This window comes from Somniosus microcephalus, chromosome 14, assembly GCF_052327205.1.
Source record: "Somniosus microcephalus isolate GS21.2 chromosome 14, FLI_Smic_1.0, whole genome shotgun sequence".
NCBI lineage: Eukaryota > Metazoa > Chordata > Chondrichthyes > Squaliformes > Somniosidae > Somniosus > Somniosus microcephalus.
Genome location: NC_141000.1, coordinates 87,693,623 through 87,800,180, shown reverse-complemented (window position 1 = coordinate 87,800,180; position 106,558 = coordinate 87,693,623). Strand labels below are relative to the sequence as shown.

The window sequence follows — 106,558 nt, the reverse complement described above, 5'->3', positions numbered from 1 at the left end:
CAAGCGTAGGTCCCTTGCAGTCAGAATCAGGGGAATTTATAATGGGAAACAAAGAAATGGCAGACCAATTAAATACATACTTTGGTTCTGTCTTCACAAAGGAGGACACAAATAACCTCCCAGAGATGTCGGGGAACATAGGGTCTAATGACAGGGAGGAACCGATAGAAATCAGTATTTGTCGGGAAATGGTGTTAGGGAAATTGATGGGATTGAGGGCCGATAAATCCCCAGGGCCTGATAATCTACATCCTAGGGTACTTAAGGAAGTGGCCCTAGAAATAGTAGATGCATTGCGGGTCATCTTCCAAAATTCGATAGACTCTGGAACAGTACCCATGGATTGGAGGGTAGCTAATGTTACCCCACTGTTCAAAAAGGGTGGTAGAGAGAAAACGGGGAATTACAGACCGGTAAGCCTGACATCGGTAGTGGGGAAAATGCTGGAGTCCATTATAAAGGATGTAATAGCAGAACACTTGGGGAAAAAAGTGACCGGATCGGACAAAGTCAACATGGATTTACAAAAGGTAAATCGTGCTTGACTAATCTACTGGAATTTTTTGAGGATGTAACTGGTAAAATAGATAAGGGAGAACCAGTGAATGTGGTGTATTTGGATTTTCAAAAGGCTTTCGATAAGGTCCCGCATAAGAGATTAGCGTGTAAAATTAAGGCACATGGGATTGGGGGTAAGGTCTTGACTTGGATAGAGAACTGGTTGGCAGACAGAAAGGAAAGAGTTGGAATAAACGGCTCTTTTTCCGAGTGGCAGGCAGTGACTAGTGGGGTACCGCAGGGATCGGTCCTTGGACCCCAGCTATTCACAATATATATTAATGATCTGGATGAGGGAACTAGATGTAATATCTCCAAGTTTGCAGACGACGCAAAGCTGGGTGGGCGTGTGTGCTGTGAGGAGGATACCGAGAAACTCCAGTATGATTTGGACAGGTTGGGTGATTGGGCAGAAGCATGGCAGATGCAATATAACGTGGATAAATGCGAGGTTATCCACTTTGGTGTCAAAAACAGGAAGGCAGATTATTATCTGAATGGCAATAGATTGGGAGAAGGGGAAGTGCAACAAGACCTGGGTGTCCTTGTGCACCAGTCGCTGAAAGTAAGCATGCAGGTGCAGCAGGCAGTTAAGAAGGCAAATGGTATGTTGGCCTTCGTAGCGAGAGGGTTTGAGTACAGGAACAAGGATGTCTTGCTGCAGTTGTACAGGGCCTTGGTGAGACCACATCTGGAGTATTGTGTGCAGTTTTGGTCACCATATCTGAGGAAGGATGTTCTTGCCATGGAGGGAGTGCAGCGAAGATTCACCAGGCTGATACCTGGGATGGCAGGAATGACGTATGAGGAAAGATTGGGTCGATTGGGCTTGTACTTGCTGGAGTTTAGAAGAATGAGAGGGGATCTCATTGAAACTTATAAAATTCTAACAGGACTGGACAGACTAGATGCTGGAAGGATGTTCCCGATGGTCGGGGAGTCCAGAACCAGGGGTCACAGTCTAAGGATAAGGGGTAAGCCATTTAGGACAGAGATGAGGAGGAATTTCTTCACCCAGAGTGGTGAACCTGTGGAATTCTCTACCACAGAAGGCAGTAGAGGCCAATTCATTAAATATATTCAAGAAGGAGTTGGATATATTTCTTAAGGCTAGGGGGATCAAGGGATATGGAGAGAAGGCAGGGACAGGGTACTGAATTTGGACGATCAGCCATGATTTCATTGAATGGCGGAGCAGGCTCGAGGGGCCGAATGGCCTACTCCTGCTCCTATCTTCTATGTTTCTGTGAATGGATATCAGGGGAGACTGGGGAATGGAGATCAGGGAAACAACAACTTGCATTTATATAGCACCTTTAACATAGTAAAACATCCCAAGGCACTTCACAGGAGCATTATCAAACAAACTTTGACACCGAGCCACATGAGATATTAGGGCAGACAACCAAAGCTTGGTCAAAGAGGTAGATTTTAAGGAGCGTCTTAAAGGAGGAGAAAGAGGCAGAGAGGTTTAGGGAGGGAATTCCAGAGCTTAGGGCCTTGGCAGCAGAAGGCACGGCCACCAATGGTGGAGCGATTAAAATCAGGAATGCTCAAGAGGCCAGAATTAGAGGTGCGCTGATATCTCGGAGGCTTGTGGGGCTGGAGGAGAATACAGAGATGGGGAGGGGCGAGGCCAATGTTCCCTCTAATATTTTTTCATGCGTGGTCCCTTTAACTGGCTGTGCAGCCCATTCAAATTTTCACGCATGCACAGTTTCTTCTATATAAAAGCCGGTGAACGACCTGCGTGGGTCCTTCAGACCGTTGTGCGGGCACGCAGCTGACTGGGAATGTTGGGCGAGGCCATGGAGGGATTTGAAAACAAGGATGAGAATTTTAAAATTGAGGCATGCTTAACCGGGAGCCAATGTAGGTCAGCGAGCACAGTGGTGATGGGTGAATGGGACTTGGTACGAGTTAGGTCACGGACAGCCGAGTTTTGGATGACCTCAAGTTTACGATGGGTACAATGTGGGAGGCCAGCCAGGAGTGCGTTGGAATTGTCAAGTCTAGAGGTAACAAAGGCATGGATGAGGGTTTCAGCAGCAGATGAGCTGAGGCAGGAATGGAGTCAAGTGATGTTTCGGAGATTGAAATAGGCAGTCTTAGTGATGGCATGAATATGTGGGCGGAAGCTCATCTTGGGGTCAAATATGACACCAAGGTTGTGAACAGTCTGGTTCAGCCTCAGATAGTTGCCAGGGAGAGGGATGGAGTCGGTGGCTAGGGAACGGAGTTTGTGATGGGGACCGAAGACAATGGCCGGAATTTTCTGAGGTAAGAGTGGGTGGGTTGGAGGTGTGGGGGGGACGGGGGAAGTGAAAGTTGAAAAAATGTGAACCCCTGACCACAACCCGCCTCCATCCCGCCCACTTTCACTTTTCACTCAGGCGGGACGGGGGGGGTGGGTGGGTGCTGCCAACCCGCTGCCAAGAGGCGGGTTGGCAATTTACATATGATAATGAAGCCTGAAGCCTCTACTTTAACCTGCTTTGCCGGTTTTACTGCAGGTGGCCGGGGATCCCGGGGCTCGTGCTTCCCGATGGCTGCAACGAGGCGGCCTCAGCCTCGGGGAGCAATGCTTATGGGCTCGGAGATCGCGACTGAGCCCCGGGCTCAGGGATCAGACCCCCTGGGGATCGTGACTCCGATCGGACCCCCCACCTCCAGGGGATCGGACCCACCCCCACCCACCATCCTAGGCCCGGCACTTACCTGTTGCTGCGGCCTGCTTGTCCGAGTTCCCCACACGACTGGAAGCCAGCCTGTCAATCAGGCTGACTTCCGGGTGGGGAACATGCCCCTGACATCGCACGCACGCTGTGGAATGAAAACTCCGCAGTGTGCCGGGAAACCCGAACTTCTGGGTTTCCTGCTGTCTCCCGGGTTCCCTCCGCACCATGCAGGTGGGACCCGGGAAAATTCAGCCCAAATGGCTTTGGTCTTCCCAATATTCCAATATTTAGTTGGAAGAAATTTCTGTTCATCCAGTACCGGATATCAGACAATCAGTCTGACAATTTAGAGAGTGTCGAGAGAGGTGGTGGTGAGGTAGAGCTGGGTGTCATCAGTGTACATGTGGAAACTGACGCTGCATTTTCAGATGATGTCACCGAGAGGCAGCATGTAAATGAGAAATAGGAGGGGGCCAAGGATTGATCCTTAGGGGACTCCAGAGGTAATGGTGCAGGGGCAGGAAGAGAAGCCATTGCAGGAGACTCTCTGCCTACGACTGGATAGGTAAGAGTAGAAGCAGGTGAGGGCAGTTTCACTCAATGGAGGAGAAATTATGTGGTCAACTGTGACAATGACTGCAGACAGGTTGAGAAGGATGAGGAGGAATAGTGCACCATGGTCACAGTCACAAAGGATGTCATTTGTGACTTTGATTATGGCCGTTTCTTTGCTGTGGCAGGGGCAGAAACCTGATTAGAGATGTTCAAACATGGAGTTGCTGGAAAGATGGGCACGAATTTGGGAGGTGACAACATGGAGAGGAAAGGGAGGTTGGAGATGCGGTGGTAGTTTGCAAGGAGAGAGGAGTCAAGGGTGGGCTTTTTGAAGAGGGGGTGATGACAGCAGATTTGAAAGGGAGGGGACAGTACCTTAGATGGGGAAAGCATTGACAATATCAGCTAGTATAGAGTCCAGGAAGTCAAGTTTGATGGTCAGCAGTTTAGTGGGAATAGGGTCGAGAGAGCAGGAAGTGGGTCTCATGGACAAGATAGGCTCAGAGAGGACATGAGGGGATATAGGAGAGAAACTAGCGAAAGATGCGGGTTCAGGGCTAGGGCGGGGGTAACCAGGGGGAAGTTTGTCCCGGTGGGCTAGGGGAAGGAAGGGATGTGGCAAAGGCAGCTGAACAGATGGTCTCAATCTTAGTGACAAAGAAATCCATTAGCTCCTTGCATTTGTTGTTGAAGGTCAGGGTGGAGGGGGCAGGGGAGAGAGGATTAAGGAGACGGTTGGTAGTGAAGAAAAGAATACGGGGGTTACCTTTGCATTCCAGGCTGATCCTGGACCAGTGAGCAGGTTTGGCAGAGAAGAGCTGGGCCCAATTGTGCTTGATGTGATCCAGCCAGATCTGGTGACGAATGGCTAACTCAGTAAAGCACCATAAACATTCAAATCTGCGCCCCTTGGACTTAAGGGAGCGAAGAATACAAACCGGATGATGAATCTTGCGTGGGATTTCAAACTAACCTATTAAATAAAAGCTATTCCACCTGATATTGCTCCCCTCTCCCGCTGCCTGGGTGCCAATCAGGTAATGTGCCTCTGAAGTGCACTCCAGCTGACAACTCACACTTGTATTTTCAGTTTCAAGTCATTTACATAAGACAGATGCTACTTCCCTGACACAGGCAACCCATCCCCCTTCCATGGGAAGAGCAAAATGCCTGGAGGCAGGGTAAGAAAATCAGTCGCTGATGTGTTACTGGCTACTGGCTGTAGGGCTTGCTGGCTGTTGTCCAAAATTAGCATCGATCATTTTACTCCAGTATCTACAAAAGAAGGTATTGTAACTTCTGCATGGTCTAAGAGGTGGCACTTAGGCTGCACTCAGATCTTTGATGTTAAGTGGAAAATCCTGAAGTAGTGTGAGATAATTATTTTTTATATATTAACCTGCTATGTAAACCATTTTGTTGTTATCAGGTTTTTATTTTAAAAAATACTTAGGACAAAGGTTGCCTAGAACATATTCCTGAAGATTTGATTACGTGACACTTGCCCGCAGTTTGCAAATGTTATTGCATTTGCCTTAGAAAGGTTGGGTCCCCTGTTGTTGAGTGTCTTTGCACCTTGACAACCTATAAAAATATTTTTACTCACTGGCAGTGGTAGACTGTGTATCAGGAAATAGGATGACCACACTTCAAAAAAGTACTTAATTGGCTGTAAAGCGCTTTGGGACGTCTGGTGGGCATGAAAGGCGCTATATAAAGGCAAGTCTTTTTCTCTGACCCCCATAACCCTGAGAGCTCCTCTCTCTGACCCCCATAACCAGAGAGTTGCTTTCTCTGACCCATAACCCCGAGAGTTGCTCTCTGCCCCACACCACCCTGAGAGTTGCTCTCTGACCCCCCACCCCCACCCCCGAGAAATCGAAGGTGGTCAATTCTTTATAATCTCAAACAAAAGAAGAAAATGTTGAAAACACTCACCGAGTCAGGCAGCATCTGTAATCTGAAAGGTCATCGACCTGAAACGTTAACTCTGTTTCTCTCTCCACAGATGCTGCCTGACCTGCTGAGTATTTCCAGCATTTTATGTTTTTATTTCAGATTTCCAGCATCTGCAGTATTTTGCTTCAGCATCCGCAATCTGGGAGGTTTGGCAACCCCGCCACACACACAGGCACTGGGAGCTGAAGGAATTGAAATGCGTTTCACTCTCCACTTCAATGTAAAATGACGGGGAGAAAAAATAGTTAGGGGCAAAAAGTCCAGCAATGGTTTCCAATCACTTCAGTCCCAAAATGATGTATGTGGTAATTCCCTCGCAGGGACTTAAGAGGAGATGCACAAAAGTGGGGCGGGGCAGGGTGGTATCGCTGCAGCCAAAATACAAACAGCTATTATTTGAGGACTTTATTGCCTACAGTGCTCACATAGATTCATCGCAGCCTAACTTGCTAATCGAACCCGGCCCCACCCCCGTGCCTATTGGGCTCCATGCCCGCTCGTCAAAGCTCCACCTCCTTTCACTGGTGCACTGGGGCTGCCCATTAACTCTACTTCCTATTTTTTACTGCGTTGCCCAAAGCAGTGCCCGGGAGATCCATCCTCCATTCTAGGAGACTCATGGATAATCCAGAGGGATTGGAAACCCTATTTAGGACTCTTATCTCAGGTAAGTAGTGCTGTCAAGCTCCAGGATCCTCACCCCAGCTCTGCCAAACCACAGGACCACCTTGGGACATCTTGCATACCACCTTGCTGCATAAAAAGGACAAGTGCTAAAAATTAATACGTAGGTAAACAATTATCTACTCCTTCCATCATCAGTGCACGGTGGCTGCAGTTTCTCTACTACCAAGGACACAAGCAGCAGTGTCATGAGAACATCTTCACTTCCAAGTTCCCATTCAAGTCATACACCATTCTGCTTTAAACATGCACATCATCGTTATTGGGTCAAAATCCTGAAATGCCCTACCTAACGCAATTGTGGGACCTCTATCAGCACAAGGGTTACAGTGGTTCCTCACCACCACCTTCTCAGGGAAACCAGGTCACCCACATTCTGAGAACAAATATAAAAAAGTGACTACCTATTTTGGGGGTTGGGGGAGGGGTGGGGCATTGCAGCGCACTCTCTTCAGAGTCAAGGTGGCTCCAAATTAGCATTACTGGTGATGGAAGTTTCAAGCCAACCTGCTGTGGCAGACTCAGTAATCCAGTACCTGAACCAGGGTGATCTGCACTACTCCATTTCTGTTGATGATTGACCATCCAGTCTGGCTCATTAATGTTTCTTGGAGAGGTAGAGCTAGCACTGAGAACTGGATTCTTCACACGCAGCTTCGAGTCAATGCTGCAATGAGTAGGGGGGTCCTAACTGGACAAGCAGAGGGAAGCTCACTAGTGTTATGGCATGGTTTTGGCTGGTATACACTCACTTGGAGGTTCCTAAAGCAAAACACTGCGGATGCTGGAAATCTGAAATAAAAACAGAATATGTTGAAAATACTCAGCAGGTCAGGCAGCATCTGTGGAGAGAGAAACAGAGTTAACGTTTCAGGTCGATGACCGTTCGCCAAAACTGGACAAGCAGAATGAAGCTTACCAGTGTTACGTGCTGGTAGGCAGCATGGTTTTGGCTGGTGAAACACTTCTCCCCACGGCACCTTCCCGTGAAAGCGCAGGAGATGCAAAACCTGCCCTTTCACCTCCTCCCTTCCCACCGTCCAGGGCCCCCAAGCACGCCTTCCAGGCGAAACTGCGATTTACTTGTACTTCTTGCAATTTATCATACTGCATTCGCTGCTCATGTGTGATGGGTTTCTACACTTGTCAGAGACCCAGCTGACCAACAACAAAAGGATTTCTTGTTGTTCTGTGCAGGCAGTGAAAATTATTTAGAAGCAAATACAGCACTTCAGGAATAATCCTACAATACATTAACGAATAAACAGTAGCAAGAATATTGATACTTTAAATAAGACTTAGCATCACCAGCACATTGTGATGATCAATGAAAGGAAATGATAATGAACATTTGCAATGCTGAACATGGCATATTGCAGCTGCAGCTGGAAGTGGTGCTGGTCCTTGGTTGCCAGAGCAGACAGGCCCGGCTGCAGCAGCCCTCTCCGCCTGGCTCGTTGGTCTAGGGGTATGATTCTCGCTTAGGGTGCGAGAGGTCCCGGGTTCAAATCCCGGACGAGCCCTATTTTGGAGTAATTTCTGCCTCTGCAAATCTTTTTTTAAACTCTGTTCTTTGCAAAACGGATCAGCAAGCGCGGAAAACCAGAGAGGAGGAGAATGGGGCCCAACAAGAGAGTTAAAAAAAAAAATAATTAAAGAAGAAACAACTTCAAAAGTAAAATTGGGCTCGTCCGGGATTTGAACCCGGGACCTCTCGCACCCGAAGCGAGAATCATACCCCTAGACCAACGAGCCAGCTGCCATTTTACTCACTGGCAGCCGCTTTCTCCATCTACGCTTCCGCGCCGCTTCGCTTTGATCTTCTGCTTCTGGTTCGGCTCCTGCCCCGAGACGGACGGAAACTTCATCTCAGGCCCCTTCAGGTTATGAATCGGCTTCTCCCCGGGAGCTGGTGGCTGAAAACCCTGAGCGCGGGGTAACCAGTGGCGCAGGAGAAACGCACCGTGCCGCCACAGCGCCATCCAGTGGTAGCACACGGCACGACAGCCGGACAGTAATCGACAACATCGCCACCACGCGGCCGCGCGGAGTAGTACAACCGTGTCGCACCATCGCCACCCAGTGGTAGTGCCGAGTAGGGTAATACAATTAGCACAGCGCCTCTGAGTGGCCTTACAGAGTAGTGCAACCTTATCACCACAGCGTCACTCAGTCGTAACGCATGAGTTAATTTAATTGCTGTTTACTAGATTCTTATCAAACAGATCATTCCTAAACCTGATTTACTCCTGATAGTTGATGTCACTATTTTGCACAGTATCAAAGTATCTGAGGTTGTGTCCAACTATGTTATCACTTTTTTTGAAAATGGACACCACCTTAGCCTGTTTCCAATCTACCAGCACCTTCCCAGTGTCCAGTGACTACACAACTTACATTTATATAGCGCCTTTAATGTAGAAAAAACATCACAGAAGTGCAATCAGTCAAAAATAGGCATCGAGCTATAGAAGGAGATATTAGGAGGGGTGACTAAAAGCTTGGTCAAAGAGATGAGTTTTAAGGAGGGTTGCTGGACCTGGTTCTTAGGAATGAGGTAGGACAAGTGGAGCAATATTTAGGGAACAGCGATCATAAGGTTTAGATTAGCTATGGAAAAGGACAGGGAGTAAACTAGAGTAGTTAACTGGGGGAAGGCCAATTTCAGTGGGATGAGAACGGAACTGGCTCGGCTAAACTGGAGTCAAAGATTGGCAGACAAAACTGTAATGGAACTTTGGGCTGTCTTTAAAGAAGAAATAGTTCAGGTACAGTTGAGGTACATTCCCACTAGGGGGAAAGGCAGGGCAACTAAAGTCAGGGCTCCCTGGATGATGAAACAGATAGAGAATATGATGAAGCAGAAAAAGAGTGCGTATGACAGATGTCAGGTTGCAAATACATCTGGGAATCAGGCTATATATAGAAAGGTCAGAGGAGAAGTGAAAAAGAAAATAAGAGGGGCAAAGAGGGGGTATGAGAATAGAATGGCAGCCAACATAAAAGGTAATCCAAAAGTCTTCTATAGGCATATAAATAGTAAAAGGATAGTAAGAGGAGGGGTGGGGCCGATTAAGGGCCAAAAAGGAGACCTATGCATGGAGGCAGAGGGTATGGCTGAGGTACTAAACGAGTACTTTGCATCTGTCTTCACCAAGGAAGAGGATGCTGCCATAGACATAGTAAAGGAGGAGGTAGTGGAGATACTTGATAGGATAAAATTGATAAAGACGATGTATTAGAAAGGCTGGCTGTACTTAAAGTAGATAAATCACCAGGAGCAGATGGGATGCATCCTAGGATGCTGAGGGAATTGAGAGTGGAAATCGTGGAAGTACTGGCCATAATATCCCAATCCTCCATAGATACGGGGGTGGTGCCAGAGGACTGGAGAATTGCAAATATTACACCATTGTTCAAAAAAGGGTGTAAAGATAAACCCAGCAACTACAGGCCAGTCAGTTTAACCTTGGTAGTGGGGAAGCTTTTAGAAACAGTAATCAGGGACAAAATTAACAGTCACTTGGACAAGTGTGGATTAATTAAGGAAAGCCAGCACGGATTTGTTAAAGGCAAATCATATTCAACCAACTTGATTGAGTTCTTTGGTGAGGTAAGAGAGAGGGTTGATGAGGGTAATGCAGTTGACGTGGTGTACATGGACTTCCAAAAGGCATTTGATAAAGTGCCACATAATAGGCTTGTCAGCAAAGTTGAAGCCCATGGAATAAAAGGGACAGTGGCAGCATGGATACGGAATTGGCTAAGTGACAGGAAACAGAGAGTAGTGGCGAACGGTTGTTTTTCGGACTGGAGGAAGGTATACAGTGGTGTTCCCTGGGGGTCAGTTCTAGGACCTGCTTTTCTTGATATATATTCATAACTTGGACGTGAGTGCACAGGGCACAATTTCAAAATTTGCAGATGACACAAAACTTGGAAATATAGTGAACAGTGAGGAGGAGAGTGATAGACTTCAAGAGGACATAGACAGGCTGGTGGAATGGGCGGACACGTGGCAGATGAAATTTAACACAGAAAAGTGTGAAGTGATACATTTTGGTAGAAAGAATGAGGAGAGGCAATATAAACTAAATGGTACAATCCTGAAGGGGGTGCATGAACAGAGGGATCTGGGGGTATGTGTGCACAAATCTTTGAAGGTGGCAGGGCAGGTTGAGAAAGCGGTTTAAAAAGCATACGGGATCCTGGGCTTCATAAATAGAGGTATAGAGTACAAAATGTGGAAATTATAATGAACCTTTATAAAACACTGGTTCGGCCTCAACTGGAGTATTGTGTCCAATTCTGGGCACTGCACTTTAGGAAGGATGTGAAGGCCTTAGAGAGGGTGCAGAAAAGATTTATGAGAATAATTCCAAGGATGAGGGACTTCAGTTACGTGGATAGACTGGAGAAGCTGGGGTTGTTCTCCTTAGGGCAGAGAAGGTTGAGAGGAGATTTGATAGAGGTGTTGAAAATCATGAGGGGCCTAGACAGAGTAGATAGAGAGAAACTGTTCCCATTGGCATTCGAGAACCAGAGGACACAGGTTTAAGGTGATTGGCAAAAGAACCAAAGGCGAAGTAAGAAAAAACTTTTTTACTCAGCGAGCGGTTAAGATTTGGAATGCACTGCCTGAAAGGATGGTGGAGGCAAACTCAATCTTATCTTTCAAGAGGGAGTTGGATAAGTATCTGAAGGGAAAAATTTTGCAGGGCTACAGGGAAAGGGCGGGGGTGTGGCACTAGCTGAAGTGCTCTTGCAGAGAGTCGGCACGGGCTCAACGGGCCGAATGGCCTCCTTCCGTGTTGTAACCATTCTATGATTCAATGATTCTATGAGGGTCTTTGGAGGTGCAGAGGCAGGGAGGTTTAATGAACAAATGCCAGAACGTAGGGCCTATATGGTTGAAGGCACAGCTGGCAATGGTGGGACGAAAGGCAATGGATGCACAAAATGTCAGAGTCAGAGGAATGCAGAGTTCTCCAAGGTTTGTAAGACTGGAGGAGGTTACAGATTTGAACACGAGGATGAGAATTCTAAAGAGGTATTGTCAACATTCATGTGGCACCTGACCCCATGTCTTTGGATGATGTCACCAAGGATGTAGCTGAGGAAGAAGAGGGGCCAAGGATAGATCCTTGGGTGACTCTGGAGTTAGCGGCCACACTGAGCTGAACAATGGAGGAGAGGCTTTGGAGGAGGATGGTATGGTAACCGTGTCAAAGGCTGCAGACAGGTTGAACATAAGAACATAAGAAATAGGAGCAGGAGTAGGCCATTCGGCCCTTCGAGCCTGCTCCGCCATTCAATGAGATCATGGCTGATCTTCTGCCTCAACTCCATTCACCGGCCCTATCGCCATATCCCTTGATGCCCTTACTAGTCAGAAATCTATCAACTTCTGTTTTGAATATACCCAATGACTGAGCCTCCACAGCCCTCTGGGGTAGAGAATTCCAAAGATTCACCATCCTCTGTGTGAAGAAATGTCTTCTCATCTCAGTCCTGAATGGCCTACCCTTTATCCTGAGGCTGTGGCCCCTGGTTCTACACTCCCCAGCCAAGGGAAATATTCTCTCAGCATCCACCCTATCAAACCCTGTAATAATTTTGTATGCTTCAATGAGATCCCCTCTCATTCTTCTGAATTCAAGAGAATACAGGCCTAGTTTACTCAATCTCTTCTCATCCGACAGTCCCGCCATCCCAGGAATCAATCTCATGAACCTTTGTTGCACTCCCTCTATGGCAAGTATATCCTTCCTTAGGTAAGGAGACCAAAATTGTACTCCATGTGTGGTCTCACCAAGGCCCTATATAATTGGAGTAAGATTTCTTTACTCCTGTACTCAAATCCTCTTGTAATGAAGGCCAGCATACCATTTGCCTTCCTAATGGCTTGCTGCACCTGCACATTCATTTTCAGTGACTCATGCACAAGGACACCCAGGTGGTCCCTTTGAGCATCTGCATTCCCCAATCTTTCACCATTTAAGAAATACTCTGCCTTTCTGTTTTTTCTACCAAAGTGGATAACTTCACATTTATCCACATTATATTCCATCTGCCATGTTCTCGCCCACTCACTGAGCCTGTCGAGATCCCCTTGAAGCCTCTTCACATCCTCTTCGCAACTGCCACTGCCACCTAGCTTTGTATCATCAGCAAATTTGGAAATGTTACATTTAGTCCCCTCATCCAAATCATTGATATAGATTGTGAATAGCTGCAGCCCAAGCACCGATCCTTGCGGTACCCCACTAGTCACAGCCTGCCATCCTGAAAAAGACCTGTTTATCTTTACTCTTTGTTTTCTGTCTGTTAACCAATTCTCAATCCATGCTAGTATATTACCCACAATTCCATGTGCCCTATGTTATGTGGGACCTTATCGAAGGCCTTCTGAAAATCCAAATACACCACATCTATCGGTTCCCCTTTGTCTACTCCACTAGTTACATCCTCAAAGAACTCCAATAGGTTTGTTAAACAGGATTTCCCTTTCATAAATCCATGTTGACTCTGCCCAATCTTACTGTGGGCTCAAATTTCCAAGCCCCGTGGAGGCGGGTTTGGAGGCGGAAGTGGTGGGAAAATTGCAGAATTGGGGGGCACGAACCCATCCCGCCCCCAACCGCCTCCGTGCCAATGTCCCAGGAGGCGGGTAGCCGACCTGTGCTGGGAGCCGGCTCCCCGAGGTGGGAAGGGGATTAGTGCCAATTAACTGCCTGTTAACAGGTAGTTAACAGGCAGTTTTTTGCCTAATCCCTATTTTTAGCCCTGAAGTGCGGGCTTCCCGATGGCTCCGAACGACGGCAAGTTAGCGAGGCAGACTGTCGGTCTGAAGGGGTTGGAGGCGTCGAGATATCCATTGTGCAGGTGAGTGATGGGTGCATGTGTGCAGAGGTAAGTATGTGAGGTAAGTGTAAAGTGTTTTAATAAGTTTTACTTACCTTTACTTTCTCCTGCAGGCTTCCTTCCTTCAGTTCTCGGGAGTCCCTCAGTTCACCGGCACAGAAAGCAGAATGGCCACTGAACTGTCAAAAGCTGCAGCATTCTGCTTTCTGGTCTGGAAAGATCTCTAACTGAGTCTGAGTAGAAGGACTCAAGTTAGAAGACAGATTGTCAGTGTTTGACAGCTTCACAGAACTGTCAAATGCTGATTTTTCATCTGTCAAAAGCTCTTGACAGATGAAATGTCAATCGCTGACATCACCAGTAACCGCTGGGCGGGCTTCACAACGTCAATCAAGGGAAAGTAGCGTGGGTTGGCCACAAGTCGATGGAGGTGGGACTACAACCCAAAAAATGGGAGTCCCACCTCCAAAAGCTCCCCATTGACAAAATCCAGCCCTATTAGTTTCTAAGCTGAGAAAGGCTTGGAGGAATAGTGGATCATGGTCACTGTCACAGAGGATGTCATTTGTGACTTTGATTAAGGCTATTTCAAGTATATTGTTGTTTCAGTCTGTGGCAGGGGCAGAAACCTGATTTGAGAAATTCAAGCATGGAATTTGGGGAAATATGGACTTTGGAAATAAAGGGAGGATGAGGCAGTAGTCTGCAAGGACAGAGAGGTCGAGGGTGGTTTTATTGAGGAGGGGGTGATGATGGCAGTTTTAAAGGGAGGAGGGCAATACCTGAGTCGAAGGAGCCATTAACCATTGTCAGTGCCTCACAAATCTTCCCCCTCGTCTCTGTGCTCCGTTATACTCTTTAAGTCTGTTCAGGACTTTCTTCCCAATTATATTGATGTTGATAAATCTACTCGGGTTATCGGCATTTTGAGACAGCATCTTGCCCATGTCTTAGTAAATACTTGGAGACAGTAATCATTTAGTGTACTATCTTATGCTTATCTCAACCCTGCTTGCACTTTGTTAGGGTTCTCGTTTTTTTTCTTACTTCCCTCTTATAGTACTGACTTTTATTTTACTGCAGCAATGCTTTATTTCCCAGATCTTTCTTTGCACCTCTGACCATGCTTTTTATTTCAACACCGCCTAGTGGCAACACAAAACTATTTTTAAGCATATTGTTAATTTTATAATATTTTCTCCGTCACCACATGGTGACGCTGTTATACTGCAGTTGTAATTTCTGTTCTTACCACTATGTGGCAATGTGGCATTATATTTGTATCCTCCAATAGGTGCGTTGTTGAAGTTATAATATGGTTTGTACTACTTGATGGCACTGAATGGTGGACCTCATCAGTTCAGCAGCCGTTAACAAGGAGAGGGAAAAAATAGAAATACAACTTAACATTCTAAGATGTGGAAACGTGCAAGTATCCAAATGCATTTAAGGTGAGAAAGTGACAAATAAAACCAATGAAGTGCCTAAATAACTAACCAAAGGAATAGGGGATGTCACAATTATTGAAGCATGTCATGAGTTCTGCTTCCTGATTAACAGAAATTGTTGGGCTCTTTAGGAGTCTTGTGGCTCAATTATATATTCAAGCAAGGAAATGATGAAATGGGCAGACACGTGGCAGACGCAGTTTAATTCGGATAAGTATGAAGTGATGCACTTTGGGTGGAATAACATGGAGAATCAGTATAATCTAAACGGCAGTATTTTGAGGGGGTACAGAGGGACCTGGTGATGCATATTCATAAATCTTTGAAGGTGGCAGGGCAAGTTGAGAAGGTGGTTAAGAAATCGTATGGGATACTTGGCTTTGTAAATAGGGGCACTGAATACAAAAACAAGGAAGACATGCTAAACCTGTACAAATCTCTGATTAGGCCTCAGCTGGAGTTTTGCGTACAGTTCTGGCATCACACTTTAGGACGGAGATTGGAGAAGCTGGGATTGTTTTCCTTGGAGCAGAGAAGGTTAAGGGGAGACCTAATAGAGGTATTCAAAATTATGAAGAGTTCTGATAGAGCAAGTAGGGAGAAACTGTTTCCTCTGGCAAGTGGGTTGGTAACCAGAAGTCACAGATTTAAAATAACTGGCAAAAGAACTAGAGGGGAAATGAGGAGAAATTTCTTCACACAGAGGGTTGTTAAAATCTGAAACGCACTACCTGAAAGGGCGGTGGAATCAGATTCCACAGGAACTTTTAAAAGTCTATTGGACATGGACTTGAAGAGGACTAATTTGCGGGGTTACGGGGAAAAAGCTGATGTGGGACTAAATTGGCTAACTAACTCTTTCAAAGAGCCGGCACAGGCACGATGGGCCGAATGGTCTCCTTCTGTGCTGTAAGATTCTATAAGATGTGCTATTACTTTTCTGCTGCCAGTTGGGAGAAGGCTGGTGGTTGAGCTTGGTCACAGACTATGACCTAAAGAAAGAAAAGCAATTCACAAGTGAGAGCCGGGGAGAGTGGAAGAGAGACGGCGACGGCCTGGGTTTATTAAAAGGAAACGAGAAATCACTAACAGAGCAAGTTAATAATGAAGAAAGGAGAGATCAAGCTTGATCTTCCAACACGAGGTAGAACGCCTTGCACCATTCCCTATAACAACAATTTGCATTTAAATAGCACCTTTAATATGGAAAATTGTTGTAGCTGATTCACAGATGGAAAAATAAAAATGAATGGATGCCAAGTCAAGGGATGCGAGCTTGGACAGTTGACCAAAATATGAGTTTTAAGAAGGATTGCGATGGTGAAGCGAGGCAGAGAGATTTAAGGAGTGAGTTTCAGAGAATAGAACGGAGGCTCCACCACCAGAGATGGGGCAAACGGAGTGAGGAGACACACACACACACAAGGTCGGAATTGGAGACTGCAGCAGTTTTGTCAATGATGTGCTATGTTATTGGCTTTTTAATATCTGTCGAGGTAGATACAGGATTATAAACTAGCTCACCCACAGAAAATAGTCCAGCTTGTTTTGATACACGGAACAGCAATGTGTCAACAGGAACCCTTGTGATTAACAAATACCAGAAAAGATCTTGTTTTATTTGTTTGAATCACCTCTTCATGTGATAACTTTTACAGAGTCCAAAACCAGAATTTGTCCGAATCCCCAGCCACCATCTCTTGTTTAATGATGTACTTCAAAGAGACTGCAGGGATAATGTCGTCCAATAAAGCAGCCAATCGCAGGTTGTACCATTGGAGGATATCTGGAGGTAGGAACTTTTATTATCTCGTTGTTGACAGTGTGACACCAAAATGTCATCAGGACAGCAGAATTCAGCATCCTATTCTACAGGAGTGTGGGGGAATTTTGACTTCTCTTTTAAAACTAGATTTTTGATTTCCAGTTTGCATTTTAGAAGTTTCCCAGATAGCTTGCTGAAAAACGAGATGGTCATGTCCAAATCCAGGCCTAGTTCGACCAATAGTTTTGTGGGCCCAAAATGGCTGCCACAGAAAGCAAACCAAATAACCTCTGTCATTGCAGTTTCCCATATTACCAATCAGTGGCAGTGTGCTACTATACCTTTTAGTTGTTTTTAATTGTGAAATGTAGGTGAAGAGCCAAAGCCAATAATGCAAGAACCAGCACATGAAATGAGTCAGAATGGTACGTTAAATCAAATTATGTGATTTAAAGGACACCAAAGTTTCAAAAGCCTGAACAATGTAGGTGGCAGGAAAGACTAGGGGAGGCAAGAGATTCCATACTTTTGAGGTCCTAATAAAGACCAAATTGGAGTACAATAGACCTAGCAACTCTCATATTCGGCTGCAGACACACTCGGAGATTGCCATTTCCCAGTCTCCCTCCTCAAGAACGGAATCTCAAGCGTAAACACCGTGCTAGCGATTCTCAGCATTTATACTGGTAGAAACATAGAAGTTGACGGCACAGAAGGAGGCCAGTCAGTCCATCGTGACGGTGTCATCTCTATGAAATCCCAAACTAATCTTACTGCCCTGCTTTCTCCCACAGCACCCTGTATCCTCCTCAGTTTCAAATCTCTGTCTATTCTTCCCTTAAAAGATGCAATGGTGTGATGAAATATTCCATTCATCACTGCCTGTGACTGTGGTTGGTTTCAGGTTCCCCCTTACCATTGTATTGCCTGTGACTGTGGTTGGTTTCAGGTTTCTCCTCACCATTGTATTGTGTATTGGAATGTATGGAATGTGTTGTGTGTAGGGCTCCGCCCATACCTGGCCTCTATGTAAGCCAGCTCAGTCTGGCCTCACAGCCAGTACTGCAGACCTCCAGGGAAGATACCTCTCTCCACTGCGTGTTATCTTCTAAGTTAATAAAAGCCTTGTTTTGTTTCGCTAACATCGAGTCTTGGGATTATTGAGGCACATCAAATGGTCTCTGCCTCAACTACCCCGGTGACAAAGCATTCAATGCTCCAACAACTCTCGGGATAAATAAAGGTCTCCCAGCTTCCCTCTCTCTGCGCCAATTTCAAATTGATGCCTTCTCGCCAGTGTTTCCCCAACCAGAAGTCTTGCAATATTACTGAAGTTACAGAAGATCTCAATACTGACAGATTGAAGTTACAGAGTTTCCAACACAAACGGAGAGAAATTAAAGAGAGTGTCAAACTGACAGAGTGAGTAACAGGGGCTCTGACATTCAGTGGATTTGCCATGTTTACTGGCAGGCTGGGATGTTCGGAAATAGTTTGTCTGCTTCCTGCCGCTCCCCCTCCATCACTGATCTGAAACTAAAGTGGGCACCGAGCCTCAGGCAAGGCTTCAACAAGCAGAATAACACAATGCTGTCGACTGCTCCTGAAGGCTTGCCATTTATTTCCTGCATTTATTTGATGATTTCCCATCATTTTTTTCCTCCTGGCTCCGATTGAAGATGCAGCAAGGAAAATACGAAAACAAGGTGGTAAATTCTCAGTGAATGAAATTGTCACTTTTCTGCTGTAGCAATCTTCCAATTCTGCTGGCAAGGCACAAATTAAAACATGGAAAGTCTACACCAGTGAGCCTGAATGTAGAATAGCACTGGTAGGCAGGCAGGCAGCATGGTGCATCTGATGCGGGCATTAATACAAGCAGAGTGCTGATTTTATTTGCTTATTTTAAGGCACAGCCCCCTCTCCGCCACACTGCTGCAGTTTGCCAGTGAGAGCCCTGCCTCATGAAGAAAGCACTCTCTTGATAAAGAGACAGTTAAGATTTACAGAACGAAATAGCCACAGAAGCAGTTAGTCAGCGGAAATTGCGAAAGTTGCTGGAAGTTGGGCAGTAGCATCTGAAAAGCAGGCAGTACAGACACGGCCCGTGCAAAAAACAGGCTCTCAAATAGATCTAATATTGGACCAAATAATAAAGAAATGCAACTGCTAAATTGGTTGAAGTCAGTTCCACCCAATATCTGCACCTGCTACCAGTGCCCGCTCGGTCCCTGTGGGACATGTACATTTTGGACGGTTGTCGTTCCCAAACACACTTTAAATGTCCCAGTTTCAAAACTACTGCAACTTGTTGCTGAGACATAAGGGCACACGTTCCCAGTCATATTGTAGCTTCCCCTGTCTTAATGGATATCAAAGTAAATTTTCTTCTAAATTACAGAAATTCCAGTAGAAATCGGAGCACTGAATTAAGGAATGCTTGCCTGAAATAAAAGGCTGGAATCAGAATTCATATAATTTTCATAATGCATTTTTTATTTTAAGTTAAAAGCTTACAAAAGCAACATCTTTGGCATCAAATTTTATCAAAAGAGAGTGGAAAGCACACACTTCTCGCATATACCTCACTCCACAGAAAGTTCCACATACAGTAGTTCAAACACGTTATATATTATATATAAATCCATGACTCGTAACTGTATGCTATACATTACAGTATTAATTGCAAGGTAATGCAATAATTTGTGCAATAGCAAATCCAATGGTCGCGCTGGGAGTCGCTATCTCACCAGAAGCACTTTCACTTCAATAGAAGCGCATTTTCTGGCGTGATCAAGGGATTCATCTTCCAAGGACTATAGTAGCAGATTTACACTAAAATAGAAAATACACGTGAAGCCTCTTAATTAGGACACATTCGTCGAGGTGGAATTGTCCCATTTTTCAGATCATCTCCATTAATCGGACCACCGGCAGCACTCATTGAATTACATTGATATTCCAACTGGTGCCAGAGAAAATGTCCTTTACCGAAGAATCTGATTAACAACGCCCCATTTAAGTGACATCAAATGAACATGTCTGAAGTCTATTCGGTGATTGTAAATAAGAAGTTGTGCACAGTTCGTTATATTTCTCTAATTCTACTTTACAATATTCAGCAAATCGCCAAGAGGTTTTTTTTATAGAATATGTGCAGATTGTGAAAGTTGTAAAAGGACATTCAGTTTAGATCACCCAGGCTAAAAGGCGGGGTTTTCAATTCCAGTTTTTGGTTTGTGATGGAAAGACAAAATTAATCTTATTAATATCAGTATTAATACTGTCCTTTGGTTAATAACCGTTGGATTTTTCTGCTGCCCGAACTAAATGTTATATATAGTCTCTTTCTCACTTTTCTGTTATCCAATGCTAGCAGCTGTCTTGAATCTGTTGGGGCTACTTTGATAAAGCTTTCCTTCTGATTGATTTCTTATTAATCTTATTATTCTCTTCTCATAAACTTAATAATTTTTATTGATAAGCTCAGAGAACCTTGTATGGGAAGATAAAAGATCCAGATTTAGATCAATGTGTGACATGTTGACCAATGTGACTTGCTTGAGTAATTTAAAACCAGCATTTTGCAACATAATGGTATAGAGGTGGTTATTCAATGAGAAGTAAAATTGTACCTTTAGTTGAAACAAGTGGACATGTTGGCAAGATTTGGCAATAGGGTTATTCACAGTATTATTGTGCTCCCATATACAGGGTACAAGTATTCATAGAAATAAAAGGTCATCGCACATTTCAAATGGGAACAACATCTTGCTGCCATTGAATCAATTCCTACTATTCTCATGGTTCATGGATACACTTTGATTGGGCAACATTTGGTGGTAAATTTTTCATCTGACATTTTAGTCGATACACTAGAACAAATTCAATTTTTGCCATTGAAACCACAATCCAGGCAATTTTAAAGCAGTCATATATTGATCATTTAAACAGTTACATTTCTACAAACCGATTATTTCCCAACTCAGATTTACAGGGATGAGAGGTTCCTGTTATTTAACCCCTTACCGTAAAAAAAAGTCACAAATTGCCATTGTCCAAAAGATGCCAATGATGGCTTGCAATAACGTCAGTTTGTATTCTCTGGTTTATATAACTTGCTACACAACAGTTTCATCATCCCACTCATTAGATTTTAAAACGTATTCATTGAGGTGGGACTGCACTGAGCTCCGGGAAACGCAAAAAGACAATTTGAAAATCAGTAAATGTGAAGGATTAATGTCATGTATTTGCATTCATAGTGACGGAACTCAGGATAAGGATAAGTAGTGCAAGTTTGCAAATGGAGTGCATGGGCATTCGTCCAATGTATTAGTCACCAGAAATCAAATTTGAAATATTAACATGCCAATTGCATCCAGATTTTGCTTTTAATGAAAGCAGTGTTTCGTAACCAGAAGAACAAGCCCCAAACACGATCCATGTAAAGAAAGTCAGTGAGCCTCGAGATATTCAGAAAAGCAACTAAAAATAAACATCCATGTGTGCACAGTGGGTAGCGACTCAAGATTAAGATCAATACAGTCATGGTGACGTTACAAATTAATAATGTAGTACTAGGGAGTTTTCAGACTGGCTCGAGTCCCAGAGCTTACTTTAAATGCAGTGGGGGGAAAGGCGGGCGCTGTGAGAGAAAAGGGCACCTGCTGCAGCATTTATCAATCTGTGGTTTCCATATTTTGATTCTGTAAATATCATGAAAAGTAACAAATATAAAGTTAGTGAGAGGCACAGTTACTGATGCAACGATGCAAATCACTTTACCAAGTGTACCGTTTCCACATGTATCTGTTTTGTAAACTACTTTTACCAGGATGACAATTCCCATTTCAGAGCTAGACTTGAAACCTGTATTTATGATGTATTTTTAATGTGCTTAAGCAATAGAACTGATTCAGCAGTTAAGTATAACCACGTCACTATCTCGGTCATCTGCAGATGTGCTGCAATTCGGAGATAATGAACTGTCCATTGGGTGGGGGTCAAAATTTTGCCTTCCATTGCTGGAGAGACTAAAAGATCCCACAGCATTAATTACAAAAAGCAAAGAATTAAACGTTCCATCAGTCAATTTTACCACAAGAACCCCTTCCAGCGCCCTCTTTTGCCAAGGGTTTCCATGTAAGTGCAGCACCTCACTGCACTGTCCTGGTTAAAGATGTACAAATAAAATCATTCTGTATTTGTGGAGAGTTTGAACAACTCCTGGCAGTCACAAGGTGAGAGATTGGATCTTTATGAGAAACATTGTCCAGGCCTCTTGGAACGTGTGCACCGGAGCACTTCTTTCCCCGAGTTTGGACCAATACTGACGTCAAAGTCACGCAGAAGTTTACTCATCTGCTTGAAGCAAGTTATTTGGAAACAAAGACCAGGAGGAAGGGAAAAATATAAACAGAGGAAAGTACCCCTCAAAAAAAGTGTATACATTTTTTTTTAACAAACTAGCTAGAGAGAAAGCTTTGCAAAAGCCAAAGTTTCTATGCAAAAAATATACTTTGTGGCTTATATTGGTGCTAGTTTTGAACTACAGGCTAGGTAGATTTTGGAAACAAGATAGCTTTGCTTTCAACAGTAAGGCAAACAAGAAAACTGAAATTCATTTTGTTAAACTTAAGTATTAGTTTAACTTAACTGAAACATCTATCACCTCGATTTTAGCTCCCCCTGCCTGGCTTCAGGGCAGGTGTTAAAATGGAGTGGGGGACTTACCCACTCCTAACCTGCCCTGACTGCGATGATGTTGTCAGGGCCCAATCTGTCATTTTAACCTGAGGCCCAAGTAGTGGAGCAGTGGTGGCCAAACCTGCTGGGGTCCAAGTCAAGGCCCAGCAAGGTTCCCAAGACCTACCTGACTGCCGGAGAGCGTTCCTGCTCCTGTTGCCCTAAATCCCGCTCCCAACTGCCGGCCAGGCAGTGATTGGTGCCATGTTCGGGCAGGAGTCCAATCTTGAATATGGAAATGAGGTCCAGGAGTTAAAATCTCACCGGGCCTCGGCATGTGAGCATGTCGCTTGCCTCGGCCCCCATACGCAGCAATCCCACCCAGAGTTAAAATCGAGGCCTATGTGTCTAGTTAATAGACAGGACAACTATAATATATACACATGTCTGTAACCTTCCATTCATTTTTGGATTGTCGAAAGTCATCCTCAAATGAAGCCATGAACAATATCCAGGACCTGGCTACTTGTGGCTTTTTGGCATTTTGCAATAATTAGTGCCAATGATTTTTCATGTTGGTTTGGGTTCTTCTCATTTTTCACCCCCCCCCCTCAACATCTTTGGTTTCATGGAATTATTAGTTCTTCTTTTAATTGCATGTACGTGTGTGTGCACAAGTTTCATATCCATTTATCTGCACATGCACATCTAGTCTTAAGGTCGAGCACCCAAACTTTTTCACGAACTGGCAGTTCAATTTTATTTTGTTGATTAGCACTAGTTGTAGTCACTCCTTGTGATATATGCAGTTTGAATTAAACAATTATTCAAAAAAGAAATACTCAGTTCATACGTCACTAAGGAGATACACAGAACAAACTGTGATGGTGCGTGAATGAGTCCAGCCCATAACCGGTAGAATAAGCATGAATGTGCAGGTGAATTGTTACAGAAACTCACACAGCCTAGCAAATAAGAGAACTGAAAGTTCTGTAGAAATAAGGACAATCTGTTTTTTTTCCACCTAGATAGGTGCAAAATAAATGGAGTTGCTTTGAAAGCCTAGCAGTCTCCAATGAATGTTGGCTTAGTTAGATTGGTCACGCACATCTTTAGTCTTCAGTGCCTCCAGGAGACTTTTCCTAGAAAAGAATAAACACAGGCTGCATTAAAATGTACAGTGCGCACCAAATCACTCTATAGATAAAAAGACAGTTGACACTGTCCAAAAATCACAATACACACTTGAACTCTGCTGTGCTTTTTCATATTAAACATCGTGCACGCCATATCTTTTTGGATTTGCGATGTTATACAAGGGTGAATCTTTCTAATATGGGCGCTACAGCGGTGAGACGGTGGAGCAATGGGTTTAATGCTTGCCAATACCATTCTGCACCAACCTTCACCGAACATTGAGCTTGGCTCTAAATGCTCAGTGAACTGGGCCTGTTTACACGAACGCACACCGAGTGAGTGTCAGGATGCAGCTCCTAAAGTTCACAGCTGATTTTTAAAAAGGGACTGTTCGGTTGTTGTTGTGTTATTGCCCATGGCTGGGCAAAGAGGCAGAGCACCTTCATTTTTAGATTGAGCTTTGAAGGTGCAGATAGAAAGTTTGCAGCATCCCACAGCATACTTCTCGTGGAAGAGATGCCCCGGTTGTTTGGATGCTCATCACTGCGGTCACATCTTACTAAAACAGACAAGGAAAAAGTCCACCAGCGAGGCTAGCCACCATTGCATTATATCAAGTAGATATACAAAGTATGAAGGAATTAGCAGTTTCCTCTCACCTATTTACATCCTGACCAAGGCTGCAGGCCAATCCTCACATGCATACCCGCACTGCACACTATTACTCGCAATAGCAATTCCAATTTGAAGTGCATGTCTATTTTGAAAGGCAACACCCACTAACTAAGCTTACTACACACACAACTTCCCTGATAAGTTGGGGTGCAAGATGATCACCTGGCGAGGTCATTGGTGTGTTCTTCAAACCTCCAGCAGTTCAATGCTTCTTCTCTGCTGGCAAGACAAATGACACAACAGAAAGGAGCAGGCCAGAACTCGAGGGGGCTTCCTCATTTTAGACACCTCAGTCAACATGAATAGGCTATGCTAGATATGGTGGCGTGCGAGACCATAGAGCGAGTGGCCATGGTGAAGCTGATGGTATCCCCAAAGCTCAGAGCTAGTACCGCACTTTATTTGTTATTCTTTCTCCCTTTGCTCATTCATTCACATGTACACATTGCACCATGACACGCTTCAGCTACACAAGTCTGGTGGTCGTGAAAGGCGCTATATAAATGCAAGTCTTTCTTTTTCTCGGGGTACATTTCAGCCATCACTCATTTTTATCTGTTTCAACTACTTGGTTCACTTTCGTCTTTGTGTTAGAAGATTTTGGGTTCAAGACCCACAATGAACTTGAGCATATAATCTTGGCTGGCACTTCTGTGCATTATTGAAGGAGTGCTGCATTGTCAAAGATGTCATCTTTCAGATGAGATGTTAAACTGAGGAGCTGCCTGCCTGCTCGGGTGAATGTAAAAGATCCCATGGCGCTATTCGATGAAAAGCAAGGAATTCTCCCAATGTCCTGACCAATATTTCTCAGCCAACTAACAACACCAACAATAGATGTTCATTAATTTGCTATTCATGGACCTTGCTGTGCACCAATTTAGCTGCTGCACTTGCCTACATAATAACAACTGCACTTCAAAAGTAATTCATTGTTGTACAGAGCTTTGAGATGCCCTGAGGAAATTATTACGTAATATATGAATGCAAGTTCTTTCTTACTATGGGAATTCCTGAAGAAGTAGTCACAAGTCCCAGTGGTGACCATGAACCCAGTACCTCACGGCACCTGGCGTCACTTACTCCATCTGTAACAGACACCAGTACAGATACATCCAGCCTAGGGGAATTTAGGCCGACAGTTTGAGGTGGTGTATCACAGATCACGAGTGTGCTGCAGCAGCAGCTGGTAGAGGCGGAGGAGGAGCAGGAACCAAAACATTATGAGCGTCTTGTCTTCGGTTCATAAATAGAAACTAAATAAATATGACACGATACAGATCATAACATGGGGGCGATTTTAATTGCCTCCCGCCAGGTTTTCTGGTACGCAATAATCCAAAATCACCCCCACAAAATGATGGGAATGCAAATCCAAAAAATTTGCTGAAAAATTTAATGTCCTGAGTGGAAAAAGGTGAATCTTTGTGTTAAAAAGAAAAAAAATTGAAAAACTGAAATGAAAGCCATAAAAATAAGTCAGCTACACTGCAGCAAGACAAATAGTCAGATTATTGCTGAAGGCTTGAGTTTGCCACTTCCCTTTAGGAATCCCCCCGGTAGAATGGTACTAAGACTGCTGGAACGAAAAGCCTCGTATTGCTGCTGGGAAGGTCGTGTGACCAAAGATTCCTAAAGAGGCAAGAAATCAATTAGTGCTACTGTTGGAGTTCATGCGAGTTAATTTGTTCAAACAAAACCCTTTCACCTACCTCTGCTTTGGAGATCAGCTGCTCAATATCTATTGCTGCTTCAATTTTTGGTTCTTGGTTAGAAGCCTCAGAAACTGCAGTCTCACTTCCTGCTGTGCTGTGATCAATACTGTCAGAGGCCTCACTGTCCTGGTTTGAAGATTCCTCAGTTTTTTTTGCAGTGATATTATTGTCTTTGATGTGTTCACATGGGATTAGATTAGAACACCTTTCAGACTCTTGGCTTGGAGAAGACGAGAGGTCATTGAGCTCCTTATGGGCTGGTTCTTCAGGTGAAAACTCTTTGGATGAGGGATAAGAATCTTCTTGAGGCGAGGAGTGAGAGTCTTCTTGAGGCGAGGAGTGAGAGTCGTCTTCTTGAGGCGAGGATTGAGAGTCTTCTTTAGGCGAGGATTGAGAGTCTTCTTTAGGCGAGGATTGAGAGTCTTCTTTAGGCGAGGATTGAGAGTCTTCTTTAGGCGAGGATTGAGAGTCTTCTTTAGGCGAGGATTGAGAGTCTTCTTTAGGCGAGGATTGAGAGTCTTCTTTAGGCGAGGATTGAGAGTCTTCTTTAGGCGAGGATTGAGAGTCTTCTTTAGGCGAGGATTGAGAGTCTTCTTTAGGCGAGGATTGAGAGTCTTCTTTAGGCGAGGATTGAGAGTCTTCTTTAGGCGAGGATGTGTTCTTTGAGTCTGAAATGTTGGTTTGAATTCCTTGATCAGTAAAAACATCATCACTTTCTTCCTCTGCTGCTCCATTCTGTTGTGGTTCTACTTTCTTGGCAGAGTTAGCAGGTTTCTCTGTTTCTGGAGAGCCAGAGTCACCTGTATCTTCAGTGACTGATCTTCTAAATCGCCTGCTAGGTGGTCGTCGTTTCAGTGATACACGTGCTCGATTCTAAGAGGTCAAACCAAACAAAACAACTAAAACACATCCAAACAAATTTGGGATCCGAAATGTATTTATATTTCACGGTTGGAGTAAACAGCTGATGTTAGTGCACGCGTATGTATTATTTTGCGGTGTGCACCAAATCAACACTGTACTTCAGCACTGGGATGGTCTGCATTAATCTCAATCCTGAAACTTTCAATTGACCCAGCACCCACAGCCTTGAGGGCGAGAGTCCCAGACTATAAAAGTCTCTAGAGACCAGGTAAGGCCTCAGAGCATCAGCGGGAATTTCAGCGTCAGCAGCGGGGCTATAAAAGGCTCCAGAGACCAGGTAGGTTTACCAGTCTCTGAACTCGGAACTCAGAGGGAAGGAGAGAGGTAAAAAATAATCGAAGTGTGACGCCACCAGAAAGCAGGTAAGTGATTGGTTGGTGAGTATTTCTCTCTTTTTAAACTTAAACTCTGTGGTTTATAGTTTCTAAGGTGTGATATTCATCATCTAGAATTGGGGCAGAGGGTATTTAAAAATATTAATAAATTTAATTAATTACAAAGAATGGGAGAGCAGGTGATGTGTTGCTGCTGCAATATGTGGGAGCTGGTGGACACCATTGATGCTCACGGTGATCACATTTGCCGTAAGTGCTGGCTGCTCGAGGAATTCCGGCTCCATGTTGAAGAGCTGGAGTCCGAGCTTCAAACACGGAGGCACATCAGGGAGGGGGAGAGTTACCTGGACTCTGTTTCAGGAGGTAGTCACGCCAATTAGATTAATTAATTCAGATGTAGTCCGTGGCCAGGGACAGGATGGTGTGACTAGAAGTGAGGCAGGTACGGGGATCCAGGAGGTAGTGTTGGAGGAGCCGCAGCCCTTGCTCTTGTCCAACAGGTTTGAGGCTCTTACTCCCTGTGAGGATGGGAACGGGGACTGCGGGGAGGATGAGCAACTTGGCCACAGCACCGTGGAGCGGGGGGCCATTCAAGTGGGGGGGAGTTAAATTAAATGTTGTAATGGTAGGGGATAGTATCGTTAGGGGGATAGATAGGGTTCTTTGCAGCCGAGAGCGAGAGTCCCGAAGGCTGTGTTGCCTGCCCGGTGCCATGGTTAAGAACATCTCCTCTGGGCTGGAGAGAAACTTGGAGTGGGAAGGGGAGGATCCAGTTGTCGTGGTCCATGTTGGTACCAACGACATAGATAGGACAAGGAAAGAGGTTCTGCTGAGGGAGTTTGAGCAGCTAGGGGCCAAATTAAAAAGCAGAAACACAAGGGTAATAATCTCTGGATTACTACCTGAGCCATGTGCAAATTTGGCTAAGGTAAATAAAATTAGAGTTTTAAATGCGTGGCTCAAAGACTGGTGTGGGAGAAATGGGTTTTGCTTCTTGGGACACTGGCATCGGTACTGGGACAGGAGAGAGCTGTTCCGTTGCGACGGACTTCACTTGGCCAGTGCTGGGACTAGAATCCTGGTGAATCGAATAACTAGGGCTGTAGAGAGGGCTTTAAACTAATTAGTGTGGGGGAGGTTTTAAGAGAGCGAAAAATAAAAATGACAGCGGAGAAGGCAATAGAGCAAGGTAGCAGTGGGGGAATTAAAAACCAGTGCGTGTCAGGAAGGGACAGAATGTATAATGATAAAGGTAAAGTAGTAAAAGGGGTAAAAGCAGGAATAAATTGTCAGAAAACATATTTGAAAGTTCTTTATCTGAATGCACACAGCATTCGTAACAAAATAGACGAGTTGACGGTACAAATAACTACACATGGGTATGATCTGGTGGCCATTACGGAAACATGGCTGCAAGATGATCATGACTGGGAACTAAACATACAAGGGTATTTGACAATTAGGAAGGACAGGCAGGAAGGAAAGGGAGGTGGGGTTGCTATGTTAATCAAGGATGGACTCACTGCAATAGTCAGAAATGATATTGGGTCAAAGGATCAGGATAGTGAAACAGTTTGGGTGGAGATAAGGAATAATAAGGGGAAAAAGTCACTAGTGGGCATAGTCTATAGGCCTCCTAACAGTTGCAACTCTGTTGGTCGGAGTATAAATCAGGAAATAGTTGGGACTTGTAAGGGAACAGCTATAATCATGGGGGATTTTAACTTTCATATTGACTGGACTAATCAAATTGGGCAGGGCAGCCTTGAGGAAGAGTTCATAGAGTGCATTAGGGACGGGTTCCTTGAGCAGTATGTAACTGAACCAACCAGGGGGCAGGCAATCTTAGATCTGGTCCTGTGTAATGAGAGAGGATTAATAAAAAATGTCCTAGTAAAGGATCCCCTTCGAATGAGTGACCATAATATGGTTGAATTCCAAATTCAGTTTGAGGGTGAGAGAGTTGGATCTCAAACCAGCGTACTGAGCTTAAATAAAGGAGACTATGAAGGTATGAGAGTAGAATTGCCTAAAGTGGACTGGGAAAACAGATTAAAGTGTAAGACAGTACAAGAGCAGTGGTCTACATTCAAGGAGATATTTCACATCTTTCAAGATAAATATATTCCACTGAGGAAAAAGGGGAGTAAAAGAAAAGACAGCCATCCGTGGCTTAGTAAAGTAATAAAGGATAGTATCCGACTGAAAACAAGGGCATATAAAGTAGCCAAATCTAGTGGGAGGATAGAAGATTGGGAAGCATTTAAAAGCCAGCAAACAATAACTAAAAGATTAATTAAGAAAAGGGAAGATAGATTATGAAAGTAAACTAGCAAAAAATATAAAAACAGATAGCAAGAGTTTCTACAGCTATATAAAAAGAAAAAGGGTGGCTAAAGTGAACGTTGGTCCCTTAGAGGATGAGACCGGGAAACTAGTGGTGGGGAACATGGAGATGGCAAAGACGCTGAACAAATATTTTGTATCAGTCTTTACAGTAGAGGACACTAAAAATATCCCAACACTGGACAAACAGGGGGCAATGGGGGGGGGGGGGGGGGGGCGGAGGAGCTAAGCATGGTTAAAATCACTAAGGAGATGGTACTCGGTAAAATAAATGGGACTTAAGGCGGATAAATCCCCCGGACCTGATGGCCTACATCTTAGGGTCTTGAGAGAAGTGGCGGTAGGGATTGTGGATGCATTGGTGATTATTTTCCAAAACTACCTGGACTCAGGAAAGGTCCCGGCAGATTGGAAAACTGCTAATGTAACACCCTTATTTAAGAAGGGAAGTAGACAAAAAGCTGGAAACTATAGACCAGTTAGCCTAACATCTGTGGTTGGCAAAATGTTGGAGTCCATTATTAAGGAAACAGTAACAGAGCATTTGGATAAACATAATTTAATAGGACAGAGTCAGCATGGTTTTATGAAGGGGATGTCATGTTTGACAAATTTGCTCAAATTCTTTGAGGACGTAACATACAGGGTGGATAAAGGGGAACCAGTGGATGTAGTGTATTTGGACTTCCAAAAGGCATTTGAAAAGGTTCCACACAAAAGATTACTGATCAAGATTTTTAAAAAAATCACAGGATTGGGGGTAATATACTGGCATAGGTGGAAGATTGGCTATCTAACAGAAAACAAAGAGTTGGGATAAATGGTTCGTTCTCAGGCTGGCAATCAGTAACTAGTGGTGTTCCGCAGGGGTCAGTGCTGGGACCCCAACTCTTTACAATCTATATTAACGATTTGGAGGAAGGGACCGAGTGCAACATATCCAAGTTTGCCGACGATACAAAGATGGGAGGGAAAGCAGTGAGTGAGGAGGACATAAAAAACCTGCAAAAGGACAGACAGCCTAAGTGAGTGGGCAGAGATTTGGCAGATGGAATATAATATTGGAAAGTGTGAGGTTATGCACTTTGGCAGAAAAAATCAAAGAGCAAGTTATTATCTAAATGGAGAGAAACTGCAAAGTGCTACAGTACAAAGGGATCTGGGGGTCCTGGTGCATGAAACACAAAAAGTTAGTATGCAGGTGCAGCAGGTGATCAGGAAGGCCAATGGAATCTTGGCTTTTATTGCAAGGGGGATGGAGTATAAAAACAGGGAAGTCTTGCTGCAGTTATACAGGGTATTGGTGAGGCCACACCTGGAATACCGTGTGCAGTTTTGGTTTCCATATTTAAGAAAAGATATACTTGCTCTCGAGGCGGTTCAGAGAAGGTTCACTCGGTTGATTCCAGAGATGAGGGGGTTGACGTATGAGGAAAGGTTGAGTAGGTTGGGCCTCTACTCATTGGAGTTCAGAAGAATGAGAGGCGATCTTATCGAAACATAAGATTGTGAGGGGGCTTGACCGGGTGGATGCGGTGAGGATGTTTCCACTGATGGGTGAGGCTAGAACTAGGGGGCATAATCTTAGAATAAGGGGCTGCCCTTTCAAAACTGAGATGAGGAGAAACTTCTTCACTCAGAGGGTAGTAAATCTATGGAATTTGCTACCCCAGAGAGCTGTGGAAGCTGCAACATTAAATAAATTTAAAACGGAGATAGACAGTTTCCTAGCAGATAAGGGAATTAGGGGTTACGGGGAGAGGGCAGGGAAGACGACGAGAGTCTAGATTCGGATCAGCCATGATCCTATTGAATGGCGGAGCAGGCCAGAGGGGCCGTATGGCCTACTCCTGCTCCTACTTCTTATGTTCTTATTACCTTTCGTGTGAAAAAGTGCTTCCTGATTTCACTCCCAAGTGGCCCAGCTCTAATTTTTAAATTATGCCCCCTTGTTCTAAATTCCCCTACCAGAAGAAATAGCTTCTCTGCATCTACCCTACTGAATCTCTATCATTTTAAACAACTCGATTATATCAATCCTGACCAAAATTCTGTACAACTGAAGCATCACTTCCTCATTTTTGCACTCCAGCTCCCTTGAGGCCAACATCCCATTAGCCTTTTTGATTACTTTTTGTACTTGCGCACTAGCTTTTAGTGATCCGGCATGTGGTCACCCAAATCCTTTTCCTCCTCACAGCTCCTAGTCTCAGGCCCAGGCCCAGTCAGGTCTAATAAGGCAGCCCAATCAATCCCAGGACAGCACAGGTGGTGACGGAGACCCGACATAACAGGTCTCTGTCCCTTTTTCCCTCTTCACTGTGCCTGGGAACACTGATTGCCCCACGTGCAATAGTGAGGAAAATCTACCCTATGACCTCCATCAGAAAAGAACATCTCTTCTTTTTCAGATGCTGACAATCTTGCCCTGTATTTCTGGCACTTTCTATTTTTATCCAGTTGCCTGCATGTTCACAGTACGTTAGTACTTAATTGGCTGTAAAGCACTTTGGGACATCCGGTGGTCGTGAAAGGCGCTATATAAATGCGGCAAGGCTTTCTTTCAGTTTCAGGTTTGAGATCAACAGCTTGTACACAAGGCCTCACCAGGCTTATGCAGTTGCACTGGTTACAGAATGCACTGTGGGTAATAATGTGGACTCCAGACACCACGTAATAATTATTTACTAAACATCAGCTCCCATGAATAATCTAAAAAACCTCTCTCAATTGACAGAGATTTGCATACTCCAATAACGACACAAAACTGATGCTGCACCTTGCTCTACTGTACCTTGTGTAAACTGTGCAAAGGCTCGGCCTCTGTGGGCTGGTCAAATGTAACTGGACCTCCGTCTGATTCGCTGGATTGGGAGCGTGCTCCAGGGCTATCAGGAGTAGAAGCAGGACTAGCAAAAGGCGAGAAGGAAGGTTTTAATGGACTCTTTGGACCAACCCCAGGCGAGAGAACAGTTGGGGAGAGAAGCAAGGTAGCCTATAAATAAAAAGGAAAAAAAAAAAGTTATATCCATTAGCCTTCTTAATTATTTTTTGTACCTGTCCACTAGCCCTTTAGCGATTTCTGTACATGGACTCCTAAATCTCTCTGCTCCTCCACACCTCCTAACTTCTCACTGTTTAGAAAATAAGTAAAAGCCAAGTTTATAACTTTCTCACTGCATGGGGTAGGAACTTTTTTTGAACTGAATTGTCAATGTTAGGAAACTTCATTTAACATGATGAGCAGCTGCCAGCAGAATTCTGGTCTGCTGGTTAGACATCACACTTTACCAAGTACCAGGCCGAGAGACGATAACATACATCCTTAGGAAATCCGAATACTTGTGAAGTACAACTTCTACAAGTGAAAGTGTTCATTACATTATAAAACATTCACTAAATGGGTCAGCTGTGGCTCAGTGGGTAGCACACTCGCCTCTGAGTCAGAAGGTTGTGGGTTCAAGTCCCACTCCAGAGACTTGAGCACATAAAGCTAGGCTGACACTCCAGTGCGGTGCTGAGGGAGTGCGGTGCTGTCGTTCAGACAAGATGTTAAACTGAGGCCCCGTCTGCTCTTTCAAGTGGACGTAAAAGATCCCATGGCACTATTTTGAAGAGGAGCAGGGGAGTTATCGCTGGTGTCCTGGTCAATATTTATCAGTCAACCACATAACAAAAAAAATGATTATCTGGTCATTATCACATTGCTGTTTGTGGGAGCTTGCTGTGCGCAAATTGGCTGCTGCGTTTCCCACATTACAACAGTGACTCCACTTCAAAAGTACTTCATTGGTTGTAAAACGCTTTGAGACGTCCATTGGTCGTGAAAGGCTTTCTTTTTTTAAATGGCTGAGACAAAGAGTAAAAAACAATAGCTTACTCTAAGGCTGCGGATAAAATATGTGAAGTGTACAAGCTCAACTTTTGTGATTTTTAATGTTATTTAAACTGCTTTATCATCTTCAGGAACAGAAGAGCCGATTTTCTGAATGTCATCGCCCAGTGGAAACCTTCACCCATTGTGGGTGGCATCTCCCATAACACTCCGCCGTTAAACGAAGGGTATACCCTTGAAATGCTAACCCGCCTTTTCTCTTTACAGATGCTGATGGACCTGTTGTTATTTTCAGCATTTTCTGCTTTATTATCTTTACTGCTTAACTCTCTGTGCCACATGTCCATTACTCTGTACATAAAAAGCCATAGTCACAGAAAGTGGTAAATATTCCCAGAAACACACCTGGAGTTTTTCAATGAGAGGAGAGGAAGTTTTCAATTTCAACTTTGGATGTCGAGAGGAGTCATTAACTGATGGCTTCTGTGTACATAAAAAAAATTAACAAGTATGTTGAGAAGCACGTAATGAGAAAAGGTCAATGAGCCCATTAAGCTACGACATTTATTTCATATACATGGCCTGATCTCAGGTAATCAGAATTGCAGCCTTGACATATGCAATAGGTTCAAGTTTGAGGGTTAAAGTCACCTATGGGTTAACTTTATATAAATAGCCTTAAGATAAGTGGGTACTTTATCAGATATCTAAACATGAATAAGTTACCTCGTCTCCATTATGGTCTGTTTCTGTTTTTGCGTTATTCTTAATACCACACAAAGGAAGAGAGCAAGGAGGCTTTTTACGAACTGGTCCCTTGAGTAGTTTCTAAAGGAAAGAAAAGAACAAACTTGCATTTAAGCAGCACCTTTCAATTCTTTCAGAATATTCCAAATTGCTTCATAGTGAGCAACTCAGGGGTACAGTAGCTTAATGATTATGGTACTGGACTAGCAACCCAGCCTTTGAGAGGTCAAATGCTGCTATTGCAAGTCATGAATTGAATAGACGTATTTGGTCATTTGTGGGCTACAACCAGAAAATGACCATTAAAAAACTGCCAGATTTTTGTAAAAACCCAACTAGTTCACTAATGTAAAGTGGCCTACATGTGACTCCAGCCACATTACATGGTTGATTGACTCTTAATGCTCTCTGGGCAACAAGGGATGGGTAACACTGCTTTGCTAGTGTTGTCCACATCCCCAAAACAATTTTTTTTTTTTTTTTTTTTTTTTTTTTTTAAATGGAGGTACAGTCACAATTATGTAAGCAAATACAGCAGCCATTTTGTTCACAGCAAGATCCCACAAAGAGCAACAAGATGAATAATCAGCTAATCTATTTCTAGAGGTGTTGGTTGACGGGAGATTACTAACTAAGACAGTAGTTAAGACAATTGTCAAATAGTGCCATGGGATCTTTAACATCCATCTGAACAGGAGACGGGGCCTTAGCTTAACCTCTCATCCAGAGGATAGCACTTCTAACAATTCAGCACTCTCAGTACTGTACTTGAGTGTCAGCCTAGGTAAGTGCTCAGGTCTTAGAGTGGAGCGTGAACCCAGGATTTCAAAACTGTGGAACTCCTTACTTCCCTCAACCTTGTCTTCTTCCCACAATCTTCAGGCTTTTAAAAATCAAGCTTACCATCACCTGATGATTACTTCCTGATTTACCTCAACTTAATTTTCACTCTTTTCAATTTAGTGATATCCTGGGCTATGGGCTCGGTCTTTCACATTGGTTTTTCAGTGGGAAAACAGTAATTACTGGCCAATATTTGTAAAGATTACAGGAAAAAAAATCATTCCCAGTAAAATTGACCAATACACTATATTTGTTTTCCTTTTTAAAAAAATGTTTGTATAAATGATTACTTATGAAAACAATAAAATCATTAGAGGAAAAAAAATCAAGATAGATGAAGAGGTGGCTTGAAAGCAGTAGGGCATGAATGGGAGAGACCATAAATAGAGGGAGAGGCAGAAGTAACCAGAGGCAGCGAGAAACAGGACCAAAAGCAGAACACTGACATACAGGGAGAATCTGACATTCAAATCATGAAAGGGAAGAGTAAGATGGGAAAATCCAAGATGGAGAGCATTTTGTAAAAGGAGGGAGAAGTGGCAAGAAAATACAGATCAGACATGGAGTATTGAATGTTGCAGCTGCCTGAACTGCAGCGGAGCTACAAGGGACAGGTTTCATTGTTTTATTTTAAAAACAAGTAGATTTAAGAAGCAAGTATAAAGTTTAATATTCTATGACCTCTAAATAATGCCAAGAGAAGATTAGTGTATGAATGCTTAGAGTGTGCGAGAGAGAAAGAAATCTGGGAGGTGTTAACCCATTTATTTGAAAATGGAACAAGGAATTTCATACGATTAAACATTTGTATGCTAAGTTTTGTACAGCGTAATTTCAAGGCCTATGTTTTTAATGATAGAACCATTATTAATACTGCCTGTTGTTGTATATAGTTCCATTAAGTAAAGCCACAGCAAATATTGTTCTTGTAAAATGATTTGAATACTTACCTCATCCTTTTCCAAGGTGTTGCTTGTTTTGTGACTGAATTTTGAAGCTAATGCAGCAACTGACATGGGCTTTTCTTCCATGGTTTGGATCGTGTCTCCTAAGCTCGCCTAAAATGGAAAAGAACAGAAATACAAAATGAGGAAATTCACTTATTGCCAACAACTATTGGTCAGGGTAGGAGGCAGTACAATATTGGAAATACTTGATTGTATTAACTCTTTACAGTGACAGTTTGAACTATTTTAAAGATACGAGGGTGGAAATGATTATTGTCAATAACAGCAGACAAGTGTTTAATGAATCATAACACTGGGTCTCTGTCCCCTTTGTGCTTGATGTGAATTTCCTGAGACTCGCCAGCATGGGCATCAGTATTTAAATTGTTGGTAAATGATGCAGGAGTTAAGCCATAATGCCTCCTACGTCATTGTACGGGGAATCCACCTGCCCCAAGAAAGTGCAAGGAAACTGGGTGGGAGGGATTGATGACTGTCCATTCAGCACAGTCGATCTGTAAAAAAGGGGCAGCCAGCGTCCTCCTGGGTTCCCAGGAAAGTTTTTTTTTTTTGGAGGGTGCAGCCTAGAAAGGTTGGAAGCCTTTTGGCTGCTGTTTCTCACCCAGTGCTCACAAAAGCCATTTAACAAAGTTGAACCAGGAAATCCAGTTGCATTCAGCTGGGTGCTAGCAACAAGTGCACTGATTATGCTGGGGAAATTTTTTGGGGGTTTGGGGGGGCGGGGGAGAAAGAGGAAATGGAAGGAAAATGAAATTTTATCTTGATTTCTAGGACACTAGCCATAAAAGCCAAACTTTAATGAGACGAAGAGAATCGGACCCTAAAATTGCTCAGAGAGATCATCCCAGCAGTCACACCGACATCGCGCCACCAGTGCTCACCCTGGCAGATTACACAGCATCAGGGGGTGGCACTCAATTAGCATGAGATCGGCAGGCACACCTTAGGTGCCCAACAGCCCACACGGGCAGGATACTACATTCCTGAGATTGGGAGGGTTGCCCGGTTCTCACTCGCCGAAGTGACGATTTTTGCACCCTTTTGGCCCACTTTGTCAGGGGACAATAATGTCAGTAATTGAAAAAAGGATATACCTTTGGGGCTCTAGGCTACTCCCCTGGCATGGACCCTCCCCCCTCCTTCTGGTGGGATCCACTTCACAGATAGATTCTTACAGCACAGAAGGAGGCCATTCAGCCCATTGTGCCTGTGCTGGCTCTTGGAAACAGCTGCCACGTTCTTTCCCCGTCAGGCATGTCCCCTTTGACTGGGCTTACTGCCCCCCAATCCGATGCAGGTTTCTGAGGCAGAAGAAGGTAGTGAATACCCACCCCCTTTATTAGTGACCTTGTTTGAGACTGATGGAGCCTCTGACACAAACAAAGCCACTGGAAATTTCAACGCGAGCTTGGAACCCAGCACTTTGGGTCCCGGCAGTTTGCAGCCAATCCGCTGGAGTTATGGCAGGTATCTGCTGGAACAACCAAGCAATTGGCCCCAAGCACAGTGCCTCGTGAATTCTATATTGTACATTTTTTTCCCCCATGGCTTTATTCAGATAAAATGAGGACCAAGCGAATTTCCCCTCAGAGTGTAGTTGTGATGCCTCAGGTATAGGTATAGAGCTATGCAGCTTCTGGAGTTTATGAAGGTCTATCTCGTGGTAGAAGTGTGAAGCTGCAGGGGTGACTGAGCAGCAAAAAAAGAGAGATGCCTAAATAAGGAGTGCTCGACATGCATAGCAAATTTATCAATTTGATGATTTTCTGGCACATTGCTTCTTTTGTATAATCATAAAGCATGTTTGCAACAATTTGTAGAATATTGGTTCCCAAGACACAGGAAACATTTCAGCTCTGGAGGCAGTTCAAAGAAGCACCAGAAAGCTGATCCCCAGCACCAATAGATTTAGATAGGAGGTTAGATTAGAGAAACCGAGCCTCTTTGGTTATAAAACAAGGTGATTTAGGCAAAACCTTATAGAAGTACACACAATATTTAACAATATAGAGAATATAAACCTGTAGCATTACTTCAAGGTAAATGAAGACCTAGGACAAGGGGCATAGATTCAAACCAGTGAGGGACAAATTTAGAACTGATCATACAATCATAGAAATTTATGGCACAGAAGGCGGCCATGTCCCTGCTGGCTGAAAAAGAGCTGTCCAGCCTAATCCCACTTTCCAGCTCTTGGTCCGTAGCCTTGTAGGTTACGGCACTTCAAGTGCATATCCAAGTACTTGTGATGAGCGTTTCTGCCTCTACCACCCTTTCAGGCAGCGAGTTCCAGACCCCCACCACCCTCTGGGTGAAAAAAATTCTCCTCCAATCCCCTCAAATCCTTCTACCAATTACTTTAAGTCTAGGCCCTCTGGTTATTGACCTCTCTGCTAGGGGAAATAGGACCTTCCTATCCACTCGATCCAGGCCCCTCATAATTTTACACACCTCAATCAAGTCTCCCCTCCTCTGTTCCAAAGAAAACAACCTCAGCCCATCCAATTTTTTCTCAGCCAAAATTCTCCAGTCCTGGCAACATCCTCGTAAATCTCCTTTACCCGCTCTAGTGCAATCACATCATTCCTGCAATGTGGTGACCAGAACTGTACACAGTACTCTAGCTGTGGCCTAACTAGTTTTATACATTTCAAGCATAACCTCCCTACTCTTATATTCTATGCCTCGGCTAATAAAGGAAAGTATCCCATATGCCTTCTTAAGCACCTTATCTACTTGTCCTGCTACCTTCAGGGATCTGTGGTCTTGCACTCCAAGGTCCCTCTGCACTTCTCAGTATCCTACCATTTAATGTGTATTCCCTTGCCTTATTAGCCCTACCCAAATGCATTACCCTCACACTTCTCCGGATTGAATTCCATTTGCCACTGCTCTGCCCACTTGACCAGCCCATTGATATCTTCCTGCAGTCTACAGCTTTCTTCCTCACCATCAACCACATGGCCAAATTTTGTATCATCTGCAATCTTCTTAATCATGCCCCCTACATTGACGTCTAAATCATTACCATATACCACAAAAAGCAAGGTACCTAGTACTGGGCCCTGCGGCACCCCACTGGAAACAGCCTTCCAGTCACAAAATTATCCATCGACCATTACCCTTTGCTTCCTGCCACTGAGCCAATTTTAGATCCAACTTGCCACTTTCCTTTGGATCCCATGGGCTTTTACTGTTCTGATGCTGAGAGTAATCAACACTTGGAATAGACCTCAGGAATAGAGATGGAAACAAAAACTTTACAAAGACTCAAAAGGCTCCACTTCTCACAATAGGCGGAGTATCGATTGATACCACTGTCAGCCAATGAGCTGGAGGCAGGGTGGGACTTACAGCCAAACAATGTACTTTACAGCAAACAAAGTTTATTTACCATGTACAGCAGACACCTCAAAGCATTGGAGAGGTACCACCAACGCTGCCTCCGCAAGATCCTGCAAATCCATTGGCAGGATAGGTGCACTAACGTCAGTGTTCTCGCTGAGGCCAACATCCCCAGCATCAAAGCTTTGACCACGCTCAATCAGCTCTGATGGATGGGTCACATCGTCCGCATGCCCGATACGAGACACCCAAAACAAGCGCTCTCCTCGGAGCTCCGACACGGCAAGAGAGCCCCAGGTGGGCAGAGGAAATGCTTCAAGGACACCCTCAAAGCCTCCTTGAAAAAGTGTAACATCCCCACCAACACCTGGGAATCCCTGGCCCAAGACCGCACAAAGTGGAGGAGAAGCATCCGGGAAGGCGCCGAACACCTCGAGTCTCTTCGCCAGGAGCAAGTGCAAGCCAAGTGCAAACAGCGGAAGGAGCGCACGTCAACCCAAGCACCCACCCACCCCTTCAACCACCGTCTGCCCCACCTTTGACAGAGACTGTAGGTCCCGCATTGGACTCGTCACCAGAGAACTCATTTTTAATGTGGAAGCAAGTCATCCTCGGTTCCGAGGGTCTGCCCAAGAAGAGAAGACCACCACTGTGTCAGCCAATGAGCTGGAGGCAGGGTGGGACTTACAGCCAAACAATGTATTTTACAACAAAGTTTATTTACTCAGCAAACAGCAAAGCAAACAAAGTCTATTTAAAGAGAGCCTGCAACAAACAGAACTGCAGCAATTTCTCCAGCTAAATGCAGTGAGTGGAGGATAGTTACATAATAAAATTCCGTGTGTAAAATCAATCCTAGTCACTTACAGCAGTGCGGTCTCCAGGTGTGATTGACAGGAGAAATAACCCAATCATCTCCATTCTGGCTGGGAATAGTGGCGCCACTATATGCAGTTCACATTGGGACTGAATGCATGCCAGAGGGCAGCTAAACAAAGCATTCAAAGAACTTCAGCCATAGAAGAGCCACTTGCAGATGATAAGAAGCTAGTCAGTCAGTCATTCTTACATTCGTTCAAGAACTTATTGGATGGTGTTTGGGGAGGGAACTATTTTATTTTTCTGGGTGGATGAGCCAAAATTAACTGAATGGCCTACCAAATCTGTATTGATTACGTGAATGACAGCGCTCCTATTCTTTGGGTAGCCGACACTGTTTATTGTAAATTAGGATGAGGTCCTTAGTTTATGTCAATATTTTACAGAGGGTTTCCCACACAGAAGAGTTTGGTGGTGTATCTTGGCATAAGTGCCAATATGAGCCCACTTTCCAGCACCATCACAGACCCCTCGAGAGAGAGAGAGAGAGAGAGAGAGAGAGAGAGATATGGGAAGTCCCTTGTTTCCCTTCCATTGACAGGCACCCATGACACTAGATATATCGGAGATACTCGCTTTGCAGCGAGGTCAACAAGGCCAGCCCCAGAAACAAGGTTTAGTTCCCCATGAATGTTTTAAAAGTTTTTTTTTTAAATCTGTGAAATCTTAGAACAATGGCATTGGAAAGATGCAAGTTCTTCAACCAGAAACATTAATCCTACCTTCCTCTCTCCATAGACCTGCTGAGTGTTTCCAGCATTTTCTGCTTTTATTTCAGATTTCCAGCAGACAGTATTTTGATGAAGTTATACTTGAAATGTTCACTGGTCTGTTCTCGCCACAGGTCTGAATAACCAGCTAAGTGTTTTCAGCATTTTCCGTTTTGTTTCAGATATTTATATACAGTTCTCTTTGAGGTAAGTAAAGTAGTTGCTGTAAGTTTTAAAGCTGTAAATGTGCCACACTAAATGGTTACCAGTAATTGCAGCAAATTCATAGGAGAAACATGGACACCAGCTGTGATACATTAATTTTACACAAGGGAACCAGACCACATAATTACATAGAAACTACAGCACAGAAACAGGCCATTCAGTCCAACTGGTCTATGCTGGTAGTTATAATCCACAAGAGTCTCCTGCCACTCCTCAGCCTGTCCCTGTATCCCTTCTCCCGCATACATGTTGGAAGTCAGTTATGCTGGTCAAGGTCACAAATGGTAAAGAAATCACACACCACAGCTGGCAGCCTGCTTTCGGTTTAGACATTTGTTCCTTTTTTAATGATTTTGTGGATCAAAGCTCACATCTGTGGTGCATTACTTTTATGAAAAAATGTAACCAAAGCTGTGGCATAAATCAACTTTCAGAGCTTTTTATAATTTAACAGCAAACACACAAAAAAAAACCAGATATGGATCTTAGGTAGAAGAGATATGGCCTTAATGTTAAGGTAGGCTAGAGATGAGAATGGTCTGTGTAGATTTTAAATGGGAATCTAAATGATAGGGCTAGTTAGGTTGGCTGAATAGTATTCTCTTGTTTTTCCTTCCTATGTTCTGTACAGCATTACTAAATCACTGACTACATACAGAAAAATAGAAGTCTTGATTCTCATTATTAGTAATCCATCATTTCTTCAAAGAAATCCCACAGCTGTTTTTTCCCCCAATTGCAGATTTAACTATTCATCCGGAAGCACATGTGTTTTAAAAAAAATATGTTCTCAGGATGTGGGCAGTGCTGGCTAGGCTCCATTTATTGTTTATCCCGAGCTGCCCTGAAAAGGTGATGGTGGGCCTTCTTCTCGAATCACTGCAATCCTTGTGGTGCTGACACTCCCATGTTAGTATTTGGTAGGGATTCTGCCTCAGCAACAATGAAGGAACTGCAGTATATGTCCAAGTCAAGATGGTATTGACTTGGAAGTGATGGTATCCCCAGAATATTGCTGCTCTTGTCCTGCTCAGTGGTAAAGATAAGAGGTGCTGTTGAATGAAACTTGGTGCATTGGTGCTGCAGTAAACCAGTGGCAGGGCTGCCAGTCAAGCAGACCCTTTGTTTTGGATGGAGTCAAGCTCCTTGTGTGTTGTTACAGATGCATCCATCCAGCTGGGTGGTGAATATTCCATCACACTCTGAACTTCAGCCTTGTAGATAAATGGAGAGGCTTTGAGGGAATAGGAGGTGAAAAACTCATTGCAGAGTAACAACCCTCTTCCCAGCACTTGTCTCCATGGTATTGATATAACTGGTGAAGTTAAGCTTCTGGTCACTGGTGACCCCCAAGATACTGATGATTGCAGGCTTGGTTGATGCCTTGGTTGATGGTGGTGCCAGAGGAAGGTGGTTGGGCTTTTTCTTGTTGGAGATGGTCACTGCCTAGCACTTGTGTGGCATAAATGAATGCCACTCCAAGCCTGGATATTGTCTAAGTTCTGCTGTACGCTGGTATGGGCTATTTCTTTAAAAATCGGAGGAATTGTGAATGGAGCTGAACACAATGGAATCATCAGTAATCAGCCCTACTCGACCTTATGATAGGAGGTTGGTCATTGATGAAGCAGCAAAAGACGATAGGCCAAGGACACCTCCCCGAGGAACTCCTGCAGTGATGTCCTGGGGCTGCGATCACTGGTCTCTGACAACTACAACCATCTTTGTGGGTGTTAGAGAAAGCCACTATTTTGCAAGGGCTCCTTGGTGCCATATTTGGTTGATTGCTATCTTGATGGCAATGGCATTTATTTTCACCTCTCAACTGGCATTCAGCTCTTATGCCATGGCTGGATCAAGGCAATGGCAAAGCCTGCAGCTGTGGGGATCTTGTAGAATCCAAGTTCAGCATCAGTGAGAAAGTTATTGGTGAGTACCTGCTGCTCGATATCGCTATTAATCGCTCTTTCCGTCACTTTGCCAATAACCGGGGAGTAGGAAGGCTGATTAGGAAGTAATTGGCCAAGTTAGATGTGTCTTCGTTCTTTGTGGATAGGAAGTGCCAGGGCAATTTCCACATTAGTTTAGCTGTGCTGTAACCAGAGTAAGCTTGGCTGGGAGGGTCCTAGATCTGGTGCACAGGTCATCAGCATTGCGATCAGGTTTTACTGTACATTTCTTTTGAGAGGCCATCCATACAAGATCCCCATGTGGAAACTATGCCAACTGTAATGAAGACACTTTAGTCAAATATTTAAAAACCTAATTTTAATGAGGACTGGATCCCAAACTGATGCAGTGAGTTAGCACTATGTTCCTTCACCCTTGGGATGTAGGTTCAAATCCAGTTCAAGCTGATACAGCAAGTCTCTTTTCTATGCTGGTTGTAGTATCAACCTAGTTCCTAGTGAGTGTGGGTCCCAGTTCAAAGTTTCTCAGAATTTTGAGACTTTAAATTACATGCAGAGATGGTATAAAGGACAGCTGGTTTGCAGAAATGGAGACATATATGTCTGTATATTACTTCTGAGCCTAGGATTAAGGCATGTTGATGGGGCACGACATAGAATTACTGCTCGACCTGTGGGCCAGGGAGTGCTCGAGGCTGGGGTTAGGTCCCCACAATGGAAAAGTGTATTATTTCCCATTAGTGATATTAATGATACTCATAACAAAACATTGATCAAAAAAAATTCTGAGAAGTTCACAGTATAATTATGGTCATCATCACCCAGAATCCTCAGCAGTGTAACACTGTTCAATTGACATCTTGCCATAGTTTTATAGCACAAGGGATCGCTCAATGTTAAACTGTAACTGGATGGGCAGAGGAAATGGTAGTTGTTGGTTTTCATTTCAGTCGGTTTGCTTACAATGTTTTTGCTTTAGCAGCCAACACCCAACTAGTTACACCCCCACCTCATGCATCCTGTCCACACCTTTGTCTTTTGAGTATATTTTTCTTTCCATGTATGGGGTATATATAGAATAATTCTGGTTTAAATATAATATCCAGCTGTCAGTGCACTGCTGGGAGCTTTAGGTTCACATGACCTGCTGATAAAGGTGCTCAAGCAGTAAGTGCTTACATGGCTGGATCATCTTTGCAATTCATGTGCAGTAGCACCAGTGATATTTTTAAATGACCCCTATTAGACTTAGTTTTAAACATAGCCATCTGCATTGCCTCTCTCAATAATCTTTGAAGTTCAAATGGAAAACAATGACAGGAAGCCCAGCCTCTACGATGAGACATTGCCAGAAAAGCCATCATCAGCACTAAGGCAAGACTGCTTAACCCTTTCAGAACTTAGTGTTGGATTGCTGTGCTGTATTTTATGAATGCACTATGAATACAAAAGAATGCCATTTTGAAAAAAATCTAACAAAAATAGGCTCTCAAACTGTAACATTTCTTTCATCCTCTAAAGGTTCAACTGTTAACCTTACAAGTGGTTTGTCTGTTGGGTGAAGGCAGGTAAAGTACAATAAAATGAAAATACAAGGGGTGAGATTGGATATGGGCAACGATATAAAACAGGTGGTATTTCATCAGTCACCCGATATATGCCCCGATATTCAGCTGTATTGACTTCAATAGAATTGAATATCGGCGTGTCATACAAGGAGTTAGGCAAGGGCTAGCCTTTGAGGGATGTCCCCCAGGTGGTGTCAGACAGACAGCTGATGTAATAGCACAGCTGGTTTCAACCTGTTAACACAGAGGAAGAGGTTCTTCATGCAAGTAATTACTATTAGGAGAGTTGGCAACATATTATCTAGAGTTACTGACCGTTTTAACCACAGTACAGTGTGAAAGGTTACTTGCGCGGCTATTAACTTTTATAGGATGAACAGTATATTAGTGCCCATGGTGCTGGAGCAAGAAAAGACAGCAACCAGTGTGTTACCTTGCCTGCCTTTGTCTGGTCATTGACCTGCAGTCCTTACAGTTACCCGACTGTCAGCTCCCAGTGCCAAACACTTTCCCACTTACCTGCTGCTCCCCTAGCCTATTACTTCAATCTTCAGCCATTCTCTGCTTTTCAAACCCCACCAGTGCAGTGCTCTCATGTTACATGGCAGTTGTGCTACCGAAATGCCAAAGGATATGCAAATGAGTTAGCCCCACAATTTATTGCAGGGTCAGCACTGGAGATGATCAGCAGGTAGAAGTCCCACCGTCGGGACATAACATAAGTCAGCACAAACCAATTACTGGGCCAATATATAAAAATCGGTCCTGGCCTAATTTGTGGCCCTTCCGGTGCACTCCCGCCAAAGTTACAGCAAGAGTGCATTGAAAGAGCTGCAGATTTTCATTCCCGGACATAACACGTCTACCTGCAAACGCACCAAATAAATAGTAAAAACATTTTGGGAGGAGGACTCCCCACGAGAGTAAATCTTGCCATTGATGTACAATATACCCATTTTTACAATTGCCACTATACCACAGATTACATCCCATTTTGTTTGGAGAATATCACGCAGGTACACCCAAGTCTACTGCAGCTTCAGCTGACACATGCCTTCTGTTTCCAAACAAAACAGCACATCTAGTTATCCCTGTTTTTTGTACTTGTTTGGGCACAAGTATTATTTGTTCCAGTATAAATGGTATTTATATCTTTGTGTCCAAGGAAATATTTGGATCATGATGTTAAATATGAATTTTGAATGCACTTAAGACCCACCACTTACAAAAGTAGTGTTGTATGCAAGACAATACATGTATAAACTTTACTTCTATTTATTTACCTATTTCTGTTTTGATTCTACGTCATGTAGAAGCAGAACAATATTCTAATTACTGCACTTTCTAAAAGCACTAAAGATGTACTGTATTTAGGGTAATCTTTGAGCCTCTTCATTTGACAGGCAGGAAAATGCTCACTCTGAATGCTAAAAGCTAGTTTGACATTTTAAGAGTGTGTCAGTGTTTCCTGCCTGGGAGTAACTTTATAATTAGATTTCATCTATCCTTGTGGTTAAATATAGTGCTAGAACAACTGGGATAGGAGTCCATAAAAGCTATCCATCTGTTGTCTCAAAGTCCAGTCCTTATTAGCTCAATCAGATACAAACACTTCTGAAACCTCTAATGGCCTTTGTCCCATATCAGTGAAACTATAGAGGGAATTCTGTTCCATGATCCCACCCAAAATCACGTGGGATCATAGCAGAGAATGTCAATAAAAATTCAGGCAGTGACTCCACTTCAAAAGTACTTCATTGACTGTAAAGCACTTTGAGACGTTCGGTGGTCGTGAAAGGCGCTATATAAATGCAAGTCATCGTCTTCTTCTTGAGGTCTACCACCATTTCAACAGGGATTGCGCAATGAGCCCCAACCCAGTTCTGGGATAGACATGAAGGGCTGGACAACATGACCCCATGGAAGTCTGGCCCTAAAAAAGAATAACCACTCACCCACATATATCTCTAATCAGATTGACAGGACACAGTGGGGAAGGGGTGGATTTCTCCTCTGAGGCGGAGTTCCATGGGTCAAGACTTCTGTCCACCCTCCATATCCATCCCAGCTCCTACCTATTTTCCTGGGTGGGGGCTAATTGCACATGCATACAATAAAGAGACCATCAGTGCGAGCGAGAAAACTCTGGCAGGTCTGCACTGGGAAGGTTGCGGCAACGGCAACATCAGAAGATGTGACAAGGGACCTTAAAAGAGCAGAAGCACCTTGAAGGTTGGGCGGAAGGTTCCCACTGAATGCCTCAGCCAAAACCAAGGCATTCAGCAGTAAGTCTCTGGGGCCGACTGGAGGGAGAGAAAGCCACACCAATTGCAAACTCTTGGCCTTTACTGCACAAAGAAAGAAAATCCGACAGGGTCCTGGACTCCATCTCCACAACTATTTGCATGCAGTGGGCAGGGATGGCATGGCCAGCGGCAGTTTTGGTAGGGACGGGGAAGAGGGAAATCTCGATTGGACAGTGATGGGCCTCACCAGCCAAATATTCTGACATACTCAGTCACGATCCCACCCAATTTTGGAGAATTACTCCCATTGATTTCATTTCCCTGTATCTCACCATTCCCTTCCCACCACAAGAGTGGGCCAGTTTATTCTGATAAAGATGTTCTGGCATCAACACTGCTTCACAGGATCTTAACACACTGTTTCAGCTATTCTATTTGGCAGCATTACTAAGTAAATACTCCTATCTCATGCCAATGGATTTCTGTTGAACGTTTAGATTACTGGACTAGAATTCCAGAGCTGAATGAGTGAACAAATTATCTTTTGCAGCAACTCAGATATTGCAATTAATTCCACCTAAAGAAATCTCTGTTTCCTTTTGTCAAAAAGACAATTTGGACATCAGAAGTAATTGAAATATTTGACAAGATTTTATACTATGTTCATTAAAAAAAAACACGTGGTCAGCAGTCGACAGAGGAAATGAATATTGCATAGTTCATCAGGCAGGGCGACTGAAAATAAACAAATTCCTGGGGCTGTGCCTGGGTGAATCGTTAAATCAGTATCCACCGCCTTCTTTGTGGTACACCCCAGAATAAAGACACTCACAGCATATGGAGGGTATGTGTTTGCAGTGAGGAGGATAGTAACAGACTTCAGGAGGACATAGACAGACACATATCAGATGAAATTTAACGCAGAGAAGTGTCAAGTGATTCTTCATGAGGAGAGGCAACATGAACTAAATGGTACAATTTTAAAGGGGTTGCAGGAACAGAGACACCTGGGGGTGTATATACACAAATCTTTGAAGGTGGCAGGACAAGTTGAGAAGGCTGTTAAAAAAGCATAAGAGATCCTTAACTTTATTAATGGAGGCATAGAGTTCAAAAGCAAAATTAAGTTATGCTAAAACTTTATAAATTACTGGTTAAGCTAGAATATTGTGTCCAATTCTGGGCATCACACTTTAGGAAGGATGTCACGGCCTTAGAGAGGGTGCAGGGGAGATTTACTAGAATGGTACCAGGGACTTCAGTTACGTGGAGAGACTAGAGAAGCTGGGGTTGTTCTCCTTAGAGCAGAGAAGGTTAAGGGGTGATTTGATAGAGGTGTTCAAAATCATGAAGGGTTTTGATAGAGTAAATAAGGAGAAACTGTTTCCAGTGGCAGAACTCTCATTAAACAGAGGACACAGATTTAAGGTAATTGGCAAAAGAACCAGAGGCGAGATGAGAATTTTTTTAATTAAAAAATTTTTTTTTTTATAAACACAACGTTCTAGAAATTCAGTAGGCTTTGCGCCCAGTTTTCGCCCAAAGAGAGGGCTTTTGCGCCACTTGCCGAGCTTTCACCGATATTCAGCGCTGCGGTAATGGCGGCGTTAGCCAGTAGCGCTGCACCGATGACGTCATTGGTGTGCGCAGTGCCCCGCTACCGGCCCAACCGCCATATTGAGTTGCGGCCGCCTCTTCCGCAGCGGCCGCAAACAGCGATCAGAAAACGGGGCCGTACTGTAGCGTTAGTGGGGCGAGTTAAGGCGGATGTGCGGCCGGCCGCTTTTTCGGCGGCCGCCTGCCCGCACCTCCTTCCCCCCCCCGGCATTGCCGGCTGTTTTCTGGGAGCCCGACACTTCTCCGTGGTGCCGGGCTCATTTGCCGGCACTAGCGAGCGGCGATCTCGCTGTTGCAGGCACCTCCCCCTTAAAGAGAGGGAGGAAGGCCTGCAGTACCGCAGCCTGCCACTCCGCAGCGGGTGGCGCTGCGGCACCTAGCGCGCCGATATTCAGTTTCAGCGCCCCAAGCGGGGGCGCCGAAACCCTTGAATAGCGGCTGGCTTCGACGTGGGGCACTGAAACTGAATTTCCGGCGGGCGCAAGTGGCTCCGCGCGCAGTGGTAACTTCTGGGCGCAAGCGAGCTGGCGGGCCCAAACTGAATTTCTAGGCCAACGTGTTATGATGATCTGGAAGGCACTGCCTGAAAGGATGGTGGAAACAGATTCAATAGTAACTTTCAAAAAGGGATTTGGATGAATACTTGAACGGGAAAAATTTACAGGGCTATGGGGAAAGGGTATGACTCCCGAGTATGCTGTATCAGTCTATGATTCTATAAGAGTCAGCCTTTAAGAGTCATGGCCATTCAGATTTGCTCAGAGTGTTTGATTTTTGCAGAGAGCACATTGCAAAAATGGATTGGCACATAGGAATAAGTAACATTTTAACTTGCACTGAATGCAGCTTTACCATCATAGAATCATAGAATGATACAGCACAGAAGAAGGAGGCCATTTGGCCCATCATGCCTGTGCCACCTTTTTTGGTAGAGCTATCCAATTAATCCCACTCCCCTGCTCTTTCCCCTGTAAATGTTTCCTCTACAAGTATTAACCAATTCTCTTTTGAACGTTACTTGAATCTGCTTCCACTACCCTTTCAGGTTGTGCATTCCAGATCACGACGACTCACTGTAAAAAAAAAAAAAAAAAAAAAAAAAATGCTTCCTCAAGTCACCGCTGGTTCTTTTGCCAATCACCTTAAATCTGTGTCCTCTGGTTACCGACCCTTCTGCCACTGGAAACAGTTTCTCCTTATTTACTCGCACCAAGTCCCATTCACCCATTACCCCTGTACTCACTGACCTACATTGGCTCCCGGTTAAGCAACGCCTTGATTTTAAAATTCTAATAACTAATAACATCCTTGCTTTTGTACTCTATTCCTCTATTAATAAAGCCAAGGATCCCCATGCTTTAACAGCCTTCTCAACTTGTTTTCAAACCCCTTCATGGCCTTGCCCCTCCCCATCTCCCTGCAACCCTCCGGAGATATCTGCATTCCTCCAATTCTGGTCTCTTGCGCATCCCCAATTTTAATTGTTCACTACTGGTAGCCGTGCCTTCAGCTGCTGAGTCCCTAATCTCTGGATTTTCCTTCTTATACCTCTCCACCTCCCTTTCCTCCTTTAAGATGCTCCTTAAAACCTCTCTCTACTAGAATATCCCCATATATGGCTCGGTTTTGAATTTTGTTTGATAACGCTCCGGTGAAGCAACTTGGGATGTTTTACTACATTAAAAGCACTATGTAAATGCAAGTTGTTGTTGACTCTCAAAATCATTCATGATTTTGAACACCTCGATCAAATTTCGTCTTAACCTTCTCTGCTCTAAGGAGAACAACCCTAGCTTCTCCAGTCTCTCCACATAACTGAAGTTCCCTCACCCCGGTACCATTCTGGTAAATCTCTTCTGCATCCTCTCCAAGACCTTGACATCCTTCCTAAAGTGTGGTTCCCAGAATTAGAATCAGAATGGTTACAGCACAGGAGGCGGCTATTCGGCCTATCGAGCCTGTGCCAGCTCTCCGCAAGAGCACTTCAGCTAGTCCCACTCCCCCGCCGTTTCCCTGTAGCCCTGCAAATTTTTTTCCTTCAGCTACTTATCCAATTCCCTTTTGAGGCCATGATTTAATCTGCCTCCACCACCCTTCCAGGCAGTGCATTCCAGATCCTAACCACTCCTTGCGTAAAAAGGTTTTTCCTCATGTCACCTTTGGTTCTTCTGCCAATCACCTTAAATCTGTGTCCTCTGGCTCTCGACCCTTCCACCAATGGGAACAGTTTCTCATTATCTACTCTGTCTAGACCACTCATTATTTTGAACACCTCTATCAAACCTCCTTTCAACCTTCACTGCTCCAAGGAGAACAACCCCAGCTTCTCCAGTCTATCCACGTAACTGAAGTCCCTCATCGCTAGAACAATTCTTATAAATCTTTTCTGCACCCTCTCTAAGGCCTTCACATCCTTCCTAAAGTGCAGTGCCCAGAATTGGACACAACACTCCAGTTGCGGCCGAACCAGTGTTTTATAAAGGTTCATCATAATTTCCTTGCTTTTGTACTCTATGCCTCTATTTATAAAGCCCAGGATCCCGTATGCTTTTTTAACCACTTTCTCAACCTGTCCTGCCACTTTTAACGATTTGTGCACATATACCCCCAGGTCTCTATTCCTGCACCCCCTTTAGAATTGTACCCTTTATATTGCCTCTCCTCATTTTTCCTACCAAAATGCACCACTTCACACTTTTCTGCATTAAATTTCATCTGCCACCTGCCACGTGTCTGCCCATATACTGAAGGAAATGTCACCACCAGCAGGTTACAGTGAGCAAAATTATATGCCACCCCTAATGTAAAAACATCCCAAGTTGTTTCCAATATCCAAACATTTCACAAAAAGTGAAATAAATCGAGAAAAGGCATTAGAGAAAGTCCAGTTTAAAATCAGTAATGTTTAGATTAATGCCTCATGATATCATGCCGATAGAATCATCAGTAGCATTTTACTCCATGATATGGTTTTCTTCACAGAAGCACAGAAGATGAATCATTTGGAAGTAAGATCATGATAAAAGCAAATACTTTTTACACGGTTGTGCGATTCAGTAGACATTTTAATTGCACTGGTTCAGAGGAAGCTGTGAATATTTACATCTGATTGCTGCGAGAAAGATATATGATAAAGTGTTCACTATGTGCATAAAATATTGCAGACAAAAATAAGGGATAAGAAGTTACATTACGAAACTAAAACAAATGTGGATAGAAGAATTAGGTCCACTGAAAGAAGTGACAATAATCAGAGGGTAACAGCGAGATAGATAACACAAAAGGAGAAACTACTGATGTCAGCTTCTTGTTCTGGTAACTCAGCAGGAGGACTTTGAACAGACAAATGCAGTTTCTGTTCCTGCTTTTGTATTTTATTTTCAAAACTGATTTGTTTTTTTGATAAGAAACTTATTCCTGCTGTGTAAAATAATAAGTGAAATTTGTTTCCTCACAGTATTGTTCAACATTGCTTAATGCCATACACATAAAAGGGAAGTTTTAGGGTATATAATAGGGAAGTTTTAGATTGTTCCCTTTTTGACATCAATGGACTGCAATGCCAGATTGAACCAGTAAAAATATATCCAATACTGTTTGGAGTCTATTATTTTTCCAATCACCCATGTTTAAAAGGGTGTCAAAAAACAAAACTAATTTTGTATTTATATTTTCCCCACCTTTTTAATATCACACTTGGTTACATCCTGTTGCCATGCTTCCTCCATCAGTCAGAAATGTAGCATTTTTTGGACCATGCACTTGGGAACAACCTCGGTCATCCTCGTGTCATTGATGAACAGGAGGTGGGCTCCCAGGAGGTTAGTTCATACATGCATTGGCAGATCAAACCTCTCATTTGTAAACCTGTCCCACTATAAATTCTGCTTGTGCCAATAACTGCACAAAAGTACATTTAGTAATAGCACAAAATTTATCACTCGGCCCCGAGTCAGCATCATTGCTCCCTGGTGGTACCCATAATGCAGCTCAAGGGCTTCCCTTCACCTGTGGTCCTCAGTAAACACACGTGTCCAAGTCTTCATCCACAACCCATCAGTTCTGGGATGTTGCTAGGGCCAGGATTTAGACATTGGTATTTTATTCCTCAACAAAAAGTTGGTGTATCCCTTCGGTTGTATATTCATAAGGGCCAATTCTTTCAAATACAGAAAGCAGAACCAAGGCACAAGGAGCTTAGAGTGCAGCTGATACTCCAAGTGTACGGACACCCCAGGCCCTAAAACGATCCAGTTCAAGGCCAATGCACACAGTAGAACTGGAGGTCTGGATTCAACTGAAGAATTGTTTAAATCTTTGATTGTGGAGTCCCGTTTACTAAGGCACGTGTATGCCGAGTACAGAACACCACTCACTGGGATTCGAGCACTGTTGAAAGAAGGAGCCAGCTGTCCCAGCGAACAGGGCTCCCTGTTGGCAACCCATACTCAGAAAACTGGCCCCATAAAGTTAACTTTCTTCCCATTAGGCTAACTGCTTCTTGCTGCTGTATTTCTATATTCAGCTAGGTCGGTGAAATTATCCCAATGGTGGGCCCATGGGCTTTCTCACCGCTGTCACTGATGCAATTCCCTGGTCAACTGACAGAAGGCATGCCTTTGATTTTGGTGCTCAAGCGGTCAGCCTTTCCTATGCCCTGAAACACTCAACTGCTATATGCGGCCCTATCTCGTGGCTCAGCTGAACAACTGACTAAACCTTCCCAATGATAGCAGATAAATCCGAATAGAAATCAAAGCTGGGATTCAGGCTCTCAAATTTATGGTTAGTGTCTACATAACAACAGTGACTGCACATCACTTTTGAAGAGTTTGGAGATATCCTGAAGACATGAAAAGCACTATATTAAATGCAGATTATTTAATTAATATCCTACAATTGGAGCTAGAAGACTACACATGAAAACACTTCAAAATTATTTGTATCTTTATTGTTTTCATTTGATATTATAACACTGATACTAAACTAACGTGGTACTATTTGCTATCAGTGTTATAATATTTGAGCAACAGGGGACTAAAGGGTTATGGGGAATGGGCAGGAAAGTGGAGTTGAGGCCAAAATCGGATCAGCCATGATCTCATTAAATGGCGGAGTAGGCTCGAGGGGCCGAATGGCCTGCTCCTGCTTCTTATGTTCACGTTTATGGGAAATCCTTATAACAGCAACATAGTATACACATTGGTTTCTTGGGTGAACACTTGGTAGTCAAAGTAAAAATAAGCCTCCTACTGAATGAAAACTATATTTTACAAAAGAAGTCAACCTACTTTTTTTTTTAATCTTCAGATTTTCACCAAGTACATGTTTTGAGTAAAGCTGAATTCTACAATAGCAGTTTTGTAATATAATATATTTCTACTTGTTTTCTCTTGCACAGGCACTGCTCGCTTCCGGATAACTGGGAGAGTGGAATAGTTCAGACCACAACTTCTCTGCTACCGACATTGTGACACAGCTCGAGCAAGGTGAATCCAATCGGTATTCATTTGGATGCTGAAGTTAGATATATTTAAACTCAGAGTGGACTTCTAGCCTTTAAGTCTGCTACATGCATCCCAGCAACCAGACATCAGTATAGTGACCTCTTTAGCTTACGCGAGCAGCTCAGAAGTAACCCGAGTATCTGTGCTGTTCTTAAGTGCAACAGAACCCAGGCCAAGGGCTGAGTAAAGCGAAGTGGATTCATGTGAAATAATGCCGTTTTAAATATTAAGAGATATTTTTGTTCTTTTCATAAATAAAGAGCTAGTTACTGTTATTTTGTAGACTTTAAGGAATGCAAACCAAGGTAGCAGGAGTGATGAATTTTGCTTCTGAATTAATTGTGTGCGCAATCTGAACCAGTGAATCTGCACCTACCTGTAATAATGCTATTTCACACTTCTCAAGCTTCTAAATTATTGAAAATTTCTGTAATCCCATTGTGGAGTACGCAAAGCTTAGTTAAAAGGGCCCAACAAATATCTTGTCAATTCATGGCCAGGTGGTAATCTGATCCAACTCCTAGCCCAATCTACCCCAACTCCCACTGTCAGCCACATCCCAACCTCACTCCCACTAGCAGTTCATGCACTCAAAATGATCTTACAGGTGACGAGTAGATCACTTATTATGGAGAGGATAGACATATCTCAGGAAATACATTCTTCATTAATGCCAGTATTTGTAAGATCTGGATGAAATTAATAATACGCTCACACACACTCGACAGAATGAATTTATAGCTGGCACGTGACGATCTGGTCAGCTCCAAGTATGTGCGCTGCCACCAGGTGTTGGGCTGGGTTGAGGAGCAGAAACGAGGCACATCCCCGCATTCCCCCAAAATCTGCCACTGCTTCGGTCAGTGCTCTGTTTAAATTTTTACATCTTGTCCTTCCCTTGCAAGCCTAACGCAGTAAATGTGACTGAATAATGAACACAATCTTTGTTTTAATCTGACTGATGTTTCTCAATTCAATTTCAACAAGTTTTTAAACTTTTGTGGCAGTTAGCACTTCAAAAAGAACAAAACACAGAGGAGACCATAAGTATGAAACAACAAATGGAAAACAAAAACAACGTTACAACTTTTAAATCTTTGCCTTCCCACTATTAGTTGAGCTACTTAAATGTATTCTAATTGAGTTCACAGCTGATTAGGAGGATTAGTGTTTCTTCCTTGCTGTTAGCTGACCTGTTGTGTGGGAGGTATGGGCCAAATGTCAACCCACCGACTCAAAGCTGCACCAATAGCAATTTTAAATTACAGTTTTGAGAAAAACAGCAGCATAGACTTGATGGGGCAATGTACTGTAACATTGTGAAACTATTTTCTGAACTTGATAAATAATCGCCTTCCTAGTTGATTCATTCATCAGTTACAACGCATAAAGTTTGCTAGCTGGGAGTACATTTTCCTTTTTGTGTAAAACTGTAACAGCTTAGTTAAATATTTTTTCTTAACCTTTACACAGACCTGTCATGAAAGTATTTATTTTCTTACAAGATGAAATACATTTTAATTTTGTTTGATATATTACATTGTTAAAAGTCAGGCAGTGTTTTCCATTTTTAAGAACTTCAGCATTTTTATATTTCTGGCAGCCTAAAAGTTCTTGTGATGGAGACGGAGACTGCCAATCAGGGCATTACAAGTCAGAGTCCCATCCCTACCAAATATATAAACATAGCCACTCTCATTCACATAGTTTCTTCATTACGGGCCAGGCTGCCAGAGAGATGAGCAAGTGGAGGAAAAAGTTTGATTCTGAAGGGAGGGGAACAAAACTGTCAGAAGTAGAAATCTGCCGTCCAAGTCAAACCACTCTCCCACTGGAACATCCTGGGTTGGGGGTGAGTGTCATAGCAGAGATAAACCTGGATCAAATGGTTCTTTTTTATATCTTATGATATTTTAGTGAAAATTGGCCAAGTTAGTTCTCGAAACCAGACTTCTGTTCTATGTTGCAAGAACATTCAAGAGTGTAGAAAGTACTGATGGATCTGCCATTGCTTTACACAAACAGCTGTGTCCACCCTGTTAACCAGCTGTATCCAAATCTAGTCTCTCACAGATTAGTGGAAGTGAGGCAAGAGGTTAGAAACAGAATGTAGTTATGCAAGACTCGGAGATTTGGGTTTGAGGTCATTATAATCTACTCTGCTCAGAGAGATAGAAGTTTACAATCTCAGTAAAAATCTGGACATTAAAAAAAAGCAGTAAAACAAGGCTGGCTGTACTCAAAAATGTTGTGCCTTCTACTAAATATGCAAACTAAATTTCATCAGAATCCTTTGAGACTCAGATTATACAGCAATTTAAAAACATTATGGAAAGGGGAGTCAAATGGAATTGACATGCACAAAATATAGAGAAAAAAATGTTCAAGGCCCACTTTGATATTTCTGTCTGCTCGGTATACATACACACAACACAATTTGGAACATTTCTACTATGTGCTAGGTGTAACAGAATTGTAAAGAATACATTTAATGATTTTGCAATGTCAGAGGAAATCTTCCCCCTGGAAGTGACAAACATTTTGTGTAGGTGTTTAATTTTGGCATTTTTCTAGTGTGGTCTATCCACCCTGCAGCTTTTATAAATTGAGAAACCAAGTTCAAGGCCCATGGTGCATGATACCACGAAGGTTGAAAATGGTAAAAGCGAAGCATGGTAAGTGTTCACACTAGCGTCCTGACTAACAAAAGTATAGGGATCCATTATTCATGGCAGTGCCTCCTGCTTTGGATTCGGATTCAGATTCAGAAGCCTAGATTTGAATCTGAAAATAAATACTCGTCCCTTTCTAGCAGTACTGTGGCAACTACAGTACTACATTGGCAGCATTAATTAAACAAAAGCTCAGAGCGTGTCACTTATTCGAAGTATAACACGGTCAGAGAAGCAGCCCAAATCGTACTCTGAATATAGCTTGTCTTTTACTAAGATTGCACTAAGTACCTGTGGTAGGTACTAATGATTTATATAGCTCAGATTGTGGCATTATGTAAATTTCAATGAATATAGTTTTTTTTTATATCAACCTTTCACTGATTTTCTGCTTAAGTCTGACCTTTCTGACAAGTGACTATGCTTATTCACATAAGTTAATTAACTTCTTAAATAAAATTACATCAATACTTAACTTTTTCCTTAACCACCCCTCCCCCAGGGGTCATAGTCTAAGGATAAGAGGTTAGCCATTTAGGACAGAGATGAGGAGAAATTTCTTCACCCAGAGAGAGTGATGAACCTGTGGAATTCTCTACCACAGAAGGCAGTTGAGGCCAATTCATTAAATAGATTCTAGAAGGAGTTAGATATATTTCTTAAGGCTAAAGGGATATGGGGAGAAAGCAGGGACAGGGTACTGAATTTGGATGATCAGCCATGATCTCATTAAATGGCGGAGCAGGCTCGAGAGGCCGAATAGCCTACTCCTGCTCCGATCTTCTATGTTTAAGTGACATCCTCATGTAGGACACTCTGGGGCAGCAACCTGAGTGACATCCTGCAATGAATGTAGGACACTGCTTCAACTGTACTCATGGAGGATCACATTTCTGCCATATCAATTTGCAGGGCTATGGGGAAAGAGCAGCAGTGGGACTAATTGGACAGCTCTTTCAAAGAGCTGGCACAGGCACGATGGGCTGAACGGCCTCCTCCTGTGCTACAAGGTTCTATGATTCTAGGAGCACTTTTCATTTGTATCAGAATGAGAGAAGATTATTAAAATGGATTGTAGGTGTTATTAAAAAAAATGAAGAAACTGCAGGCCTTCATTCACAGATCTTGGTCAGGAGTCAGGTCTTTCCCCATCCTCTTTTATGATGAATCTGGAAACTGAACGCACACTGATAATTTTGCTTTAGTGCAGGTTCCTTCAGTCACTCCAAAAGCTGAAAGGGGATCTGATGCTGCCATTATACTCAGGGTGTTAGCAGGAGGGATGTGCATCAAACACTGCGGACTCATATATATGACTCATACCCACTATAGTGTCACACTGGTTTCAGTGCCACTGCCCTTGCATACGTGTAGGCGACGATGTGATGTATAATGGCACAAAGCCAGTTTCTTCATACAAATCTTGCTCTAGTGTTGCGCTGGTGCCATCAGCTTCATTGCATGGTTCTCACACAGCCAGTTGTAATACCAGAGATAGACTGGAGAGATTTCACAAGGGAAGATCCAGTAAGAAAATGGCATCACAGCAATAATAAGTATCTTTAAACAGAGCAGGGCAGAGATTCACTTCAAGAGGTGGTTTCAACTGAGTCACTGGTGATAAACATGAACAGCCATTACTGCAGTGCACCATTTCATCTGGCAACAAGGGAGCTGAGGATTCAGCCTGACCCTACAGCCATTTCGCTGGCATCCATGGCCGAAACTTAATCTCAGTCACAAATTGTGACTTTTCAAGATTACAAATGTGCAGTTGTTTGTCTGTTACTGTTAGTACACTGAATTCCAATGGAACAATTTCCTGTGCACTGCTGCCTTATCATACGGTGGAGCCGCTCCAAGTGGAAGTATCCCCATACCATTAAAAAAAATACATCTCAAATTTACTTGCTTGCGAGAGTCTACTGGCCTTGGAGTGGTGGGATTTTGGCCTTCTGATGGTAAGTAGACAAACTGGTTTCAAAACATGTCACAATGTTATGAGGACATTACATGTTCGTTTCTGGTGTGCTGCCAGTGGTACTGTAGCAACAAACTACCCATCTAGGCAAGTCTCACCTAAGGTGATTGAAAGAAGATGTTGTAGAATAGACTCGTGGTTCTTTCCATTAATGGTACACAAATAAAAAGGCAGGGAGACCAAAAGACAATGGAGCGCTATATTTTCACAGGCCTTGCCAGCCTGCGGGCCCCAACAGGTCTTAATTTGGAGCAGTGGCAGGAAGATAAAGATAAAGATAAAGTAGACAATAGCAGTGCAGAGGTCTCGGCTCCCCAATTGAAGACCGTTGCCCCAGAATCCCAGCCTTAAAAATAAAAGTGCTGTAGTTGTACTAATTACCTATTCAGCCGCGTTACGTTACAAATTTATATCAATACCATTAACATTATCAGCTCCTTCAGAAATGTCATCAATTGAACTATTAAAAAAGGAGCTTTCCTTTCCCGTTTAGGAAAATGCAACATTCTATGCCTCTCCCATGGCAGCATCAAGATGTTAGTAACATTCCTCATGGGCGAGTTAATCGGGTGCAAGCAGGTGCCAATTTACTTGCATCATATGGGATTTGCATGGAAATGATCAAACATCTATTGTCAGCTCCCTTAGTGGCTCCATAAACTTATTGAATGGTTTAGCCATACAGATGAGGAAGATCCCTGGTCCATACCAAGTTAGTGGCTTGAATAGAATAGTGGAAAATAACATTAAAATTGGGGGCGAGGGGTGGTTAAGGAAAAAGTTAAGTATTGATGTAATTTTATTTAAGAAGTTAATTAACTTATGTGAATACGCATATTGTCACTTGTCAGGAAGGTCAGACTTAAGCAGAAAATCAGTGAAAGGTTGATTTAAAAAAAAATTATATTCATTGAAATTTGCATAATGCCACAATCTGAGCTATATAAATCATGAGTACCTACCACAAGTACTTAGAGCAATCTTAGTAAAAGGCAAGCTATGTTCAGGAGTATGATTTGGAACACTCATATTTTCATAAAAGGCAATTCTGATTAGATCTCACACATGTACACAATGGCATGTGCACAATGACGGCATCACTGTACAATGTGGCCTCTGTAATGTAAAAACCAGACACGAGTGGATAGTTTCACAGAAATCTATAGCAATTGTATTAGATCTGGGAGTACTCACAAACCTAAGAATGTTTGTTGAAATTAGTACCTGCATTAATTTACGGTTACAAGCAACTGAATGAAATGGATATTTTATTGTTTTACTGTTGGAATTTACATCCAATACCTACCATTGATTTTAACAGCAAAAAATAAAATGGAATCTTATAGCATTTAAACTATATATATATATTTTTTTTTTAAAAACACGGCTTATCCAGAATAAGTATATTTAGATTCTTACAAATGATTTATATGCTTGTTGTGCAGCTTTAAACTTTTGATGTTAAGTATCATTTAAGTGACAGAAACCACATCAAGAAAAATTGATAGTGCCTGTGTTACATGTTTTTCATCTAGGAGGAGGTGTTACTATGGGAAAGCACGGAACATACAAAACCATTCCTATTTTTAGCTAGTAATGTAGGAACTGGAAATTTGTTAAAAGGAGGATCGGATGTACAGTAGAAAAATGTTAAAGCTGACACCACACATGTTTTGCAGAAAGCGCTCCCACGCTCCCAGCTGAATGAGACTACACGGAGGTGAAAGACATGGAGAGGGAGCGAGAAATTTAAAAAAAAAAGTGAAGTCAGTCCTGGAATAGATTATTGGAAATCTGCAAGAGATCATCAAGCGGTCTTTTAACTCTGAATAATTGATGTTTGTTGATTATTTCTTTTTAATGGAGGAAATACAGAGCACAAAGATTTGCATTTATATAGCACTTTTCATGACCTCGACATCGCAAAGCACTTTACAACCAATTAAGTACTTTTGAAGGGTAGTCACTGTTGTAACGTAAGAAACGCTGCAGCCAATTAACACAAACAGCAATGTGATAATGACCAGATTATCTGATGTTTAAGTGTTGATCGAGGGATAAATATTTGCCAGGACACCAGGGATAATACCTTCAAAATAGTGCTGTGGGATCTTTTATGTCCATTGGAGAGAGCAGACGGGGCCTTGGTTCAATGTCTCACCCAAAAGACGGCACCTCCGACAGTGCAGCACTCCCTCAGCGTCAGCCTAGAATTTTGTGCTCAAGTCTCTGGAGTGGAACTTGAACCCACAACCTTCTGACTCAGGGGCGAGGGTGCTACCCATCGAGCCACATCCAACACGGTGACTAGTAGACTAGTGTATAATGTTAGTTATCAGGGTCTAGCTCTTCAATAATAACTTCTGTATATAGAATTTTTGATTTGAGGAGGATTGACAAACCCCACTTCACAAGATATTTCATCAAGCCCGAGATCTCCAGCTCTAAAGATTAGTAGTATTGTGATACCAACTGTAAAAAAGAGGGACAAAGTGTGACTTCATCAAACATGTGCCTGATAGAAGAGTATTGTAAAGTTATTTGTTACACGGAGATACTAAATAACGTAATCACTATTATATACACTGGGCAAGAGTTTCTGCTTTGGGCAGAATCCAGGTGCAAATTACACTAGTTTCTTTTTGCTCAAATTTCCATTTAAACTAATTTGCATAATCGCTGAACATAAAATCTTCATGAAGCAGTGCAATAGAACGTAATTTAAAAAAAAACTGCATTAAAAGATATTCCTTGATATATTTGAGAGCGGTAACCTGGTGCAGTTTGATTATTACAGCCGAAAATGGGTTTAACACAAAAAACAAGCATTTTTAATCAGTGTCGAGTCCACCAGCTGTGAGTAACTAGATTGTAAATAACTGAGAATGACTTAAAAAAAGACAGAACCATTTACTAGTTACATTGGTGTACAATAGTCAGTTTCTAAGTAAATTAAACATTTTTTTAAACTTTTAGGACATGCCTATTAGTGTCCTTGCACCTTCAAAAAACAGCTTAATTTTACGAGCCTCCTTGAAGGCCCGGCATGGGTTAGAAAAGGCCCGCAAAGCGGCGCAATTAGTGGAAACTCGTCATGGTGATTAATTCAATTTGGGGGGCGGCCAGTTTTGTGGGCGGGGCCAGTTTCTAGCACGATTTTTTTTAAAACCAGCGCAAACTTGATTTGCACGGAACATAATTTGTGCTCGAAATTCCTCAATCTTCTGCACTGGTTTGACTGATTTAGGATGAATTGCGCTGAAAGAAAGTGCAACGAGGAGTGGAAACTCCTGCCCACTATTTTTGAAGGCATGGAGTTGAATTTTAAAATGTATATACTTTTAAAATTAATCAGGTGAAAAAAGTTCACATTTCCAGTGAGCCTATTTGCATAAACAGAATAATGCTTCTTTGTTAATTAGACCTCATTGATAAATAGAAAACAAACAATTATTTAGACTGGTTTCATGGCACATAAATTATTTGCTCATAAGACTCTCAAATTAACAAATTATGTAGCTTCATGCAACAAATGATCCAATAGGAAACCAGAACACTTAATGATTGTCAGTCACAAACAAGATCTGATGATTAGTTTAAAGACACATTTCCATAGAAATCTAGTTGATTTTCCCCCTCATAGTCCAGGGATGCTGTGACTGTACTGCCTGCTGCTTGGCTGAGTTCAGCTAGCCCAACACAAATTGGAAATTGAAATAGGCACAATCAGCTTGGCTCAACTGATAGCAGTCGGAGTTCAAATCCCAAAGCAGACTTGAACACATAACCTAGGCTCATACTTCAGTGCAGTACTAAGGGTGTCCTGCATTGTCAGAGGTGCCATCTCTTGGATGAGATGTTAACGCCTGCTCAGAAAAATATACTATGGCACTATTAGAACAGGGAGTTCTCCCACTGCCCAACATTCCTCCTTCAACCAACACCACTAAAAACAGATTATCCAGTCATTCATTCATTCATTGTTTGTGGGACTTCACTCTGTACAAAATTTGCCAGCAGCATTTGCCTGCATTACAGTGACTGTGCTTCAAAAGTCATCCATGGATTGCAAAGTGCTTTGGGATGCGACAAGGCATTATATCATAATAGACAAGTTGTTTCTTTCTTCTTGAAACTTGGCTTAGTGCTATGCAAAGAAGCATCATCATCCACTATGTCCTCATTGTTGACAAAATTAACAGATTAATTTTCTGTCTCGTTTTCATAATTAATTAGTCAACACATGTTGATTAGTTCTCTGGCCGAAATTAAAACAAATAGCCCCCTCCCCTCCATCACACTGCATTATTCAGTGAATTGGTTGCTTAAACATAAAAACTGGACAATAAACTGAAAAAAAATGTATCCAAATATTATATAAATAAAAGGTAATTCACAACAAGATCTGGTACTTCAAGGAGTTTACTCAAGTTGTGTAGTTCCAACTATACATCATTGAACTCCTACCAGAAGGTTATATTCAAATATCAGCCTTGGCTAATATGACCTTTCTTACTCTCATTTTATTAGAGCCCATGTGTTAATTTTTGAGTGATTAAGAAATGGAGCATTGCTCAGCAGCAGAGCACTCCATCTCAAAGCATGGAGGAAAGAAAACCCAACCAGGGGTAAGTCTGCCCTGCAAAAGTATACCTCCTGCCAGTAAGTCATAAAGTGGCACGGCAGTGGAAGTCTGCAGCCTATAATTGTCCCATTCTTTCAGCTAAAGGAAGTGGGTGACCTAAAAGAGAACAATTATAAACAAGAAATGCAAATAGTTCAACATTCCTTTTATTTTTGTTTTTATGTATCTGAAGAACCATTTTGGGAAGGGAAGATTAACTACTTATGTGATGTCACTGTTAGATTAACACCACAGCACATCAGAGTTATAAAACAGGAGGTGCTATTTTTGTGAAATGTCAAAAAACCTACAGCACTAATTGGAACTATTTCATGATAAAACTTACTTTGCAAGAGTTTTATATTTAAATAATAATCATAGGATAAGACTTCAAAAGTTGAAGGGCATGGCAAATTTGAAATAAGCAAATGTGGGAATTGCTTCACAATGAGTATTTTTTAAAGCAACACACGATACTACTTCCTTTTAAAAAATTAACCCAATATACATATAGCCAATAATGCCCTGTACTTTGGCAAAGTGAGTCGGCTGAACTACATAAACTGGTGTGCTTGGAAAATGCTGGTAGCAAAGTTGAGAACAGTTGTTATCTTCACTTACGCTGCAAATACTGTTCTTCTTACTGAATTCACCTATGAATTATTTTGTACCAAGCAATGCCACTCAGTAACAGCTCCTTTACTCAGCCTAAGCCTCATCTTCTCCTTGGTCAGCTCCAAGTAATTACGCCTTGTACACAAGCGCCTCGTCTTGGGGTAACTGGTTGGCACACTCGAGTCACCCAGGACTTCAAAAACTCCCTTGCTGCAATTTCCTTCATCTGGCAATACATCCACTGCAGATCCACAAAACCCTCAGGTTGGCCTGGTAAATATGCTCCCTTACAATAAGGACTGCATGCACCAACATGGCAAACATAGCAACACAGGCCCAAATGAAGAGAGGTGATTGGAACTTAATATTCACACTGAAAATTCAAATTCATTTATTTGAGCACATGAGCTTGATTTACAAAACTAGCCCTTACTAGTTCAAGTCACACTCTTTATGGGGGGGGGGGGGCGGCGCAGGGGCAGGAAAGCCATATTTGGCTCATTACACAGATTGAGTGCAAGATGAATACAGAGCGCCCCATGAATGTGTAGCATTTGCTGTGATGTTTGTTTTTAAAAAAAAAAAGAAATTGGATGTAGGCTGGGACATCTTAAAAGTGGCAGTATGGGGCATGGAGGAAAAAGCTGAGCAGTTCACTCTTCATCAAGCACAACTGTAAGCATTGATGTGAAAGTTAGAGGTAAATAACAGATAGCTCACCTATTCCCTTTATAGACAAAGGTTGTAGAGGCAAGAGTTTAGCTGCGCTACATTTACATTATTTGTGTCTTAAGCTAATAGAAATGGGTTTTAATGCCTTTATACAAATTTGCAGCCAACTACACTCACCGTACACATGCAATCCCCCCCACAAAATTAACAAATTGCATGGAGTGAATAAACATACAATTTGCTAATGGCTACCAGATGAAATGAAATTGTCAGGCACAAACTGGGCACTGAGAACATTCCCAATCGGGAGGGAGATAGAAGCGATCAGGAGGAGGCTGAGCAGGAGCCAGCGAGTGTCTTCAGCATTCAGGTAAGTTTTTTGTAAAAACAACTGCACTCTTTTGGTAACAGCCTCAGTGGACCCTTTAAGGACCACTGGTTAGGCCACACATAGACCACGTTTTCTTGACCACAGCTAGACCTGCACTGGATGTGTTCAGAGCAGACCAATTTTGCAAAAGGGGCCTGAAACAGGCCTTAGGCTCCTTATTTACATATGCAAATTGCCTAATACTTGTTTTAGGCATGTGCCCAGGGCACCTCTTTTTCTGCCTATACCAATATGGTGGGTGGCGCACCTCTGGCGCAAAATATGCATGCGTACTCTGGCTGCCATTTTGGATGCTTGTAAAATGGGTGCGCCATCAACCAGTATTTATGCCACGGAGTTCACAGTATATATTTTCATTAGTGTTTTTAAAGCCAGAATTTAAAGTTTTGGTACTTTCCAAAAATTTACATTTGAAATGCAGCATTTCAAAAGTGCTCCTAAAATAGTCACATTCTGGAAGAATGGTAACATTTCATACAGCCGAAGTTTTAAAATTTCACCTTGAAATATTGCATTATCGTCTTTATACGCTCCAAAGATATCTTGGTGTTCATTATGCTGCCTGCCCCACACCTGTTTAATTGTTGCCCTGACAAAGGATTGCCACTTCTGCTTCCAAACAAAGCATACATTATAAATATTTTTTGCAAATTTACAAAGCTGAATATCAAAATATAGAATTGATAGTATTCTGAAAATGTATTGGGTTGATTATTTACAGAAATTTAAAGGTACACAGACTTCATGAAAAGTCTTTGGCATCCCTTTATCTTTAAGAGGGAGAAGAGTCAGAAGAACAGTGTAGAAGACATGCATGAGCGATACAATGAACTTGAAAGGAATTTCATATTTTTAAATAAATAAAAAAGATATGTTTCCCAAACAGGAAGATTGTGCCTGTTTAAAATGTAAATTGCTTAATTTCCTATTATTTATATGTAGAAAATGCTAACAGATAGAATGACAATGCAGCTAAAGAAAATATTATAAAGGAAACTACACAACATATCCTCTTCACTTGATTCAACAGGGTGGTGTAACATGCAATTAGGGACAAAAACAACATTAGAAATCAGTTGCCAATTTAACAACAATAAAAGGATATAAATCTCATGGGATTATGATTTCAAACATTTCAAACTGCAATAGCTTTCCCACTTACTGCATCTAAAATAACACAAGTTAATTTTTAGCTCTCCAAGACTTACTCACGTCAATATTTATTTTCCTCACATACTTTTTGTTTTCCCACAGAGGCTTATGATTCAGTAGATACAGCATGCTTGTTATTAAGGGCAGGATGTTTCAGTTGTAAACTAATCACTGAGTTCCATCAGTCAGTGTTTGGTCAGCTGACAGGAAATGCACTTACCTCACAGTAATGTTGGTTCAAATTGGTTGTAGAATATTTTTCTCACTTTTAAAAAATACCTTTTTGTAGATTTTAATGATTACCAGCCAAAATGGCAGATTGAAGCAATTTCGTGCAAATTGATTCCATTTGTAGAATGATAGAAAACCAGCCAATCATGAAGCACTTTCACACTTCTCAATCAGCTAACAAAATCCTTAACCAGTATAAGTGATGACATTTTAATTCATTCAACTGTGGAGTGCACAAAAGTCAGCAGTAAATCCAAAATGCCTGTTTCACAACTGGGAGCATACGTGTTTGAGTAGATAGCATTGTGGTGAAACAGGATAATATTTTGGTAGGGTAAGGCAGCTCGCAATCATTCTCCAAAGAGAAAAACCATGCCAAGATGACACAAACTGAATACTATGAGAAGCTGAAAAATCCAAGTTAAAGTAAAAATCATACTGCAAAGTAAAAGCAAAGGACAGATATGGAGCTGAAGCAACTGTCTGAGGTTGAACCAGACTGTTTGCAACCTTAGTGTCATATTTGACCCCAAGATGAGCTTCCAACCACACATCCACGCCATCGCTAAGACCCTATTTCCACCTCCGTAACATTGCCTAATTCCACCCCTGCCTCTGCTCATCTTCTGCTGAAACCCCCATCCATGCTTTTGTTACCTCTAGACTTGTCTAATCCAACGCACTCCTGGCTGGCCTCCCACGTTCTACCCTCCATAAATGTGAGGTCATCCAAAACTCTGCTGTTCATGTCCGAACTTGCACCAAGGCCCATTCACTCATCACTTGCTGGCCTACATTGGCTCCCGGTTAAGCAACGCCTCGGTTTTTAAAATTCAAAACCTTGTTTTCAAATCTCTCCAAGGTCTTGCCCCTCCCTAACTCTATAATCTCCTCCAGCCCTACAACGCTCCAAGATTTCTGCACTCCTCCAATTCTTGCCTCTTGCGCATCCCCAATTTTAATCGCTCCACCATTGGTGGCTGTGCCTTCGGCTGCCTAGGCCCTAAGCTCTGGAATTCCCTCCCTAAACCTCTCTGCCTCTTTACCTCGCTTTCCTCCTTTAAGATGCTCCTTAAAACCTACCTCATATCCAATGTTTTGTTCATCTGCCCTAATATCTCCTTATGTGGTTTGGTGTCAAAGTTTGTTTGTTAACACTCCTGTGAAGCGCCTTGGAACCAATGCTCCCCATAATTTTTTTTGGGTGCGCGGCCCATTCACAGTTTTGCGCATGCGCGTACTTTAACATTACAAAAGCCAGGCACAGGCTGTGCGGGACTGGCAGAGAGCTCTGCGGCTGCGTGGCCTTGCAGCTTATAGGGACCGTTGCTTGGGACGTTTTACTACGTTAAAGGTGCTATATAAATACAAGTTGTTGTTGTATAGATCAATGCAAGAAATGCTTCACTCACTGTGTGTCAACATGCCCTCTCAATTCATGCTACTGTCACGTGTAAAATTCACACTTAATTCTCTGGTTGGTAACCAGAGAACACAGATTTAAATAATTGGAAAAAGAACCGGCGGTGGGTGGGGGGGAAGATGAGAAGAAATTCATTTTATAATGCAGCAAGTAGTTATGATCTAGAAGGCACTGGCTGAAAGGGTGGTGGAAGCAGATTCAATAATAACTTTCAAAAGGGAATTGGATAAATACTTGAAAAGGAAACATTTGCAGGGCTATGGGGAAAGAGCAGGGTAGTAGGACTAAGTGGATAGCTCTTACAAAGAGCTGGCACAGGCACGATGGTCCAAATGGCCGCCTTCTGTGCTGTAAGATTCCATGATACTTTGATTCGGTGTTTCCTACATTACAACAATGACTACACTTCAAAAGTACTTCATTGGCTGTAAAGCGCTTTGGGGCGTCCAGTGGTCATGAAAGGCGCTATATAAGTGCAAGTCTTTCTTTCTTTATGATAAGAGGGTAAATAGTGGAACAGGTGGTGGACCCACCCAGGAGAAACCATTAACGTCATGGGAAATAGACTTCACAGATTTCTTTTGAAGAGGTGACATCCCAAATTCACAAGATAAATTGTGTAAGGAAGGCCATCTGGTCTATTTCAATTCACCCACCCATCCAACCAACTAATCATCCATCCAAAAAACACTACAGTCCATGAGCTATGAAATATAACTTCATAAGCTGGGGGTCTTTAGGCGCAAAAAGAGACTTTTCAGAGGGGATCTTGTAGAGATACACAAGAATATTAATGGGATAGAGAAAGTAAACCTAGACAATATTTTCAGACACACCAAAACAACAGGACAGGAAGGCACAACAGGTTCAGAGTTGTCATGGTCAAGTTTTAGACAGACATCGGAGAGTACTTCTGTGTACAGAGGCAATGAGTTTCTAGGAATGGTGGTCAAGGCCAAGGCATTGGGTTGATTTAAAAGAACAGCAAGATCGCATAATAAGAAAAATGGTAAGGTTTGTGTTTTTTTATCTGAATATATTGTGAAATGAGAGTTGTTTTGGGCAATCTCTCAAAAGTGTGGTATCTGAAGAGATTAGATAGATGTGCAGACCAACTAGTACGCACCAAATGATTCACATATTCTATGACTTACACCATATCTTACATTAATTAGTTCATATATGCTGATCATGCACAAATGCCTAATTGTACTATAATTCACATATTCTATGACTTACACCATATCTTACATTAATTATTCATATATGCTGATCATGCACAAATGCCTAATTGTACTACAATAATACAATATTGTGGCGGATCGCCACCTAAACGGGCGCAATCCACTTTTCCGTCCGTGGACAATAAATCGGGCACCTTGCCTTTAAGAAGCATGCTGCCTTTAAGGCATGACAAAGGAGCGGGCGTCGCCCTCAGTGTGTACACAAAAGTGCGGGCGTCGCCCTCATTCTGTTTTCAGGTTTAGCAGAGAGAAGAGCTGGGGCAGCCATCTCTCAAGAGAATGTAATAAAAGCCATGTGTTCCTCAGATCGGTTCGGCCTCCATTCGTGTTCCGCGGCAGCCTCAACATTGGTGACCCCGACGCTCAGAACGTATTCCGAGCACTGCAATGGCGGACACGAACGCAGTTTCTGTGAAACTGCCAGAGTTTTGGGAAAACCAGCCCGAAGCCTGGTTCCTCCAAGCTGAGTCCCGATTCCGGCTGCGACACATCACCACAGATGGGACGAAGTATGACTACCTCGTCGCATCACTCGGTAGCTCCACAGTCACGAAGGTCTGGATAGCGCTGCAGAACTCACCAGAGGAGGGCAAGTATGCACATCTTAAGGCCGCGCTCCTTAAAAAATTTACAACCTCGACATACCAGCGAAACTGCCGCCTCCTCGACCTTCCAGGCCTCGGTGACGCCTCACCGTCAGACCTCCTCTCCCACATGCTCTCACTCACCGACGAGAGCCCACCCGGGTCCCTCTTCCGCACGCTGTTCATCCGCCAGCTACCTCCCAGCATCCGCCCAGCGATCGTGGCGTCCGGCCTCACGGACCTAGAAGCCCTGGCCAACGAGGCCGACAAGCTGCTGTCCGCTCACTCCAGCCGTGACGTCGCTCCGGACCTGGCAGCCACAGCATGGGCGCGCCCCTCACCGGCCACCACACGGCCACAAGGCCCAGCCACGGGGCCCACGGGGCCTTCGCGCCCCACAAACCCGGGTTACTGTTACTACCACGCACGGTTCGGCGCCAGGGCACAACGGTGCACACCTCCCTGCTCCTTCAAGTCCGCCCCCGTACCAGCCCCCGCGATGGCCGTGGGCCACGCGGGCTCCCTGCTGTACGTCATGGATGACAAAACTGGCCGCCGGTTCCTGTGCGACACTGGAGCTCAGCACAGCATCATCCCGGCCTCCGCCCTCGACATCCAAAAGGGCGAACGAGGACAGGCGCTGGCTGCCGCTAACGGCTCGGACATCCGGACGTACGGCACCCGCACAGTCACCCTCGACCTCGCTGGTCACCGCTACCGATGGGAGTTCATCACTGCCAAGGTACTCTCCCCTCTCATCGGCGCAGACTTCCTGTGCGCCCACGGCCTACTGGTAGACATCCCTCGACACCGCCTCGTGGACATGAACACCATGTCCCCCATCCTGGGCGCCATGGCCCCCCGTCAACCCGCCGACATGGCGTCACAGTGCCACGCCCGGGCCACGGATGACTACTCGGCACTCCTGGCCGAATTCCCGGCCCTCAGCAACCCGACCTTCTCCGCGGAGGTCGCCAAACACGGGGTGGAACACTTCATCCCCACCACAGGCCCCCCAGTGTACGCCCACGTCCGCAGGCTGGACCCGGCCAAACTGGAGATCGCGCGGACCGAGTTTGCCACTATGGAACAGCTCGGCATCATCCGCCGCTCCAACAGTCCCTGGGCCTCCCCACTCCACATCGCCCCCAAACCAGGCGGGGGTTGGCGCCCCTGCGGGGATTACCGCCGCCTCAACGACGCCACCACCCCTGATCGGTACCCCGTGCCGCACATTCAGGACTTCTCGGCTAGACTGGCCGGCTGCTCAGTCTTTTCCAAAGCCGACCTGGTGCGCGGCTACCACCAAGTCCCCGTCCACCCCGCAGACGTCCCCAAGACGGCCGTAATCACCCCCTTCGGGCTTTTTGAGTTCCTGCGGATGCCCTTCGGCCTCAAAAACGTGGCCCAGGCATTCCAACGGCTCATGGACTCGGTCCTTCGGGACCTGAAGTTCCTGTTCGTCTACCTGGATGACATCCTGGTAGCCAGTTCCTCCAAGGAGGAACACCTCGAACACCTTCGCATCCTGTTCGGGCGCCTCAGTGACCACGGGCTCATCCTCAGCCCAGCCAAGTGCCAGTTCGGCCTGGACAAGATCGACTTCCTCGGCCATCACATCACCCATGCTGGGGCCATTCCCCTGCCCACCAAGGTGCAGGCCGTCCAGCAATTTCCCCGCCCCACCACCATCAAAGGACTCCAGGAGTTCCTCGGGATGGTGAATTTCTACAACCGCTTCATCCCCAAAGCGGCGTCCCTCATGAGGCCCCTGTATGAAGCCCTCCGGGGCAGGAGCGGCAAGATGGCGGTCGAATGGACGGCAGACGTATCAGCCGCCTTCAACTCCACCAAGACCGCGCTCGCCGACGCCACCCTGCTCGCGCACCCACGGCCCAATGCCAGAGTAGCACTCACCATGGACGCCTCCGACCACGCGGTCGGCGCCGTGTACGAGCAGTGGTTCGACGGCGTCTGGCAACCACTTGCCTTCTTCAGCCGGCAACTACGCCCCCCGGAGGTCAAGTACAGCACCTTCGACCGTGAGCTCCTCGCGCTGTACCTGGCGGTCCGCCATTTTCGGTTTTTGCTGGAGGGCCACCCTTTCACTGCGTTTGTCGACCACAAACCCCTGACATTCGCAATGGCAAAGACAACCGACCCCTGGTCCGCCAGGCAGCAGCGCCAGCTCGCGGCAGTGTCCGAGTTCACCATGGACATCCAACACATCTCCGGCCGAGACAACGTGGTAGCCGACTGCCTCCCCCGCCCCGCCATCCACGCCGCACACCTGGCAGTCGACTACGCTCAACTCGCAGCAGACCAGCTCACGGACCCTGATCTGCTCTCCGCACCTACCAACCTACCAGGGCTACACCTGGCCAACATCGCCTGTGGCCCGACCGCAGTCACGGTCAAGTGCGACATATCCCTATCTCAACCTCGGCCCGTCGTCCCAGCGTCCTGGCGCCGTCGGGTATTCGAGATTCTCCACAACCTCTCCCACCCCGGCGCCCGCGCATCCATCAAATTGGTAGCCAACCGCTTTGTCTGGCGCGGCCATCGCAAGGATGTGCGTACTTGGGCCAACTCCTGCCTAGCCTGCCAACGGGCCAAGGTGCAGCAACACACGAAAGCACCCCTCGAGGAGTTCACCGTCCCTTCACGTAGATTCGACCACATCCACGTGGACATCGTCGGGCCCCTGCCGCCGTCGCAAGGCCACACGCACTTGCTGACGATCGTCGACCGCACCACGCGCTGGCCCGAGGCAATTCCACTGACCTCTACCACCACCGCCGACATCGCCAGAACCTTCGTCAGCACCTGGGTCGCACGGTTCGGCATCCCCTCCGACATGACGTCGGACAGAGGTCCGCAATTTACCTCTGAACTCTGGACCGCCATCGCACGCAATCTCGGGGTGACCATTCACCGCACCGCAGCGTACCACCCCCAAGCCAACGGACTGTGTGAGCGGTTCCACAGATCCTTGAAGGCATCTCTTCGAGCCAGCCTCCAGGACGGCGCCTGGACCGACTGACTCCCGTGGGTCCTCCTCGGCCTGCGCTCCGCGGTTAAAGAAGACCTCCACGCATCGGCAGCAGAGCTCGTGTACGGCCAGCCGCTGCGCGTACCCGGCGAGTTCCTGCCCACTGCCACGACACCCTGGTCAGCCGACCAGCAATGCCACGACTTCGCCTCACCGGCGCTACAGTTCGCCCCGGTGCCCATTGCCCGGCACGGCGAATCCACCTCACACGTCCCGCTAAGCCTGCACCAGGCACGGTTCGTTTTCGTCTGGCACGACGCCCACCGCGGACCCCTTCAACCCCCGTACGACGGGCCCTACAAAGTGCTACAGGCTGGGGACAAATTTTTCGCCCTACAAGTGGGCGACAGGACTGAAAAAGTGTCGGTTGACCGACTCAAGCCAGCACACTCGGAGCCCGGTGAGCAGGTCCCAGTAGCTCGTCCACCGCCACGCGGCCGACCTGCCCTCAAGCCAGTACACCCGGCTGCTCCACGCCCGGCCATTCCACGTCCACCGGCGTCCTACAAGAGCCGCTCCGGCCGGCCCATCAGACCGCCGCACCGTCTCGCCTACACCTCCTAAGCGGATTCTGGGGGAAGCTGTGTGGCGGATCGCCACCTAAACGGGCGCAATCCACTTTTCCGTCCGTGGACAATAAATCGGGCACCTTGCCTTTAAGAAGCATGCTGCCTTTAAGGCATGACAAAGGAGTGGGCGTCGCCCTCAGTGTGTACACAAAAGCGCGGGCGTCGCCCTCATTCTGTTTTCGGGTTTAGCAGAGAAAAGAGCTGGGGCAGCCATCTCTCAAGAGAATGTAATAAAAGCCATGTGTTCCTCAGATCGGTTCGGCCTCCATTCATGTTCCGCGGCAGCCTCAACAATATCTAAATTTATAAGCGTGCTAGGTATTCATAATGTCCCATCTGTTCTATTCACACAGCAAGAAGAATCAACTCAGCTGCACTGCACGGAGAGGAATAATCAGCATCGCCCAACCGTCACCACACACTTTAAGTAAACAACTGTGGTGAAGTGCTAATAAAGGTGGAGGTTGATGAAGAGCCAGCAGGTCCAGGGTGAGGACCAACATGCTCTCTGCTCCTCCTGAGTTGTCTGGGGATACCCACCAGCGTAAGCCTACTTTCCAGTGGAAGATATTACAACACACAGACTATGTTGAACTGTCACTTGCCTCCATACACACTCAGTGGAAGGGAGTATGGTTTGGTTGGAACAAGAAGCCATGACTAGTTGCAACTTACTTGTTGAATGCTTCCTCCTCAACTTCTTTGGTTCTATCTCCCTGGCTACAATGGCTGCTCTGCCACTGCACACTATCTTTTCCCTGATCTTCCATGGCTTGCACCAGCTCCTTTTAAAAGCCCATGGTGAGGCACTGTCCGTGGAAATATTATGAAGCATGCAGCATACAGTTATTACTTTTCTGAACTGCTCTAAAAGATATTGTAATGCTTCTCTTCGGCTGCTGCAAGCATCAGAAGCATTGCTGTAGCATCCAAGTGCCTGCTCAATAAGACCCTTATTTGCCCGTATGCCTTGTTGCATTTGTTCTTTCCTGGAATATGGGGGTTGTGCAGAGCTGTCATTGGTTATGGTTTCACTGCATGTCCCATATCTCCAAGGCGTTAGCAGTCCATTCTTCCTCTTTCTTCAAAAAGCTGGGTGATGTTTCATTTGCTCAGAATTAAAGTATCATTGTACTCCTCAGGAAGCTTACATTCATGTGCATTATTTTCTGTTGGAGTTGCACTCTATGGCCAGAATTTTACCGGTGCTCAGAGTGCGGGTTCGCAGGTGGGTCCACTGTCAAAATCAAAAATATTGACAGCGGGTCGATATCCCGCTGTCAACCCGCCTCTGTGTCAGTTTTCCAAGTGTCGGGTCTGTCATCCCTGAACAGACCCAACACTAAGCAGCGGGTCAGCCAATTCAGATATGTAAAAGCTTGTTAAAAGGTACTTAAGCAGCATTTTACCATGTACTTACCATTTTGCCAGCTTTTTCACGAGGTTCCCGGCATGCAGGGATCACGTCAGGTAAGTGTGTCGGGTTCTCAATGACTCTCCATTCCTCTGAATAGTTGACAGCTGCAAAAGTGGTATAAAAGCTACCATTTCACAGCTGTTCACTTTCCAATGTTAGAAGCTGGAGCCTTCAGGATTTGGAATACACTTTTCAGCTTTATGCAGTTTGGAAGTGTTTGGAGTAAACTCTCTATCCACTGTCACCTCCTTGGAGCAAGCTCTCTCACCATTGACAGATTGCTTCTGTCATCTCAACTTCAGCTGTCATCTATTCCAGCAACATTGGTGCCCTTGAAAAAATCTCACCTTGGTCCTCAGAATCCCACCACGATCAGCCCCAATACCAACATCACCAGGCACACCAGCATCACCAACAACAACACCAACCTTCTCTGCCATCACCTGATGCTGCACAGGACACAGGGCATCAGCACCCGACCACAGTGCTGCCCGGGAGGGCAGCGATGGCCTCACCATTGCCAGATTTACGACACTTGATGCTGTACACCCTGGCAGCCACATGATGCGTCAGGTTGGCACCACCCCACACTAGCACCATAAAGCATTCCTACAATGTCCAAGCCATTCCTTTCACACTCATCACCATTGCGGGGTGTAACGTTATGTCTCACCATTCACTGCAACTCACTAAGCCACTTCCAAAGGTGCACACAAATATGTCCAAGGAGGCAGAGTGTGGAAGATAAAGATTTCAATGTTTGGCAACACATCAACAGAAACTTTACATGAACATTGGCAAAAACACCCAAGTGCCGACCATAGTGTGTTAGTTGGTATGACTGGACAAGGATGAGGGTGAGTGTGAGGGGTGGCGAGTCAGATGTGGATGTGATGATGTAGATAAAGAGAGAGTGATGGGTGGACGTGCAAGGTAAATTGGTGTGAGTAAGGATGTGCAGGGGTAGGGTAGGGAATGCAGAGTGATGGGGATGTGATGAGGGGCACAGCAGGATGAGGTTGAGTGTGGCTTTGCAGTAACGCTTCGTGATCTACTGAGATCATTTTAAGGTTTGTGCCACTGCAGCCTGGTCCTCCTGACAACATCCCTGCTTCTGCCCTCCTGTGCAATGTGCAACCAGGCTGCTTTGGTGTGCTGGGGAGGTCTCTTCCGCCCAATGGAAGGGAAGAGAACCTCCCTGTGTGCTGTGACTCCCTCCATAAGCATATGGAGGGAGTCATGCGAGAGCCTGGGTGCAGCCGTGCACCTTTGTGCAGTGCTTGTCAGTGTTTGCAGCACCTCAATGCTGTAGAACACTGACAGCACAACTGTCAAAATGAATGTGCACATGGCCCCTTTAAGGAAACCGGCTGATGACGCGTCTTCAAATGACATCATCAGACCCGCTTCCGTTTAATTGGCCGGGAACCTTGCTGGGCGGGCTTAACAAGCCCAATCAACGGAAAATTCTTCTCACAGAGCGGGATGGAACTGGGAGCGGGGTTGCCATCCGCCACCTACCTCGGCCGCACTTAGCCCGCCTCGGTAGGCAAAATCGCAGCCTATAAGTGGATGGAATAAAAGCACTTGCAATTTATGTATGGAATAGGATTGTTGCTAGGTGAATGAGTGGCCACATGCACACAATCCATGGTGCTCTCCACCTTGGGGAAGCCATCAATGTGGTAAAATCACAGCTGGTTCTGCTGTTGCACTCACTGGTGAACATCGAAACAAGGCTTCAGTTACCTCCCTAACGGAGCTGTGGACAGCAAATCAGCTGAGTCCAGTCTCCTGTGGATGCCTGAAAGTTGAAGGAGGTCGTGAGCTTCACTGCCACTGGTAGTGCAGTATAGACATTTGACTGTCCCTGTAGATCTTTGTTTATTATGAAACACACAACCTCCTCTTGAGTATTGTGTGCAGTTTTGGTCGCCTTATCTGAGGCAGGACGTTCTTGCCATGGAAGGAGTGCAGCGAAGATTCACCAGGCTGATACCTGGGATGGCAGGAATGACGTATGAGGAGAGATTGTGTCGATTGGGCTTATACTCACTGGAGTTTAGAAGATTGAGAGGGGATCTCATCGAAACCTATAAAATTCTGTCAGGCATGGACAGACTAGATGTAGGAAGGATGTTTCCGATGGCCGGGGAGTCCAGAACCAGGGGTCATAGTCTAAGGATAAGGGGTAAGCTATTTAGGACTGAAATGAGGAGGAATTTCTTCACCCAGAGAGTGGTGAACCTGTGGAATTCTCTGCCACAGAGGGCGGTGGAGGCCAGTTCATTAAATATATTCAAGAAGGAGTTGGATATATTTCTTAAGGCTAAAGGGATCAAGGGATATAGGGAAAAGGCAGGGACAGGGTACTGAATTTGAATGATCAGCCATAATCTCATTGAATGACGGAGCAGGCTCGAGGGGCTGAATGGCCTCCTCCTGCTCCTATCTTCCATGTTTTTATGTTTCTATAAGCTTCATCATGTACTATTCCTTTGTCAGTCATAAACATCTGACTCTGTTGTAGTAAATCTGCTGCTCTGTGAGCCATGCAGCTCCTATGCCCTCTGTACTCCCAGACTGCCCTCACCACCCTACTGCACCAAGAGCCACTGCGCCCATACTTATAAGACTCAAAACTCTTTTATAGTGTTTACTTCTGCCAGTGCCAAGTGATACCAGTTCAGAGTTTGAGTTCAAGGCTCACTTTTAATTTTTATGCTCCCTTCCTTTCCTGAACAATTTTGCATGATTACAGTCCTTTACAAACATTTTTTGTTTGTTGCTATTTTCTGTTAAGACATTTTAGAATGGAAGCAAGAGTCAAAGTAGCTGTACAAACAGACGAAAAGTCCATTGCTATTTTCTATTGCTCTTAATGTTCTGTCTCGCCCCACAATGTCTGAGTCTCCCTTTTTTTACCACCATTTTCTGGCTACGAGCTTAATGTGCTGCTGCCAAGAGATGCACAAGGAGCATATGTCAGAAGTGAACAACATTATCACAGCAGTAGACATAATATCAGAGGAGCTTTACTCCATTTTTTATGCGTAAATGAATGCGCAGTGGATCATATAACCTTCTATAGTTGGTTTATAATTGAGGATAGAAATTGGCATGCATTGCAACCACTTATCAGGTGTAAAATGGGCGCAAAGCATACTAATTTAGCAGTGGGACGGCCAGCACCAATCTGCGCAGGAGTTGGTCCCACCGCTAAATTTGTGGGGCCCGTTTTTTAGGTGTCCCAGGGCAGATGCATGAAACAGGCGTAGGTCCCTTAAATACGAGCCTTATGCCTGTTGAAGGACCCCAACGAGAAATTTGTTGCCGATGAACAGGACAGGACAGGTTCAGGCCTAGACCGAAATCTACCCTTTGATTTCCAAGGTACTTCAATGTGCTACTTTAAAAAAATACAGTCGATATAATAGGTTTTCTTGAGAGCCTCATTTCCAGCAATAATAAGGCACATCATAATTAAAAGGATTACAAGGGGCTTTGTTATCCTACAGGGGGATCACAGTATGGCTCTTTTAATGCTGAATATTATAAGATGGAAGTCAAGAAATGCATGAGATAATGGAACGTTCTTGAATTTGCAGTGTTTTCAATCATATGTTAGAATGTACTTCTGTGCTCAAAGGACAAACTGTGTCTTCTGTACACAAAGCGTTAATAGCCATTGAGGCGACCACAGGAAATTGTCTCGGTTGAATTTTGACAACAGGACACAGAAATTCACTTCTCTGTCTTTACTTATATATAAAAACAAATGTAGCATCTGGTCTCCGCCCTACAAATACTAACTCAGTGTGATTCCGTGATAATGTGAAAAAAGATTAGTTATCCACAGAGGGGCTGGTCTCCATAATTTAGATCTCTCTCACACACCTCACTAAAAGCAGTAGCTGCAGCCGCAGTCTAAGAAATCACAAATGAACTTCAGATATTGCCTCCCCAAATAAGGGTAGGAGAGATTGCTGTTCAGATCAGCCATGATATTGAATGGCGGAGCAGGCTCGAGGGGCCAAATGGCCTACTCCTGCTCCTATTTCTTATGTTTATCCTCCCTTACCCTCTCCTTGTGGCTGCGGATGGAATTATTATTAGTTATATTTAGAGCTTTACTTCTATCAATTGAGTACAGAATAGTACTGAAGTTGTGAGAAAATAACTGAAAATCACTATTACAGTACTGTAGTTACTGTGCCTCAGAAGTGTTAAACTTCCAGTGTGTTCTGTGTATAAACTCATATCTGCCATGGTTCAAAGCTTATGTAATAAAATTAAATAATCTTAATATGAACGTCTTTTACACAGCATCTCCTGATTTTTTTTCACCAGCATTTTTTATGTTTTGGTAATGAATGAAGTGTCTGTGTTTATATACAAAAGCTTCATTCATATCAGCCCAAATGTTTAGTACTTCACCGTGGTAAATTTAAAAGATGCAACATTTTCCTGGAATGTTATGTATCCAGATCAATATGCTTTTATTCTTATAGGCTTTTGAAAACTGTAAATGATTTTGAGCAAGAAAGAAAAAAAACTGTGCATCAAAGCAGCAATATTTGTCCTGTCTTTTATGATGCCAGTAGCAAGCTGGAATACAGTTCCACGGGCACCAGCAGCTCGTCCAAGTGGCCATTCTTCACATGCACCTCCAGCCAATGCCAGCAAGCTGCTCATCAATGTGCAGCATTTCTGACATGTCCAATCTTATGCTCACCCAGTGTCCGCATATATGCACTTTCCAGCAGGATTCACTCAATAATAATCAGGAATGGGGAACCCTGGCTGGTATTAGTCTCCCTACCCAGAACAACCCTCTGCTGACCCTGCCCAGATCAGTGAACTCAGCACAGGCCAAGGAATGACTCTCAGACCATCCTAACTTGTGCAGCTCAGTACCACACCACTTGTTGCTTTTACCAACTGAGCAATTAAAGCCCCTGAAAATAGCACTATTTATAGTAAAAATGCACCCCACAACGTTTGCAGTTTGCATTTCCAACAGTAGTATACCACAAGATTCCTCACCCCTCCCCCAGCAGCACATTTGGATACTTCCTCCAGCCAGTAAATTTATCTTCCACTGGTGGGGAGGTTAAATAACATCTCACCCTCGGCACTATAGGCGAAGGTATGCACAGGGACACCCAGCATTCAGGATATGTGCAGAATGAGATCTCATATTTAACAGGGGGGGGGGGGTGGGGGGACATATACACAGGATGAGACATTCATAATTGATGTGTTGCAACATACTGAATGAGAAATGAGTTGGGCACTATGGAACGATATGCACGGGATATCACTTTTGACAACAAAACAGATCACTCTAATTTCTATAGAAACAAAAAGACATTATTGTCAGAATGATTTTCCTACATAGACGTTTGTGTAAAATTGTTTTCTAATTGCTTTCTGTGATTAAATGCTTCTTATAATAACTGTATTTGCATTTCAAGCTACTTTCACATATTCTAAATATATTTTTGATTCCAGTGATATGACTGCCACCTGGCAGGTCTGAGACACCATTTAACACATTGTGCACTGGTTATACTCTATGGCTAGGATCAGAAGTTCATAAATGTTATTATTTATTTTAATTGTCGGGTTGAATTCAAAGAACGACGAATAATATTGCAAAGTGTCATGTTAAAGATACGATTCTTAACTTCGCACCCCATTCTAACTACAGTATGATGGGGAAAAGGTTCACCAAAATTGCACTGAAGGTACACATTTACCAGTCCCATTAAACAGAAGCAATCCGCTATTGTAAACTATGGTCTAACTTCTGACTTGTACATGGGGCAGTTTAAAAATAAAATAACGATTTTGCAGTGTGAATAAAGTCGCGACAAACGCCATGCTCTTTCAACACGAGCACCTATGTTGACAGGAATAAGCGAAACGGAGTTGACAAGAAACTGAAAAGGCAACGTGCAGACCGAGCCCCCGTGCAATGATACTGACACATACCTCGACAGAGACAATCTGCAAAATTGCTGCCAATGTTACCTTACCTCCATTTTCCCCAACAGTCCTTTCCAACAATGTGTCTCTGCGGGTAACTTATCCCCGAGAGACAGAGCCGTTGCGTTCTCACTTCTTAGATCACCAAGTCATGCTCTGGCATAACACACATGCCACCCACTCTCTCACAGCTTCATACATCCCGGTGACACAGCCCTGTGGTCAGAATCTGATCGGACCCAGTAGACAAGTCTACCATCAGACACGAGGGGGGGTCTTCAGCCTCTGAAATCAGAATCAAACCCCAAACAGCTTGGCTCTGTTCAGATTCCCCGAATCTGCAATACTCACATTGTGTTTACAGTGTAACCCAGAGCTTTAATTTCAATCGCTGGTCCGCCCAATGAATTAACCAGTCACCGTGTAGGCAGAGAACCCTTCCTCGAATAGACAGAGTTGCTGGTCTCCTCTCAGCAGCGTGTGCATGTCAGATTCTTTGCGAGGCGTTCCTCTTGGCAGCAGAGAGAGAAAAAGTGGCCCCGATTTGTGCTTTTGGTCAAAGTTTCTTCCAACAGTTACAACACGCTCGGTGATTAATGCAATTATTAAATAAATTAAAAAAATTAAAAGTTTGTGTCGCTTTTTATGACGTTTCGAGAAAAAAAGTTTTAAAATGTTTTCGACCTCAGCTGGAGATATTAGCTCCATTAATAAGCCACTGCATCAGGAATACAGAACTTTTAGACACTACTTTTTATAATATTCGTATGAAATATTCATATTAGGGTTTTGGAGTCAATTTCCTATCTGGTCTTTTCTGCATTAGTAATTTACCGTGTAACTGTTCAAACAGATAAAGAAACAGTATTGTGTAATGTTTGATATCGGAAATTTTTCCTAAAGTTTCAGTCCTTTAAACGGTATTTCACTGTAAGTTACTGAGCGCCTCCTCTTTTCATCTCTGACATGAGAAGGTCGGTTGTTTTCTTTACTGGAAGGAAGCCATTGAACGGAAACCAGCCAGCTTTCAGGCCAAGTGAAGGAAATGCGCTGCAATGAAGATAACATCAGCAAATTGAAATGACCCATACAGCAGGAGCTGCCAGGCTATGGTCACGGCCTAATAAGTGGTGCAGCCCAACACCGTAAATTACAGGCAAGTAATATAGCTTCTTAAACATTTCGTTGGAAAATGAGACCGGAATATATTAGGGTAAACACAGAACTAAGGCTCAGTCAAACAGAGAAAAGTAGAAATCATGGGAATGACAACCGTTGTTGGGGGGGGGGGGGGGGGGGATTTGCCCTTGTTACTCGAGATGTATTTTTTGGCTTCTGTATCTGAGCGACACATTTTGGTGAGGCTTGTTCCCTTTGTCCTGCCCAGAACGTTTACATTTGTCCTGATATCTAGGTCATTTTGATAGCGCAAGCTAAATAAAAAAAAAACATCTTTAAACCAAGTAGCTAAAGCAAATCTATCCTGTTATTCCACAGAATCCTCGAGAAAGAGGAGTATAACAACACCAGAACTTTTTAAAGGCCAAATGAACTTAATTGCGCAATCCCCCAACAACAAAAACAACAACTTGTATTTATATAGCGCCTTTAACATAGTAAAACACCCCAAGGCGCTGCACAGGAGTGTTATAAAACAAAATTTGACACTGAGCCACATAATTAGGGCAAATGACCAAAAGCTTGGTCAAAGAGGTCGGTTTTAAGGAGTGTCTTAAAGGAGGAGAGAGAGGTAGTGAGGCGGAGCAGTTTAGGGAGGGAATTCCAGAGCTTAGGGCCTTGGCAGCTGAAGGCACTGCCACCAATGGTGTAGCAATTAAAATCAGGGATACTCAAGAGGCCAGAATTGATGGAGCGCAGATATCTCGGAGGATTGTAGGGCTGGAGGAGATTCCAGAGATAGGGAGGGGGGCGAGGCCATGGAGTGATTTGATAACAAGGATGAGAATTTGAAATCGAGGCGTTGCTTAACTGGGAGTCAGTGTAGGTCAGCGAGCACAGCGGTGATGGGTGATCGGGACTTGGTGCGAGTTAGGACACGGGCTGCCGAGTTTTGGATAACCTCAAGTTTACGGAGGGTAGATGGGGGGCCAGCCAGGTGTGCATCGGAATAGTCAGGTCTAGAGGTAACAAAGGCATGGATGAGGGTTTCAGCAGCAAATGAGCTGAGGCAGGGACGGAGTCAGGCGGTGTTACAGAGGTGGAAATAGGCGGTCTTAGTGATGGTGCAGATATGTGGTCAGAAGCTCATCAAAATGTTATAGTCTTGAGTTCATTTACCCTTTTTACTGTAGATATTTTATGCTTCTGTGTGTCAGACTAGTCTTGTAGACGTGCTTTTGCTCCCTATATCCGTGTGAATGTTTATACTTGGCTTTTTATGTGGTATGTCCAACATAATACACAAAAAACTCTTCTTTAGATTGCTTTAGCTACTGGTTTGATCCTGTGCCTCCACAGGTTCCTCCTTGTATTCAGAAAGTAGTAGAATGATGCTGAATGAACCTGAGCTTGTTTTAGGCTTTAACTGATAAACACATGTCAACAGTAATGAACAAGTGAATAAAATAGCAGAAGCTTAACATATATCCTCACAGTAGTTGTTAAACTTTGCTAACACCGTATATGTAATAGAAAATAATAAATCATTTGTAACTCAATGCTAAACTAATGGTAGTCAATCTTCTTATGTTCCCTTTATTCCCTGCCACAAACTCTGCTCTCTTTTGCCACTGATTCTATTCCTCTCCCCAACCACTCTCTCTGGCTGCACCAGACCATCTGTAATCTCAATGTCCTGCTCAATCCTGAGCTGAGCTTTAAGCCCACATCCTGTCCAGCTGTACCTCAATTCCATTTACCTGCCTTTTCTCCATATCACTTGAATGCCCTTACCTAACAAAAATCTATCACTCTCAGTCTTGATTCTGGCTTTCTGTGCATCTCCTCCTCCCTTCGCCCAACCATTGCTCACAGCGCCTTCAGCCGTCTGGGCCCGATTGTGTGGAATTCTATCCCTAGATTTCTCTGCCTCTCTCACCTCTTTTATTGCAACCTCCTTAAAACCCACCTTTTTGACCAAACATTCAGTTACCCCTCCTAATCTATCTCTCCCTGGATTAGTGTTCATTTTCCTTATGCCTATCTGTGAAACTCCTTGGGATTTATTTTACAGTAAAGGTGCCAGATAAATGGAAATTGTTATTGTACTGAAGTGTCTGCCTAGATTAGGTGCAATAATCCTGGAGTGGGACACTAGTTAACCAAGAAGTGATTCAAAACAGAGACCTGGATGATGCAAAGAGAGCAAATACCTGAGAATACAAGAATTAATATCTCAATATTATACCCTAATTGAATTTTTTTTTGAAAAATAGATTGTACGTTGAAGTTACTTCATAAGGGTATGGTAGTGTAGTAGTTGCAGGAAATACTCAGCAGGTCTGCTGAGTATTTCCAGCATTTTCTGTTTTTATTTCAGATTTCCAGCATCCGCAGTATTTTACTTGTATATTAGTAATCCAGAGACCTGGACTAATAATCCAAAGAATTTGAGTTAAAATCCTACCATGGCAGATTGAGAATTTGAATTCAGTTTAAAACGACTGGAAGCAAAAAGCTGGTTTCAGTAAAAGAGAGCATGAAACTATTGAATTAATGTAAAAACCCAATTGGTTCACTAATGCCCTTTAGCGAAGGAAACCTGCTGCCCTTATCCGGTCTGGCCTCTATGTGACTCCAGTCCCACACCTTCGTGGTTGACTCCTAAATGCCTTCTCAAGTGGCCAATCAGTTGTATCAAACTGCTACAGTGGTTCGAGAAGAAGGCCCACCATCGCCTTCTCATGGCAACTGGGGATGGGCAATAAATGCCAGCCTTGCCAGTGAAGTCCATTTCTTGAGAATTAATTTTGTTAATTAAGGAACTTCCCTAGTAACACATGTTGGTTCATTCAAATTCTTCCCAGACTCCTCCTCATGCTGTTGATCCTACATAGGGACATAGTAACTGATAGATGAAAAAAGACCAGGGTCCGTCCAGTTTGCCTTCTATCATCTTGGTAGTCACATGATACAACAATAATGGAGTTGCTGACTAATCATAGCAGTCAATCTCTATCAACTAGTCTACAAGAGACCCAGAAATGACACAAGGAAAACCCAGTGGTTGAGAGCTTTGTGAATGCCAAAGCATGCTACACTTACCACATATCATGTCTCAAATTACTCATATACTGTATCCCAAAATGTTATTTTCTGAAAGAAATGTATCTAATTTGAATAAATCAATGCTAACAGCTTCCATTGTTTCCCTAGGGAGTCTGTTTCTCACCACTCACTCATTGAAATATTGTTTTCGCAGAGTAGTTTTGAATTTACCCCTCTTCAAGTGTACCATCTACAAGATGCACTGCAGCAACTCGCCAAGGCTTCTGCGGCAGCACCTCCCAAACCTGCGACCTCTACCGCCTAGAAGGACAAGGGCAGCAGGCGCATGGGAACACCACCACCTCCAAGTTCCCCTCCAAGTCACACACTATCCTGACTTGGAAGTATATCGCCGATCCTTCATATGCTGGGTCAAAATCCTGGAACTCCCTACCTAACAGAACTGTGGGAATACCTTCACCACACGGACTGCAGCGGTTCAAGAAGGCAGCTCACCACCACCTTCTCAAGGGCAACCAGGGCTGGGCAATAAATGCTGGCCTTGCCAGCGATGCCCACATCCCATGAACGAATAAAAAAAAAGTGCAGGCCTTCGACAAGGTGGAATAGCTTGTCATGATTTACATTATCTAGTCCCTAGAATCCTAAAAACAGCAATCATAACACCTCTCAAACTTCTCTTTACGAATGAGAACGTACCCAATTTACATAATTGCTCCTCATAATCCAATCCCTCCATTCCCTCAATCATGCTGGTTGCTATCTTCTGTATCCTTTCAATAGCTGCAAAAACCATTCTGTACAGTGATGACCAGAACTATGCACAGCATTCTAAGTGTGGTTGCACCAATGATTTATAAAGTGGCAGGATTCTCTCACTATTTCAGCTCAATATTGACCATTTAATACATCCCAACATCGCATTTGCTTCACTCACCGCCACCAAGCATTAATTAAGAGAATTGTTACAGATTTAGGGCTGGATTTTGCCAGCCCTGGGGAGGCGGGTTTGGAGGCGGGACTGCTGGGAAAATGGCAGAATCTGGGGCGTGTACCCATCCCGCCCCCAACCCGCCTCCATGCCATCTTCCCAGGAGGCGGGTAGCCGACCCGCACTGGGTCCCGTCTCCTGGAGGCAGGAAAGGGATTACAGCTACTTAAGTGCCTGTTAACAGGTAGTTAACAGGCAGATAAGAGGATTATCCCCATTTTTCCACCAGAGGTGCGGGCTTCCCGACATCGGGAAACCCCGCCAGGGTCACCGAGACGAGCAATGGGTCTGCGGGGTGCAAAAGTGCGCTGTGGAGGTAAGTGATGGGTGCAAGTGTGGAGAGGTAAGTATGTGAGGTGAGTGGAAAGTGATAGAAAATGTTTACTTACCTTTGTAGGCTTCAATAGTTGGGGATGCGGAGACTCTCGCATCTCACCAGCAGAGATGGCTGCTGCATTCTCCAATGCAACAGCCATCTAATTTCTGCTCACAAAAGAGGTTTGATGAGTCTTGAATACAAGGACTCATCAAACAACAGAGAATGTCAGTGTTTGACAGCTTCACAGAGCTGTCAAACGATGACAATTCATCTGTCAAAAATTTTTGACAGATGAAACGTCATATGTTGACGTTCTCTGTAACCGGCTTACCCTTAATTGGCCTGCTAAGCCCGCTGGGCGGGCTTAACAAGGTCAATCAAGGGAAAATAGCGTGGGTTGGCCACAAGTCGATGGAGGCGGGACTAAAACCTGACAAGCAGCAGTCCCGCCTCCAACACGCCCCCCCATTGACAAAATCACCACCTTAGTTTAACACATTTGCAAAGCACCAACTTTACTGATGCTGGAGTAGGCTGGAAGCTTTTATTTTTAATGGTAAAACAATTGGACTCAATCAATGTTCCCTGTAAGCTGCACGGTCGCGCAGCACTCCAGGAGTCCCGCGCAGCCAACTTGCTGGCTTTTCAGTAGAAAAACCACACATGTGCGGTATTTTGAATGTACTGCGTGGCCCGAAAAGAATTACAGGGAACATTGGACTCAACACAAGAAATGTGTTTAGCTAAGAATGGACACCTTCAGTTGAGCTAAACACAAATCCAATATGCATTGGGCTTGAATTTTAATCTGTGTTGAAAGGCTAAAGTAAATTAATAACTCTTGAATATGTTACTTCCTATTTTCTTCTTAATATGTATGTATTGTGATAATCAAACTTCAGCATGCCTACTTCAATTAAAGTTTTGTTTTCATAAATATTATACAGCTCATGTCAATTTCCATCATTTTCTTTGGCATGTTCAACCTAACATTTCCTGTGAAATTGAGTGGTGACATTTCTTTCCTTTTATAAATAACTTGCATCCATTTTTGTTTCACTGTACAAAACTTATTGCTGTATTAGAGCTATTTTGATTTTAACCTCCATCCATTTGGATCACCGAGTTTCCTGTTGAAATCAATAGGAAACAGACCATTGTAAGTTGTAATTTATTAATAGGATGATGCTATCAGCAAATAAGCTGCAAGCTGAATCATGGGTTGGGGGTATTTAAGCAGTAAAAATACAGCTCTAAATAATGCTGGAGGTTGTTGCCAAAAAGGAAAATATCTTAACTTTAGATATGTCCAAAGCACACATCCTGTGGCAGCAACCCAGGGCACTGAATTTCAAAGAGGTTTTTGTGACTTCTAACTTTTCCTCAAGCAGGAATTATAACTTGGTCCTCAGTGTGAGGAAAGATGTAGAATTTGTGAAAGGTAAAAAGCCCAGTTGTGTTTTGATGGAAATACTTGGGATCTACTTTGTCATGTGCTATTTTCAGAATTTCCCCAGCTTGCAAATCATAAATTTGTGCAAACTTAGTTCAACTATTGAAAAACTTATGTAATAAGCATATATTAATTGAGAATGTCCCATGTTAGGAATTTTTATAATTCAAAGTACATAACCACAAGTATAATATATCATACTTTGTATACATTATATAAACTATATAATAAAATGCATATATCACCTATAAAGTGAAATATATAATTAATTCCATTTACAACAGTGACAATATGAGTGCACAATATGATCAAATTAATTCACTACACTGTTAGATTGCACAGAATATATCTACTCATACTAGTTCACATGACAGCCCAGATTTGAAAGTACCTAGTAAATAGGTGTTCTCTGATGGGAATGTCTCATTATAGCACAGAATCACTACCCTAGATTTTTCTCTTGTTGTAGTTACTGCCAGAATGGTGGGTTCTAGACAAATACAAATGGAAGTGGGCTGTTTACATTGAATTTTCCATGGCCAGCTCATTTACATAACCTCAGGTATAGATACAGATGGAGCCAAAGACTAGACTAGTGGTGGGAGAAGGAAACTGCATGTGCGTAAATTTCAAAGCAATGGAAGCAATTAAAAGGAGAGTGTCCAATGGGGGAACAAAAATTCTGGAAGCCTTTGGAGAGCCTCAGAAGACATCTCAACTCATTATCAGTCTTTGAAGAGGGAAAAATCTAAGTCAAGCCAGGCAATAATGAAGGGAAAATTGCAGGCATTCATCTGCAGGCAAGTAACTGACAGTCTAACACCTGACCCTCTGGTTGATGCCTACTGATGTGGAGGTGGTTCTATTTGAAGTGCATGCAAGGGGATTTGTTCTCTATGCCACTCCATGGCACCATACCCATCGGTCAGCATTGAAGTATGCCTGCAAGGAAGTGGAGCCATGCCCCAGGCTACAGCTGACCATTATTAGCATTATCCCAGCTTTCTGCTGCCTAGTAGCTGCAGGTGTCCTTGTAGAGGATAGAACAGAACTGAATCTACCACTCTGTGACCTAGACCCTAGGAAGACAGTTCCCCACTGTCATTGCTAGGTAGGCGTGCTAAGGCTTGCAGAAATGGTTGATGGCATTTTGGCAAGTGCAGGAAATTGGGCAACACTGGCTCTTGATCATCCTGGAATGCCTTCTTTCATGCAGTGCCACTGAAAGCAGGACATATTGTGATCGGGCGTGCTTCCAAGGAAGCTATTTCATCGACTGTCTCATTTCATCTAATTTTCCTTTTATAAAAGGAGCCTCCACCAGCATTAATGGTGTGCCAAAGCAGTGGTGGGTGGACACAGAGCAACTATTGTGTAGCCTGCAATCTCACTGTAGGTCCTCTGCTCTTTAGACATGTCATGTAAGGGGGTTCCCACTGGGGAACCTATTGATGCCATTACTGATGCTAGTGGAGAAAAATAAAGAACTTACATTAATTGCCATAAAAGTTTATGGGAACAGTCAGGAGTAATTAAAGGGTAGGACTTCCACCAATTTTTCTCATTTGGCTGCTGCAATATCACCCAAAAATCAGGCGGAACCAGGGAGGAAAATCCAGGCTATTAACATTTAAATGACAATTCTTTGAATCCCAAGAAACCACAGCACTCATTATCTAAAAAAAAAGGTCTCACGCTTTGGAATCCCTGCATGTTTGTGATAAATTGACAGCAGATAAGTCAATGTCACGGTTGCTGGGTTAGCTGAATAGATAAATGAGCATACTTTTTATACACATCATTGCCAGCTCTCTTCCTATTAGAATGTTCACACATTTTATCAACACAAATTTCAAAAATATGACATTGATTTATTTTCAACAGTTATAACTTCAGCATTTATATCTGCTGGAATCTGTAATAACATTTTCCAGTGCATGAAATACAGCATGACAAGAAGAAAAAACCTTCCCAATCCTACATATGAAAGAAAGAAGAAACAACTCACATTTATATACTGTAGCACTTTTTAAGACCTCAGGACATCCTAAAGCACTTTACAGCCAACAAGTTACTTTTGAACTGTTGTAATTTAGGGAAACAGGGTAGCCAATTTCAGCACAGCAAAATCCCTCAAACAGCAGTGAGATAAATGACTAGATAATCTCTTTAAATGATGTTGGTTGGAGGATAACTATTGGACCAGGACATCAGCAGAACTCTCCTGATCCTCTTTTACATCGACATGAGAGGGAAGACGGAGCCCTGTTTTAATGTACCAACCAAAAAGACAGCACCTCCAACAGTGCAGCACTCCATCAGTACTGCACTGAAGTATGAGCATAGATTAAGTGCTTAAGTCTCTGCGGTGGGGCTTGAACCTGCAGCCTTCTCACTCAGAAGTGAGAGAGCTATCAACTGAGCCAAGGCTGACATATAATGGAGATGGACCATGGAGCAAGTAGTCAGCTCTATGGTCACTGCATTGGCACCCACAATGATGGAGACTCTGGTGGCAGCTCTGACAGCTTCAATGAAAGTTCAGACTGCTGCCATCTAGGCTCTGGGGTCCAGCATGTCCTCTGGCTTTCAAAGCATTAAGGACAGTGTGGATAGGGGTTTTGGGAGCATCTCATCACTTCTGCACTGTGTTCTCGCACAGAGCAGTGGGAATGCTGAGGTGCAGCCCCATGAGAGTGGCATTCGCTCCATGGGAGAGACAGATGCTGTCCTCTCTTAGGGTGACAGAACACCTCCTCCCTCATCACACATAGTGTGAGGTATCCTCTGCCCTACTTCCTTCACCCTCTTCCAGCAGCCTGTGCAGCTTTCTGGCAAATTGTGTTTAACTAACTTGATCGAGTTTTTTGATGAGGTAACTGAGAGGGTTGATGAGGACAATGCGGTTGACGTGTATATGGACATCCAAAAGGCGATTGATAAAGTGCCACATACAGTAACAGGCTCGCCAGCAAAGTTGAAGCCCATGGAATAAAAGGGACAGTGGCAGCATGGATATGAAATTGGCTAAGTGACAGGAAACAGAGAGTAGTGGTAAATGGTTGTTTTTCGGACTGGAGGAAGGTACACAGTGGTGTTCCCCAGGGGTCGGTACTAGGACCACTGCTTTTCTTGATATATATTAATGACTTGGACTTGGGAGTACAGGGCACAATTTCAAAATTTGCTGATGACACAAAACTTGGAAGTATAGTGAACAGTGAGGAGGATAATGATAGACTTCAAGAGGACATAGACAGGCTGGTGGAATGGGCGGACACATGGCAGATGAAATTTAACGCAGAAAAGTGCAAAGTGATACATTTTGGTAGGGAGAATGAGGAGAGGCAATATAATCTAAAGGGTACAATTCTAAAGGGGGTGCATGAACAGAGAGACCTGGGGGTATATGTGCACAAATCTTTGAAGGTGGCAGGGCAGGTTGAGAGAGCGGTTAAAAAAGCATACAGGATCCTGGGCTTCATAAATAGAGGCTCAGGGCTGGATTTTGTCAATGGGGAGCTTTTGGAGATGGGACTCCCACTTGTTGGGTTGTAGTCCCGCCTCCATCGATTTGTGGCCAACCCATGCTACTTTCCCTTGATTGACCTTGTTAAGCCCGCCCAGGAGACTTAGCAGGCCAATTAAGGGAAAGCCAGTTACAGGTGACATCAGCGAGTGCCGTTTCATCTGTCAAGAGCTTTTGACAGATGAAATGTCATCGTTTGACAGCTCGGTGAAGCTGTCAAACACTGACAGTCTGTCTTCTAAGTTGTGTCTTTACTCAAGACTCAATTAGAAAGCCTTCCTGACCAGAAAGCAGAAGGCTGCAGCTTTTGACAGTTCAGCGGCCATTCTGCTTTCTGTGCCGGTGAGCTGAGGGACTCCTGAGACCTGAAGGGAGGAAGCCTGCAGGAAGAAGTAAAGGTAAGTAAAGCTTATTAAAATACTTTACACACACCTCACACCCTTAGCTCTGCACACATGCACCCATTACTCACCTGCACACCGGACATCTTGGCCCCTCCGACCCCCGCAGTTTGACGGCCCACCTCGCTGACCCTGGCGCGGTTCGGAGCCATCGGGAAGCCCGCACTTCAGGGCTCAAAATAGGGATTAGCAAAAAAACTGCCTGTTAACTACCTGTTAACAGGCAGTTAATTGGCATTAATCCCCTTCCCGCCTCAGGGAGGCGGTTCCCAGCACAGGTCGGATACCTGCCTCCTGGCAAGATGGCATGGAGGCGGGTTGGGGGCGGGTTGGGCACCCGCCCCCAAATTCTGCCATTTTCCCAGCAGTCCTGCCTCCAAACCCGCCTCCCCAGTGTTATGTATTGTGTGTTCTATTGTGTGTTCTCCTCCCACCTGTGGTGGCGCTATCACAGGAGATAAATCACACAGAATCACAGAAACCCCACAATGCAGATAGAGGCCATTTCAGCCCATCGAGCCTGCACCGACACATATCCCACCTGATCCCCGTAACCCCTACACCAACACATATCCCACCCTATCCCCGTAACCCCACGTATTTAATCCCCCTAACACTAAGGGTCAATTTATCATAGCCAATCAACCTAACCCGCACATCTTTGTTGGGTGTTCTCTGTTACGTTTAGCTCTCTTTGTTCGGAACTTTCCAGAACTTCCTTTCCTTCCAATAAAGCACTTCATGTTTGAATCTCTGAGTTCTGAGTCCTAAATTGTGTCTAGGTAGAAAGGTACCGACACAACAAGTGGCAACGAGGAGCGGATGAATCTGCGTACGTTACGGGTGCAGTGAGTAAACAGAAAATTTAATTTGAAACGTGAGATGGCTACTATATTAGGAAACATCGGTGATTTTGATGAAAATGTGGAGCAATGGAGCGCATATATGGAACGTTTTGACTATTTTGTATTGGCGAATGCGGTGGCAAATGAAAAGGTCGTGCCTACCTTTTTGAGTGTAATCGGGCCGAAGACATTCAATTTACTTCGCAGCCTCATGCAGCCAGATAAGCCAGGAACTAAAACATATAAGCAACTAGTGGAAATTCTTGGAGCACATTTTTCACCAAAACCTCTGGTTGTTGCTGAGAGATTTAGATTTCACAAACGGAATCAAGAGGAGGGGGAATCAGTGACGATGTTTATTGCTGCTTTAAAAAGGTTGTCGGAACACTGCCAGTTCAAGGAGGTGCTGAATGACACCATTAGAGACAGACTTGTGTGTGGTCTGCAAAATGCAGCCACACAGAAGCGCCTTCTTACTGAGGACAATCTTACTCTTGAAAAGGCCATTGAAGTTAGTGTCTCCATGGAGATGGCGGAAAAGGAGGCTCACCAGTTGAGTTCAACAGGGAGAGTTCACAAGGTGTCGTTTGAGCCTAAAGGTGCGCGGAACGGTACATGTTACCGTTGTGGGAAAACGGGCCATCACGCTAATGACTGCTGGTGTACGGAGCTGGAATGGCGAAATTGTGGCAAAAAGGGTCACATTGAACGCGCCTGTAGAGGTAAAAAAAGAACAGACAGAGCTGGGAAGCATGGAAGCAAAATGTCTGTATTTGGACAAGAGAGGAAAAAGAGTGTTCATTCAGTGCAGTATGATGGAACAAGCAAAACAGAGGGGAGCGACACTTCTGAGGAGGAAGAGGTACACATACTGACGGTTGCAAGTGATTCAAATGGCTACTGGGTGTCACCACTGGTGGAGGGACAATCAGTGCGGATGGAGGTGGACACAGGCGCGGCTGTGTCCCTTGTTTCAGACACTGTCTACAACAAAATGCTAAAGCATCTTACCCTTCAGCCAACAAACATTGTGCTAAAGACGTATACCGGCGAACCTGTGGCCATGAGAGGCATCATTGAGGTGACAGTTAAATTGAACGGACAGACTGCAAAACTGCCACTATATGTGGTAAAGGGAAATTACCCATCGCTACTGGGACGTGCGTGGCTAGAGAAAATCATGCTGGACTGGCCTGCAGTCCGCATGATGTCAAAAGGGGAGTCAGGTCTGACTGCAGTGTTAAACAAACATGCAGAACTCTTCAATGGGGAACTTGGGAGCATGAAAAAGATCAGCGTGAGACTGGACATTAAACCTGACAGCAAGCCGAAGTTTCACAAAGCCCGACCTGTACCCTATGCAATTAGGCCAAAAGTTGAGGCTAACTTGGAGGCCTTAGGCGAGAATGGAGTCCTGGAGCCTGTGAGCGTGAGCAAATGGGCCACACCCATTGTTCCTGTCCTGAAAAAGGATGGATCTGTTCGAATCTGCGGGGATTTTAAAGTGACTATTAACCCGGTGCTGTCTGCGGAACAGTACCCTCTTCCCCTCATTGATGATCTTTTTACGGGCCTGGCTGGAGGGCAAAAGTTCAGCAAAATAGACTTATGCCAGGCTTATCTACAAATGCATGTCGATGACAAATCAAAGGAGCTGCTGACAATTGTGACACACAAGGGGCTGTACAGGTATTGCCGCCTTCCGTTTGGAATTACGTTGGCCCCTGCTCTATTCCAAAGGGCAATGGATCAGATTTTGAGTGGACTGCCAGGAGTCCAGTGCTACCAGGACGACATCCTTGTCACTGGGACAAATGAGGAGGATCATCTTCTGAACTTGGATGCGACTCTACAACGACTGAAAGAGTACAGACTCAGAGTTCATAAAGACAAATGTGAATTCTTTCAGTCTTTAGTTGAGTACCTGGGGCATGTGATTGACGCTACTGGCCTGCATAAGGTGCCGTCAAAGGTCAAGGCGATCGTGGAGGCCCCAGCACCCCAGAATGTGAGCCAGTTACGTTCATTTCTGGGGCTACTTAACTACTATGGGTAGTTTATTCCAGACTTAGCAACATTGCTGAAGTCGTTACATCAGTTGCTATGTCAAGGCAAAACATGGAAATGGACTGAACTGTGCAACGAAGCTTTCGCCCAAGCAAAGAAAGCATTGCTGAAATCGGAGGTCCTGACACACTTCGACCCAAAGCTACCCGTGCAGCTAGCATGTGATGCATCACCATATGGTGTGGGAGCAGTCATATCCCACATCATGCCTTCGGGTGAAGAGAAACCTATCGCCTTCGCATCACGCACCTTGAACAAGGCCGAGAGTAACTATGCGCAGATCGAACGCGAGGCCTTGGGAATCGTTTTTGGAATACGAAAATTTCATCAGTACCTGTTTGGGAGAAGGTTCACACTCCTGATGGACCACCGTCCATTGACTTCAATCTTCGGGCCCCACACCGGAATTCCGTCTCTCGCTGCAAGCAGGATGCAAAGGTGGGCTTTACTGTTGTCAGGACACACATACGACATCAAATATCGCAAATCAGACTTGCACGGCAACGCAGACAGTCTCTCAAGGCTACCCTTGCCTGTTACTCCCCCAGAGCCTCGTCAGATAGACATCTTCTACTTTAGACAAGTGGAGGGAGCACCTGTCACTGCAGTTCAGGTGCGAAGGTACACCCGCAACGATCCAGTCCTGTCTGAGGTAATGGACGATGTCATTCGAGGGAGAGCTATAGGAGATTCTCCTAGTTTGAAACCTTACGTTTCAAAAAGAAATGAGCTCTCCGTCCAGGCAGGTTGTCTTCTTTGGGGACGCCGTGTCATCATTCCGCCACCTCTGAGGGAACCTATACTGCAACAACTTCATACAGGCCACAGTGGGATGGTTCGGATGAAGGAAATGGCAAGAAGCTACTTCTGGTGGCCAGGTCTCGATGGGAATATTGAGGAGAAAGCCAAAACATGTTCCCCATGTCAAAGGGTCCGGAATGTTCCACAGCTGGCAACTCTACACCCCTGGGATTGGCCTGCAGAAGTGTGGCAGCGAGTACATGTGGACTTCACCGGTCCTTTCGAAGAGAAGATGTTTATGGTGGTTGTGGACGCTCGTAGCAAGTGGCCGGAGGTCGCTGTGATGAAGTCTACCACGACAGAGAAAACAATTGAGAAACTTGGTGAGATGTTCAGCCGTTATGGCTCACCGGGACAACTCGTAAGTGACAACGGTCCACAATTTGTATCACAGGAGTTTGCAACCTTCCTGCATGTGAATGGTGTCCAACACATCAGGTCTGCGCCCTATCATCCCTCTACTAACGGCCAGGCAGAAAGGTTTGTGCAAACTTTGAAGCACGCCTTGAAGGCATCGCAAGGTCAGGGCTCAATCCACCAACGTCTGAACAGCTTCCTGTTGTCCTACAGGAACGAGCCGCATGCCACAACCAAAACTTCCCCCACTTCGCTCATGATGAAGAGGCAGTTGCGGACAAGTTTTGACTTACTCAAACCTCCAAGGGCAGAACAGGTTGTCCATTGTCAACAACAAGCTCAAGTTGAAAAGAGAGAGAAAAGAGCCAAGGAGAGACGGTTTCACCCTGGAGAGCACGTTCTAGCTCGAAACTACAACACTGGACCGAAATGGGTTCCTGCTACGGTGATCGCGCAGACGGGCCCTGTGTCTTACATGGTTGAGACTGCTGAGGACGTCGTCTGGAGAAGACACACAGATCAACTGTTGCTAGGAGCAGAGACAGCCACAGAGGCTCCAACGGCTGGTTGGCCTGAACTGTTTCCGGATGATACCGCAAACCAGCATCCTTTGCCACAGTGCTCTTCTCCAACACAGGAAGTCAAAGAGACTGTTCCACCTGTGCAAACTCCTGACTTTCGACTGACACAGGCACCTTCTCCATCCAGGCCTGTGTCAATGCCTACTGCTGTGGAAGCCAGCGATGACCGCCGCTATCCTGTCAGAGAGTGGCGGCCTCCAAGACGCTTGGATCTGTAGGTTTAGTGACTTACCCACAAGACTGGGGCAGAATAAACCCCAGGGTAAAGTCAGAGGTTGAGGTAGTCTACCTCTACCCTAGGTTCGTTGAGTGCATTGAAAGTAACTTACCTGTTGAGGAATAATGTGGACCTTCCATTTAAGAGGGGAGGAAATGTTATGTATTGTGTGTTCTATTGTGTGTTCTCCTCCCACCTGTGGTGGCGCTGTCACAGGAGATAAATGGTTGGGTGTTCTCTGTTAAGTTTAGCTCTCTTTGTTCGGAACTTTCCAGAACTTCCTTTCCTTCCAATAAAGCACTTCATGTTTGAATCTCTGAGTTCTGAGTCCTAAATTGTGTCTAGGTAGAAAGGTACCGACACAACACCCAGGGCTGGCAAAATCCAGCCCATAGAGTACAAAAGCAAGGAAGTTATGATGAACCTTTATAAAACACTGGTTCGGCCTCAACTGGAGTATTGTGTCCAATTCTGGGCACCGCACTTTAGGAAGGATGTGAAGGCCTTAGAGGGTGCAGAAAATATTTACGAGAATAATTCCAGGGATGAGGGATTTCAGTTACATGGATAGACTGGAGAAGCTGGGGTTGTTCTCCTTAGGGCAGAGAAGGTTGAGAGGAGATTTGATAGAGGTGTTCAAAATCATGAGGGGTCTGGACAGAGTAGATAGAGAGAAACTGTTCCCATTGGCATTCGAGAACCAGAGGACACAATTTAAAGTGATAGGCAAAAGAACCAAAGGCGACATGAGGAAAAACTTTTTTACGCAGTGAGTGGCTAGGTCTTGGACTGCACTGCCTGAAAGGGTGGTGGAGGCAGACTCAGTCATGGCTTTCAAAAGGGAATTGGATAAGTACCTGAGGGGAAAATATTTGCAGGGCTATGGGGAAAGGGCGGGGGAGTGGGACTAGCCGACTCTTCTTCATCATAGGCAATTGCCCAATTAATAGTCAACCATGTGCCCCTTTTTAAAGAGGCACAACCAATAAAAACTGTAACTTGACAAAAAAGTTTAAAGGAAACTTAACAAAATCAAATTAACATTCCATTTCCACTGGAGATGATGCACTCCAGTCCCTCCGGTGCCCACCGGTCGCGGAAGTGGGACTAGCTGAAGTGCTCTTGCAGAGAGCCAGCACAGGCTCAACAGGCCTCCTTCTGTGCTGTAACCATTCTATGATTCTGTTACCTTCCTTGCTGCAAAAATACCATCAAAAATCACCATAGCACTCTCCAGCGGCCTATCAAGTTGAAACGGAGACTTACCTTAATGGAGGTGAGTATCCCTTTAAATACCACTTCTGCAGTATGCTTTCTAACTGTTAAGGCAATGACTTCCTGGTTGAGATTAAGACCTAGCGACTCAGGCACTTCCGCACACAAATTTAGCAAACGGGTCCTCGTTCAGGCCCAGGACCCTCATTTTAATATTAAAAAGAACGCTGTGTTTCTTACAGGTGGCAGCTAGGGCTGCCTGACAAAAAATCGCAGGACGAATTTAGCAGTGGCAAATCGGGCATGGGCCATTGCACTGCTAAATTCGTCATCGTTGCGCCCGTTTAATACCTGAAACATAGGTGCAATGATGTTGAATTTAGACCCAACTGCCATATCAGATAAGGAATATAAATACAGATTGCATGGATCCAAAGATGTAGAAAAAGTATAATTTTCAAGTGTTACACTTTATCTTAGTTACATTAGGGCATCAGAATTTTTAGTTATGGAAGGAAGTTGGACTTTGTTTTCTTTGGAAAAAATTACTTCAATGTGACCTATTTAGGATTTTCAAGATCATGAAGGGGATAGATAAAGTTGATCCTGGCAAATTGTTCACTATGGCAAAAAATGAGTTTAAATACCAAATAATGAAGGCGTTTGAAGTGAAGTTTGGTGGAACTTTTTTTACACAAAGGGTCATATACTTGTAGAACAAGTTACCAGGGAAAGCCAATGAAACCGGCAGTTGAAATGCTGAGAAAGCAAAGAGTTGGGATTAAGTTATCAAAAGGAAGTGGAATGGCTTTTTCCTATTCCTAAAAATTCTTAAGCCCTTGCATGTTTATTTTAAAGTCAATTTCTCTATAAAATGAAATTTATATTAAATATATAAAGCATTTTCATTTATTACATGCTTTCTTTACCGTACAATAAAAATTGCTAAGTTTTGTTTGCGTGGTATTGTTTTTAATATTTTGGAAAACATTGTGTACGAGTAAAAGCGGGTCTGTAGATGCAATGGCTCACTGGCTTAATTTGTACAATTTCCTGCTTAGCTTTCCCAAGGGAAGAAAATAGAAGTCACATGCAATTCAGTTATTGAGAAAGGCAAGCTAACTGTTAAATGTTGTAAATGCACACATCCTGTTGGCTTGGGAGGGTGGTACCATTGAGAGAGCTACATCAAAACAGGATATCAGTTAGGAACAGAGATGCAATGCTTATGCAAATTTACAAAGGAGGAAGAACTGACAGGAAGTTACTGCTCTGTTCTAACACTGATTTCGATCTACTGAAATGTGGTGATATCGGGGAACTGGATAGTGCAGTTAGTTAGATATTGAGCTTTTCCCTCAGGGACCTGGGCTTAAATATAGTCCAGGCTGATTGGACAACTCCTCTGTCTGTTGCTTACAAGAATCCTATATAAAATGAGTCTGGGCATAAAATGAGTTTCAAATATGGACCTACAGCACCTAGCTGTTCCTAATTTATCACTAATTGGAAATTTCATTCAAAAATGTAGGTAATGGAACATTTGTCACATTTGTGCAGTAGGGGATGCTCCTTTGAGGTTGGAGCTGAGACATGTTGATGCAGAGTAAAGGGAGTTTGGGGGTGAAAATGATCTTCAGCGCTAGCACAAATAAAGAATTTTACACTCCGCTCAATTTTATTTTCTTTTGAAGGCAATGGAAAAGAAAATCGGGTGGGATGCAAAACAGGCTGTCAATTCATTACCACCCATTTTGCCCTCCCACCAAAGGCCAATTTCATCCCCAGTTACTCTGCATTTGCCTGAACATTACCTAACCTGAAAGTGCTTAACACTGGGTGCTCCGAAATTGGAAGCTTTCCATTTCCCAGCACAAACATACCACACCTTGATAGCACAAAAAATAAATATGGTGATATAGTTATCCCAAGTCTGATTATCCAGCAGAACTTTTGCAGAACAAAGCCTTTCCTGAGACAGAAAAACTACACAATGGGCAGGATTTTCATTGGGCCGTGGAGGCGGGATTGGAGGCATGCAAGTGGTTAAAATTGCAAAAACTGGTGGGCGGGCCCGACCCCGCCTCCATCCCGCCTCCACGCAATTTTCAAAAATTCGTGTCTGATGGTCCCGTCTCCGTCCCGCCTCCAAGAGGCGGGATAAGCCATTAAAGCCCTTAACAAGCACTAAATTGCCTCTATAATGCCATTTTGAATGGCCATTGCGATTTTAACCCTTTTCCCACGTGAAACACGCCTGTTCTGAAACACGATGGTGAAACCTGGCGGGAGCACAATTGGATTGCTGACTATCAGCTGCAGGTCAACCATTAAAGAGGAGATTTGATCAGCCATCATTTGCAGGTGGCAGGACTTTGTAGTCTCAGGTCTGGGGGAACGTTTAGAAGGCATAACCACAGCTGTGGAAGTTTGGAGCCTGACACCCATCTCCAGTGTGACCTCCTGGGAAACCCCTCCCACCTCCTTCACTCAGCGCTTCCTCAACTGAGGCATCTACCAGAAGCATGGGAGCCATTTATTTCCTTCCCTTCTGGATATTAGTTGAGGCCAAACAACAGTGGCAACAACAGCAGCAGCCCCAACAGCAGCGCCAACAACAACAGCAGCCCCAACAGCAGCAGCAACAACAGGCGCGCCAAGCTGCTGCTCACCCACCTGAAGATGCACAGGCCAGAAGGGGCCAGCGCATGGAAGCCCGTTGGCGCAGGAGATACCCCCCAAACAGGGTCTACAGACACAGGGTTAGCTATCTCAAAATGTCTGAGCAGCAGTGCCAAAGGCGGCTCCGACTTTCGCGAGAGGTAGTGGGTGACATCTGTAGGGTTCGAAAATCCACAACCACGTTTTACCAAAAATTGGATTGCCCTATACAGTTTAAAACCAACATTTTCGGCCAAGGCAGAGGTCCCGACAAGCAGGCTGGGATATGCCTGGGACATCCGAATACAGGGGACTGTGTCTCAGAGGCGAGCCATAGATGTCGGCCAATCGAAGCAGAGTGCATTCTCAAAGGCCAATCAGGGGACCAAGTCAGACCTGAAGTGAGGAAACCCTCGGCCAATGGGGACCACCCGGACCGGGTTTGAATATGTGACTCACCCCTAATCGGGCTATGAATACAAGCCATCATGACCTTAATCAACTCGGACTAGGGACAATAGTCTTGGGATCACTACAGTCAAGAGGTGGCCCAAACTAATCAAGTCCCAGGACTAACACAATGGGGCAGCAGACTTGGAGGAGCCGATGTGCACTCAAAAAAATACCCCTGTCCTCACACCTACCTGTATAAATATAGAACACAAGAAGGGCCAACGCTGAGAGAGAACTATTACCAGAAGAACAAACAGAACTCCAACCGCGCTGAGGAGAAGATCCACCATCAGGCCCCAGGCTCAATCGGTATACTGAAGGTTTACTCCGCTACCAGACGGCGCAACATCGCCGCAAGAAGCCGTACCGTATACCGACTCCCGTTCCGGGGACCTCGACAAGAAGACACCAACGACCGAAGTGGCTGTGGAAGACGGCATTCACTCCAGTCATTTCGGGAACCTTTTCCATCAAGCACAAACCAACCAACGACAACCGACCGAAAGCGCAATCAACAAAACCAAACTTCGAGAAAACCCGACCAGACGCAGCAAGGTCCTCTCCGAGGTTCGGGGTACGGCGAACCCCGAGGCACAGGTCGAATTCCGACGACGACAGCAACAACAACAACCCAACAACCGCACTCAAAATTCCATCTGTCAAGGGAGGAGGCTGTGAGTATAATCCAAGGGCCTGCAACTGTCAGTCTAGTTTAGGTAGGAAAGTGGGTTGGTGGGATTGGACTTGGTAAAGATAAAACTGTGTAAACATTCTCGTTGTGTCCGTTCTCTCTCATATTTTATTTATATAGTTATAAATGTGTGTGTGTGTTTATTATGTTTGTGGTAGAACTTACCTTGGCAAATAAAATTGGTTGTCACCTGTTCTTTTTCCAAGGACTACTTGTCTCCGAGTGTCTATTTAAAGTGCATCGTTCTCCAGCCAAATTCTGGAGTTAGAACCAGATAGGGGCATTAGGGCGCTTCGAACCCGCCAAACAAGGGAACAGCAGACTAGGGAAAAGAGAGAGGACTCCAGGAGCACTTGGGCTCAGGAGTACCCCACAGATTAGGTATAAACTGTGCGGGTCGCCACCATATTTTAGTCCTCCTCTATAAGCTGTTGTTCTCTATCTCCTTAGAGGGTGTTTAGTGACACCCGACCTGCAGGCTAACATAAGCTGCAAGGGTATAAAGGAGACCGAGGCCCAATACATCAACAGGCACTAAAGACCCCTGCAATTGGGCAGAGCAGAGCCCCATCCCCCTACACATCTGCGCAATGCTGCAACAAGACCTGCAGGCCAGAGGACCAGGTGGACAACCCTTACCAGTGGCCGTCAAAGTCACCACCGCACTCAACTTTTTTGCCTCAGGCTCATTCCAGGGATCAGCAGCAGACATCAGCGGCACCTCCCAGGCGGCCGCACACACTTGCATCACGCAGGTAACCAATGCCCTCTTTGCCATCGTGCACAATCACATCCATTTCACCAAGGATCAAGCAAGTGTCATGGTGCGTGCAGTTAGATTAGCTAATCTGGCAGGCTTTCCAAGGGTGCAGGGCGTCGTTGACTGCACACATGTGGCCCTTAAGGCACCCCATCGCAATCCAGGTATTTTTGTCAACTGCAAGGGCTTCCACTCCCCTAACGTTCAGCTGGTGTGTGACCACAAGAAGGAAATTTTGCATGTTTGTGCCAAGTACCCTGGCAGTTGCCATGACTCCTTCATACTGCGCCAGTCTAGTGTGCCTTCTGCTATTCAGTCCGCCAGACCAAATTAACGGGATGGTTACTTGGAGTCAAGGGCTATCTCCTGAAGACGTGGCTAATGACGCCGTTGAGGAGCCCATCCAACGAAGCTGAGGAGAGCTACAACTCCAGCCACATGTCCACCAGAGCCATAATCGAGCAAACCATCGGTTTGCTGAAGATGCGCTTCAGATGCCTGGATAGATCAGGTGGAGCCCTGCTGTACTCAGCAGCCAGGGCCTCCAGAATCGTCGTGGTTTGCTGTGCACTTCACAACATGGCACAGCGTCATGGTTTGCAGATTCCTGAGGACCAAGTGGCTCATCACATATCCTCCTCAGATGAGGAGGAGGAGGAGGAGGAGAGCGAAAATGAACATCTTGCAGAGGCCCATCAACCAACGGCAGCAGTACACGAGAACATTGCTGCCCAGGATGCAAGGAACGCACTCATCTTGGCCAGATTTGCTTAGCCTAGCCAATCAAGCACTTTTACCTCGCAGCTTCTTACCTGAGCATCGACAATGGCCAAGAACCAGTGGATTCCTAGCAATTTGCCCACCATACTGACAATTGTAAGTAATCCCAAGCCCTCAATGTGGAAGTCCCATTCGCAAAATGACACACACCACAACTACAGCAGTAGCCATCAGATTTTTTATTTACAGTAATCATCTGATGGCTTTTTAACATAAAACATCAAATTTCACCCAAGTGACGAACCTTGTGACTATTTGTGCAGTATCTTTCTCTTACGCGTGCTCCTACGTGGTGCTTCCCCTGTGGCTTCAGCAGATGTGGAGGCCCCTTGCTCACTTTCTTGCTGCTCCTGTCTCGACACCTTTGGCGGGCGTCCTCTGGAGTTACGAACCTGTGAGGGCTCGCCAACAGTCTGCTGCTCCTGCAGCTGTGCAGGGGTTGAGCCGCTGATCTCAGTTGGGTGTGGACTCTGGTGGGGCTCTGACCGAGGGCTCTGCAGTGGCATGGAAGTGTGAGCGCTTGGAGAGGAGCCCCCACTTCCTTGATGTCTGCCACCAACTTCCCTCTCATGGGTCAGGTCCCCCTCAGCACTTGCAAGTGGCTTGAGAGCACCTTGCTGCACATCAGGGGGGCCATGGGGACCTGTGTCTGCATTGGCAGTCCTACTCAGAAGGACTTCCATGAAGGTCTGGTTTCTCTGTTCAATAGATGACCATCGCTCCTCCAGAGATGTCATTCTATTCAGAACACTCACCATGTTTTCTGCACTCTGGCAACTTATCACCTCCATGGAGGTTGCCATCCTTTCCATGGTGATGCGTTCATGTGCCAATGACTCCACAAAGGCTCTGCTCGTGTTCGCAATGGACTCCTCCGTTCGTTCCACACTCACAGCGACCCTGGAGACAAAACCTGCCAGAGGCTCCTGCATCTGTTCCTGGAGTTCCAGCACCGCTGATCTTGTGGATGGACCCAGAGGCAGAGGGTCGACATGCAGCTGAGCTGAGCTGGCAGGGTCCTGCGCCCTCCGACTAGGACTCTCCACTGCTGTCTCTGTCTCCACAATCTGCTGATGTTCACTTGTGAGTTGTGATACACCAGGTGACAACACTACTCTATGTCCTGAAGGTCCAACCGATGTGTGAGTGTCTGCGCTGGTGCTGGGTGCGCTGAATTCTGCTGACGCTGCGCCCTCAGAGGTTGCAGATTCCTCTGAGGAGTCTGGAAGCTCAGGCTCTATCTCCTGGACAGTGGGGACGGGGGCTCTCAATGGTCCTGTGGGGGAGTGAAGGAAAGAGTTAGAGATGTTACATGCACATTACATATTGCAGATGATCATAGGTCCATCTGTTATAGCTTCAGAATCATTATCAGTGACTCATGCAATGTCAATGAGAGAGATGGAAAACTATTCTGTCACCAGCTTGCTGTGATGCGCCTGTCTGTCCATCCCCCACTTGCGCCTCATCCTCCAGAATCTCCAGGACCGCCTCCTCCCAGGGGGTGAGCTGGGCTACTGATGGTGGCCCTCCTCCTGTCCTCGCTCGTTCTCTTTTATTGTGAGCTCTCTTTTCCTGCAATGAGGGAGACAAGTGGAGGTTGAGTGAGAATGAAGGAGTGAATGTAGAGAATCCATAGCATAGATGCTTAGAAGGAGACAAAGATGGAGTGAGGTGGCAAGACCAAGGGCCCTCCCTGTGTGTTGTCAGTTGTTTTCATAGCATCAGAGTGATAGGGAGTGTGAGGGCTGCATAGTCGAATAGTTAGGTGAATGTGACCATAGAGAAAGAAGGAATGGGTAAGAGTGCATGGATGTCAGTGTCAAGTGGGGTGTGGAGAAAGAGATTGCTAAAGCTGAGTGCTGGTGAGGAAAGGCAATGGGGATCAGATTGAGAGTGATGGGAAATTCATACTCACTTTTCCAGTGCGTTGAAGGTCATGAAGTCTCTTCCTGCACTGTATCCAGGTTCTGCGGTTGGCGATAAGGAGTTGACCTCCTCTGCCACTTGCAGCCATGCAGCCTTTGTCTGCTGGGGAGGCTTCTTCCTCCCTGATGAAGGGAAGAGCACCTCCTTGTGAGCTCTTGCTCCCTCCACTAAAGCCTGCAGGGCAACGTCGTCGAATCGGGGTGCAGACCTTGGTCTTTCTCTGGCCATTCTGCTTCCAGCTCAGTGTATCAGCAAATGCCAAAAGGTTGGCAGTCTGCAGAAGAAGCAAGGCTTGTTGCAGACCTTAAATGCAACAGCAATGATGACGTCATCGGAGGCGACTTTCAGACTGGAGAAACTCATTTGCCATGGGTTCCCACATGCTGGAACTCAATTGGGCAATTTAGTTAAAATAGCATCAATCTCCCACATTGAATTAGATTCGTGTGGATAACACGAAATGTGGATTACACAACACCAACCCGCACCCAAATGAAAATCCAGCCCATAGTCTCTTTTGTTACTTGTCTTTCTACACATGCTTGGAGTATTGCTGCACTATGTATGTAATACCAAAACTTGGTGACTCTCAGTTATCCAACAATTTCTATTATCTACAGAAACGGGAGAAATAAGGAGTCCCCTCCATTACAGCAGGTAATAGAGGTAAAACAAAAAAAGGCTAATTTTTGCTCTTTTTGGAGAAAACTTTTCTTCAAGTATTCTTTCTAAATCTTAATGTTAGCTGGCGGTGGTTTACTTCCATTGAATTCAGGAAACAGATGAGTCTGATAGTTGTTACACTGCACCTGAACTAATGCCAGTTTCATAGTTCTCGATCACTAAGTTGCCTGATAATCAGCATAACGGAAAAAGGTATGAATCCAGCTGCACATAAGCAACACCAGTGTGATCACGGCTGCATGAAATGTAGAAAATCCTCAATGCCTTCCATATAGTAAGAATGTCAGTGTTCTCTCCTGTACCATGTCAGTAAACTAGCTGCAGCCTTGGCTTTTTTGTCATGGTGCTTCCCCCAACTGGTGGTGGGTGCAGGGAACAGGTGTTGTAATGAATCTAAATTGATAAAAGTGGGTTCAATTGTGCCACCAGAAGAATTCTTAATTAATATGGATTATGGTGGAACGTGATGCATTTACATGGCAATTTGACTTATTTGTATGTGAGTATAATTGTGTCAAAGCCAAAATTTAAAGCTTCCAAATGTTGAAAAATGACTTTCGGCAATTGTGTAGTACAGCTCTTCAGATAGTGTACTTATTAATTATATTCATACACCAATTGAACTGTGCAATGTCCTATATTCTCTGTCAAATGGTGAATTCTTTAATTTGTACTTCGAATGCATAAGAAAATCAGGAGATAATAATTAAACCTTTCAGACGAACAGGAGTGGCTCCCACAGTTGTGGACTCTGTGGGGTAGACTTCCAATCAGGCCTCTCATCAGGCATTGGTCAGACAGTGTGTTATTAGTATCCGCCCAACTTTTAGTGTGCTGACCCCAGCAGATTTAGTGAGATCAGCTTCATTTGCATGATGTGGGTGAGCACCTAACCCATAATGGGACTGGTATTGGGAACTGGTAAAATAGGAGTGGGAAATAGACTGTAAGCAGCCTTTAAATAGCTTCTTACATGAGATGATAGGTAAATTTAGAGAGATGTGATCACTTAAAGGTAAGTAGCCATATATAGAAACATAGAAAAATAGGAGCAGGAGTAGGCCATTCAGCCCTTCGAGCCTGTTCCGCCATTCAATATGATCATGGCTGATCCTCTATCTCAATAGCATATTCCCGCACTCTCCCCATACCCCTTGATGCCTTTTGTGTCTAGAAATCTATCTATCTCCTTCTTAAATATATTCAGTGACTTGGCCTCCACAGCCTTCTGTGGTAGAGAAGTCCACAGGTTCACCACCCTCTGAGTGAAGAAATTTCTCCTCATCT

General features: G+C 44.4%; 1 protein-coding gene and 2 non-coding genes across 5 annotated transcripts; 1 reads left to right on the top strand and 2 right to left on the bottom strand.

Moving 5' to 3' along the window:
* The first annotated feature begins 7,885 nt into the window (after positions 1-7,885).
* On the top strand, positions 7,886-7,957 carry trnap-agg (transfer RNA proline (anticodon AGG)). The gene has a single exon. It is a non-coding gene; the product is annotated as a tRNA-Pro (tRNA).
* A 160-nt stretch (positions 7,958-8,117) lies between these two features.
* Positions 8,118-8,189, bottom strand: trnap-cgg (transfer RNA proline (anticodon CGG)). The gene has a single exon. It is a non-coding gene; the product is annotated as a tRNA-Pro (tRNA).
* A 10,797-nt stretch (positions 8,190-18,986) lies between these two features.
* Positions 18,987-80,825, bottom strand: LOC147107663 (uncharacterized). 3 transcript variants are annotated; one of them, XM_086006890.1, is made up of 7 exons: positions 80,701-80,825; positions 35,707-35,814; positions 33,893-33,994; positions 33,572-33,649; positions 32,126-32,326; positions 25,724-26,599; positions 18,987-23,341 (listed from the first exon to the last, which is right to left on the bottom strand). In XM_086006890.1, exons 2-7 carry the CDS (start codon positions 35,785-35,787, stop codon positions 23,312-23,314), a joined length of 1,368 nt encoding a protein of 455 aa, XP_085863016.1. In that variant the 5' UTR covers positions 35,788-35,814; positions 80,701-80,825; the 3' UTR covers positions 18,987-23,311. The 3 variants fall into 3 exon arrangements, with proteins under 3 accessions (XP_085863016.1, XP_085863015.1, XP_085863014.1); XM_086006889.1 differs by lacking the exon at positions 80,701-80,825 and adding an exon at positions 80,400-80,682; XM_086006888.1 differs by lacking the exon at positions 80,701-80,825 and adding an exon at positions 65,899-66,002.
* Positions 80,826-106,558: the final 25,733 nt, after the last annotated feature.

Bases quoted from the DNA above. Each gene is read 5' to 3' on its own strand.
- LOC147107663 (XM_086006888.1), bottom strand. From the start codon at position 65,967: ATGCTGTATCTACTGAATCATAAGCCTCTGTGGGAAAACAAAAAGTAT. The intron at 35,815-65,898 runs GTGAGTAAGTCT...TTTCCATTTTAG, and splicing joins TGAGGAAAATAAATATTGAC to GCGAGCTTAGGAGACACGAT. The intron at 33,995-35,706 runs GTAAGTATTCAA...TCTTTCCTTTAG, and splicing joins ACACCTTGGAAAAGGATGAG to AAACTACTCAAGGGACCAGT.